General features: G+C 38.2%; 2 protein-coding genes and 1 long non-coding RNA gene across 4 annotated transcripts; all 3 read right to left on the reverse strand.

The window, feature by feature from the left end:
* Positions 1-1,497: 1,497 nt before the first annotated feature.
* On the reverse strand, positions 1,498-6,473 carry LOC138330755 (transcription initiation factor TFIID subunit 11-like). Its single transcript, XM_069278279.1, has 4 exons — positions 6,442-6,473; positions 2,071-2,234; positions 1,730-1,942; positions 1,498-1,511 (listed from the first exon to the last, which is right to left on the reverse strand). The coding sequence occupies exons 1-4, from the start codon at positions 6,471-6,473 to the stop codon at positions 1,498-1,500; spliced, it is 423 nt and encodes a 140-aa protein (XP_069134380.1).
* A 21,916-nt stretch (positions 6,474-28,389) lies between these two features.
* On the reverse strand, positions 28,390-85,959 carry LOC138332256 (somatomedin-B and thrombospondin type-1 domain-containing protein-like). Its single transcript, XM_069280276.1, has 4 exons — positions 85,289-85,959; positions 46,771-46,980; positions 37,423-37,546; positions 28,390-32,278 (listed from the first exon to the last, which is right to left on the reverse strand). The coding sequence occupies exons 1-4, from the start codon at positions 85,527-85,529 to the stop codon at positions 31,987-31,989; spliced, it is 867 nt and encodes a 288-aa protein (XP_069136377.1). The 5' UTR covers positions 85,530-85,959; the 3' UTR covers positions 28,390-31,986.
* A 27,284-nt stretch (positions 85,960-113,243) lies between these two features.
* Positions 113,244-114,993, reverse strand: LOC138332257 (uncharacterized). 2 transcript variants are annotated; one of them, XR_011209800.1, is made up of 2 exons: positions 114,503-114,993; positions 113,244-113,739 (listed from the first exon to the last, which is right to left on the reverse strand). It is a non-coding gene; the product is annotated as an uncharacterized lncRNA (long non-coding RNA). The 2 variants fall into 2 exon arrangements; XR_011209801.1 differs by having other exon boundaries at positions 114,499-114,993.
* Between the last annotated feature and the right edge of the window lie 9,124 nt (positions 114,994-124,117).

Below are 124,117 nucleotides of genomic sequence, written 5' to 3' on the forward strand. Positions count from 1 at the left end.
AACCATTTTTGTATAAAATGATCCTGAAGGCGCTGTTTCATAAAACTTTTATAAAAACTGTCAATCATTTGTATTTCATTGAGGAAGGTATTTGACTGACCAGATTCATCAAAAATATTTTTAATGAAAGATATCCATTTAAATGTATATATTCCTTCGAAATGTAACTTCGAGATTAGTTTATAAAGTATACTACTTAATTTATTTTCATTTTGTATAAGTCTATTCCAAAAACACAGCATTCTCAGTTTGATATTTATTTCGAGAGGGAATCTTCCCAGTTCCCCATACACCATAAAATCGGGAGTGCTACTTCTGACTTTAAGTATTCGTTTGCAGAATTTCAGGTGTGTTTGCTCGACTGACTTTAAATTCCCATACCCCCAAACTTCGGAACCGTATAGCAGTATTGGTTCAACTAACGAATCAAATAATTTTAGTTGTAAATCTATTGGAATAGCTTGGTTACGCACCTTTTTATATATAGCAAATATTGATTTTTGGGCTTGGTCAACCAATCTGTTAATAGCGTTGGAAAAATTACCATTATATTTAAAAATGATGCCTAAATATGTAAAAGTATCTGTTGTTTCCAAGACATGACCGTTAAGCACGAAATTATACACCTGTTTAGTTTTCCTCTTGCTGAAAACTAACACTTTAGTTTTGTTAATATTTACCTGAAGTTTCCATGTATCGCAATATTGTTGAAAAATATCTAGTGCGTTTTGCATACCTTCTGCTGTTTCGGAAAGTAACACAGTATCATATGCATAAAGTAATATTAATATTTTCAAAAATATGCTTAATTTATCAGACATTTTCTGTTCGCTAGTCTCAAGGGAGCTTACTCCTGCAACCTCCATATAGTGTTCTAAATCGTTTACGAATATCGAGAAAAGAAATGGGGATAGATTTTCACCCTGGCGGACACCAACTAGGCATGGGAAACAATCAGATATTTGACCATTGTATTGTACACAAGATTTTATATTATCATACATATTATAAATTACTTTAAAACATTTTCCCTTTATTTTGCTTTTCCTTATCTTTTTCCATAAACCTACACGCCACACAGTATCAAATGCTTTTCGAAAATCAACAAAAGTACAATACAGCTTTTTATTATTAGTGAGATATAGAGATATCAGAGATTGCAAAATAAAAACATTATCCATCGTGGAGTGATTCTTTCTAAATCCTGCCTGATTTTTTGAAATGAGGTTTCTTTGAACAGAGTATTTATTCAACCTTGTGTTTATGATAGAAGTAAACAATTTCCCGAGACAACTTATAAGGGTTATTGCTCTATAATTATCCGGATCTTCCTCACTGCCTTTATTTTTGTACATAGGTTTTATAATACCAATAGTCCAACTCTCAGGTAATAATCCTGTATCCAAAATGACATTAAACAGTTTACAATATATAGTTATTAGTTCAGGCGGTGAGTTTTTTAAGTATTCATTTAATATCATGTCAATACCAGGGGCCTTATTGTTTTTTAACTGTTTAATAGCATTAAGTAATTCAAGTTCAGTTATTTCACTATTCAATATATCATCATCATCATCATCATCATCATCATCATCATCATCATCATCATCATCACCATCATCATCATCATCATCATCATCATCACCATCATCATCATCATCATCATCATCATCATCATCATCATCATCATCATCATCATCATCATCATCATCACCCTCCTCCTCCTTACCATCATCATCATTATCACTACTAACTTCATCACTACTAACTTCATCATCATCATCATCATCATCATCATCATCATCATCATCATCATCATCATCATCATCATCATCATCATCATCATCATCATCATCATCATCATCATCATCATCATCACCACCATCATCACCCTCCTCCTCCTCACCATCATCGTCACCATCATCATCATCATCACTACTAACTTCATCATCATCATCATCATCATCATCATCATCATCATATCATCATCATCATCATCACCCTCCTCCTCCTTACCATCATCATCATTATCACTACTAACTTCATCATCATCATCATCATCATCACCACCATCATCATCATCATCATCATCATCATCATCATCATCATCATCATCATCATCATCATCATCAACATCATCACCCTCCTCCTCCTCACCATCATCGTCACCATCATCATCATCATCACTACTAACTTCATCATCATCATCATCATCATCATCATCATCATCATCGCTATCATCATAATCATAATCATCATCATCATCATCATCATAACTTCCACTTCCATCATCATCATCATCATAATCATCACCATCATCTTACATCATCATTATCACCACTTCTATCATCATCATTATCATCATCATAACTATCACTTCCATCATCATCATCATCATCATAATCATCATCATCATTATCATCATCATCGTTATGACAAAGATTCGGGTCTATAGCATGCTATTTAAAGTTGCCACCTTTTCAGTGATATCGCTATATCACACATGAAGGCGGGTCAGCGGGGTCGTGCTAGCCAAGAACCCCTAAAGCTGTCTGCGGCAAGGAAGGGGAGAAGAGGATGCGCTGGTTCGATTGTTCTATCGGTGAATTGTTAAGGGAATTTCAGCCAACGGAATAGGCACGATAGATTTGGAGTAATGCAATTTAACTGTCGGAATGCGGCGGGACCTGTTCTCGTCACAGCTGTGCATTGGTATTATATTTGTCTGCTACCAAACAACACAATTTTCATGACTACAATTATAACCGGGATATCATGACAAGAATTTTGGTCTGTGTGTAGTTCTTATATAATTAAATAAAACAGTATCTGAAGAACTCCGATGTTTACAACTTGGTGAAGCGTAAGACATGACGACTGTTACCACAAAAAGGCAACTGCATTCTTTGTTTACATCCGGGCACCCAATATCACTCGCGATAAAAAGCCTTGTTCGTCAACATGTCGGGTCGATCTGGGATTTAACTAACTTAAACTCGACGGTTTTAGTACAATAATAATCCACATAACAGGACGAAAGTCTAAATTATTGTAAACTTTGTTCATTTCAACTCGAACAATTTGGTAAATATGCTGGTTGTCTCGATGTAGAAAAAAATCATAAGACTATAAAACTATCGAAATCTTGAAGTAAAGTCATGATACCCATACTGAATGAAGTAATTTATTTGAGGTTTGTTATAAGAAAATGCGTCGATAACACCTCTCGGCCTCCTGTCCGGTGTTGATCGCGCTCGAGACGAGATTAGTCTGATAATATGCTGCGAAATCAAATTAGATTTCAAGGTCACGTGAGTCATTTTTAATTAAGTTTGAGCACCATCTGCAGAAGCAGCTATAGGCTGTCTGATTTCATATCCGTGTGAGGGCAGAGTCAAAGGTGTTGTTAAAATTGGTACGGCATAATCAGTTATAAAGAATGACCAATAACATTCGGAAATGAGGGACAGTAGGTTTGTCATTGATGTCGCCAACCGACGTCAATTTTGACGTAAAGCTGAAATCAGATTTATTTTTGGATTTATTTTGTTCGAAAAAAACATGTTTATAAATTATCAAACTCGTTTGAAAAAATTCTTCCACTGAAAACAACATTCAAACGTGCCAATAGATGTCACACCAACACGAATCAATGTGATTAACCTCTTCAATAGTCTCTGTACATCTCTCTCGTTGTCATAACCGAGTATTGTGAGTCGTTGTTTTTTATATAAAATGTATATATCTACTTTAGTATCATCTGGTTGTACAAACACCATTTTATAAAATAATGCTTGGAAATGTGTTGCTACTATTTCCATTTTATTAACTTTTTTTATTTTGAACTGCTATGTTAGGATTCGTTATTTTTTCTAGGTTACAAGATCAATTTATTTCACCCCCTGCTATCAAGTACATTTTTAAGCCAATGAAAATGTTTGTTACAAGCATGATTGAATTACATTATGTTTTGGTCGTTGTTTAATGCTCAGTATGACAGCCGGTCATACACTATTTCGACCCTCCTGTTAATGCCGTATTTGTCCCACTCTTTTTGTTTTGTATCATGATGCCCCCGCCCCACCCTTTAGCTCTTCCTTGTGCCTACATGTTGAAATATAGTTGTCCTTTGTCTGTATAGCAGTATGCAGTGTCCCCCTGTTGTTATTTCTGAACTCTGGTTTTATGTTACTACTATATTTGGCATTCTAATGTTACTAAATTAAGGCCTCTTGTATTTGTAGCCATTTTTTCCCCAACTAAAATAAAGCCGGGCGCCCTACATTGATTGTCCGTATACATACTTCTCCTCGCGATGATACAATGGGTTTACATTTCTCTGTAAATACACGGTATTGACTTTTATGTTGTTTTTTGTGTATGAGCGTGTAGATGTGTACTATGGATATGTCACATAAATATCAATATGCACTAATGAACTAAAAAGCTTAAAGAACTAAGGAACTTATTTCTATTTCTGACACAACGGTTTTTGGAATTTATCAATATGTTTGTGTCTAGGATATTTTGTGTCTTATAATGGCAATATGTGGCAACCAACTACAGATGACTTGTGTCTATATTTTATATACATTTGGCCTCGTATTGCCAATTATTGGATTTTATAATTCATAATTTAAATTCTATATTGGATTATTGATATATATTTGACGTCTAAATATTGCTAATAAGACATTGAATTGTGGCAATGCAGGTATTGATAGTGACGTCATGTGTTTGTGAGTGTAACGTCATAATTTTTGGAGAAAACAATGTTATTGCGCTCACAAATCAATGACTTTACAACAGATACCTACCCGAAAGGGAGCTAACTCTATAATATGAAAAGACGAAATAACTAAATTTTGCCTCCTTCATTAAACCTTGAAATCAAATACATTATAATTAGATAATTTCATGTATATTTGTGAACTTCACACTTGCTTTTGTTTTGTGAGCAGCAACAGTTCGTCCCTTAGGAATGAAATTTACGTACGTTAATGGAATAAAAAAAAATCTAAATTTCGGGGAAATTCTTTTGAAAATGAAAAGCAAAAAAGTGAAACGCCAAGACATGAAGCTTTGTAGATAAGGGCCATCCTAATTCCATATTTCCCTCAATTTTACATCTACCAGACTATACATTATATATACCATTTATTTGATGACCTTATTATACTCTATTTAGGACACAGTGGTAAGTTAGTTGACGAATATACCTTCCAGAAATAACAGATGCTTTGTAGTTTATCATGACCAAATTTGGGCTTAATTACGACAGCGAACGACGTGCTATCTAGACTTAGGTGAGGATGAATGAGACACATATATGTTGAGATATGTGTTATGGACCAGATTTTTATATGTTAATACATTAATTTTCGTTCAAATAACATCTTAAACATATAACTATTAGTTAAAGTACTTAATGTTTCTAATATTAATTCTGTAGTAAAATCGCCCGTAAAATGTGAAGGTATATATGGACAATGTATATCGTTATGTTTTATATAGAAACACAGACCTAGATATGTGTTTTATCATGTAATGTACAAATAGATGTAGTGAACTCATAAGCAAAAAGTCCGCGAGCCGGGGTGAGACCACACAAATACATTATTTATATTCAATAAACAGAGTGTAGAGTTCTGGCCGTAAATGAGGATTCCATCCAACTCGGCCTGACACAGCTACGCGGATTATCGTCAACTTTAACCCAACCAATCAGAGAATCTCATACAAATAAAGATAAAAAAAATAGCATGCTGACCTACCTATGACGTGTTGATGAGTGCACGTGCCGTCTCCATCCCTATGTACCGTCGGCTACACTAGTACTCCTCCGCTACGGCAGCTTGAATTATGGCCCGGTCGATAAATATTACCAAGCATGTTTTCAAGATTGTTATACCTCCGGGACCCTGTCGGAATCTAATTATTAATGGTATTCATCAACTTTATATGATATATATATATTCAGTCGATTGTATCATTTCACGTCAACGTGCGGCTGTCTGTATACACCTAGATATTATATAACATGTACTATGCGTGATAAATACTGTTGTGGAACGACATACAAAGAGTAATTACAAAGAGGTCAAAATAAACAAAATGAATACAGATATGTAAGTAATAATACCACCTTTCCCCCATTTTCAACCCCCAAACCCGCCCACTCACAATCTCTCATTTGTAAACGTCTTGTAGAAAACAGATATATTTCCTTGGCACCAAAGGCTGTGTTGTCCAGAACAAGTGATTCTAAACTGACTGTCTGTTATGTTTGTTAAAACAACATAACTGCAAAGCTTTTCAACAATTACAAATATTGTTTTATTTATTTTTGCTATATTAAGTCGACATATTTATTTCAAACTAAATGACTATACCTGTAACAAACACGTCTGATAATAAATGAAAGTCAACTGTATAAATTACCATCGGGGTCTGTAACTGAGTTTGAGAATCATGTTGTTGGATCTATTTAGACACATATTTACAAAGGGACATAACTCCAACAAATGTCAAATAGTCTCAAAAAGCGACGGAACAAAAAATAGATCAACAGGTGATTGAAAAAATATAACTTGTTGTTTTATCGATTAATAAAAGTCATTATATCCCGTTCAGAAAGAAGATAGTCAAAAAAAGAAACTTCCTTCGTTGAAGAGTCAGAAAATCCAAATAATAACCATTTACAATTAAAATATTGAAAAGGATATTTTGCTGATATGTATTACATCATGTTTCGTCCTATAGAAAGTTTCTTGTTTTAAGTCGAAAAACATTTCTCTTTCACCATTTTATCATGAGTTATTGCTCCTTACACTCACTAAAGGAAAGACAATGCATGGTAGAAGTTGTCCCAATCGCAACATTTCGACGGAATTTGCGACAACCTTCGAAGATGATTTCAGAAGACTCTCGGAAATTTCCCCCGACTGTTGTCATTGCAGATAATCTTTTTTATCCTAATGTAAAATGAAGAGTTCTATTGCTAACGTCACTTCCTGCCTAGATGTTGTTGAAAACCTCATTTCAAGTACATTTGTGGCACAAAATAATTTAGCAGAATCCATTTAAAAGAATGGCGTCATGTTGTTGTCAATGGCAACCAACGATGTTAAATTTTAATATACAACTGAGAATTGGTAATCACGTATTAGATAGGCCCTATTGCAATGAAATAAAACTCATAGCATGGCGTTATTTCTCAATGTACTAGAATTATGATAGTCAAGACGTGTTAATTTATATACATCATGACAATCTCGCTTTAATACGTACTTAAACTTCTGTTACTACCACTTTAGTATACTGGATAGTACAAACCGCTAACAGAGTGTCGTTATGTATAAATATGATTCTGGAACACCTATTATTAAACATACACACAATTGTTTAAAACCACCAACACCCCATGGTAACAAGGATGTAACCTAGTCTGAAATTCAATTATCAGGAAATGCAACAGATCTCTACCATTAGTATTTGTTTTTAATTTTTGCATAATTGTTTTCTTTTCTTCTTATCATTTATTAGTTTTTATTTGCAGTGGCCGTATATTTTAATGTTGATTTTGGTAGCATTATTGGAATTGTGATTAAAAAATTGTGTTTGACAAGAGTACTTGTTGTCTGAAACAAAACGTTGACTAAATAATATTTGGATAAAGACATTATCACCATCTTTGTTGTTATTTTTTTTATCCGTGGACTTATAAGAAACTAGTTATATTTATATTTTGTGTTGGTGAATATGAAGTTATATTAACGGAGGCACATCTGCTCCGCGTCGGTCGATATCACTTTTTTTTACGTTCATATCACATCATAGCCACAAGCACTGAAGTCCATCATTGTATAACATATCAAAATAATCACAAAACTTTTTACCGCATAGCTACAGAAACAGATGTAGACATTTCATAAGGATTTCAAACAGAACACGTGATGTTAATACTAACTTTCCTATAAAACATCTGCGCTGTTTACAGGTTTGACACAGCTAGAAGGTCGACTAAACATCAAGCCATTTGTGAGCGATGAAACTTACTGGAGAAAATTACATTGGTTTCCGTAACAAAAGTGATTATGTCCCATCTCTGGGTAGACGTAATGTATAGTGACCGTGAATATTTCATAGTGTCGCTTGGGAACGCCTCGAGATTTGTCAAAGTAAATAGATTACTTTGCGACGCATTAATTTTACTGGGAGGAGAAAATACAATGAGCGCAATATTATAGCGATAGCGATATCTCACAGAGGCCTTGGTTATCATACATCAAACATAGACTTTATCCTGTATTAAATATCACACTCGTCTGAGCCGACAACAATGGCGGCCGTGTATATGCTCTCAAATATGGTCGGTCGTTCGGTAATCCTCTAGTTTTATCACTCCCTTGGATGTCGTAGGCATAACATTGTATGGTTTACGACACGTGCCGAGGAAACACCGGCGTTATTGTACCTCGGCGTGCCGTGTCTCCAAACCTTGCTACGACAATACGGGAGAAAGAGTCGATACAGAAGGCTTTCCTACACGGAATTACTCCCTCGCGACAATAAAATGGAATAAATTGAAATGTCGATAATCTTTGCTACTCTTGCTTAACTTGAGCACGTGCTTTGGTGGTTAACACATGTTGACAAGGTCAAACTAGTGATATCATTGATCTGACGTAACAGATGGTGACTCCGCCCATAATTCCACTGACAGATTTTATGTTTATTGCAGGCGGACCTGTAAAAACCACACATCATAATAAAGCGCAAGTCGAACGCCTGATCGAATGCATGCCTTCAGTATACCACAACTACAGTGTTACCTGCGAACTTACGTATCGTATAGCATCTCTTGGTCCAGTTACATCGCGAATGGTGAAACAACTTACCCAAATAACGTTTGCTGATCGACAAGATAACGTGGCACTGAAACGCTAAATCGCGAAAATTGACTATTGACCATGTATTGCGACATCACAGAATAGCTATACCACCTAAATTACATGTACAAATCGTTGCCATATATGACATGCCTTTGCTACAATTTGTAGATAGCGAGTTCAGACGGCAGGGATCGAAAAATGCAATGTACCTCTCCTTGTTTATCACAAAACATTCACTTCCGATAGCTATGTATACACCCTGCTAGAACGCATATTCAAGTTTGATGGACTTTGAGTCTGCTGACACAACAGCTTGACAACCATATACATCATTACGTCCATGAAAACGGTATAAATACCATAGAATGTCAACCCCAACGTAGACAGTAAAGCTAACCGATTGATGAAGACCATTTCGCGTTAGACAGTAAAGCTAACCGACTGATGAAGACCATTTTGCGTTAGACAGTAAAGCTAACCGATTGATGAAGACCATTTCGCGTTAGACAGTAAAGCTAACCGACTGATGAAGACCATTTTGCGTTAGACAGTAAAGCTAACCGATTGATGAAGACCATTTTGCGTTAGCAAATCATGACAAGATTGTCTTGCACCGGTCAATTGCGAATCCAGAACTGACATGAAGATCGCGGATCGTTGCAACATACTGATACCATGGTATGCTAATATAAACAAGTGACGCTCTATCGTGAATCATGAGTATATAGGTTTTAACAGCGCGACAGTGCGGTTCTAAGAGAGCCATTGTCCGACCGCGTCACATCGCGAATCTCGCTTGTCTGGTTCATGACTTGTAACAACAACAGTTTAGTACCATCACGGATTGTATTCCATTGAGGTACCACGAGATCGCGAATCTCACATCTCTGGTTCGTGACTTTTAACACCACAGTCTAGTACCATCACGACTTGTATTACATTGAGGTACCACGAGATCGCGAATCTCACATCTCTGGTTCGTGACTTTTAAAACCACAGTCTAGTACCATCACGACTTGTATTACATTGAGGTACCACGAGATCGCGAATCTCACATCTCTGGTTCGTGACTTTTAACACCACAGTCTAGTACCATCACGACTTGTATTACATTGAGGTACCACGAGATCGCGAATCTCACATCTCTGGTTCGTGACTTTTAACACCACAGTCTAGTACCATCACGACTTGTATTACATTGAGGTACCACGAGATCGCGAATCTCACATCTCTGGTTCGTGACTTTTAACACCACAGTCTAGTACCATCACGACTTGTATTACATTGAGGTACCACGAGATCGCGAATCTCACATCTCTGGTTCGTGACTTTTAACACCACAGTCTAGTACCATCACGACTTGTGTTACATTGAGGTACCACGAGATCGCGAATCTCACATCTCTGGTTCGTGACTTTTAACACCACAGTCTACTACCATCACGACTTGTATTACATTGAGGTACCACGAGATCGCGAATCTCACATCTCTGGTTCATGACTTGTAACAACACAGTCAAGTTCCATCACGACTTGTATTACATTGAGGTACCAGATCACGACTTGTATTACATTGAGGTACCACGAGATCGCGAAACTCACATCTCTGGTTCGTGACTTTAAGCATCACAGTTTAGTACCATCACGACTTGTATTACATTGAGGTACCACGAGATCGCGAATCTATGTATCACAGTTAGACCGTTTTGGTTCTGCCTCGCTTCATCGCGAATCATAGCCGCTTGGTCTTCTTCAATGAGATCGTTGTTCGTGAAAAACCTGACAAGCATTATTTGGTATCACATAATCGATTGTGACAACTAGTTCCTGCTTAGAAACGATCGTGAATTGTGCTTGGTAACATGCGGTCACGCTTCCAGATCTATAGTTCGTATCTAAAGATGATCCAATACGTGGCCTTGCTTCGCTAGATCGCGAATCGTAACAGTTAGACCACAGGATTTTGATGCTTTGGTCATAATATACAGTATAAAGATAAATACGAATCATGGGACTAAGATAGCTGAGGTCTCACATCTTCTTTGTGGCAACTTGACCATGTTCTGATCGTAGCAAAATGGAACGAACAGAGTCTACGCACGAGTGATGTTCGAAAAGAATCGCTCAATTCTATCTGGAAACAATTTTAAGTTTAGCCAATAGTGCTCATTTCATGCCCTCGAAGTACTCTCCGTGCCTAGAAATGTAAAGTGTCAGCCGATGTATCCACTTGTTGAAAGTGACACGGTCCGCTGATTCACTCAGTAATAAGGTGCTGGTGAATAGCAGATCCAAGTTCCTGTCGGGCTAGTATTTCCGCCCAGCAAGGAATACTTTCAATTTTGAAATGGAAAGAAATCACATGGGTCTGGAGAATAAGGGGGATTAGGTTACGTTTTCTTCCTTCAAAATCACCATAACTATTGTGGCGGTATGAGCGGGAGCATTGTCATGTAGAAGACAAACATGTTTAAAACCAATGGCAGGGCGTTGTTTCTGATCTTCAGTTTCTTCAGTACTACGTCTATGGAGTACTTTCCGGTGATGCTTTTTGCCCTTTTTCATCGACAGTTATTGCGACTCCTTCACCAGAGAAGAAGTTTTTATATAAAACCTTCAGGAACATTTCGCAATTATTGGGCGATTTCTGTGTTTAGTGTGCCAGATCTTATTGATAACCTTTCTGACGAGCTCAAAATAATGGACTCAGGTTTCATCACCTGTGACGGCATCGGCAAACTGATTTTTATCATATTTTGGAAACATTTGAAGTAGCTTGCTTTTTGCCACTGTAACCTGTTGCCTCTTTTGTTCGTCAGTCAACAGTTGTGGCACCGATCTAGCATAAGGTTTTGGGACTTTTAAATTCTTCTTCAAAATAAGGTGAACTGTTGATAGTGATCCCTACCTTTTGTGCAATATCACGAACTATAAATCTGATATCTCCTTCAATGATTTCCTTTTTTTGGAAATTATTTCTTTACGAACATATTTGGCCTACCGGATTTCGGTGCATTATTTATGAACTCTACACCAGACTCAAATTTCTTCCTCCGCCTCCGAAATGTGTCATAAGACACTTAAGAGGTCCAGAAGCAGTAGATCTTTTCACTCATCAATTTCTTCAAGAACAACCAAGTTTTGATCGAGCTTTGATGTAAGCCCGTATGTCATCTTTTTTTCGACGCTTGTACCAACCATTTTTACTGCTGCAGTCAATGACTGCGTGCACTCATATGACCAATCGTATGTCTTACACTTAGTCTAACATGTACATGTATTTGTACACCGTTGGGTAGGTATGATTTATATCATTCACCATGTACAAATCGAGCTAGAGAACAATGAGCAAATCTTTTCGTACATCCCTCGTATGTCGTGTTCACTAGAACATGGATGTTACAACAGGGCTCTAAACACGAGATTACCAATTGCACCATCTTTAAACTGATGCTTTAATAATTAATGCTACAACGCGGATCACAACAAAACGACTCATTCCGTTAGATAACGAATCATAGCATAGTATTCAACGCGATCCTGTACTACTAGGTCGCGAATCGTTGTTCAATTTGACCATGTGGTGCGAAATTATTAATCTTGACATCATGGCACAAACATTTTAGGTTCTGCATCTTAAGGATGCATTTTTCTGAGGTTTCAGTCCCGTTGAAGTCTCGTTTCGACAAAGATCAAAAAAGTTATGAGATTTTCAAATACAATTTATCAATATCTGTAGCAAGTTGCCAGTTGCAAATTTTGTCAAAAAATTACTGTTCTCACTTTAGCAGATTTTTTTATACGGGGATTTTAAGGAATGGCCCATTTGGCGGCCATTTTGAAATTGTGTCTTTTTTCGCTTCAAGTAGAGCCACAGTTTTACCATTTTTTACTGAAATTGTTTTTACTTAAATCATCACTGCACCAGCATGTTTAGCTGTATTGAGCTAATTTTTGCTGTAAATCTTTACTTGGTTCGTGATAATTAAAATATTGAGCATTAATGTATGGAATGATTCACTTTTTTCACTTTATTTTTACATTTAATGGTAATTTGAGCACTTTTAATTTTTACTCTAATATACTGAAAAATAACAAATATTCAAGTGGGGCAAAAAAGTAAGCACACGGATCCCCCATTTTTCTGCCTGATTCTGAAATAACAACCCTTTTTCTATTGATATGCAAAATACTAACAAAAGTTTAAAACCAGAACTTTTTCTATAAAGGGTTAGATTTTGGCAAAAATGGCTGAAAATGGTGCATTTTGTAGCTCAAAATTAAGGGGTAGGGGTAGCATATCTTGTTATTCTGAGAAAAAATATTAGTCTTTTTGATCAAAACTGGTACATTTTAAAAGAAGACTACTAGAAAATAAATTCTACAAACATAAATACATATCAAACACCTCATTAGGAAATTATGGCTTTAATATCTTGTGTATATGATCAAAACGGCAAAATTCCCATAAAATCCAATATTTTGTCAACTAGGTATCTTTGAGTGACAGTAGCTCAAAAACGAGCACACGGACATATGTTTTTTCTTTCATTTTCTTTCATGGTATGAACTCCTCTTTCCAAAAATCTATATGAGAAAAAAAGTTTAATACAAGAAAATTTTGACTTCTCAGAGGAGTACATCCTTTAGAACGCGAATCGCGTTCATACGGTCCTTAAACAATCGGGAATCTTGGACAATTTACACAAACGACAATCGTATTTCCACGAAAAGTATCGCAGGTTCCCGATTGGTTCCTTGACTGACACAGAACATACAATATGATCAATCATGGTGACAGTGCCCTCTGATGTACTCCTATAGCACCAGTCACGTAGACTACGATCTTAAAACAATTGTAGAACAGTTTAACGTCTTAAAATATCTTTACCTGGGGTATCGCAGCTAAGGTTTCGCAACTTTACACACATTTGTAACCGCTATTTCCGTCAGAAAGTACCAGACAATTGCTAGATCCGTGACGTCACGGTGCGTGTTGGAACCCAAGACGATCGATCACGCGATTTTACAGCAGCTCAAGACATGTCGTCTTATAACTCGAAACATTATGATTCCTAATTCTCTCTAATTTTACGACAATTTCGCACCAGCGCAGTCTTATAACACACTGTAATGAAACAATAGCGGGATCATTAAATGTAATGACGTCACATCACGTGGCACAGTTTTGTTTAAAGCTGACAAATATTTCTTCTATATATCTAATTGTTCGGATCATTCTTGAATTATATCAATATATTAAAAAGTTATTTGAGTATATCATGATAATGTTCATTTATGAAACATACGATACGAATAGTTTAATCGCCTTATTGTGTGAAATAGAATTGAATAGAAATCTAAATGTGTGGTTTATCGGGAAGACAATCCCATATACTGTCACGTTAAATGAAGGCAATTTAGAAAGTGTTCACCAGGGATTACTTAATTTTATAAAACTAGAAAAGAAAAACTCAAATTTAAATCTAAGGATTGGTTTCCATTATTGTTTTACATTCAGTCATTTTTATTCCAGAATATTTTGGTGCATAAAGGAGAGTCGGAGTATCTAGAGGGAAAAAAATGTTATGAAACTATTAACCGGCCCACATCAGATTTTTTGAAAAGGTCGATTTCACATCAGAAAATTTCGAATTACCTCAACAGATGCAATTACCGTTCAGTGTTGGTATTAAATATCGTCAATTTACATAAAACAAAACAGCATATTAAGAAAATGCAATATTCAACCGGATTGGACTCGAACGCATGACCCCTGGACATTAGCCACGCGTTCTACCTAGCTGGTATATTTGGCACCAACAGATTTTCTGATGCTCGACGTCATCAATGCAATTTTCTGTTAAGTTGGGCGGCCGAGCGAGTGGTTCATTGTACCACATGTCAACAACCTTATATAGCACCAAGTTCGACAACCAAATGGGGCAGTTGTCCGTTACTGATTGGAGGTCGCTTATTGGCTTATTAGCGTCTAACTGAAACTCATAGCTCGGGTCATCCTCAATTATCCATGGGTTGCTATCACTGACATTATATCCATCCCAGAACTATTTCATAGTAATACTGAAGGCACTGGGTGACACAAGTAATTTGATCCTTTGATGTACATCAAAGGTATTGTATTACGGTACTCTGTGGTTGACTATGCTGCTTTGAAGTTTGGCGTCGCTCTCTCTGTAATATTTTCAAAGGAAGTCTCTACAGGCCTGTAATTGGTCACTTTTTTGGATGGATATAATGTCAGTGATAGTAACCCCAGGCCCTGGAGCATCCAGGATGCGATCGGGAACGAAAAAACAGTTCGTTTTTGCATAACGCTACAAATACCAGTCTCGTTGGATTTTAAACGTCAAATCAAGCTCCCCGATTTCTCAGCTGAGGTGTTGTAAGCATATAATCATCTTGTCGAATGTTGATGAGAGAATAAAAACATGGTCTATGTATGTACAATGGTGAAATGATATACAGGGAAATCAGCTGTCGTTTGATTGACAGCAATACACGGAAGTGTTGTACAATAAGAAATGGATATATTCCAGGGTTGACTGACAAGTGTAAATCAGCTTTAATGATAGACTGATCCGACCAATCTACAACTAAGCGGAAGTTCTACCTCTCCCTGGTGACACTTTTTTCCACAAATGTAGTTACTTACTGCTCTTTACCCTTCCAAGTGGGCCGTCTTTATAAATCATGAAATCAATTTTCCTATTTGACCCCGTGACATTTTTTTAAAAAATCTTCCCGATAGCATATCAAACAACTCTTTGGTTTTCTTGACGTCTATTGAGATTCTGTTATATCATACATTCATTTATGTTATTCAGTGAAATGACAAAAATGAATAGAACTCAAAAATTCAAAATTTTCAAAAAATGATATGCAGCAGCATCTCAAATTTCATTCACTCAATTTTTGTTCCACAGGTCAACATTATACTTAATACAAAGTTCATTATTATTATCATTTTGGACTGAAGAAGGCCCTAAGTAGCTGAATATCTATTTCATAGAAATGATTTTTTTTTATTTTACTTTGAATTTATTTTGGCCTTTTAGTACGGACCATTAATACACTATGATTTGTCATACTAGATGACGTCATCGTAAATCTAACGGAGACAAGACGCTTGACTAGGTAGCAATTTTTTGTTACACACGCTTTCCAGGCGCTAATCAGTCTTTATCACACAGGCGCTCGTCTGGAGGTCTCGCCCTCACCGCCATGTCAGTAAAATATTGTGGTTGACCTATGACACTGGGTGAAAGAAGTTATATTTCTTTGACATCCTGCCGTTCAAAATGGCGTGTTGATGGGCATTTAGTCGAGTCGGACATTCCGTTTTATCGACTAATTTCAATGCGTCTTGTGATAATAAATGCGAGTTTCGCCTACTGCCACCGGGATACTAGAACATAAAACTTATATATCGGAGGTGTCCTATTTTTACTATGTTATTGTAAAAGAGAAAGTAAAACGTTTCCATCCCATTGAACAATTCTCACACAATCAGTTCATGAATACGATCGGCACCATGAATGTTCCTCTTCGTAACGTCATTTTATTTTCTGTCGATTTGACGACAAAATATTTGGAAACCCGATAACTATATTCTAAGAGTAAGTAAAATTTCAATATTCTCGTGAAAAAATACATATGAAAGAAAATGAAGGTGTGCATTCAGAAAGATGTTTTACGTCCAGGCGACAGCAGTTTGATTCTTGATCGGTTGTGAATGAGGTGCCATTCCCGGCCATGTGAGGTGCCATTCCCGGCCATGTGAGGTCCCATTCCCGGCCATGTGAGGTCCAATTCCCGGCCATGTGAGGTCCCATTCCCAGCCATGTAGGTTTTTCCCCGTATTTGCTGGTGCCGTGATGTAATGTAATACATTTGATAAACCGAAGCACAACAAAGCTTTGTCGTATAGGCGGTTTTCTTTTCTGGGATATTTTGAGATTTTGCGGGACATTCACATTGCTATGGTTGCAAATAGATTGAAATTCAAAATCGCTTGAATTTCAGTTTATCGTTTTAGCAATCACGAAAAATAGCTGGTTTTACGGTGTCTAGAGAGAGATGTTGTGTTTATGGTTCCGATACTCTAGTTCACCTACAGCTTGTTATTCTGAATCCTTTCTAAGACTTCATTTTTATTACATATACATACATCTGTATTTCCATAATATTGTCCAGCACTACCTAAAATAACAAATGCTTCCTGTCATTTTATCACATTGTTAGATATATGTTTCTCAATGGAACGCCTAGATCTGTAATAAAATGAGATTCCACTCATTCAAGAGGGAAAATAAAATAAAAATGAAATTAAAATCCTTCAGAATGCAGATAGAAAATTCATTCTAACAGACAAAATAGACTTTTGTTAAAATTCCATCATATTTCGTCTCATGCTCGAACAGTGCATGCTTTACGTACAGTCGAGGGCGTGTTCATTCTACACAGTCAAAACTGATCTGTGGAGCATACTAATTTACATAGTTATCTTATTAATATTCATACTCGCAGAGCCCTGTCTCAAATATTCAGTCTTTATCAAATTTCGGAGAGCATGCCTAGATTTCTGCTACATGTACTTGTGTGCTATACGCGTATATACTAAGAATTAAACCGGTAACGGAGAATTTACAATCTCATGTCAGACTAAAAGTATGAAAAATCAAACTGGATGATTCATTTCGCCGGAGAAAACTGCGTATAATATCTATTTTTATTGTGAACTTGTCATATTTAAAGCGTCTGGAATACGTAACTGTGGCTGGAGCTCTTTTGTGTTTCTGAGTTCCGGATAAATATGAATTCCTCCAGGTGGCAATGTCTTTCTCCCTTAAATGAAAAATTATACGAACATTTTCGACAGAAGAAATAAATTGATGCTATTCGTATTTAGATATTGATTTCTCAGTGCTATACGTTTGAGACATTCTTCAAAATAGCATGACAAGTAACTACTGTAATAGTTCACATTTATCTAAATATTTCATGGTGGTGCAATGTGCGAGAGATGCCAAGGTTATCTACACAATAAAATGGTTTGGGTTTTTTTCATATAGAACATTTGTGCACACTTTGTGTATAATTTGTAGATGTCTCTGATCTATTCCCCTTAACAACTAAGGGACTTTAATTACAGCCTTTGCAGTTCTTAATGTACATATGAATATATAATGTGGTCGGGCGGTTTTTCCGACACTAACCAGCACTCCGCCTCAAGTTTGCGAGTTACCCATGTGAGTAGTTGCCATACAGTGACCGTAACTTGGTGAATTTTCTCCGGGTACTCCGGCTTTCCTCCACATCCTCTACATGGAATGTCCTTAAATGTTAATCGTTGTCAATAAAAAGGTCATCCAATCCAATCAAACTAAAATATCGAAGGAAGTGGTGTCATTTTAATTATATGTATGCCTAGATACCAACATGCTGGCCCATCCCTTATATAAAGCACTTGACTCGCCATACATGTTTAGTGTAACGCCTACGAGAATTGTACAAGTCGTGATCCATTCGACAACATAAACATCGAATCCTTACAACCTCGTGTCGGTGTTTATATACAGTGTTTCAAATGCTTCTCAAAATAAAGTAACCACACAAGTTAATAAAAAGGTATAACAAATGAATTCCGAAAACGCAAACCGCACAAACAACTCGGAAGGCTTAGTGCAAGCTGATAAGAGTATCTTCGTATTTAGTAAAGTGTCCTTCTGATAAATGACGACACAAAACATCAGTTAACTCAGCTTAGTGCAGCTCTTCATCACCTTGAAACATACATCTCTTTTGGCTTGGCCTTGAGTTGACCTATGTGATGAAGGCTTTGAGTTATGTCCCCTGGCCGAAGCAGACCATTGTAGCATTAATGGAGTGGGACGACTGGTTACTCAGTTGTCAGTATAATGCACAGGGACCTGGCACGAATTTTTTTAACCAATAGTATATATATATATATATATTATAGTATCAAGGGTATGAACTCGGCGGTCGAGAAAAAACGGACCTATTTTTTTAAAACCGTGATCATTTTAATAAATAGGTTATATACAACATTGACGGATATCTTACCTTAAAGAGAAATAATTTATCTTTCCATTGAATGCTTGATGAACAAAATTGGCCAAGTATTGACGAAGTTATGGCTTGATGAATTGGGAAATTTACGAAAAATATGCTAGGTAGACATTTCCCTGTCCGGTCGAAATGTCGTCTCGGCTCTAATGGGTACCTCAAAAACCAAGCCAAAATCACAAAATCTACGCTTGTGGTGGTAAACAGTACCCAGAACTGTGTTCATCCACAATCTCCTTTGGAGGTGTCATGGCCCGTACTTTGTAGAAACTCCATTTAAACATCGTGTAGCTCACATACTTTAACCGTCACCGCCATGTTCATTTGTTCTTCGGAATATATGTAAAGTCGAGAAGCGTTCCGAGAGAAAAATGAACATGGCGGTGACGGTTAAAGTATGTGAGCTACACGATGTTTAAATGGAGTTTCTACAAAGTACGGGTCATGACACCTCCAAAGGAGATTGTGGATGAACAAAGTTCTGGGTACTGTTTACCACCTCAAGCGTAGATTTTGTGATTTTGGCTTGGTTTTTTAGGTACCCATTAGAGCCGAGACGACATTTCGACCGGACAGGGAAATGTCTACCTAGCATATTTTTCGTAAATTTCCCAATTCATCAAGCCATAACTTCGTCAATACTTGGCCAATTTTGTTCATCAAGCACTCAATGGAAAGATAAATTATTTCTTTTAAGGTAAGATATCCGTCAATGTTGTACATAACCTATTTATTAAAATGATCACGGTTTTAAAAAAATAGGTCCGTTTTTCTCGACCGCCGAGTTCATACCCTTGATACTATAATAATATATATATGTATACTATTGGTTAAAAATTTTCGTGCCAGGTCCCTGTCAGTATAATGTGATAAGGTGTATTGCTTGGTAGCCTCGGTGGCATGCTTCACCACGAGAGCCAATGGGATTCATTTTGGTAGAAGAAAAATTAATCGGATAATTTATTACGCAAAACTTACCAACCATTTTTAAACACACGGTTCATCAACAAAAAGTCAAACCTATCTGAAAACACCAACTTGTCGCTAAGTATATTTATTTGGGAACTCAGGAACAAATGCTTTTTTCCATTTCCCGTTTTGTAAGCAAATAGCACGATGTTCCATCATGTTTTGTGCTAAGGTCATATACTTCAAGAAACCTCGTGTTCTTTGATCAAAGTGTGTCCAACAAACTGTTTCGTATCAAAATGGACAACTTAGTCTTTAAAATAATGCAAAGCAGGTAAAATGTTTTGACAAATTTATTCCCCGACCGTATTAAAGAGCTGATGTCACTGCGAGGTTCACTGCAATTCCTTGATCTAATTAACTACATATTATAGAATAGAAATAAAAATACAAATTAGGTTGTTAACACAGAGAAACTTTGACGGGAGTTAGAATATGGTTCCAGAAATGTTGAGTTGTCCAGAATTGACAGACTGTTTTCATTTCTTCACCGTTGTCAGCATTGCCAATATGTTCTAATGATTTACTGGAAACTTCATTTCAAAGCATTTTAAAATTACACGTTTTTTTCGTAAACAGAAACGTAAATTACACGTAAATAGTGCCTTGCCTCTACTTAAACTGTCTGTGTAGTTCCACTTTGATTGTCTGAGCAGTGCATGCTGTGTGAGCCACAACGAGAGTCCGTTTTAGCTCCTTACATAGACCGGATATCTATTAAGGAAATGATCAGAGACTGTCCCTTCTGACAGTCACACGTCAATAACAATCAACTGCCTTTCTGACAGTGAAATTTCATTTTACGTTTATCTCTATCATATCGCACCAAACTAACGATGATTGCACGACCCTCCATTAGTCGTTATCCCGCTCAATCCCGCGGATATTAATAGATCAAATGAACAATGACATGGCGGATCAAGCGACGAATCAAAACAGACATTGAACGCAATTCAAAAGGACAAATATGAAATTGAAGGACTGAAATAGGAGTATGAATAAGATGATGATGGCGAGATGTGACAAACGCTTCCAATCAGCTTTTATGGCATCCTCGTGTATTGTGTGGCTGATGGATGTTTTATCCTAAACACTCGCCGATTGAAGGAGCATGAAATTGTCGTGTGCTCCCACGAGAGAGCGGTATTAATAGTCTTCTTCATGGCGAGACAGGGTCATGGCGTCAGGTCTACAAACATCTACAGCAATTGGTGACCTCTGGCGACCTGTCCTCATAGGGTGAACTGTCTTATACATGTCTTCACACATAGAAATGTCTTCACGTATATATAAACACGTCTTCGCATACACATAGACATATCTTTAAATACACAAAGACATGTCGTCACGTACATATATACAAATACATATAAACATCTTCACGTACATATAAACATCTTCACGTACATATAAACATCTTCACGTACATATAAACATCTTCACGTACATATAAACATCTTCACGTACATATAAATCAACAAAACTCTTCACGTCATCTCACTACATAAACATCTTCACGTACATATAAACATCTTCACGTACATATAAACATCTTCACACATATAAACCGTCTTCACGTACATATACTAACTCTTCACGTACATATAAACATCTTCACGTACATATAAACATCTTCACGTACATATAAACATCTTCACGTACGTAAACATCTTCACGACATATAAACATCTTCACGTCATCTTTACATATAAACTCTTCACGTACATATAAACATCTTCACGTACATATAAACATCTTCACGTACATATAAACATCTTCACTACATAACTCTTCACGTACATATAAACATCTTCACGTACATATAAACATCTTCACGTACATATAAACATCTTCACGTACATATAAACATCTTCACGTACATATAAACATCTTCACATACATATAAACGTCTTCACGTACATATAAACATCTTCAGTACACTCCGTACATATAAACATCTTCACGCATAACACATATAAACTCTTCACGTACATAAACATTCATACATATAAACGTCTTCACGTACATATAAACACTTCACGTACATAAACGTCTTCACGTACATATAAACTTTCACGTACATCTTCACGTACATAAACATCTTCACGTACACGTATAAACATCTTCACATACATATAAATCCGTCTTAGTCTTCACGAACTTCACGTACATTATAGACTCGTTTTCACGTATATACCGTTACATATCTTCACATTATGTCATATACATAGACATGTCTTCACATACAGATTTCAATGTACATCTTCACGTACATGTATTGAGCGAGAAACTAACGGACATTTTTTCATGCGCTATCGTCTATGAAAAATATCTCTCCATTTTTGTCTATGACTTCATAAATCCTTGTGATATTGAGTGAAAATACTGCTTAAATATATATACATGTCTTCACGTGACGCCTACACTCCTGTCCCGGGGGCGGGGATCACAGCCAATAATTATATAAACTCTTTCCCCTTTCATTCTCAAAGGATATATTTATGATCAATATAACATGTCTCTACGTATACATCTTAATGGAATACATTACACAATTTCGTAGTGACCTAATACCGAAATGTGATACTTGGTGAAACTTGAGTTCTGAGTCTGTCAAAAACGACTAAGAGCTTCAGTCACATAGAAGAGCTATAATGCGTTGTCATGGTCCATTCCTGTCCAATAATCACTACGAATTCCTTCCAATCTATAATCATCTTTAATGTGCCATCACCGGCTATTTTCACATTGGTTTCCATATTGCAGCGTCTGTGTCGTTTGCACGTTGACGCCAAGGGTAAAGACGAAAGCCCTTTGTCCAAACCAAATACGATTTCGGAATATATTGTGACGTCGTAAAATATTCTTGCCTGATGCTGGCTATAATCCTGATATCTAAACTTTCATCACATGCACATTATATTCATTCCGAATTTTCACGCGTAATCTAAATAGGCATGTACTCACATGACATGGAATCTATGGTTGATATATTCATATTGCGCTAATGCGCAACGTAATGATTTGTCTGCATTGTATACATATCGACAATTCTATATTTGCGGCAATTGCGGATTCGTATTGATTGCTACGTAATATATTAGTGAACGCAACGCCATTTTTAGCTCATCCAAAGGCTCAGTCGATTTTTTACAATTCGTATATATATCTTTCTCTGTTTATAACTTATTTTGAACTTATAAGTGTGCCTAGCACTTATGACTTTTGTATAAATTTGTTGTATATGTAGTAAAGTCGTAGTAATGTTGTACCCGTATAAACATACATTGTAACAAGCCGTATGTATTTGCAGAAACAGAGATTGACAACTCCATCATTCCCTGTACGTGCCCTGAGGTTTTACATTATACTCCTAAACAGTTTAATATAAGAGAAAACTTTGATATGTAATCAAAGTTCAGATGCTGTTTACACAACATAAGTATGACTGTCGCATAATAATAAAACAGGCATTTTTTGGAAAAAAAATACATCAAATCATCTTAATCAAGGAAACTGGCAATATCAATTCATAAAATGAAGTATAAACTTTATATCTATGAAAAAATCATTCGTTATTAACAAACAGACTTAAAATCAATAAGCTAAAAATAAATGCTAATAAACTATTCAGACCATGACTTACTCAATTTTTTTGTTCAAAGGGAGATAACTCCTGAAACCTTGACGCAAAAAATATCTAACATCTCGGAGAAAATTTTCAACATAATTTACGTGTTGCAAAATACAGTAGGGGAATTTTTGACGATACATGTATATTTATTATGATTAGTTCGATTTTGATATTTTTCCGCAACAGAAATTGAGTCTATGTATCTCCACATGGAGGAAATAAAGTTTGATAATGATGATGATGATATTGCATATTTGTATAATTAATTTTTCTTTGTTTTCATACCAAATCTGGCTTTCTGATTGACCAATATTTTTTTTGCATACCACTATGAAAAAAAATCCGAGAATGGCGCGAAACCCCGACGTTATCGTGACGTCACAATAGAGACATTGACGTTGCGTATTGATTCGGAAAAAAGAATCCTTTGAAAAACCACTATAATGTTACATTTAAACATACTTCATTTTATCAAATAGAGTATAAAATTAATTATAAGTATTGATGTCACAATTTTTTAATTTTATCGGGGTATGGAAAAAAAATTGTTTGCAAACTTTTGTTAAAATCCGCTACGCGGATTCACACAGTTTGCAAACATTTTTTTTTTCATACCCCAATAAAATTTAAAAAAATTGTGACATCAATGCTTAAAGGATATCAATGAATCCTGACGTCACCTTTTTTTCATGGCGTCACGCTATTTTGATTTTCATGACGTCACAATTAATTCCCTGTCATGCAATATATCCATGTCATATTACACTAGTGACTTATATCGCATTTGCTTATTAAAAGACTCGTACGCCTCTGCGGAAAGGTATTGATTGTGACAACAATCACGTAATGTGTTTTCAGAAAAAAAAGATGTAAATCTTTGCTCATTATATCATGACGTCACAATCGATACTTTTCTACAAGGGAGATAACTTGATAACAGATAAAGATGGAATATGGATTAATATTTATACACAAGTATCAGATTTTGTTTTTGAATGCGAGTACGTCTATCTCAGTAGTATATCTCGATTCATTTATTTTCTGATCTGTGTATATGGAATCACTGTGCTAGTCGTTGCACACTATTACAATATTACATAAAGTCAGAACCGGGTCGAAGATTTCTTGTCAGGCAAAGAAGCAATCTGTCCGCCATTACGAACACTAATCGATCCAAATCGAACACTGCACGTTACTTATAATCGTTTGGCACTGTCTGTGACAGGAGCCGCCATTGTTTCCGAGTTACTGCCAGTCAATCGCTAAGTGATTAATGTCGATGTTCTCCCGATACACACTACCCCTGATGCGTGTGTCTTTCTCCTTCTCGTCGTAATAACCAGCAGATTAATGCTTACTTCAGCCTATTTGTTTGACAAATTGGAACCTGCAGGATTTTGTTTTCTTTTAATTCGCAAAATCTGTTTCTAGAGTTCTAATAAACAAGCATCAAGCTGTCCACGAAACCTATAATTTGATATGAAGATCAGGGATCAGAAAATTAGTTACAGCAACATATTTATACCCACAGGGACCTGGCACGATTTTTTTTTTAAACTAACAGTATACATATATATATATTATAGTATCAAGGGTATGAACTCGGCGGTCTAGAAAAACTGACCTATTCATTTAAAACCGTGATTATTTTAATAAATGGGTTCTATACAACATTGACGGATATCTTACCTTAAAGAGAAATAATTTATGTTTCCATTGAGTGCTTGATGAATAAAATTGGCCAAGTTGAAGTATTGACGAAGTTATAGCTTGATGAATCGGTTTTACGAAAAAAATTGCTAGGTAGACATTTCCCTGTCCGGTCGAAATGTCGTCTCGGCTCTAATGGGTACCTCAAAAACCAACCAAAATCACAAAATCTACGCTTGTGGTGGTAAACAGTACCCATAACTGTATTCATCCACAATCTCCTTTGGAGGTGTCATGACCCGTACTTTGTTGAAACCCCATTTAAACATCGTGTACGTAGCTCACTTACTTTAACCGTGACCGCCATGTTCATTTGTTTTTCGGAACGCTTCTCGAGTTTACCCACAAGCACAACACTACATAATTTGCATAATGTAGTCACGATATGTAAAGTCGAGGAGCGTTCCGAGAGAAAAATGAACATGGCGGTACATGAAGCAACATCATAATTCAAAGATTGTGGATATATAAAAACATGGATAATTTGAGGTCTTTTAAAAAATATATTCCAAATTTAAAGGTAGGTTTCGCCCAATGAAATATAAAGACTACGAAATTGAAATTTATCCTATACATAGATATAATCTTCAGATCATTTTCAATGCATACAGCGAACAATATGGGTGGTCAGTTGCCTAGCTTGACCAGGAAAATACTTCTCTAAAAATAGAGCGAAGTCAAGCTTTACATAGAACATGACGTATTTTTTTCCAAAACGAGGCCGCAGCAACAAACGGAAGCGTGCAACAAAATGTCAGATAGAAGTGACAGTCTTGCCACGGCATGTTTAGTTAAAAAACAACAACAAATCGAAGTGCGAGGGACTGTTTATACATACCATATCATACGCTCGCTAACTTTGTACACCAAATATACACGTAGTTAGTCTGCGGCTGTTTGTGCGCTGGCATATGTGTTGAAATTTAACTCACCACGTGCAATGCCTTTACACGAGTCCCAACAGATCCCGGCAAGTTCCGCTTGAGATGTGGCTTCTGTTTCTTCTATTGCTACATGCCATCTCTGAATTTAATTCCCTATAGATATCCTAGGGTGCTACCTAATCCATTATAATTTCCTCCACTTTGTTGCCGATTCAGATATATTTTTTTCATCGCACACACTTTCGTTCAGCCATTTTGTTTACTTTTAGTGCGTGACAATGCGCATGCGCCAAACTTCGACAACACAATCCATCGCAGCTTCATTTGCATATTATTTTGTCTGACGGACACCGTAATAAATCAAGGATTTCCTTCAATTTTGTATTCAAGACACATTTGTTCAATCTCAAACACATAAAGAAATTAAATTGAGATATTTTAATATGTATTTTTCATCTTTTCTTCCGCTTATCGCATTTCACAAAAAAATATTTATTTGGTTGGGCGAAACCTACCTTTAATGATTAAGTTCGTGTGAACATACATGTACCCTAGTTGTATTTCATTTTGGGACTGATCGGTTAACATGATGGCCGACAGAATTTTGATGACAAGTGAAGTTTATTTAAGGATTAACTTGAATAGAATTTTTATGTTTTGGAGATATAACACAAAAATCTGAGTGTACTCTAAATAAACTGCGAAGCGGTTTTTGATGAGAGTACACTCAGATTTTTGTGTTATATCTCCATTACATAAAAAAATCTATTCAAATTAATCCTTATAATTCAATTTATTAAAAATAATCTCTTCAATATTCAAAATTCATTTTGGGACTCTTTTGTCTATGAAATCATTACGCCGTCATCTCAGCCATTCAGAAGCAACGTTACAAACGGCGACGCCATTTTTTCCTTTATGGGCTGATAAAGTAAATTTTAAGCCAATCAAAATGCTCGTAACAAGCAAAATTGAATTATTACTAATTATATAAAGTATTGCTGAAGGGATATGTCTCAAATTTCATATGTTGGCCTTCATCTTTAATTATGCATTTTGGAATTAATAGGTCAACAAAATTGCCGACAGGCATCCATCTTGGATTTTCATTATCAAAGTTTGTTACCGCTATTTATCAAAAAGTACTGACGGGACACACGTCTCCTCTTTCATATGGGACTTTCTATGCATATTGAAAATTGGGACCGATTGAACAACAATATGGCCGACAAGCAGTCGTTTTGTATATTGACAATTGAAGTTTATTATCACTATTTCTCAAAACGTATGTAAGTGAGCTCTAACTGAAATTCCATATTACATTCACCTTTTTTCCTAGAATTCTGCCAATATTGCATTTTGTCAGCGAGCACACAGGGACATGGCACGAATTCCTAACCAATGGTATATACTATAATTATTATGAAATTGTTGGTTAGAAATTCGTGCCAGGTCCCTGTGAGTGAGCAGAAAATAACATAGCTGATAAATTATGTACATTATTGTAGCTGTCATCTTGGATTTGACGCTTTTACCGAAAGTACAAAAGAACTCTTAGTCTTCAAATTAAACTTGTACGTTGTAGGGTCAGCTTGGCCCTTGGTTCTGTATATCCATTTTGGAACAAATCCAACCACAACATGACTGATAGTGGCCATATTGAATTTGACAATTGAAGTGTGTTGCTGCTATCACAGGGATCTGAGAATTAGTTACATATTATATAATCATGGACCTAAGACATTTTTAGAGTTTTAGAGGTCTTGATAAAAAAAACGATAAAATTCTATATAGTATATAGTACCATGTAGAATCTAATTTTTATCTTTTTTTTTATCTAGAAACGTCTAAAAATGGTCTTAGGGTACTCTGGTGGGTCCATGATTATATAATCTGAAACTAATTCTCAGATCCCTGTGGTAATGTCCTATGAACAACCAGGGTTTAAAAGGTGATGAAAAGCAAAAGAAAAAAGCACTGACCAGCGGTCAGTACCCCAAGACTAGCAGTCAGTACCTGTCAAATGCTCTGGTCAGTAGGTACCCCAACTAGCAGTCAGTACCTGTCAACTGCTCCACATGGGATTCCACAGGCAGAAGGCTAGTGATAATATATCTCAAACACCCTGGCTGTAAGCCAAGGATTGATAGGTTCATAACACTTTCACACACACAAAAGACTAAAACAGCTTTTTGATTATACAGATGGTTTTAATACAGAAAATTCCCCTTACAGTCAGACATTTATTTACATATTACTAATCTGTTGCTGAATGCCATCAGTAAATGTGATCTAATTATGTGTTAGTCGGATGGATGGGAGAATTGTCAGTGGTCAGAGATTCAGCAAGGGGTGATGGCCAATACATAGTCCCTAAGACTGACAGTGACTGACCGCTGGGGAAAGTTTGACCATTGTCCAGATGAGCTAAATGAGGGAACTTCTTAAAAATTGCACTTTAGTACTGACAAAAGTTCTGTCTATTAACATGTCAGACGTCCTTATAAAACATCATTATAGATTAATCATACATAGGCTGAAACTTAAAACATAAATTATACACACACGAATAACAGTCTATCTTTACTGATAGCGCTTTCTATCATTTAAATGTACAGAATCTGATAATATGATATTTCTTTGCCGCCATCTCAGTTATGTGTGTTAATATCCGACTGACAGCAGTGTGTGTGTGCTTAATATAATAAATCTGATGGTAGCGGCAAAAATCTGCAGATTAACGTTAAATGGTATCATATATTACGTAATAAAATTCTCTATACTGAGCTAGATTTAAATAGGCAGGCAAAACAAGTTCTCAAAATCTGATTAATGTCAGACATATGTATCATATGTTAGTGCAGATATTGTTATCAAGGTGAAGACAGAATGAGAGACGAATATCAGGTTTCAACAACGACAACACGCAAGATTACATTACAAATGAGCTGAGGGTCACAGATATACTTCCTTATGGAATTTCTCTTTTCTTTTATACCTCGATAAAACTTCTATTTCAAATCCATAAGTATCAGGTTTTGTTTAATTTCCTAACAATTTTAATTTTTATATTCACCAATACAATGTAAAAAAAAATGATCTTCTTCACAACAATTTCTTTGTTAAAAAAAAAAGTGTATTTTATACAAGATTTAAAAGAAGAACAAGTTGAAATATAAATAATTCACTCGAGTTTTTTCATGAAGAATCCCTTCCTGTTGAAAATTACAATAAAAGAAGATTTTTTCAATTATTAAGAGTATTCAGCACTGTTATAAAATTTCTTTTTAGTTTAAACTGTGTTTATCGATACATGAACTGAGTTTATCGGTACATGAGCTGAGTTTATCGGTACATGAACTGAGTTTATCGGTACATGAACTGAGTTTATCGGTACATGAACTGTGTTTATCGGTACATGAACTGAGTTTATCGGTACATGAACTGTGTTTATCGGTACATAAAACACTACATTAAAACACCTGGGGAGTTACAATAAATAACAATCATTTCCATGCACAGAAAATATCAACAAAATGTTCCTAGGTGACTTTTATGAAAACTCACCACTACAATTTGCGACTTTAAAATTTACTCACAATATACATGTACACAGACCAAGATCGACACACGTCTGTCAAGGTCAACATGATTTACCTACTACAAGTTTATGATCATTGTACAGGGTAAGGTAAATATTAGCTAAAAATGTATATAAACACTTTCATCAAATGATATTTATGATAAATCATGTTAAAAATCATATATAAACAAGTATAATGTAAGTGTGTTAAAAATTTCACTATCAACTCTACATCTTTTTGATTTTTCATAAAATACCTACTTTGTCAAATTCCTCAAAGTTCAGACTTCCATACACAATGCTTTTCAATCTAAATAAAGATCTACTAAAGGTACATAAAATTTTCTAAAATCATTTAGTAAAATATCTATAAAAAGAGTTGTCTACAAAATCTATATATATATAAGTATATACATGTAATTCCATGTGTATATATATATATGTATGTTGCAGTATTTACTGGCCAAAATCGCGAGGTAGTCGTACCAGTTTAGACAGGGGAAGATAACTCACAAATTGATAGGTTTTCATAATCTCCAATTCCTCTATGTTCTATCATTATTCAAAACTGAAAAGGAGAAAATGCTAAACTTTGCTGGAGTTAACTCCCTTCCTGCATGTTTCGACTGGTATGAATTTGTTCCCGCTTTAATTAATACCGTACAGATGAGCAATAAGGCCAGGCTACATTGATAATGACCAGACGGCTGGATGTTACATATATCAGCACATGGCAACATGTGAAATTATACCACGGCCAATTATGAAAGGAAATGAAACTGAATTAGAGAGAAAAGTGCAGGCAAAGGAGCATTTCATTTCCTTCCGTTAGCAAAGCTGCCAAAAAGTTGAAGATCTGGAGTATTTGTTGATTGGAGACAGAACCGGCACCTGTTAACACAGTAGGATCAGACACTAAATCAGATTCCTCAATCAAATTCCAAATTTCTAGGATTTTATAAATAGTATGCAATATATCAAGGTATGCTTTACTCCCACCATTAAAATCCTTTAATTTAAATCTATAGGATGTAAGAGTGATTACAAATTTGACTTAATGTATGATTTAGCTAGACTGCTACAAATTGCTTACAATGCTCAAAGCCCGACATCAAAAGGGAAAAGACATAGCACATTTGACCTGTGACTTTTTGGTGGCAAGGAGACACGAGATAAAATAATTATAGCCAGAGGATTGTGAGCATGCCCGACATTCCTGGGCCGGCATTAACTCATGCTCATAGGAGTCTGTCTCCGTCAGTCTAACAGTCATAGACTCAGGCAGAAACAGAAACCTTGTGTGTAATAGTACCGATTCCTTGCAGTATGGGACACAGATCTATCAAGTTGTTTGTACTACCGGTAGTACAAGATCTCAACTAGTCTATTGTAGTACAAGGTCACTGTAGAAGGAGAAAATAACTGGCCTGCTCTCAGCCAAGATCTCTGTTGTAGTGAAAAATGTCATTTGACTTGTCTCTACATATGCATGTAGCAGATGAAACACATCTGTCAACTTGCATATACTGATACAAAATCTCTGAAGCAAGAGCGACAAAATCTGTTACTTGCAAAAACTCTACAGATTAAGTTTATTTACAAAAAGTAAGAATTATCTGTAAAGTTTCTACAGGTTCTAGACATAGTCTTTACATCAAGAAAGAGAGTCAACTGGTGTAAGTTTCCATGGTTACCAGACAGAATCTCTACAGCAGGAGAAATAGATCTGTCAACTGGTTTAAGTTTCCATGGTTACCAGACAGAATCTCTACAGCAGGAGAAATAGATCTGTCAACTGGTGTAAGTTTCCATGGTTACCAGACAGAATCTCTACAGCAGGAGAAATAGATCTGTCAACTGGTGTAAGTTTCCATGGTTACCAGACAGAATCTCTACAGCAGGAGAAATAGATCAGTCCTGGTGTAAGTTTCTATGGTTACCAGACAGAATCTCTACAGCAGGAGAAATAGATCTGTCAACTGGTGTAAGTTTCCATGGTTACCAGACAGACTCTCTACAGCAGGAGAAATAGATCAGTCAACTTGTCTCAACCAAACAGTATAATATATACAGTCTATACAGCTTCCATACAATAATCCAGTCATGTTTGAAGTCAAACACAACAACTTAGTAAAATAATATCACATCTGTGAGAGATTTACAGGCGATGATAATCAACCAGAACAAGTCCAGGATCCTCAAGTTAGACGAGAATGAAGTCATTATCCCCATGAACGTTACATGTACAGGACTCGTGGATCTCTTCCATTATCCATTTGCCGTGACAGTGGTGAACGTCGAGAGCTTTCCAGTGTGTGGCCTGACGGAACACGCCATGTCCTTTACAGCGCAGTCCAGCTTCTTTGTCCATAGCGAAGGGCTGACACTCGACGCACACCTTGTTACCAGGCTGGAGTTTGTTGGCCCATGTTTTACCGAAGTCAGTTGTGTTACAGTGGCGGTTGGATTCTACGATCTTGTAATGACTGCAGTATCTATCAACAAATAACATCACTGACTGTTAAATCATTCTGTTTAAGCACTGTCGCAATATTTAACATGAGTATAGCTAATATCAACCACTTTTTAAAGGTGCTATACTGCCGGTGTATGATAAATGTCATCAATTTAACAAGAGCAGACAATTAAGGTTACTTAATTCATTCTATATGTATTTTTGTGTTAATTAGACATATATATACACAGTTACTCATCATAGTTGTCCAAATGATAACTATTTTTTCTGGTTTGTTAGTAGTGGAGCATCTATAAGCAAAGGTATTTTTACTTGTTTGCCTCAGATGAAACTACAATAACAACTTCAAAAAGATATTTCCAAACTTCTCCCTATAAATAGTTAATTTACATAACAATTCCTGTTAAGCCTTTTTGTAAAATTGAAAATAGATAATCTTGATATTTTTCATAGTTTTAGAGACAACATCTTTGAATACACCCATCAACTGAAGACAAAGAGGAAAAACTTTCCCGAGATGCTTCCAATGTCCTTAACGCCCAGCCCTTGTACCTGAGTCCTTAACGCCCAGCCCTTGTACCTGAGTCCTTAACGCCCAGCCCTTGTACCTGAGTCCTTAACGCCCAGCCCTTGTACCTGAGTCCTTAACGCCCAGCCCTTGCACCTGAGTCCTTAACGCCCAGCCCTTGTACCTGAGTCCTTAACGCCCAGCCCTTGTACCTGAGTCCTTAACGCCCAGCCCTTGTACCTGAGTCCTTAACGCCCAGCCCTTGTACCTGAGTCCTTAACGCCCAACCCTTGTACCTGAGTCCTTAACGCCCAGCCCTTGCACCTGAGTCTTTAACGCCCAGCCCTTGTACCTGAGTCCTTAACGCCCAGCCCTTGTACCTGAGTCCTTAACGCCCAACCCTTGTACCTGAGGGTTCAGATCTGTACAGCCTTTCATGTCTCGTTAATAGACCACCGATTTTGTATTACAGCCAAAATAACAGGCGTGATAGAAATGTATAAAATTTCCCAATCATGTCCAATTTTATCCTGATCTTATCACTAAAGATATTTATAGCCATTTGTCTATCAGCTCCGTCAATGCACAAATCCTCAGAGAGCACAAACACATTGGTAAAAAGTATGCTGAAATATTTAACCAAATTCTTTTTCATCCCAATGTGTTATTTTCTTTATACCAATTTTTCATTTCAGAAGAATTCTTGAGATGTTAATTTACTTTAGACTGATCCAAACCCCAAGGCACAAAGTCTTCAAAGTTGGACACACACATCGACAAAGAAATAGAGAAGTATTTTGTAAAGTCTGTGGGTAATCAATAAATGCCCCCTGTAGTTAGGTATATGTTATACTATTTTAGTCTATCGTGAGGTTATACTGTTTTATTAACAGTCCAGAATATCTGAAAGAAAGATTCTGGATTTTATCTGAAGAAATGATCTGGCTAGCAAAAGTAAAATTCAAATATGATTTATGAGAAAGCACCAAATGTCATACTCCAAGCCGATCATTACTTCACTGTAACCTGCCAATTCTAAAATGACATGTATCTAACATTGTTAGAAGCACAAATGTATAAATCAAGGGCTGTGTCTATCAACTCCAGAAAAGATACTATTTTGTCAGTAGATCAAATCAATTTGTCATCAACAGACCAAACTCTTCTTATTTATTCTTTGAATCATTTCAAGCAACACAAGCAATGTATTCAAGGGCCACAATTCTTTTAATTGTTTTTCCGGTAGATATCCAAGGTAAAAGCATAGACATGCAGTAGCACCAGTTTAATATAAAGGGCGATAACTCTGTAAATAGCAGGACTTATATGATCCTGTCTACAAAATAAAATCTAACTAGTGAAATATTAGGATTTAAAATCCATTTTCTTATCAAATGAAGCTTGTACCACAGAGTGTATACAATAGGTGTCACACATCAGCTCCAGGTCCAGATATTGTCCCAGTGAACCAAGTGTTGATACTTTGTAAACAAGAAACTGACATTAACATAAAAACATATGATGTGCCCTTCCCCTTACCCCCAATATTCAAAACTAATCAATTAAATTCATCCGACATGCAGAAATTGATAAAACCGTTTTCAGAGATTAAAACACCACAATGAAAGTATAGAGATTTTTTGTTTGAGAAATGAGGTGTGCTGCACCCAGGCCTGCTATCACACAGAGACAGTACGGATTACCTGGTGATTCCGGGCGACAGGTACCCGAACAGGTAAAGTACATCCTCTCGTTAAATACCTGTCTGTCATCACAACCTCTGACCTGGCTTCCCTCTAATAAATCTCAACATTCAAAGACCAACACCACACACAAAACGTCAGGTTCACAAGTCAACATTCGACCTCAAACACGAGGCTCAAAGATTGAGTTTTATCAGATAGAGGTGAACACACAATATCCTTTTGACTGAATCCTTTCTTCATGAAGTAGAAAGATGTCCTTTATTTCAAAAATAGATACATTTTATTTAAAAAGGATTCTTTTGAAACAAAACATGACATCAATAATACCTGTCATGATAGTAAATGTGAACCAACCTTTCTCATTCCTTTTTCAAAAATAGAGAGGGTACAGAGTGATTCATAAAACACTGGTTTGTAACAAAACAATATACATTGATGATAGTAATAGAGTATGCATGGGAGTTGTAGAAATTTTATGAATGAGAGACAAAGTACATTAATGTGTGACGTCTACTAACAGCCAGGGTCATTAAAAGATGAGGAAGGTTTGGGAGGTGGAGGAAAGCATTATTACCCAGAGAAAAGCTACTGACCAACAGTTTACAAGATTTGGCAGGTTTAGGGGATGAATATAGTGGAAAACCAGAGTATCCAGAGGAAAACTACCAACCAACAGTTAACAAGATGTGGCACGTTTAGGAGGTGGAGGAAAGTCAGAGAAACACATGTACACCGACCACATTGTCAGAACTATCCAATGTGGGTTTTGAATAAGCATGGAGAACAGAGGTCCCTAAGTTAATCTAATATAAGAATTACCGTATTCGACCCAATAAGTGCCACTCCCTCATTTGAGGCCTCAATTTCAATTTCTCAAGTGGAAATAAAGACCAAAATTATATAGGTTTGCAATAGTATTGTCTTACTAAGCACTTTTTCCTATCTTTCAATTTTTTAAACACACTGTGTGTTTATTGGCTCAAATATAGGATTCATCTTAATCAGATATGTTAACCTTTGTTAACAAAAAAAAAGAAGAGATTTTTGACTCCAAAGCGGTAGCATTGCACGCGACATTTTTCGTGGCCCGTCAGAGATATATAAATATCAATAATATCCAAAATTATAACAAAAAGACATTTTGTTAACAAATAATATTTTATCTTTGATCACCACCATAGGCCTTTGTAGCTCGTTTAGCACTTGTCTAATACTAGATTATCTCCCTTAGTTTGAAAATCACCAAGTTAAAATTTAGAGATAATTTTAAAATTTAGAGATAATTTTTAATATTTTTGTGAGTGATGATCAGTCGAGACTAATAATAAAATGGAAGAAATCTCACTGCACATCAGTAGGAAGGGAATAAGAAGAAAGATTTAAATAGTACTATCTGTGAGCTTTTGGGACATCATTGACCAACTAATGGAAAATGAAAATACAAAATCATGTATAAAGTTTAACATCTCAATCACTCCGTAGAGGAAATGAGAAAACTGGTGAGGACGAGGTAATAATTGTACTGCAGACATCTAATTATATATCACCAATTACTGCCAGAGGGCGCCACAGGTCGAACATCGCTACCCAGACACACAACACATGGCCAAGGCTGGCCTCACTTATAATTCAAACACATGTTTTATAGTGGCTAATAGCACGTGTCACCGATGTAAGGAGGAACTGTATCAGTAGTCTATTAATGAGGACATTACAAGCAATTTAATTCATCCATTTTGATGTTAAGTTCAATCATTGTAGTACGACAAATATCACATCACATGAAAGTCATGTGATCAAACTTGTTTACCAAGATGACAAGCTTAAGATCAATCAAACTTGACCAAGATGACAAGCTTAAGATCAAGTTGATTGTAGTATAAGTAATTGATTATCAGGAAAAGAAAACAGATTCAACATCAAAACATAGAATGATTGTTTCCTCTCCCCATCATTATACAACCTCTGCCCCTCACCTCATCTGCCGGAGGACTCATGTCCATGATACCTGTAACTATTGCTCTAATCAGGAACTCTTGAGGACTTAAGTTTCGTTCTTATTTTCCAAAATTTATAATTTTAGTTAAAGCAACCAAATCTTACATGCTGACCATGTCAGAATCCTTGAGGTCAACTCTGACCATTGAACTGGTCAGTTTATTCAGTCAGAGTGTACAATCTTCCATTTACTTATCTTATTCCTAGTCATGTTATTGTCTAGTGAAACCATCAAATGTTACTACATAATCACTTGAATATTTAATATGCCAATATAAATAATTACACTTTCTGAACCCTGTGACCTTTAACCTAGATAAAATTCATTGACAGGATAGAAGGGGTATCTAGTGATTTAGATAGACTACAATGGACAGTACTGAAGTGGGCACTTCGCAACAGGAAGTTCTTATTTATAAAATTAACCTGCCAGTCGTAAGCATTTCATAAGTGCTTATGTTAGCCTCAGCATCAGGTGATTACCAATGAAAACGATTACAGAGAGAGTCGAAGGCATGAAAACAATTTATTGAAAGTCAAATAAATGGAAACAATTTTAGCGGGAGTCGAAGGAAAGAAAACAATTGAACCAACAGAACCCTGAGGAAGAGATTGAGCTATGGGACTAATGCCATTACAACTTAAACATTCAGCTAGCATAAACCTACCAAAATGTCCTAGGAGTTGACAACACAACATCATGACCTTTAACCTCGGCCTCTACATCACCTAAGTATTCGGTCTTTGCATATTACAGAGTTGATTCCCTTGCTGGTAGGTGTCCATTGTGATGTCATTGTTTTGTGAGCAAAACTTGCTTTGTTTTCTCTGAAAACTCTTAAGATTATCCTCGCAAAAACAATGTCACAATCAATACTTATTCACAAAGGCAGGTAACTCTGTAATGTGTAAACGCAGAATAATTAGTTGTAAATAACCTGTAATACTTACGCTGGCCTTTGAGGAACTTCGTTGCTGAACCTAGAGAAAAGATTTTTCCTGATGTCCTGGTAGGGGTCGTACTGTTTGTCTGTTCTGAATATTCCAAAAGATGCTGGTAGAATTTTTCCGATTTCTGAAAAACAAAATTGATCAATGATAGCAAAATTCAAAAGTAAAATAACAAAAGACATTAGTGACTAAAAGATTGGTACTGTTGTAAGTATGGTTAATCACTCTGTTGGTAGTCCAGATCAAGTGGAGGCAGAATGTACAGAGAAACAACAGTGCAGAACATTATTACTTGTATTATGTCCAAATGAGCCCAATATTATGTCCCTATCAGCCCAATATTATGTCCCTACAAGCCGAATCTTATGTCCTTATAAGCCCAATATCATGTCCCTATAAGCCCAATATTATGTCTTTATAAGCCCAATATTATGTCTTTATAAGCCCAATATTATGTCCCTATAAGCCCAAAATTATATCCCTATAAGCCCAATTATATGTTGATATAAGCCCAATATTATGTTGATATAAGCCCTATATTATGTTGATATAAGCCCAAAATTATGTTGATATAAGCCCTATATTATGTTGATATAAGCCCAAAATTATGTTGATATAAGCCCAATATTATGTTGATATAAGCCCAATATTATGTTGATATAAGCCCTATATTATGTTAATATAAGCCCAAAATTATGTTGCTATAAGCCCAATATTATGTCCCTATAAGCCCTATATTATGTCCTTATAAGCCCAATATTATGTTGATATAAGCCCTATATTATGTTATATATAAGCCCTATATTATGTTAATATAAGCCCAAAATTATGTTGCTATAAGCCCAATATTATGTCCTATAAGCCCAATATTATGTCCTATAAGCCCAATATTATGTCCCTATAAGCCCAATACTATGTCCTTATAAGCCCAATATTATGTTGCTATAAGCCCAATATTATGTTGCTATAAGCCCAATATTATGTCCCTATAAGCCCACTATTATGTCGATATAAGCCCAATATTATGTCCCTATAAGCCCAATATTATGTCCCTATAAGTCCAATATTATGTTGATATAAGCCCTATATTATGTTGATATAAGCCCAATATTATGTTGATATAAGTCCAATATTATGTCGATATAAGCCCAATATTATGTCCCTATAAGCCCAATATTATGTCCCTATAAGCCCTATATTATTGTTGATATAAGCCCAAAATTATGTTGATATAAGCCCAATATTATGTTGATATAAGCCCAATATTATGTTGATATAAGTCCAATATTATGTTGATATAAGCCCAATATTATGTTGATATAAGCCCAATATTATGTCCTTATAAGCCAAATAATATTATGTTGATATTAGCCCAGTATCATGTCTCTTGTGAGTTATAAATGTGAATTGCTTACCACAAGACAACACAGTCACCATGATGGACAAAAGACAATTAGTAATATCTAGCACCTTTCAATAGATGACCTCATAATTATCAATCATAAGACATTATCATGAACTCAAGGGAAATCAATCTTGTCTCCCGGCCCTTCCTATGTATGTACCATGAAAAAAGTAGTGTTATAATCCCCTAACATGGTAGAAATCCTATAGGATCTATCCTTGATCCGTCCCCACTTCCTCCATTTCCTGTCATAAAATCATCTTGATTAATCTAAAATAATATCGAAAGTTCAAACGCTTTGGAGGCTCATCAACAGGAGATAGGCTAGAGTGCTTGGACCAAGTTTTATCAATGATTTTAATTTCAGGAAATTTCTAAACTGACAATGCTCAAAAGAGGAGAAAGCAGATTTTAGTAAAGGAATTGTTAAATTTCTTTATTCCTTGGAATCTCTTCTTTGTAATGCTTTCCTATGGAGAATTGTAAGCTGAAAATTTCTAAAGGTAAAAAAAAAGACAAAACCTGGAGCTGACCCATTGTTACTCTAGTGCATATTACAACTGAAGTCCATCTCCTTATGTCTAAGTCTGGTCTGAAGGCTAAAGGAAACTCGGAGTAACTACCACAGCTGTCTAGGGCTGTGTTATGAGATCTTGACTAAATCTAGAGAAGTTTTTACTCCACATCAACAACACAAACCATGTGTGATATATATACATTCTGCACATTGCTGTGAGATCCTATCAGATTTCTGTTCTTGTTCAAATCCTCACCACAAAGATGTTCTTGGTTATGTAAACATTGAGTCTGCACTCAATACTTAATTTCCTTTTTTCCCCCATTTTTTTTTAATTCTGTGTTGAAATTAACAGCAGCCAAGAATGCCACCGCAAGCATGTAAAGATATAACACATTGAGAGAGTTTAGTCTGACTGCACTAGGAAAACCTATAATAACATCCACCAACCTTTATATGCAAGTCTGCACAAACTTCATACAGAATTTTATACTTTGGCTGTTAAACTTGATGTAATGCTTTAACCAAGAACCGAATCCGTATAAAACTGCCTCTTTTATTTGCCTCCACAGATTACCGATCTCGTTACAAACTTCGAGACATAGCAATATATCTTAAGGTCACTGACTGTATATGTTTAGATAAAAATATGATCATAAAGATAACAGATTCAAAAAGTGCACTTTGTCAAAATGTCAAAATTACCAAGTGTAAAATAACTTTGTCAAAATTAGTGTGTGTAAAATAAGTGTCGGATGAGACGAATTATAAAACTTGTCGAAAGTCTTAATTTTTACCTGTGATCTGTATACAGGTAAGTTCTATAGCAGACGAGGCCAATGTCTATAATTGCATGCTAAACCCAATCTTTTATCCCCTGTTTTTTTGGTTTAAAAAAAAAAAAAGTTTTTTCGTAAATAAATATCAGCAGAAGTGAACAACATTTGTGTGTTATCTGACAGGTAAGGTTTTAAAGGCCCCTACACTTTAAGTCTCAGTTTCACCACTACCACCCAGCCTGATCAAATAACTTATAAATTCCACGACAATTTCTACCATCGATCAAATAACATATAATTTGGTGCTTTCATAGAAATTTTAAGATGCATGTGTTATTCTGTTGTTACAGGTGAATTTTTTGATAGAATACTTCATTATGGTCCAAGTATTCACCAACTAACAGCCTATATAAGCTCCCCACAGTTCAACAGGGCAAAATATTCACATCCAACTCAGCATTTTTATAGAATGACAAAACCGTGCTAAGAATGTAGCACCTGGTGATCTAGGGCAGGTAACTGACCTAAGATTAACGAAGCACACCCCAACACAAGTCTAAGGCGCTCCGGTTACCTTGGGCACAAAGACAGCGGACATCTTGTGTCACCTTTGACCCCTCGTGATTGTCCATCTCCGAGCTACGATGACACTTATAGTGGCTTGTTTTGTACAGACGTCAACAGAAAAAAACTTTCTATAGGCAGTTTCCTGGATGTTAAAACTCTGGCTTTGTTATGATGATAACAGATACAACTTTTTAACATTTCTTGTCAGTGTGTGATATTTGATGTATGACACACGCTTCTTTGTCTCTCAACTTTTCAATGATGAACACTTAACACTACAACTTACTCTATACCCACCTACTAGCTAAAGAAGCTAAAAGTAAATTTATTTCTCCCTCGTTTTGGGTGGTTCCCATAGAAACAACTACTTTTACAGTCAGTTTTCAAACTGTTGTTAATTTAGCAGTAAGCTTTTTTCGATAATTTTCACTAGAACATCACTGCACTATCTGATAGTTGTTCTAATTTATAAATATCATCTTTTGAATATAATGGTATATTTCAAATTATTTGACTTTACCAAAAGTCAATACAGTAATTGATCGATTGCCAGGCAGTATTTAGCCATGCCTCATGCTCGCAAATGCATGTGTACCTATTCAATGCTGCAGCAAATATTGCAGCATTCACAATTCACGTGCAGTACGGGGGCGTTTGATTGACAGCTAGCGATATATAGTGATTTGATATTAAGTGTTGAAATCTGCCATGTAAAGTAATACTTCCTAAATAATTCTTCACTTTTTGTGCCTCACATTATACAGGTAATGATATAGACATCACGTATTAAAGCTGTCATTTCAAGTTAAATACCAGCTGAAAAGTTAATCTTCTCCAGTCTTTGATAACACATGTCATATATACCAGGTACATGTATCAACTTCCATCATCACAATACACACCACAAAGTTTAAGTTTGCTTTTTACTGAATAATCATAAAAATACAAACATATGTAAAGACTTAAGTTTCATAAAATCTGGATATTAAAACTTTTAAATGATCACATATGTAAATTTTGTAAAAGAAGCCGATGGGAAGAAGTAAATACTAAATAGATTTTATAAACCTGTCTTAATTATACATTAACATCGGTCATAGACGAGACATCACCTATACATACAATAGTACACACATACACCAATGGTCCATTTTCTACTCTATTAGTCCTCAGAAAATGATACACTGTCCAAGATTAAAGACACAAATAGATTCATTATGTTCTCAACATATATGATAGAATTTCATTTAGATTTAAAAACCTTTACAATTAAGTCAGATCACATTATTAACCCAGCTTTTTCAATTGCTGGTTAACTTGACAAAAACCACATGACCAAGTAAAACCTTTAAGCCATAAGATTTTCAAATAATTGGGAATAACATCTGGAGGATTTCTCTTTTAATTTTAAATCATTAACAAGTCATGAATATTGAAATTTGTAAATTTGAATATCTATCCAAATAAACTATTGATACGAGAAATTTGTAATTACCCCATGTACTCATGAATCATCTAGGAACTAAACCTTAATTAAGTATGTTCAATCACATTTTAGTTTTATTGAAAAGAAATGTTAAGTCCAATTTTGATATACGTCTGATCATTTACAGAAGCTGTCCTGCTTTTAAGGGTAGGAGGTTGCCTGGAGGCTATCTCTGACAATGTTTGAATTAAAAGTTCCACAAATGATTAAGTTGGGGAGGCGAGGGCACAAAGAACATAGGCTTCTTAGTGTGCAGTATAATTGGGCTGTACAACATCTCAACAAAAAAACCTTTATTGGGCTCAATCGAAATTTAATCTGAAGGAATTTCTGGTATTTTTCTGACCTATCTGTCATGACCTTAACAGTACTTCTCTGATATATCTGTGAAGGTGCAATTATCACCACTATCACAGGTTCTAGAAGGAATAGTAGGGGTCAGACAAAGGCCTTGAGGGATCTAAGGGGTCAGACGAAGGCCTTGAGGGATCTAAGGGGTCAGATAAAAGCCTTGAGGGATTTCAGGGGTCAGACGAAGACCTTGGGGAATCTTAGGGATCAGACAAAAGCCTTGAGGGATCTTAGGGTCAGACAAAGGCCTAGAGGGATCTTAGGGGTTAGATGAAGGCCTTTGGGAATCTTAGAGGTAAAACAAAGGCCTTGAGGGATCTTAGAGGTAGGATGAAGACCTTGAGGGATCTTAGGGGTCAGATCAAGGCCTTGAGAGATCTTAGAGGCCAGACAAAGCCTTGAGGGATCTAAGGGGTTACAGAAAGGCCTAAAGGTGATCTCTGAGTCAGACAAATCCCGAGAGGGAACTCTCTGCTATAATAAAGACTATGAAGAAGGATCTCTGGGTCAGACCAATCCTGAGAGAGATCTCTCTGGTATGATAAAGACTATGAAGGATCTCTGGGTCAGACCAATCCTGAGAGGGATCTCTCTGGTATAATAAAGACTATGAAGGATCTCTGGGTCAGACCATCCTGAGAGGATCTCTCTGGTATGATAAAGACTATGAAGGATCTCTGGGTCAGACCAATCCTGAGAGGATCTCTCTGGTATGATAAAGACTATGAAGGATCTCTGGGTCAGACCAATCTGAGAGGGATCTCTCTGGAAATGACTATGAAGATCTTGGTCATGAATCCTGAGAGGATCTCTGGGATAAAGACTATGAAGATCTCTGGGTCAGACCAATCCTGAGAGGGATCTCTCTGGTATAATAAAGACTATGAAGGATCTCTGGGTCAGACCAATCCTGAGAGGGATCTCTCTGGTATAATAAAGACTATGAAGGATCTCTGGGTCAGACCAAGACCTTAAAGCATCTTAGGGGTCAGACAAAAGGTCTTGTGGGGACCTGAGGGGAGGGAACCAGACCATGACCTTGAGGGATCCTTGGGGTAAAGGCCAAGTGAGATCCTAGGGATTAGAACAAGTCAGTGGTCTGGATACAGTTTTCCCCTTTCATCAGATCTAAGGTGTCAGACAAGTGCCTCTATGTAATTCCTATCCTGAGATTCATTTCAATTATTTGTACTATATTTGTTCTAGCTCACCCTAGGGATTGGATTAACTAGCTGTCAGTACTTTGTCCCAACCCCAGGGATTTGTTCTATAAATTGACTATGATTCATCCCCTCCTCAGGATTTTTTTCCTATAAATATGTGGCTATAATTTGTTCACTCTGTAGGTAGCGGTAATTGTTTACCATAATTTCCTATATTTTGTTCCCTCACAAGAGATTGCTTATTCTAAAGTTTTATCTTAAATATAAGGCTTGTTTCCCCTCCTCAAAAATTATTTAAAATCTAAGGCTATATAGTGTCTTGCCAACTGGATATCTTCAGGGTCCAGGATATTAGGATATAAACCGGTTCTGGATAATAGGAGTTTTTATTGCTATAATGAAGGAAAAAAATGTCACTTAAATCGACAGGGATCTGGATTGGACAGGGTCTAGTTTTGACAGGTTACAATGTATCCCCCATCATTAGGTTTCCTTCCCCTCCCCCACCCTAAGGATTTGTTTAAATCCTTAAGTTCCTTCCCCTCCCCCCACCCTAAGGATTTGTTTAAATCCTTAAGTTTTATGTTTCCCCTCCCTGTTTGCCAATGTTTAATGAGGTTGTATCCTCCGAGTTATACAGCTTCTCAGCAGGGTCCCTCATATCCCCATAAATAACAATAGCCTCTTGCCCCTTACATCAATATAAATCACAGCGGTCAGTGGGTCCTTCTCATCCCACTTGAAGCCTTTCTGAGGTCATTTCAGAACAGAGGTTTACTGGGGAACATCTCAGAAGTCATATAATCCCGGATTTAGTCTGGCACATCTCCGAATCCTCTGAGGATGCCCCATTTTTATTGGCCCTGCTTTATCCTGTGACCTGGCCTGACTTCACCCACAACAGGGTTTATGGTCGATGATCAGCCATGCCATAAATGATTTATCATCCAAAACAATACTTGAAGTTTTATAACTCAAATTAAGTAATAGACTGTACATATGGGTGTATATATGGGATCCTTGTTGAACTTGAGCTATCTTACACACTACACTAAACCATAGGCTTGTGGATATCTAGGTCCCTTTTTCAGTGATTTTCATACTCACTCATTGAAGGGGCCAGAACGTTTTGAATTAAGAAAATAATTTTTTCTTCTATTTATATATATATTTTGTTTTTGTTTTCCTCCTTTGAGGAAACATTTACATGAAATTGGGAAAGCTTCATACGGCCCCAAATTCATCCAAAAAAAAATCACTGGCTCTGTTGTACAGGATGTAGTCCCCTCCATTTCTTCCTCATCTCAGTCTACATTGCTGTAAGTTTCATCAGATGTAACATCACCAAGTCCCACTCACTGATCTTATCAGCCCTAACAACTGAAACATATCTAAATGTTCTCAATACATTCTGATGGTAAATGCTTTTTACACAGATATAAGGGCTGTCAAGCATGCAGGCTTCCTTTTTATTATTATCACACAAATATTTCAACATCTGTTTTACAAAACTATTTGAACATGATTTGAGAAGACAACATCATCTGATGTTTTATAGAGCTGGGTTTTACAAGGACCGCCACAGTTACCCATGGGACATATATGTGTTCTTGGCATCTATAAAAAGGTGAAAACAGAAGTAACAATTGATGTATTTTATCAAACAGCTCACTCAGTCAATAACATATTTAGACAGATTTAGGATAACTAAGACTAAATCATTTTCCATCTCACCAGACTGGACTGGTATACCATCTGCAGCTATTTAGTTAAGATCCTCAACACATCTACTCTGTGCCCCACTCTAGTTTCTCCTACCCTCTCCTATCTCTCCTGTTTACCCTGCCCCCTCCACACTGGCTCCCTCAAAACTTAACACCACCTCACCATCACATTATCACAATCTAATGTAATAACAAACTGTTTGAGAGCTACCCCTCCTATAAACTGTCTAGATTCCTTAGCTCCCTCTCTCCAATATTGAGTTTTTCTAGTATCATAATTTTGCTCTCCCCTTTGTATCAACCTCCTCTACCATACAAACTTAACATTTACAGTCCAGCCTGCCTCCACTATTGTCTAATGATCCCCTTGAAATGTCCCTCCCTTCAAATCCAATCATAATCACCCATCCTTGTGGTATCTTCCCCTACTCAGCCTAATTTTACCCCCTCCTTTTGCCCCTTCCCCTCCCAGACTTGCCCCTCTCCCTAAGTTGCACCCTCCCTGTCTGTCCCCTCCCTAAGTTGTCCCCTCCCTGAGTTGCCCTCCCCCTCCCTGTCTGTCCCCTCCACATGCCGCCCCATACATCAGATACTTCCTGCTCAGGCCCCTCCATGTGTCCTGCATGTTAGTCTGGTGTGTATGCCAGTGGTTTTTAGGTCAAACAGATGGCAGCCTGGGAACCAGACCCTCTCTTCTATAGATATTCTGGGGTGGATGTTCTCTAGCAAACAGGGGTAGAATATAGCCCTGCCTGACATACCCACCCCTCCCCACTTCATCTCTATCTCCAAACAGTAACAAGTGTGTCAGTAGGCCGGAGCTGTGTGATGTTGATAGTGGGTGCTAAACTGATCATAATTATACTAATTTATACTTGAGTTCTATAGTAACAGCAGCTGAGCTGGCTAATCATAAGATGCTCAACTGTCGGCCTAAACATCTTTTTTATAGAGATCGCCTGTTGTACAAGATCTTGGTCGGACCTTCAAACCAAACGAAGACAATGACCTCAACAGTTATTACAGCATTAAGAAGCATTAAGAATGAATATCTTGGCTTTTATTTATAGAAACTTCATGTTCATGTTCAGATGTTAATAGTATAAGGTAGTTTCAATTTCATTAAAACAAGAAATGGATGCTTTCCTCATTTCCTTAACCAAACACTACCAAAAATAAATTATGATATAAGGGACTCTATGTGATACTTAAGAGTGAGTATTAAAACTAACTAATGTTCTCTGTCAATAACATCAGAAGATAATCCAATGTGTTCCTTGTACTTTCCCTGAAATTCTGGAAAGGGAGACAACTCTATCTGCTCAGAACGGTAACACACCAGTAATTATACTATACCTTGTAATTCCTGTCCCTGATATGTCACATCTTGGACTTCCCAGCATCGTTTTCCCATACATCTACGCTTTTGTCGCAATTTGGGACAGATTTTGCCACCATTTTTCGGCGTAACTAAGATTTGCCGACTGCGCTCTGTCCGTCCAAGTCCACATGCAGATTCACATTCATTCCACTTCCCCCATAAGCCTACTTCACAGTTTACTGGAACTGCAACAAAATAATATTCACATATATTTAACATAAATTCATAACAACACATAGAGTATTATTAATACTAAAAGATAGGCTATGGTTAAAATTCATATCATTTAATGAATACATCCAATTAAATTTCAATTAAAAAGATTAAATGTCAATTACAATTTAATGCACATCAATTAAGCTCAATCAAAAAGCTTAGAAAATGCAAAATCAATCAGAAGATGTAGACAAAGAAATTCATCAAAACAATGTACAAAAACAAAAATCGTGATTGTGAGTGCCGATATAGTTACAATGACATACATCCACATGATGTTTTTTTCATAACTTTGGTGCGTGTTATGTTTTATGGAATACTTTGTTATGATTCGTAAAATGACTGGGATAAATATAACGATTTGCTATGATCTCCATTGGACTTTGAGGTGTAGGATGGGCTGTGCTGGCCAACTGTGGACTAAATTGCCCTCACCATGAAGGGTTGGCGAGATCCTGGGATTGACTCATACCTTGTAAGTGTAATTAACACTAATTATTGTTCATCTGTAAATACCCAACTATCGCTTTGATGATATTATACATAGTTGGGGCCCCCTGCTGTACCATAAATACATCGTGGGGCCTCTCATTATACACGCTGCAGGTAATACTTCAAACGACTAAATGATGCAGGCTACACGTACAGGTTAGTAATCGGAGAATTAGAGTTACAATCAACTTTGCACTTCCTAGGTGACCCTTCCCAGTTTTGGTGACCCTAGTTAGAGTGTACCCAGTGACCTTTGACCTGTGATGATTTCACCTGTAATCCTACCTGTTACCAGTAGATTTCTGATGGCCTATATACAGGTACGGGCAACAGTTGATACTCTACAACACATGTCATCTTCCATAGAGAAACCTATAGCTTACTGCCTATATCCTGTATCATATGGCAAAGGACTTTCAGACTACATTTGATAGTGGGGGGAGGGTGTACATGTACCGTAACAGCCAACTAATGGTGCAGCTAATACTACAAAAATCTGAATTATCATGAGAAATGTGCACAAGTTGATAGCCATTGATAGAAACCCTCAAGTTGGAAGGCATTGCTCCAAAGCCTCACATGAATGGGGAAAATACAGATACGTGATTACAAACTGTCTGGTAATCAGTCAATTGGTCACTAAAAACCCACATGTTAATGGATCACAAAGAACCCACAAGTTAATGGGTTATAAGGAACCCACAAGTTAATGAGTCATAAGGAGCCAACAAGTTAATGAGTCATAAGGAACCCACAAGTTAATGAGTCATAAGGAACCCACAAGTTAATGAGTCATAAGGAACCCACAAGTTAATGAGTCATAAGGAACCCACAAGTTAATGAGTCATAAGGAACCCACAAGTTAATGAATCATATGGAACCCACAAGTTAATGAGTCATAAGGAACCCACCAGTTAATGAGTCATAAGGAGCCAACAAGTTAATGAGTCATACGGAAACCAAAACTTAATGGGTCATAAAGAACTCAGAAGCTAATGGGTTCTAAGGAACCCAGAAGTTAATTAGTCATAAGGAACCCACAGTTCAAGTTAATGAGTCATAAGGAACCCACAAGTTAATGAGTCATAAGGAACCACAAGTTAATGAGTCATAAGGAACTCACAAGTTAATGAGTCATAAGGAACTCACAAGTTAATGGTCATAAGGAACCACAAGTTAATGGTCATAAGGAACCCACAAGTTAATGAGTTCATAAGGAACCCACAAGTTAATGAGTCATAAGGAACTCACAAGTTAATGAGTCATAAGGAACCCACAAGTTAATGAGTCATAAGGAACCCACAAGTTAATGAGTCATAAGGAACTCACAAGTTTAATGAGTCATAAGGAACCCACAAGTTAATGAGTCATAAGGAACCATAAGTTAATGAGTCATAAGGAACCCACAAGTTAATGAGTCATAAGGAACCCACAAGTTAATGAGTCATAAGGAACCCACAAGTTAATGAGTCATAAGGAACCCACAAGTTAATGAGTCATAAGGAACCCACAAGTTAATGAGTCATAAGGAACCCACAAGTTAATGGGTCATAAGGAACTCACAAGTTAATGAGTCATAAGGAACCCACAAGTTAATGAGTCATAAGGAACCCACAAGTTAATGGGTCATAAGGAACCCAAGTTAATGAGTCATAAGGAACCACAAGTTAATGAGTCATAAGGACCCACAAGTTAATGAGTCATAAGGAACCCACAAGTTAATGAGTCATAAGGAACCCACAAGTTAATGAGTCATAAGGAACCCACAAGTTAATGAGTCATAAGGAACCCACAAGTTAATGAGTCATAAGGAACCCACAAGTTAATGAGTCATAAGGAACTCACAAGTTAATGAGTCATAAGGAACCCACAAGTTAATGGGTCATAAGGAACCCACAAGTTAATGAGTCATAAGGAACCCACAAGTTAATGAGTCATAAGGAACTCACAAGTTAATGAGTCATAAGGAACTCACAAGTTAATGAGTCATAAGGAACCCACAAGTTAATGAGTCATAAGGAACCCACAAGTTAATGAGTCATAAGGAACCCACAAGTTAATGAGTCATAAGGAACCCACAAGTTAATGAGTCATAAGGAACCCACAAGTTAATGAGTCATAAGGAACCCACAAGTTAATGAGTCATAAGGAACCCACAAGTTAATGAGTCATAAGGAACCCACAAGTTAATGAGTCATAAGGAACCCACAAGTTAATGGAGGAACCCATAAGGAACCCACAAGTTAATGAGTCATAAGGAACTCACAAGTTAATGAGTCATAAGGAACCCACAAGTTAATGGGTCATAAGGAACTCACAAGTTAATTGAGTCAAAAGGAACCCACAAGTTAATGAGTCATAAGGAACTCATAAGTTAATGAGTCATATGGAACTCACAAGTTAATGAGTCATAAGGAACTCACAAGTTAATTGGTCATAAGGAACCCACAAGTTAATGAGTCATAAGGAACTCATAAGTTAAAGAACCACAAGTTAATGGGTCATAAGGAACCCACAAGTTTAATTGGTCATAAGGAAAACCCACAAGTTAATGAGTCATAAGGTCACAAGTTAATGAGTCCATAAGGAACCACAAGTTAATGAGTCATAAGGAGCCAACAAGTTAATGAGTAATAAAGAGCCCACAAGTTAATAAGTCATAAGGAGCCAACAAGTTAATTAGTCATAAGGAACTCACAGTTAATGAGTCATAAGGAACCCACAAGTTAATTGAGTCATAAGGAACCCACAAGTTAATGGGTCATAAGGAACTCACAAGTTAATGAGTCATAAGGAACCCACAAGTTAATGAGTCATAAGGAGCCAACAAGTTAATGAGTAATAAAGAGGAGCCCACAAGTTTATGAGTCATAAGGAACCCACAAGTTAATGAGTCATAAGGAACTCACAAGTTAATGAGTTCATAAGGAACCCACAAGTTAATGAGTCATAAGGAACCCACAAGTTAATGAGTCATAAGGAGCCACCACAAGTTAATGAGTCATAAGGAAACCTCACAAGTTAATGAGTCATAAGGAACCCACAAGTTAATGAGTCATAAGGAACCACAAGTTAATGGGTCATAAGGAACTCACAAGTTAATGAGTCATAAGGAACCCACAAGTTAATGAGTCATAAGGAACTCACAAGTTTAATGAGTCATAAGGAACCCACAAGTTAATGAGTCATAAGGAACCACAAGTTAATGGGTCATAAAAGGAACTCACAAGTTAATGGATCATAAGGAACCCACAAGTTAATGAGTCATAAGGAAATCACAAGTTAATGGGGTCATAAAGAACCCACAAGTTAATGAGTCATAAGGAACCCACAAGTTAATGAGTCATAAGGAAATCACAAGTTAATGGGTCATAAGGAACCCACAAGTTAATGAGTCATAAGGAACCCACAAGTTAATGGGTCATAAGGAACTCACAAGTTAATGAGTCATAAGGAACCCACAAGTTAATGGGTCATAAGGAATCCACAAGTTAATGAGTCATAAGGAACCACAAGTTAATGGGTCATAAGGAATCTCACAAGTTTTAATGAGTCATAAGGAACCCACAAGTTAATGGGTCATAAGGAACCACAAGTTAATGAGTGATAAGGAACCCACAAGTTAATGAGTCATAAGGAACTCACAAGTTAATGAGTCATAAGGAACCCACAAGTTAATGGAGTCATAATGGAACCCACAAGTTAATGGTCATAAGGAACCACAAGTTAATGAGTCATAAGGAACTTACACAATAACCTCCATAACTCCATTACCTGGCACAATAAAAACCTATCCGAGGTCCCTTACTCCAATTACCTGTCACAATAACCTATCCGAGGTCCCTTACTCCAATTACCTGTCACAATAACCTATCTGAGGTCACTTACTCCATTACCTGTCACAATAACCTATCCGAGGTACCCTTACCTCCAAAACCATCCAGGTTACATTACCTGTTACAAAAACCTATCCGAGGTCCCTTACTCCATTACCTGTCACAATAAACCTATCGAGGTCCCTTACTCCATTACCTGTCACAATAACCTATCGAGGTCCCTTACTCCATTACCTGTCACAATAACCTATCCGAGGTCCCTTACTCCATTACCTGTCACAATAACCTATCGAGGTCCCTTACTCCATTACCTGTCACAATAACCTATCGAGGTCCCTTACTCCATTACCTGTCACAATAACCTATCCGAGGTCCCTTACTCCATTACCTGTTACAACAAACCTATCCCAGGTCCCTTACTCCATTACCTGTCACAATAAACTATCCAGGTCCCTTACTCCATACCTGTCACAATAAACTATCCGAGGTCCCTTACTCCAATACCTGTCACAATAACCTATCCAGGTCCCTTACTCCAATACCTGTCACAAAACCTATCCGAGGTCCTTACTCCATTACCTGTTACAACAACCGATTCCCAGGTCCCTTACTCCATTACCTGTTACAATAACCTATCGAGGTCCCTTACTCCATTACCTGTTACAATAACCTATCCGAGGTCCCTTACTCCATTACCTGTCACAATAACCTATCCCAGGTCCCTTACTCCATTACCTGTTACAATAACCTATCGAGGTCCCTTACTCCATTACCTGTTACAATAACCTATCGAGGTCCCTTACTCCATTACCTGTCACAATAACCTATCCGAGGTCCCTTACTCCATTACCTGTCACAATAACCTATCCGAGGTCCCTTACTCCAATACCTGTCACAATAACCTATCCGAGGTCCCTTACTCCATTACCTGTCACAATAACCTATCCGAGGTCCCTTACTCCATTACCTGTCACAATAACCTATCCGAGGTCCCTTACTCCATTACCTGTCACAATAACCTATCCGAGGTCCCTTACTCCATTACCTGTTACAATAACCTATCGAGGTCCCTTACTCCAATACCTGTCACAATAACCTATCCGAGGTCCCTTACTCCATTACCTGTCACAATAACCTATCCGAGGTCCCTTACTCCATTACCTGTCACAATAACCTATCCGAGGTCCCTTACTCCATTACCTGTCACAATAACCTATCCGAGGTCCCTTTACTCCATTACCTGTTACAAAACTAAAACTGTCATAACCTATCGAGGTCCCTTACTCCAATACCTGTCACAATAACCTTTCCGAGGTCCCTTGCTCCATTACCTGTCACAGTAACCTATCCGAGGTCCCTTGCTCCATTACCTGTCACAATAACCTATCCGAGGTCCCTTACTCCATTACCTGTCACAGTAACCTATCCGAGGTCCCTTGCTCCATTACCTGTCACAGTAACCTATCCGAGGTCCCTTACTCCATTACCTGTCACAATAACCTATCCGAGGTCCCTTGCTCCATTACCTGTCACAATAACCTATCCGAGGTCCCTTACTCCATTACCTGTTCACAATAACCTATCCGAGGTCCCTTACTCCATTACCTGTCACAATAACCTATCCGAGGTCCCTTGCTCCATTACCTGTCACAATAACCTATCCGAGGTCCCTTACTCCATTACCTGTCACAGTAACCTATCCGAGGTCCCTTGCTCCATTACCTGTCACAGTAACCTATCCGAGGTCCCTTACTCCATTACCTGTCACAATAACCTATCCGAGGTCCCTTACTCCATTACCTGTCACAATAACCTATCCGAGGTCCCTTACTCCATTACCTGTCACAGTAACCTATCCGAGGTCCCTTACTCCATTACCTGTTACAATAACCTATCGAGGTCCCTTACTCCATTACCTGTCACAATAACCTATCCGAGGTCCCTTACTCCATTACCTGTTACAATAACCTATCTGAGGTCCCTTACTCCATTACCTGTCACAATAACCTATCCGAGGTCCCTTGCTCCATTACCTGTCACAATAACCTATCCGAGGTCCCTTACTCCATTACATGTCACAATAACCTATCCGAGGTCCCTTGCTCCATTACCTGTCACAATAACCTATCCGAGGTCCCTTACTCCATTACCTGTCACAATAACCTATCCGAGGTCCCTTGCTCCATTACCTGTCACAATAACCTATCCGAGGTCCCTTACTCCATTACCTGTCACAGTAACCTATCCGAGGTCCCTTGCTCCATTACCTGTCACAATAACCTATCCGAGGTCCCTTACTCCATTACCTGTCACAATAAACTATCCGAGGTCCCTTACTCCATTACCTGTTACAATAACCTATCCGAGGTCCCTTACTCCATTACCTGTCACAATAACCTATCCGAGGTCCCTTACTCCATTACCTGTCACAATAACCGATCCGAGGTCCCTTGCTCCATTACATGTCACAATAACCTATCCGAGGTCCCTTACTCCATTACCTGTCACAATAACCTATCCGAGGTCCCTTACTCCATTACCTGTCACAATAACCTATCCGAGGTCCCTTACTCCATTACCTGTCACAATAACCTATCCGAGGTCCCTTACTCCATTACCTGTCACAATAAACTATCCGAGGTCCCTTACTCCATTACCTGTCACAATAACCTATCTGAGGTCCCTTACTCCATTACCTGTCACAATAACCTATCCGAGGTCCCTTACTCCATTACCTGTCACAATCTACGAGGTCCTTACTCATAACCTGTCAAAACCTATCCGAGGTCCCTTACTCCATTACCTGTCACAATAACCTATCCGAGGTCCCTTACTCCATTACCTGTCACAATAACCTATCCGAGGTCCCTTACTCCATTACCTGTCACAATAACCTATCCGAGGTCCCTTACTCCATTACCTGTCACAATAACCTATCCGAGGTCCCTTACTCCATTACCTGTCACAATAACCTATCCGAGGTCCCTTACTCCATTACCTGTCACAATAACCTATCCGAGGTCCCTTACTCCATTACCTGTCACAATAACCTATCCGAGGTCCCTTACTCCATTACCTGTCACAATAACCTATCCGAGGTCCCTTGCTCCATTACCTGTCACAATAACCTATCCGAGGTCCCTTACTCCATTACCTGTCACAATAACCTATCCGAGGTCCCTTACTCCATTACCTGTCACAGTAACCTATCCGAGGTCCCTTACTCCATTACCTGTCACAATAACCTATCCGAGGTCCCTTACTCCATTACCTGTCACAATAACCTATCCGAGGTCCCTTACTCCATTACCTGTCACAATAACCTATCCGAGGTCCCTTACTCCATTACCTGTCACAATAACCTATCCGAGGTCCCTTACTCCATTACCTGTCACAATAACCTATCCGAGGTCCCTTACTCCATTACCTGTCACAATAACCTATCCGAGGTCCCTTACTCCATTACCTGTCACAATAACCTATCCGAGGTCCCTTACTCCATTACCTGTCACAATAACCTATCCGAGGTCCCTTACTCCATTACCTGTCACAATAACCTATCCGAGGTCCCTTACTCCATTACCTGTCACAATAACCTATCCGAGGTCCCTTACTCCATTACCTGTCACAATAACCTATCCGAGGTCCCTTACTCCATTACCTGTCACAATAACCTATCCGAGGTCCCTTACTCCATTACCTGTCACAATAACCTATCCGAGGTCCTTACTCCATACCTGTCACAATAACCTATCCGAGGTCCCTTACTCCATTACCTGTCACAATAACCTATCCGAGGTCCCTTACTCCATTACCTGTTACAATAACCTATCGAGGTCCCTTACTCCATTACCTGTCACAATAACCTATCCGAGGTCCCTTACTCCATTACCTGTCACAATAACCTATCCGAGGTCCCTTACTCCATTACCTGTCACAATAACCTATCCGAGGTCCCTTACTCCATTACCTGTCACAATAACCTATCCGAGGTCCCTTACTCCATTACCTGTCACAATAACCTATCTGAGGTCACTTACTCCATTACCTGTCACAATAACCTATCTGAGGTCACTTACTCCATTACCTGTCACAATAACCTATCCGAGGTCCCTTACTCCATTACCTGTCACAATAACCTATCCGAGGTCCCTTACTCCATTACCTGTCACAATAACCTATCCGAGGTCACTTACTCCATTACCTGTCACAATAACCTATCCGAGGTCCCTTACTCCATTACCTGTCACAATAACCTATCCGAGGTCCCTTACTCCATTACCTGTCACAATAACCTATCCGAGGTCCCTTACTCCATTACCTGTCACAATAACCTATCCGAGGTCCCTTACTCCATTACCTGTCACAATAACCTATCCGAGGTCCCTTACTCCATTACCTGTCACAATAACCTATCCGAGGTCCCTTACTCCATTACCTGTCACAATAACCTATCCGAGGTCCCTTACTCCAATACCTGTCACAATAACCTATCCGAGGTCCCTTACTCCATTACCTGTCACAATAACCTATCCGAGGTCCCTTACTCCATTACCTGTCACAATAACCTATCCGAGGTCCCTTACTCCATTACCTGTCACAATAACCTATCCGAGGTCCCTTACTCCATTACCTGTCACAATAACCTATCCGAGGTCCCTTACTCCATTACCTGTCACAATAACCTATCCGAGGTCCCTTACTCCAATTACCTGTCACAATAACCTATCCGAGGTCCCTTACTCCATTACCTGTCACAATAACCTATCCGAGGTCCCTTACTCCATTACCTGTCACAATAACCTATCCGAGGTCCCTTACTCCATTACCTGTCACAATAACCTATCCGAGGTCCCTTACTCCATTACCTGTCACAATAACCTATCCGAGGTCCCTTACTCCATTACCTGTCACAATAACCTATCCGAGGTCACTTACTCCATTACCTGTCACAATAACCTATCCGAGGTCCCTTACTCCATTACCTGTCACAATAACCTATCCGAGGTCCCTTACTCCATTACCTGTCACAATAACCTATCCGAGGTCCCTTACTCCATTACCTGTCACAATAACCTATCCGAGGTCCCTTACTCCATTACCTGTCACAATAACCTATCCGAGGTCCCTTACTCCATTACCTGTCACAATAACCTATCCGAGGTCCCTTACTCCATTACCTGTCACAATAACCTATCCGAGGTCCCTTACTCCATTACCTGTCACAATAACCTATCCGAGGTCCCTTACTCCATTACCTGTCACAATAACCTATCCGAGGTCCCTTACTCCATTACCTGTCACAATAACCGATCCGAGGTCCCTTACTCCATTACCTGTCACAATAACCTATCCGAGGTCCCTTACTCCATTACCTGTCACAATAACCTATCCGAGGTCCCTTACTCCATTACCTGTCACAATAACCTATCCGAGGTCCCTTACTCCATTACCTGTCACAATAACCTATCCGAGGTCCCTTACTCCATTACCTGTCACAATAACCTATCCGAGGTCCCTTACTCCATTACCTGTCACAATAACCTATCCGAGGTCCCTTACTCCATTACCTGTCACAATAACCTATCCGAGGTCCCTTACTCCATTACCTGTCACAATAACCTATCCGAGGTCCCTTACTCCATTACCTGTCACAATAACCTATCCGAGGTCCCTTACTCCATTACCTGTCACAATAACCTATCCGAGGTCCCTTACTCCATTACCTGTCACAATAACCTATCCGAGGTCCCTTACTCCATTACCTGTCACAATAACCTATCCGAGGTCCCTTACTCCATTACCTGTCACAATAACCTATCCGAGGTCCCTTACTCCATTACCTGTCACAATAACCTATCCGAGGTCCCTTACTCCATTACCTGTCACAATAACCTATCCGAGGTCCCTTACTCCATTACCTGTCACAATAACCTATCCGAGGTCCCTTACTCCATTACCTGTCACAATAACCTATCCGAGGTCCCTTACTCCATTACCTGTCACAATAACCTATCCGAGGTCCCTTACTCCATTACCTGTCACAATAACCTATCCGAGGTCCCTTACTCCATTACCTGTCACAATAACCTATCCGAGGTCCCTTACTCCATTACCTGTCACAATAACCTATCCGAGGTCCCTTACTCCATTACCTGTCACAATAACCTATCCGAGGTCCCTTACTCCATTACCTGTCACAATAACCTATCCGAGGTCCCTTACTCCATTACCTGTCACAATAACCTATCCGAGGTCCCTTACTCCATTACCTGTCACAATAACCTATCCGAGGTCCCTTACTCCATTACCTGTCACAATAACCTATCCGAGGTCCCTTACTCCATTACCTGTCACAATAACCTATCCGAGGTCCCTTACTCCATTACCTGTCACAATAACCTATCCGAGGTCCCTTACTCCATTACCTGTCACAATAACCTATCCGAGGTCCCTTACTCCATTACCTGTCACAATAACCTATCCGAGGTCCCTTACTCCATTACCTGTCACAATAACCTATCCGAGGTCCCTTACTCCATTACCTGTCACAATAACCTATCCGAGGTCACTTACTCCATTACCTGTCACAATAACCTATCCGAGGTCCCTTACTCCATTACCTGTCACAATAACCTATCCGAGGTCCCTTACTCCATTACCTGTCACAATAACCTATCCGAGGTCCCTTACTCCATTACCTGTACAATAACCTATCCGAGGTCCCTTACTCCATTACCTGTCACAATAACCTATCTGAGGTCCTTACTCCATTACCTGTACAATAACCTATCCGAGGTCCCTTACTCCATTACCTGTCACAATAACCTATCCGAGGTCACTTACTCCATTACCTGTCACAATAACCTATCTGAGGTCCCTTACTCCATTACCTGTCACAATAACCTATCCGAGGTCCCTTACTCCATTACCTGTCACAATAACCTATCTGAGGTCCCTTACTCCATTACCTGTCACAATAACCTATCTGAGGTCCCTTACTCCATTACCTGTCACAATAACACAATAACCTATCTGAGGTCCCTTACTCCATTACCTGTCACAATAACCTATCTGAGGTCACTTACTCCATTACCTGTCACAATAACCTATCTGAGGTCACTTACTCCATTACCTGTCACAATAACTGATCCGATATTCCTTATGCTTTGATCACAAACACTTCTGATTTTGGCCTGGTCCTCGCTCAGACACCTGACATAGCCGGCCGGTGGCTGGGGCTCTCCTGCAGCATCTGGAAGGTGCCTGAAGAGTTTTAACTCAAAGTTAAAATTCCGGAGAGTTTTAACTCTAAGTTAAAATTCCAGAGAGTTTTAACTTGAAGTTAAAATCTTTCAAGAGTCCTGTAGGATTTCATAACCAGCCATATATCCTTTACACATTGTTTAAGTATCGTCAGATATCTGGCTAGAAAATGAGAGGCAATCACACCGCTCAACATTCAGACGGGCCTGTTACAACTATCGTTTGTTGTCCGTAGTAATTAAGATACTCTGGCAATTTTCGTACAATGTCCGGTGAATAGGCTGGTTATCGCCCGGACATCATATGATAATCAGCCGATTAGCATAAGATGTTCAGTCGGTATTCACTGCCTTGTCGGCTTTCCAAATATTCTCTTCAGAAACAGGCGCCGTACGATAACTGCACAACCTCCTTTTTCTGTGACAATTTTTTGACTGGTGTTGTCCGATGTCTGAAAAATAGCAAACCAGCGGTGTACTTCCGATTACCTCCTATCCTCGGATATCGGCCTGTCATTGTGACCAAAGCATTACTTCATTATAGGGGTGACTATTGCATACAATTTTAACTATTGCAATACTATTGTTATGGAGGGAAACACTATTGCGATAGTTTAACTATTGCAAATTACAATTGCAATAGTAATGTGATAGTATTGCACTCTGAATTCAATTGCAATCCAGTCAATGAATTGGCCGACATCGTGTACATCTAGTGCAGTATTGGTTTAGAGTTACTTCCCTTAACCTGCTAGCGTCAGTACCAACTCAAACATATGAAGATCGTGATTGAGAACATTGTCGGTGTTTGGGTTTTGATTGAAAAGCATCGAAAAGTGACATTTTATTGTGACTGTTAGCCTGTTACTATATCAAACCTCTGTGATTACATGATTTTAGTCAAAGTCACAGAAAAACATCTGGCTATTGAAACTATTGATAGTTTGGCCTACTATCGGCGATTGTTATCGACTTTTTGAAATTGTCATCGATTGATCAAGTTAAGAGGCATATAATTGCAATATATCGATAGTCCATTACTTCATGACATATGAATGCCAGCATTCTTGTACACAAATAACAGGCTTACCTGTAGTGATCATTTCATATTTAATGAAATACCAAACTAAGTGCACAATTATATTTCTAATGATATATATAGCAAAGAATAACAATCATTTTAATTCTCTGTCCAAATACAGTGATACAGCATAGCATTTCAACTTGACAATATCTTCGCAATTTACGCTGATTTTATAATTTGGAAACAACTTTACACTGTGTACACATGTTGCCTTCAAGTCAAACTGTACTTGTTCACATAAATATTCATTGTATAGGTAATAAGAATAATGTTCAACTGTAAAAGAATCACAACATAAACATCATTGATGGATTGCCACGTGTGACTTTGCATTTAGATACTGCCTGTGGAGATTGGTCAGTTACCACGTATGTCCTGTAGCGTGCTGTAATAGGCCCAGTCTGGACATTGAATGTCCTGAAGTGTGCTGTTAAGGCCCAGGCTGGACATTGAATGTCCTGTAGTGTGCTGTTATAGGCCCAGTCTAGACATTGAATGTCCTGTAGTGTGCTGTTATAGGCCCAGTCTGGACATTGAATGTCCTGAAGTGTGCTGTTATAGGCCCAGTCTGGACATTGAATGTCCTGTAGTGGGCTGTTATAGGCCCAGTCTGGACATTGAATGTCCTGTAGCGTGCTGTTATAGGCCCAGTCTGGACATTGAATGTCCTGTAGTGTGCTGTTATAGGCCCAGTCTGGACATTGAATGTCCTGTAGTGTGCTGTAATAAGCCCAGACTGGACAGTGAATGTCCTGTAGTCTGCTGTTATAGGCCCAGACTGGACATTGAATGTCCTGTAGAGTGCTGTTATAGGCCCAGACTGGACATTGAATGTCCTGTAGTCTGCTGTTATAGGCCCAGACTGGACATTGAATGTCCTGTAGTCTGCTGTTATAGGCCAAGACTGGACATTGAATGTCCTGTAGTCTGCTGTTATAGGCCAAGACTGGACATTGAATGTCCTGTAGAGTGCTGTTATAGGCCCAGACTGGACATTCAATGTCCTGTAGTCTGCTGTTATAGGCCCAGACTGGACATTGAATGTCCTGTAGAGTGCTAGACATAGGCCTTTATAGGCCCAGCCTGGACATTGAATGTCCTGTAGCGTGCTGTTATAGGCCCAGGCTGGACATTGAATGTCCTGTAGTGTGCTGTTATAGGCCCAGACTGGACATTGAATGTTCTGTAGAGTGCTGGACATAGGCTTTTATAGGTCCAGGCTGGACATTGACCTCTATTGACCTTAACATGTCAGACTGTAAACATCTCATCAGTTGAAAAGCGTATCATTTTTTACTGTCAATAGTTTTTCCCCATTTAGTGTTGATGATAAGAGGATTATGATCAGAGATAAGGGGCAAGTTAGTCTAATCCAGCAATTAGTGGTCAGTCTAGGAATGGTCAGTCTCACGGCCAGCTGGTCAGTAAACTCCTGATGGTCAACTGCCTATAGTTGGAACTGGTTAGTCATGTCCTGAGCTGGAAATGCCCAGTCTAAGAATAAATTTGAGAAAGGTTAGTCTATACTCTGCTGGTCAATAGTCAATGGTCATGTCCTGTGATGGTAATGGTCACTCCATCTATCACACAGTCACTGACCTGGATATTTATATTCTAGAGGTTTACACTGCAGAGGTGAGCACCTGTCTGAGATACAGTGGGATGGGATTACAGCCTGATTACCAGATTACAGCCCGATTATAGCCTGATTAACAGCTGATAATGAGATGACAAGTCCATGATAAGGAGTTGATAATAGGCGATAACATAACAGACACCAGGGGTCAGCAACGATGATCACAAGTTTCCGTGGTTACCTAAGGTTCGGGTCAAGACAGGTGTCTAATGCTAGACTACGGTATAGGTAATCACCATTTAATGATAGCTTTCTAACTCATTTAGGACCCACAACTACTTCAGAGGGTAACTGTGATGTTATGGATAGACTAGATAATATCATCCAATAGTAATGGGTAGAAGGGCATTCTGGGTAGAACTGGGGTTAAAGGGCGACACAGAATATTGTATAAAGACAGTGAAATACAATTGGTAAGCTTTCCTAGGCACCCAAATCTGTATTTGTGACAGTTTGACATAAAGTCTCCCCATGGTCACAATTTCAACTTCAATGAATTCCTTGACTTAAAATTCTTCAATAGGAAAGCATTGCAGAAGCTAAGAAAGCTCCTTAAGACTATAAACTGAGCCCAGATAGGGTTTAATCAATGAATTTAAGGTCGATGCTAGATTCTTCATTATTTGTTCATAAGGTGAGATTGGTTTTGAGTTATTTTAACACTCTCTCACCAAGATAAGTTTTTGTTGACCAAGATGATGATCAAAAGGAAGGCTTCAATTTGGATTCTAGAATAACACAGAACCTTCTTCCTACACATTGAAATAAGGTTAATTAAAATGATTTGTTGATGAAAACATTTATAGAGGTATTTGAAAGAAAACCAAAATTTTCCCTATTTTAATCTCTGTTACCATAATCAAGAGGCCAAAAGTGAGGCAATGAGTTTGTATTCTTGGTTGTGGTGATGGAGGAACGGTGGATTCCTGCTGGAATGAAGGATGTGGTAAAGTAAGAAGTTTATAGGCCAGGAAGTTTGGTGTTTTTTATGGTTCTGGGTAAAGATGATGTAGAATAATATCCTGGAGTGCTGTGTTAATGATGAAATGGCGAGGTCATATTGTACAACGTTCCTGTATAATGTTTTCCAGCTACAGGTGGTACTGTATACCTTAGTACCACATTGACTGCCAGCCATCACTACACCACAGAAAAAATGTGGCAAAGCACATAAGCCAAGGATCAAGTGGAGCCCAACTATACCTCAGCCACCCCCATCTGGTGTTCATCAGCCGGGATCAGGGTGTAATCAGGGGAGATCACTCTATAAAGCTACCTAATCAGGGATCAGCAGAGCAGTTTTGAATGTAATATATTAAGGAAGTATGATGTTTCTGTTGGCATATTCAGGCAGTGTGACCTCCAAATAATTACCCGCACGCCGCACAGGATACGCCCCAGGTGTGTTAATGGTTAATAAACGTGTGTACAACACATGTCAGGTGTACGGTACATAAGTTATAGACCTGTAATACATTGGTATATTCATTAACACATACATGTATGTATACCCTGTAATACACATGTATACACTGTAGTACACATGTATTCTCAGTAACACACATGTATTCTCAGTAACACACATGTATACTGTAATATATATGTGTATTATCTGTAATGCACATGTGTAACTGCTGCAATAGAGTTGAATCATTTTAATCCCTGACACATGAAAACTCAAACAAGCAAATTCGTGGAACTTCCATCCCCCGCGCTCTTTCAAGACATATTGTAGGTAAACATTATTGAGGTTAGGTTAAACCCTGGTTGAAACATGCCATGGCAATTGAACTTGGCCAAGCCCTTAAGGCATTTGACCTTGTTACCAAATTTGAAGAAAATCAGTTAATATTTATTAGCGTTATTGCAGGATATAGCAGAAAATGACTTTTTTTTTATCAAATCAAAGGGCCATAACTCTGCTAAATAAGGTCTGTCGCAGGTGGCAATCGAACTTGGCCGAGCCCTTAAGACACTTAACTATGTTACCAAGTTTGTAGAAAATCGGTTAATATTCATTACAGTTATTGTACGGAAGTGGCAGAAGATGACTTTTTTTAATTAAATTAAAGGGCCATAACTCTGCTAATCAAAATCTGCCAAAAGTGGTGATCGAACTTGGTTAAGCCCTTAAGGCATTTAACTTTGTTACCTAGATTTAACAATATTAGTTTTAACATTTGTAGTTATTACACAGAAACTGAAGAAAAATGACATTTGTTGTAAATTAAAGGGCCATAACTCTGATAAATAACATCTGTTGAAAGAGTTGGTTGAACATGGCCAGGTACTTAAGTCATTCAACCTTGCTACCAAGTTTGAACAAAATTGGTTAATATTTATTACAGTTATTGTAAGGAAGTGGCAGAAACTGAGTTTGTTCAACAAAGATAAAGAAGGAATTTGGCCGGGACCGGCAAAGTACTTCGTATTAAGCTGGGTTGTCGAATTATCTGAGTTCGTATCAAGCAAGTTCCAATGTAATCTGTCTTCTGATACATGGTATAAATGGACTGGGTTTATCAATTGATAGAGATTGTCTAGTATTCAGGGAGTTACAGGTTCAAAACAAGGTCTGACTTCTTCATTTTCTTCTGTCATGAAAATGGCCAATGTTCTAGGAGATATCACAGTTTATCAGTTAATTTATAGTTGACAATGTAACTTTATGGGACAAGAGAAAGTAGGGAAGACAAGCAGGACCCGACTGGGTGGAATCTCCGTGACATGCTACCTAACTTGAAGAGTCTCTCTAGTTTAAATTTCATATACAAATAGAGTACCAGTTTTTTTCTTATTGAAAACTCTGCTAATCCATTCTCCTAAAAAGCTATAGCCAAACTGTTCTTCAATGGAAATGATTCATATAAAAGCAATCTGAGTTAATATGGTGTAAAACTCCATTTGATGAGTTTTGTTGTGGTGGGTGTGTGTGAGATGGACTACCATCTCAGTACCTATATAGCCACACACGCACACAGACCAGGTATATACCCCACACTCACTTTATAATTACACTGCTCACGTACTCTCTCATTTCACTAAATTAATTTTCCTGAATTGTATGATTTCGAGAATAATACACAAACCTATACTCCACTTTGCCTTGTTACAACACCTGTGTGGACCCTGAGAACACCCCAGTAGAACAGGTAGTCTTCAAACACTGACGAAATCCTAGTTTTTATGACCATAACTCAAACTTTATTGGCAGTTTCCATTGCATGCGAGTTTGATTTTGAGTTTGTAAATGCTACCACACACATAGGGCATGGAGCGTGTCACCAACAATCTAATAACATCGGGACTATGTACAGTAACAGGAATATTATACACGATACAATGACATCCAATTTACCCCCAGTGGATGAACCCAGTCGGTAAACTTGTAACCCTATAACACAACCACTACTAATAAATTAAATAGCTAGTCATCTTTATAGGTAGGTAATTTAAAGAGAAACTTTACTACTTTCATCTGTAAATGTTAACAAGTGGAGACTGAGAGGTTAAGTGACTGTAGTAGGTTCAATTGCGACCTCTGACCTTAAATTAGTTTATCTGTAAGATTAGTCTACACCACCAACAGAGTTTTCCCTTCCATCAACTTTCCCTCTACCCTATATTTCTCTCTACCCTATATATTTACAGCCATGTCCTTGTATGAATTTTAGACTGTAGACCAGTGGACCATTTAGTTTCATCTTTATGCAGTAGGTTCTCAAGCTTCCCTTATAGCATGCTATAGAGCAATAAATATAGGCTTCACGATCATATGAAACAATAATATGCTAAAGTTTTACCTTAGCTAATCAAAAACTGACGTAACAATTGATAATGCTACCTGAAACCAGCTAATGGTGAAAATGAAGAAAGTTTTAGGCTTTCAACCAATTTGCATGATTGTAGAGCTAGGCCTGGATTTCTCAAAACAAACGCAATCAAAAATGTTTACATCTGGTATGTAACAAAGTGATTGAAGACTTAATTTACACTTTTTCTGCACCAGGCTCCAAGGTTATGATACAGTCTTAAGTCTAAAACAGTCCAAACACAGATGCTGTTACAAAAAGTTAAGTCATTTTTGATTGGCTACGCAAAGTCTTAAGTCTTAGACAGTTTCATGCTCCTGGTGTCAGGTCTCTGTATAATTTGTGAATATAAAATTAGGTCAAGGTCATCCATTTGAACAAACTTGACACAAAGACAAAAGGTCATCAATCACAACAATTAAAATATGATCATGAATCAGATACAATGACCTATAAAGTTTTAATTTGAGTTTAACTTAAGGCATTCCTTAACCTAAAATTCACCATAGAAAAGCATTGCAAAAAGAACTATCCTAAACTATAATGCTTTCTCTCCTATGAAAAGTTTTATGTTAATGCCTTTCTGTTTATGGATGTTGATGAGACAGAGTCCTGATACATTAGTTCAATAATTTGATGTCTAACCTATCTGTAAGGAGATCTTCCCAACCTGGTAGTTGATGTACAATGCCTGAACACTAAACAAGCTGATGTAGGGCATATGTCAAAACAAACAACACTTCCCAACCACTACCTCATGGCTACCTTGGTCAGTTTATTGTCCACCTTGACTATTGTCCAGTACTACAAGGTGATAATGGCCTTGTAATGGGGTTACATCCTACTATCATCACTGGTCAATGCTGGTCAGTTCTGGTCAGTACAGCCACACTAACCACCTGCCTTAGAAGGGCAACCAATCTGTTGGTAACCAAGGAATTGAGACACAATTAACATCCACAACCAACAGTAACTAATATTAACTCAAAATTGATTAAATGCCGAGAAAATAGGTAAATAAAGATAGAGATCTGTTGTTAAGGACTCTGTAAAAATACTGGAATAAAAGCTGCAACGTTTCAACCTGCAAATCAGGTGTGGAGCTTATCCTCTGCAGGTGTGGCATATCAATGAAAAAGTACAAAATATTCTGCCTTATTGTTGTATTTTAATATTATAAGCCTTGAGCCAAATTTTATCAGCTCTAAACATGTAAAAAAAGATGAGAAAACAGTTAAAAAAAAACCCTGGAAATATCGAAAAATGGCCCTTGTTGTTTATATTCAGGACACGATCAGGTGTGAGTAATAAACAGTAAAATATGATATCTATGGTGATAGGGTTATGTTTTAAATCTTAACAGTTTTCTGTAACTTTTCTGAAATCATTGTAAACGTACCACGAACAATTACAAAATTGATCTCTAATTTTAGTCCTATAATAATCCTGCTAGAGTTAAAGCTCCTTAGATCAGGACCATATAGCTACAACTCTGAAATACATTAAAAAGAAAAGAATAACAAAGCTGGGAATATTTCTGAACACTAACTAGAAAGAACGGTGTTCCAGCCGACTGACCAAGCCTTCAGATGTTTTCACCTGAATGCTTCCTTTAGGAATCCACTTTTAAAACGACCTTCCAAGAAATAATTTTCCATACCTAAAGTTTGGCTGGACAATTACAGAATTAATTTTGGTTCAATGAGAAATCATAAGCATATGCTTTAAGTCTTTGTTGTGATCTCCTTGTTGTGTCAAGTTTCATTACGATTGATCATGGCACATGGAGGAAAGCGGCAGAAAAAAGACTGCAATAATCAGGAGCCCGAACAATCGTGCTCACAGCCGATCCCAAGATGTTCATCATTTTACTGTGAAATACAAGGCTGTACAGGAAATTAAACTTTGGGGATTATAAATGTGACATAATCTTCTTACCTTTTGTGTCTACAGTAGAGCTATGAGGTAGTGTTGTGTTGGTGTTGGTGTGAGGGTTGGGTTAGGCTAAGGGACCTTTTGTGTCTACAGTAGAGCTATGAGGTAGTGTTGGTGTTGGTGTTGGTGTGAGGGTGGGGTTAGGCTAAGGGACCTTTTGTGTCTACAGTAGAGCTATGAGGTAGTGTTGTGTTGGTGTTGGTGTGAGGGTGGGGTTAGGCTAAGGGACCTTTTGTGTGTACAGTAGAGCTGTGAGGTAGTGTTGCTGTGAGGGTGGGGTTAGGCTAAGGGACCTTTTGTGTCTACAGTAGAGCTATGAGGTAAGTGTTGTGTTGGTGTTGCTGTGAGGTTTGGGTTAGGCTAAGGGACCTTTTGTGTCTACAGTAGAGCTATGAGGTAGTGTTGTGTTGGTGTTGGTGTGAGGGTGGGGTTAGGCTAAGGGACCTTTTGTGTCTACAGTAGAGCTATGAGGTAGTGTTGTGTTGGTGTTGCTGTGAGGGTAGGGTTAGGCTAAGGGACCTTTTGTGTCTACAGTAGAGCTATGAGGTAGTGTTGGTGTTGGTGTTGGTGTGAGGGTGGGGTTAGGCTAAGGGACCTTTTTGTGTCTACAGTAGAGCTGTGAGGTAGTGTTGCTGTGAGGGTGGGGTTAGGCTAAGGGACCTTTTGTGTCTACAGTAGAGCTATGAGGAAGTGTTGTGTTGGTGTTGGTGTGAGGGTGGGGTTAGGCTAAGGGACCTTTTGTGTCTACAGTAGAGCTGTGAGGTAGTGTTGTGTTGGTGTTGGTGTGAGGGTGGGGTTAGGCTAAGGGACCTTTTGTGTCTACAGTAGAGCTGTGATGGGTGGGTGGGGTTAGGCTAAGGGACCTTTTGTGTCTACAGTAGAGCTATGAGGCAGTGTTGTGTTGGTGTTGGTGTGAGGGTGGGGTTAGGCTAAGGGACCTTTTGTGTCTACAGTAGAGCTATGAGGTAGTGTGTGTTTGTGTTGGTGTTGGTGTGAGGGGTGGGGTTAGGCTAAGGGACCTTTTGTGTCTACAGTAGAGCTGTTAGGTTAGGCTAGTGACCTTGTGTTGGTGTATGAGAGTGTTGTGTGTTGGTGGGGTTAGGCTAAGGGACCTTTTGTGTCTACAGTAGAGCTGTGAGGTAGTGTTGCTGTGAGGGTGGGGTTAGGCTAAGGGACCTTTTGTGTCTACAGTACAGCTATGAGCTATGAGGTAGTGTGGAGGGTGTTGGTGTTGGTGTGTTGGGTGGTGAGGTGGGGTTAGGCTAAGGGACCTTTTGTGTCTACAGTAGAGCTATGAGGTAGTGTTGTGTTGGTGTTGCTGTGAGGTTTGGGTTAGGCTAAGGGACCTTTTGTGTCTACAGTAGAGCTGTGAGGTAGTGTTGCTGTGAGGGTGGGGTTAGGCTAAGGGACCTTTTGTGTCTACAGTAGAGCTATGAGGTAGTGTTGTGTTGGTGTTGGTGTGAGGGTGGGGTTAGGCTAAGGGACCTTTTGTGTCTACAGTAGAGCTATGAGGTAGTGTTGTGTTGGTGTTGGTGTGAGGGTGGGGTTAGGCTAAGGGACCTTTTGTGTCTACAGTAGAGTTGTGAGGTAGTGTTGGTGTGCTGTGAGGTGGGTAGGGTGTAGGGTGGGGTTATGTTGTGTTGGTGTTGCTGTGAGGGTGGGGTTAGGCTAAGGGACCTTTTGTGTCTACAGTAGAGCTGTGAGGTAGTGTTTTGCTGTGAGGGTGTGGGGTTAGGCTAAGGGACCTTTTGTGTCTACAGTAGAGCTGTGAGGTAGTGTTGCTGTGAGGGTGGGGTTAGGCTAAGGGACCTTTTGTTTCTACAGTAGAGCTATGAGGTAGTGTTGTGTTGGTGTTGGTGTGAGGGTGGGGTTAGGCTAAGGGACCTTTTGTGTCTACAGTAGAGCTATGAGGTAGTGTTGTGTTGGTGTTGCTGTGAGGTTTGGGTTAGGCTAAGGGACCTTTTGTGTCTACAGTTAGAGGTTGTGTGTAGTGTTGGTGTTGGTGTTGCTGTGAGGGTGGGGTTATGTTGTGTTCTGGGGTTTGCTGTGAGGGTGGGGTTATGTTGTGTTGGTGTTGCTGTGAGGGTGGGGTTAGGCTAAGGGACCTTTTGTGTCTACAGTAGAGCTGTGAGGTAGTGATGTGTTGGTGTTGTGTGTGAGGGTGGGGTTAGGCTAAGGGACCTTTTGTGTCTACAGTAGAGCTATGAGGTAGTGTTGTGTTGGTGTTGCTGTGGGGTGTGGGGTTAGGCTAAGGGACCTTTTGTGTCTACAGTAGAGCTATGAGGTAGTGTTGTGTTGGTGTTGGTGTGAGGGTGGGGTTAGGCTAAGGGACCTTTTGTGTCTACAGTAGAGCTATGAGGTAGTGTTGTGTTGGTGTTGCTGTGAGGTTTGGGTTAGGCTAAGGGACCTTTTGTGTCTACAGTAGAGTTGTGAGGTAGTGTTGGTGTTGCTGTGAGGGTGGGGTTATGTTGTGTTGGTGTTGCTGTGAGGGTGGGGTTATGTTGTGTTGGTGTTGATGTGAGGGTGGGGTTAGGCTAAGGGACCTTTTGTGTCTACAGTAGAGCTGTGAGGTAGTGTTGCTGTGAGGGTGGGGTTAGGCTCAGGGACCTTTTGTGTCTACAGTAGAGCTGTGAGGTAGTGTTGCTGTGAGGGTGGGGTTAGGCTAAGGGACCTTTTGTGTCTACAGTAGAGCTGTGAGGTAGTGTTGTGTTGGTGTTGCTGTGAGGGTGGGGTTAGGCTAAGGGACCTTTTGTGTCTACAGTAGAGCTGTGAGGTAGTGTTGTGTTGGTGTTGCTGTGAGGGTGGGGTTAGGCTAAGGGACCTTTTGTGTCTACAGTAGAGCTGTGAGGTAGTGTTGCTGTGAGGGTGGGGTTAGGCTATGAGTTACAATACTATTCTCAGGGTACAACAGCAGATTAGGTAGAAATGACCTGGCCCCGATTTCTCGAAATTCACTACAGTCAAAAACTGACTGAAGTCTTTTATTTAAATTACATAAGAAATTTTGACTCAAGTCTGCACTTTTGTTTCTTTGAGTATGTAAAGTAACTAGTTAGACTAAGGTCTTCTGCTGGTCACACAAATTAGGTGATAAGGCAGTGTGATATTGTATCTATAAACTGGTACATAAGTCACTATCATAAAGATATTACCAGACAAGAGGGATAGATCGGTAGGGAACTAATCTAACCTGATCAATGATCCACACGGGCAACCCCTGTCTACAAGTTCTGTATTTAAATGCTTGTCTGATTTACAAAAACTTATTACATTTAACATAAAGTTTGAGTTGTCTGAAAATAACAGGATGTAAACTGTAAAGTTCAAACTCGAGCTGTTGTATATAAACCATGTGTGATTACACTTGATCAAGAATTGAATTGAAATCGGAATGTAATTATGTACGTCTGTATTGTAATTGAAATCGGAATGTAATTATGTACGTCTGTATTGTAATTGAAATATTCAAAGAGTGTGGGCTTTTGAAACCCTATATCTATTTTGATAAAAAAAAAAAATCAAAATAAATTAAAATATTTCCACCATTAAAATCTCAAGTACGTGTGGATAGCGTGAACTCCTCCAAAACCTATAATTACATGTATATAACCTTACCTACTAGAATGTCGCAGGTACAGATAAACTCCAATCGCAATACTCTACATTAAAATTCAGTCCTAAAATAGATTAAACATATCGGAAAATTAATTTTTAATCCTTTGTTTTAGATATTTTTTATGACAAGGCCAGACCAACTCCACACTCCCCAGTTCTTTGAGCAGTGTAAGCGAACCTCTTACTGATAGATAAAGTTTAAAACCATTTATGTTTTATCTAAACATGTGTTCATTAAGCTTACATCCACCACACTTATCAACCTCACAATAAATTGCTGAATTGGAGAGTCAAAGAAATAGCTGTGAACACTAAACTACAGTGAAATCAGAGATTTATCTTCTATGCTCAGTCCAAGTACTCTAATTACCTCGTTAGGACCTCCATCAAACCTAAGTTTAGGCCAAACAAAAGTGATCAAGTTGATAAAAATTACAAAAACTTACACTTTTTGTCCTTGGTTTCGGTCATGTCTATAAAACAGTTAATTTGAAGGATAAAGCACCTGTTACATATAGAGAGAATTCTGCACCAGGATTATAACTGACTGTGGGCCTGGTAAATCAACACAACTCACTGTTATAAGTGTTTCTCACAGTCCCATAAATAGGACATTATAAATTACCTTTCAAAAATACTTTTGATATTCATGTTCATCTTTTTTTCAAAAACTTAAATGAGACAAAAAACCATCATATGAAAAACCGTCATATATATATATATATATATCAGTGAAATTCAAAATGCCCAAAGAAAACACATGTAAGTATATGTACATTGTGTTGTTTAAATACCTTTAGTTCTCTATCAAACATTATAAGAAACTCAATAATTCATTGTCACCATCCAGAATTCTGCCTACCAGAAAGTTCTTAAAACTTGATTATCTTCCCTTGGAATCAGATAAATGGGCAGGGTGAAGATGGAAAGGACTGGAGTCATTATAACATTTTTATCCCCCCCATCCCCCCTCCAATCCAATGTCATAGTGGGGACATACATATAGATTCTATTGATAGTTATATTTTAGAATGGTCAGTATCTGAACTGGACAGACCAGAGTGTCAAGTGTTTATATATTCAGTAGAATGGGTTAAGGGTCATTAACCGGTAAAATGATACCAATCTCATTGTACTGAAATGATGGGACCATTCAGGATGTCATTATAAAAGTCTTATAGAAACTGGAAGATGGACAGAAATTGTATATTCTCATTTAAGTGAATGACTTCTGGTTCTGTCAAGGCTGAACCAAGTCTACCAGCCTTTTGTGATATTCTTCAAGGCCTCTACATGCAAATATCTGTTTTTGTCCGGATAAAGCCGTCATTTTGGGTATTCTGACTCTGAATGTACAGAAAATGAGTTGATATATTTTAGAACTGGTGTCATTGCATGGCATTCAATGCACAAACCAAACGCATAATGGAAGGAAAGGACTTTCAATAGAGACATTATAATGATCAAAACAGGTCAAAAACATGCTGTAAATATGCTTGACTCTTTAAAAGGCAATACTGAAATTAAATCCAATGTGTTGTGGTATTCAGAGACCAAATGTGTTTCGTTGGCGGCCAAGTGGTTTTGAGAAGTGACAACAACCACTTGCCCTTCACCTCTGGGTTTCTAATTTTGAGGGTTGAAAAGTTATTTTTTGTTGGTCCTGACCAAGGATGCTCAGTTTCTTCACTTTTTTAAAAACATTTTTTGTCTTCAACATCAAATGATGTCTCATCCATAAAACACACATAAGCCTTCTCAAACATCTACAATGCAGCCATTAAAACATTCACCCCTGATATAATATAATGAACTGTTCCTGCTTAAAGATGCTCCACCGTCGACAGAGCATAAATGGTATTCATCATTTGAACAATAATTGGTGCTTAATTGTGTATACAGTCAAACCTCGATGTATCGAAGTTCAAGGGACCGTCAGAAAAACTTCGAAACATCGAGACTTCGAATTATTCGTGGTTGAAATTAGACCGATGTTTTTTTTACCATGACCAACTGTGGTAGTTGTGTACATGTCGTCTCCGTTCCGTAAACTTTATACACATTGCATTTACCACAACAAGCAAAAGAAAATAAAAACGAAGTATGCAATTAATCACATGTATTGCTATCGTTGGCAACACGTTGTAAAAACGAAACTAAAATGGAGGAACCGAAAGCGTTACAACACCTACAAAATACTTTGATTTAGAATGATCGATTTGCTCCAGTATTTATGCCAAAGTTGTGCAATGTAACAGTTTTGAGTATGAGTTTATTAATAATGTGGCTCGCTATTTACCGTTCCGTAAATTCTACAAACCGCTACCAATGGCGGCGGCGAACATCAAAAACGACCTAACTGTATCTTTGCCGTACTAATGATTTAATAACGCAGCTTGTAAAAACAAAGCACCGGGTATCGGCCTGATTAGTGATATTAATTATCTTGATGATATCAAGCAAGCAACACAAGCTGTCATAATCTCTATTGTCCGGCGAAGGGCCGTCGCGAGACAGCTAACGTAGGTGTGACAGCATGCCGCGGGGTATCGGCGAACACCTGATCTGTACAGGTAAATTTTTATTCGAATCATCGAGTGTCAGTTACCTATGATTCTATAACAAATGGTCCATGAAAAAAGTTCGATACATCGAGAACTTCGATTCATAAAACTTCGATTCATACATGGGTTAGTTAGTAATGTTATATAGTGAAGAAATTCGGGACCAGACAAAAAGTTCGATACAGCGAGAAATTTGATTCATCGAAGTTCGAATCATCGAGGTTTGACTGTATATATGTCTAGTTAACACAAAATATAATATAAAATGATTTATTTTGCCTTAGGTGCATGTGCAATCAGTACATCATTCCATATAGGATATAGTGCAACGGAATGTTTTTTTGAGATGCAATTAATTATTTTCAATATTTTAAACTTGAAGTAAAATTAGAAGCTCAAACTTTTCAACGATTGTAATGGTGTAAAGTAAGTAACTTTTGTAAATGAAGAAAAATATTAAATCGTCTGCTGCTGTTTTTGATAGTGAAAAAATACCATTTGTCAGCGGTGGAGCATCTTTAAGTTAAGGAAGAGTTCAAAATTTTTATAGGGGTGAACTACTTCACAAAACTTAATTCCACTGCCGATACATCTACCATTTATGAAATACAGGATGATGAAAACCTCTGACTTTAAATTACCAAAGCTTGATATCAGCAGCATTGGACCATGTTAACAGATTATTTATTTTAACCTGCATTCAAGTAACTATGCACATTTGACCATGTCACCATGTATGCTGTACAGATATCTATGTAATTTGTTCCTGTAATTAAAGAATCCTCCTCTAAGTACAGCACACACAGATATCTTAATGTCTGACGATGTGTTGTAGCCTGGAGATATACAACATGGAGTGGAACTATAAACAAACCGTGCAGTGATGAATGTGAAGACATCATAGCCCTGACGCCTTCTAGATAACACCTTAGGATAAGATGCTGTTAGTGATTGTCCAGCATCAGTATTGTACATGGTACAGTGTGTAGGCAACTGGTGTACCTGTAGTAGTTAGTAACTACATGGTCTAAAGGGTTTGAGACTTTATATTTATATATCTATTTTATATGGCTGATTGGCTTAACGTGCTTTTAACAGCCAAAGCCAGAGTACATAGGGAAGAACCAACAACCTGCTGTCAGTATCTGACAACTGCCCCACATGGGATTCAAACTCAAAACCCAGAGATGAAGGGCTACCTTAAGCACCATGGCCACAGCAGACCTGTATAGGACTACCATCAGTGAGGACACAATAAGGCCTCATTCATATCTTTGTAAATATTGAAGTGAAAAAAAATCAGAATCACGTAATGTTTAATAATTTATCACTAAGAATCATATGTTGGTATAAAAGGCTAATCAGAACAACCTTATGCGAGAAAACAACAGTGCATTTTGGTATTTGGTCTATACATCAGTAGACTAAATAATTATCGCATTCCATTCAATACTTTTAAATAATTGGACGGCTTAGGTGTATGTTTCTACTTCAAGTCATTAGTTTTGAGTACTAGCCACTATTTTCCTCTGGCCAGAGGAGCAGAGATGCTGAAATCAGTCGCATCAGATTTGGTTCAGTTTTAAATATTAATCGCCTGACCCCATCAATAATTAATAGGGAGCCACTGACCACCTGTATCAGTCAGTTTCACACCTGTACTGGTCATTCTCACACCTGAGTCGCCCTAGGAGGATTCTGTATAACACTTTGACAGAATGTCTGCATCGCTGATCCCGCCAAAACATGATCAGGGGCATGGTATGCTGGTCATCCTGTTGGTCAGCCTGGGGTAAATACGGCTAGTTTAGGGGTCAGTGAACCAAATCACTGGGTCATTGAGACCAGTACATGTATGTACTGGTCAGATAATTTTGGATAGATATGGTTTAACCTTATCTGAACATTTCACCTAAAGGTGTTTGTAGACATATCAAAATTTAATTAGCACTATGTTTTACATTGTACTAAGTTGCTACAAAATGATGGCAAAACGTAACTTAGAACCTGACATTTTGTAAGCATCCTATTATCATTCATACAGTTTTTAACATGATTTTGGTGTCACAGTGTAAGCTACTGTGGCCAAATGGTTTAAGGTGATCTATCTAAATAAGTTGAAATCCAACATGTGCTGTGGTCAGGTACTGACTGCAGTGCAGGCTGGTGGTTTTCCTCCAGGACAAGGTACTCTGACTTTTCTCCGTCTTCAAAACTTGGAACGTCATTTAATGACCATGGTCGTTATAAGACACATTAAAAGTATAACTAAACCCTCCTAGGGTCATATGAGGACAACCACCTGTGTGATTGTACGAAAGTTACAAAACAAATCTTAATGACAAACAATAAAGGGCAATAACTCTTTCTAAGATGTCAAATATATTTATCAAGATAATGCAGTTAACCAGTTAGATTAAGAAAGCAAAGAATAAGATTGAGGTCATTGAATAAGCAAAATGTATGACAGGTTCCAAGGAATATATATATGGTACTAAATGGTGGGAAGAAATTGTATTTTGAGGTTAATAAGATTTAAAAGTTTTTTGAAGATCAGCTTAAAGTTGTTTTAGAAAACGAAAGTCCACCTATAACAGGGGTAAAAAGATTTCTATCAATATCCGACGGTGCATAAAAGATTTGACCAATAATGTCATAAAAGGTAGCAGTGTTAATGGAGGGAAGATGGACAGCGGTCAGAATGTAATCAACTGGAATAAACTGACCAGAGTGAAAAAAGTCCAACAAAACATGAAGTCCCGCCTACTGAGTCAGCACTATCAAAACCTCGCATTTCAGTTTTTTTCTTCATAAAATATTCCATGTATGCTTTATAATTGTCCATCTTAATTCGACAAATTCTTTGGCCATAGGCAGTCTGCCTGGGTACAAAGAGACACAGAGACATCCTAAACATTAGCTGGGTATTCCAGTTGACAGAGCATACTCCAAGGAAACAATATTTTCTTTATCCTGTATTCACAGCTGACCTTTGTTACAGTTTCTACAGCTAACATCTTATATTTTCCTCCACATACTGGCCATACAAAGAGATATTGACAGCCGGGGAGGACCTCTATAGAGAGCTCGACACATCACACTAGTGGTAGTGATTGGTGGATGGCCTCACAACTGACTTTATACAGACAACCTCTTATAGCCATCCACTAGACTTTGACTGTTGGACTAGCCAGGACAAGACATCAAGGTTCTTCCAACCCAATTTATGACCACGAATAATGATTTTTATTTCGTTTAATTTTAACTTGAGGTCAAGATATCGTAGCAACATAAGACACAAGTCAATTCAATTCATGAAATGTTATCGCATAAGAAAATGAAATTCAAGTTTTTGAAGACTTCTGCGACCACTGCCCCCACTCCTCAACACTGAAGTAGTCTGACTGATCAAGATGATTATAGCTGCATGAGACACTAAACTGATCAACACATTGTTGGTTAAAATTTATCTCCCTTTGTTTGAAACTTAGGTCTAACATCGGACATATAGAGACAAAACCAAACAAGCCAAACTTAAAGTGCTCCACCGCTGACAACTGGTATTGTTTCACTATCAAAAACAGGAACAGACGATTTAGTATTTTTCTTAAGTTACAAAAATTACTTACTTTACACCATTACCACCATTGGAAAGTTTGAGCTTCTAATTTTACTTCAAGCTGAAAATATAATTAATTGCATTCCGAAAAAAATCTGTGGCACTATATCCTATATGGAATGAAGTACTGATTGTGTACGCATCAAAGGCGAAATAAATTATTTTATATTAATTTTTGTGTTAATTAGGCATATATAAACACGATTAAACACCGATTATTGTTCAAATGATGAATATCATTTATGCTCTGTCGGTGGTGGAGCATCTTTAAGTGACAATTTTTGATATTCTAGAGACTGACAGCATGTCCAGATACACTGATAAAAACTTGTTCAAGGCCAGTTATTTATATACAAATACCAGATTCAGACACTTATAGTTATTATAGCAAGCTTTCTATAAATAAACTGGGACAGTTTGAAGTCACCCACCTCCATTCTTCCCACATACTTCTGTATCCTCCTCCACCTCTGTACCCCCTCACCAGGGCGGCACAGTCCCCCCCCCCTCTCTGTACCCCCTCCCCAGACATCATGGTCTATATCCCCTACTTTTGGCACCTCTGGACCAGGTACTTGTACAAGTACAACTTACATAATAAGTACATATGTAACTCTATGTATATCTATATATTTACATATGTCCGATTCTTCAAATTCCCATACAAAAGTCTTACCAGCTAAATGTTTTTAATTCAATTTCGACATTGAAATTGGCGTACAGTACATGTAAATGAAGACCTCAGTTTTACTGTTAAGTGGGTGGTCAGGTTGTACATTGGGTAGCATTCTCACCTTTCTCATAAAACTACAGGGTCGCACAGGAAAACAAGGGGACCTCTCAGTTGTTTCTGATCTAATCCAGTTTTTAAATTGACTTTTTACAAGTATACCCCATTGTAGGTTGGTGTAAGACACACTTTATTATGAAACAAGATATAATGATATCATCTAATAAACCATTTGTCAGTGTGACGTGTCAGAGATTGGGGTGACTATCGCTGTGCCATAGAATTGTCCTGTGGTGGCATATACCTGGTAGGCATTTTTGACTGCAGTCGATCATGTCTTTGCTATTTCCTGGTACGTAATATTTTCTAAATAAATATATTCAAACCTGCCTTTAGTGCAACCACCTCTGTGTAAAGGCCACCTTATTAATAAAATCACTTTCTAACAAGATTCCTTCAATAAGCCTCATTAATAAAATCACTTTCTAACAAGATTCCTTCAATAAGCCTCATTAATAAAATCACTTTCTAACAAGATTCCTTCAATAAGCCTCATTAATAAAATCACTTTCTAACAAGATTCCTTCAATAAGCCTCATTAATAAAATCACTTTCTAACAAGATTCCTTCAATAAGCCTCATTAATAAAATCACTTTCTAACAAGATTCCTTCAATAAGCATTTTTTATTTGAGACAACATGGCAAAAAGTTTTAAGATGCCTTGGTTTGAATAAGAATAGCAAGATTTGGCAGAATGGTTGTCATGACAAAATCAATTTTATTGTCTCATCATACTATACCACAATTAAGAAAGGCAATTTATTCAATTATTTCAAAAACTTTCACATTCCGATGGAAGAGACAGACCTGAAATACACATTTCTGTACAGGAAAGGAACAGTCCCAAGTCTACAACTAAATGTGAACACACACAATGACTTACTACTGAACTAGCACTAATCACCACCAGAAGGAAAATGTAGAATGGTCAGCACCTGAGGGGTCAGCTCAAAAGCAAACAGCCATAATCTGTTTAAACCTAATTAGCATACAACAAAATCATTAAGAAGTCAATGCTTATGTCACCAGCAGAACAATACAACCTTTGTCATTATACCTGACCTGTTTAATAGTTAAAGGTGCGGTGTGACTATCAAAGAAAGCCGATTGACAGGTGTAATTTATGTCCCCACACCTGTAGTTAACGAAACCTTTTTAAATGTCCCCTGATTATTTTTTTTTTAAAGATATTTGTCTGAAGTTTAATTTAAAAATCATTTTTATTATGTACACAATATTTCCTTTTTGAAACTTCTGCAGTCTTAAATTTTTTAATGTAGATTTTACAAGGGAAATTCACAACAAATGGCGTGTTAGTATTGAATAAATCACCTTATCTCAAAAGACAGTGGACCTATTGTGCCAAACTTTTACTAGCGTACCTGATCAAATTCACTAATGTTCAATAACCTACAACTCGATGTTCAGATAAAACTGGGTCAAGATTAAATCACCTCTTTGAAATAAACAAATGATCATTATTTAGGACTTTTTTCTCTCTTTTTATTGTCCTATGAGTGATGTCATGTTTATATATCAGGTAAAATACTAACCCACATTTCAGCGAATTCAAATATTGCTGAGTTGTGAAATTGGATTTTGTATCTAGTGAATACATCCACTGATATGAAAGGGAATGTTAGTCAGTACCCATCCGACTATTGTCGTTTGGGAACACTTCACTGAGAAAATGTGTATAAAAGTGCTGTGAAAGGATTTCTACATAATAAACTTTGATAGTAACGACAATCACACCACAATAAACTCAACACAGTGCTACCGCCCCATCCACGGGAGCCATCAACAGAACCATCATGTACTGACAGAGGACCACCACCCAAACTAAGTGTGAAGGAACTATTGTCAAACAAAGCCGACTGTCACCCAAAACACATCCACACACAGGACTGTTACCCAAACACAGGACTGTCACCCAAACATATGACTGTCACCCAAACACAGGACTGTCACCCAAACACAGGACTGTCACCCAAACACAGGACTGTCACCCAAACATAGGACTGTCATCCAAACACAGGACTGTCACCCAAACACAGGACTGTCACCCAAACACAGGACTGTCACCCAAACACAGGACTGTCACCCAAACATAGGCTGTCACCCAAACACAGGACTGTCACCCAAACACAGGACTGTCACCCAAACATAGGACTGTCACCCAAACACAAGACTGTCACTCAAACACAGGACTGTCACCCAAACATAGGAATGTCACGCAAAACACATCCAAACACAAGACTGTCACCCAACACAAGACTGTCACCCAAACATACGACTGTCACCCAAACACATCCAAACACAGGACTGTCACCCAAACACAGGACTGTCACCCAAAACAAAAAACCTGATTATAACTAATAAAACACAGAACTATCACCCAACAAACTCAACTGTTCACTACAAACAAAGAACTAAAGCCCAACAAACATGAACTGTTACCCTAAAACCACCAGACTATTATGCAATGAACATATGAAGGAAACTATCACTGTTTCAGTTGATCAAACTAGACTTATATTCAAATGCTTGTAGAAATTTAAGTCAACCAAAAAGAAACTATTACCTATCCCATAGGAACTATTACCTATCCCATAGGAACTATCGCCTGATCCATATAAGTAACTGTTGTTATGCATTGATCATTGGATTTCCGCTTGCTGTTTTTACTGGTGACAATCAAATCCGCTGTGGCCGAGTGGTTAAGATGTGCTTAGCCCTCCACCTCTGGGTTATAAGTTCAAATCCCATATGGAACAGACTGCTGGTCAGCAATTTTTCTCTGGGTACTCAGACTTTCTTCCATCATTCCTGGCATGTCCTAAATGACCCTGGCTGTTAATGGGACATTAAACTAATCCAATCAAACCATCTTATCCTGACATGATGAATTACAAACAAAAACGGACCTAATAAGGTAGGAAAATACGTGAAAAGAATGAAAGAATTGTTAACCCTTGCACAGACCTTTCTTTTAATTATTGTCACAAAAACTCAATACATATTCCACAAGCTCTAGATTAACACCCGAACTTAACCCCTCGATTTATTATAATTCCGGTATTAGGGACTCGTTAATTCTCATCCATTTAAAATAATTAAATCTGCTTTAGCAGGGGTACCGGCCAGGTGTATACAGCTTGTTACCTATAGGAGGTGTACAAGCTGGCTTGTTTATATTTTATCACTATAAACCAACCATGTCAACGTGCAGTCTTTGATGTCAGTCTTCTGTGTCAACACAACCAAGTGAGAAATAGGCTTGATGATAAGATTAGCTTTGTTTACATGGTGTAAATAGAGGGACACATCCCACTGGGGTCCTGCCCTGTTATAACTCATAAATACCTACATCTATATCTGTGACAATCGCCCCAAAGTCACATGGCCCTCGCCCCAAAGTCATCCACTACAGTCACTATTGGTCCTGCCCCAAAGTCGCTACTATCCACTCCAGTCTATTATTCAAATCAGCAGTTCTGTTCCCACAAAACAGGCAACATATTAATGACGAAAATAATTAATTGGCTCTAGTCAGTGTCTTTATGCTCATAGCTACATTAGTTTCACTTGGATTAGTTTTTGGCTCAAATTCGATTTCTGTTTTTGACCTACAAATGACCTTCAACATCCAGATTCATAATCTTACATCTACTGGCAACAACAGTCAATGTTTTCTCTGATTATTCCAACATTTAATAAGATTATCCCCCCTTAGTCTTAAATTTCAGAAAGAACAATATATCCATTCCCATAATGGCGAAGCGTTCAGTTTTTATCTATCATATTCATAGACTTATAGAGAACAGGTGAAGAGCCAGTTAACTTTTAAAAGTGTTCTTTGCAAATGACAAATGTTGTAAAGAGATGGAAAACCATCCATGTTAAACATTTTGAAATATTTCAGCGTTTCAACAAAAACTATAAAACAGACAAGGACTGTCACCCAAACACAGGTTTTCAGACTGTCATCCAAACACAAGACTGTCACCCAAACACAGGACTGTCACCCAAACACAGACTGCAAAAATAAAGTTTCCATTTAACTTGCAAAAACATCCAAACACAGACTGTCACCCAACACAAGACTGTATACGACAGGACTGTCACCCAAACACAGGACTGTCACCCAAAACAAAAAACCTGATTATAACTAATAAAACACAGAACTATCACCCAACAAACTCAACTGTTCACTACAAACAAAGAACTAAAGCCCAACAAACATGAACTGTTACCCTAAAACCACCAGACTATTATGCAATGAACATATGAAGGAAACTATCACTGTTTCAGTTGATCAAACTAGACTTATATTCAAATGCTTGTAGAAATTTAAGTCAACCAAAAAGAACTATTACCTATCCCATAGGAACTATTACCTATCCCATAGGAACTATCGCCTGATCCATATAAGTAACTGTTGTTATGCATTGATCATTGGATTTCCGCTTGCTGTTTTTACTGGTGACAATCAAATCCGCTGTGGCCGAGTGGTTAAGATGTGCTTAGCCCTCCACCTCTGGGTTATAAGTTCAAATCCCATATGGAACAGACTGCTGGTCAGCAATTTTTCTCTGGGTACTCAGACTTTCTTCCATCATTCCTGGCATGTCCTAAATGACCCTGGGCTGTTAATGGGACATTAAACTAATCCAATCAAACCATCTTATCCTGACATGATGAATTACAAACAAAAACGGACCTAATAAGGTAGGAAAATACGTGAAAAGAATGAAAGAATTGTTAACCCTTGCACAGACCTTTCTTTTAATTATTGTCACAAAAACTCAATACATATTCCACAAGCTCTAGATTAACACCCGAACTTAACCCCTCGATTTATTATAATTCCGGTATTAGGGACTCGTTAATTCTCATCCATTTAAAATAATTAAATCTGCTTTAGCAGGGGTACCGGCCAGGTGTATACAGCTTGTTACCTATAGGAGGTGTACAAGCTGGCTTGTTTATATTTTATCACTATAAACCAACCATGTCAACGTGCAGTCTTTGATGTCAGTCTTCTGTGTCAACACAACCAAGTGAGAAATAGGCTTGATGATAAGATTAGCTTTGTTTACATGGTGTAAATAGAGGGACACATCCCACTGGGGTCCTGCCCTGTTATAACTCATAAATACCTACATCTATATCTGTGACAATCGCCCCAAAGTCACATGGCCCTCGCCCCAAAGTCATCCACTACAGTCACTATTGGTCCTGCCCCAAAGTCGCTACTATCCACTCCAGTCACTATTATTCAAATCAGCAGTTCTGTTCCCACAAAACAGGCAACATATTAATGACGAAAATAATTAATTGGCTCTAGTCAGTGTCTTTATGCTCATAGCTACATTAGTTTCACTTGGATTAGTTTTTGGCTCAAATTCGATTTCTGTTTTTGACCTACAAATGACCTTCAACATCCAGATTCATAATCTTACATCTACTGGCAACAACAGTCAATGTTTTCTCTGATTATTCCAACATTTAATAAGATTATCCCCCCTTAGTCTTAAATTTCAGAAAGAACAATATATTCATTCCCATAATGGCGAAGCGTTCAGTTTTTATCTATCATATTCATAGACTTATAGAGAACAGGTGAAGAGCCAGTTAACTTTTAAAAGTGTTCTTTGCAAATGACAAATGTTGTAAAGAGATGGAAAACCATCCATGTTAAACATTTTGAAATATTTCAGCGTTTCAACAAAAACTATAAAACAGACATGTTTTCAGCTAGGCAAAAATAAAGTTTCCATTTAACTTGCAAAACATTACATTATACATGTCGAGTGTCGTGTTGAATTGTTAGGTGAAATGTTCAATGTCTGGTGCTGCCAGAGAGATTAATGTCACTGTACTCTTGGTAGGTATGTGGTGCAAAACTTAGAAATAAATGAACCTTAATTTATAATGGAGGTAAAATAGGGCCCACTGTACCCGGTCCTATCCTTACTCACACATCAGTGCCCTTATTTAGGGTTTGTACATAATATCTACCCTGTTTCTGTGGTAAATGTTTATTCCACTGACCAAAATTATTTATTAATGGACTTTGATTCTATAGGCAGGAGTTCATACAGGGGTCAATCGGTGCAAGGGAAACTCCTGATCACACAGCAATGAGGTGATGATGTCAGAATGTTGATATCAACCTTTGACACAAAGGTTTTCCACAAAACCTCCAATCTGAAAAATATAGCCTTTTATTTCGGCTTATTTTAGGATGGAAACCATTTGAAGTGCTATTTATTGACAACATGTGATGTATTCACTCACATCCAACCTTTGTGTGGGCAATATTATCCTCATCTTCTGATCATAGATTATAGTAGATATTAAATTTCATTAATAACTTCACATTCCACATCAAACACCGTGAGCAGGCCAGGTTGGAGCCTCCAAAAGGGAAGGGTATGAAAGTAGGATATTTTGTTCCTCCAAAATTCATTCACCTTGTTTCTTTATTGTGGCTTATAATGTTTCTGAAATTTATGACCAGCTTGCACCAGTGTACATGGGGTGTATACTGTGTTACCTTGAATACACTGACCCAGTGATTTAGTCCATGTACAACTAAATAGACCAACTAGGCTACCAGACTTAAGAGTGGCCCACATATAAGTGTATATATACTGGATCAGAAAGCTCATCTTTGTACGATGTTCCATTAAGACATGCAAGGTCTACATTTAGTTTCTGAAGATAGTGATTCCCAACCTCTTTTTTTCTGAATAAAGCTCTGTACAACTTTGACCCGAACATGAATTTTGGATATTGGACTCCAGCTAAGTTATCCGATATTTAGACTAGAATTGGCCGAGAGGAACTGGGGGCTTTGTAGCTCCCCAGGGAATACAGTTTTCCTCCCATCTGTAGCTTATACTGGTAACTTGTACACATCTGTGGAGGAGCTCATTACTGGATGGGCTCCACAGGGGGGACTATTGATGGTCAGGGGCTCACCAAAGGGGTACTATAAATATTTGCACTCTAATGCACCATGAGAGTTATTTTCATCCTTTCAACGCTATCTACTACCTGCTTTTCGACATAGACGCAGATAAAAGATATGAGTGTAAACCTTGTTGCATCATCGCCTTCAAAATTTCCCTCATGATGGTTTCTTGGCCGTTAAGTTCTTTTCAGTAACTTCATTAAAGAAGCAGTTTATAGACTTTATCCACGCTCTGAAAAAGACTTTCTGCCTCTCTCGTTTCATTATGATTTACAAATCCACAATGAAGCCGTTGTATAAAACGCGTGACGTCCAAGACAAGTTAAATAGAGATCGTCTAAGATCAAGAAAAAGAGGCCTATGAATGAAGTGCATATTTTCATAGGCGGACACTTTAATACCAATTATTCATTGGCATTGGAAATCAGCAGTCGTACACATGAACATTTTTTGGCGTAGGTCAATTTTCTTTTTTTAACAGATTGATTAGTCATAATTGTACTTAAGTGGAAAATTGGACGTGTCAGAATGGCTAGTAGACGGTAATTACGAAGGCATCTTAATGGAAACATTGGAGCGTTATTAAATAAAACTGTCGAGATTTTCGGGGTACTTGAGTAAGAAGTTATAATAAAGATTAACTTACCTTTATCTTGACCGTCTTTACAATGCGAGGTGTAATCTGGACAACAGTCGTTAGTTTCCTGACAATAACTGTCACAGTAGCATCTCCTTGGAAACCGAGGGTTTCCCATAACAACGTGACATGTTATGTTTTTTCCGTCGCAGCAGTAGCCAGCCTCTTTGCACCCCCCGTATGCCCCCTCACATAGCGACAGGCTACATAGCAATACTACCCAACACACTATATTAAATAAAGACTCCATGGTTCCGTCCGTTAAAAAAATACTTGGTTAAAATCTCCTCAAGAAAAACAATTCCACAATTTTCTAATGCTTTGAACTTTCCAGCTGTGATGCTTAGTAATCCTGAAAACGCTATATTTAGCAAACTTCACAAAGTGATGAGTAAAGAGAAAACGCAAACTTTTTTTTCTAAATTTCACTCCACCGAAAAAGTTGTTAAAATCTCGGTGTGGATTCACGTTCCCAACTTGCCTGCCTCGGAGACGACACTGCAAAATTCGGGGGAGGGGGCACGATAATTTTATCCAGCGCGCTGGCTTCCTTCTCCACTGTGTTCGGCCCGACTGACTGTCACTGAATGCGAAAACCTACAACTGCTCTGATCCCTAGAGGGGGCGTCTCAAAATCAAATGCGAAACTCCACAGTTAACCGATCAGTAAATCTTCGATAATTAACTTTAGATTCATGAAAACATAATCGACAATAACTCAAAGGGTATTTTGTAGTTTAAAAAAGTGATCTGATTTATGAGTTTGTTGTAAGCAAAGCCTTTGTTAGCCGTTTGATAACAGAGACCTAAACAAATAGTAGTGTGTATTCACGAGAGCACGTGGCTTTTTATAATACTTGCTCATGAATATTTATTAATACGGCGAGTCGTTGAGTATAATCTTTTGATAAAGGGGGTCAAAAGGATCAATTTCCTGAACCCTTATCAGATCAGAAGGCTAATCACTTATTCAAAGGGCGACAACTCCTGAGGTTGTAAGTATTCCTTATGATGATTTCTCAACTTCATTGTCTTTTCGATTATAAAAAAGAAAACTATACGGTTTTAGTTCAAGATTACAACGACGACAAATGCATGTTATCACTAAAACTTCAACTTCATTTTTCAATAAAAATCACGATAGGCCTATTTCCGGAAATGAAATCCATTCTGTTCCGACAATTTTCATTATATATCCCGACGGGAATCTTTTTTCGATGATTAACGGACGTCTGTCTATCCGTCTTTTCCCTATTATATTTTACAGTATTGACGGACACCCGTCTTTTCCCTATTCTATTTTACAACATTGACGGTCACCCGACTTTTCCTATTATATTTTACACCATTGACCGCCATCCGACTTTTCCCTATTATATTTTACACTATTGACGGACATCCGTTTTTTCCCTATTGTATTTTAAACCATTGACGGGCACCTGTCTTTTCCCTAATGTATTTTACACTATTGACGGACACCCGTTTTTTTCCCTATTACATGTATATTTTACACTATTGAAGGTCAACCGTCTTTTCCCTATTGTATTTTACACCATTGACGGACATCCGTTTTCCCTATGATATTTTACACTATTGACCGACACCTGTCTTTTCCCTATTATATTTAACACCATTGATGATCAACCGTCTTTTCCCTATTGTATTTAACACCATTGATGGTCAACCGTTTTTCCCCTATTATATTTAACACCATTGATGGTCAACCGTCTTTTCCCTTTTGTATTTTACACCACACCATTGAGGGTCAACTGTTTTTTCCCTATAATATTTTACACCATTGAGGGTCAACTGGTTTTTCCCTATGATATTTTACACTATTGACGGTCAACCGTCTTTGTTTTCCTATGATATTTTACACTATTGACGGACACACATCTTTTTCCTATCATAATTTACACTATTGACGGACACACATCTTTTTTCCTATCATAATTTACACTATTGACGGACACCCATCCTTTTTCCTATCATAATTTACACTATTGACGGTCAACCGTCTTTGTTTCCCTCTTTTTTCCTGTCATAATTTACACTATTGACGGTCAACCGTCTTTGTTTCCCTATGATATTTCACACTATTGACGGACACACATCTTTTTTCCTATCATAATTTACACTATTGACGGTCAACCGTCTTTGTTTCCCTATGATATTTTACACTATTGACGGACACCCATCTTTTATCCTGTCATAATTTACACTATTGACGGTCAACCGTCTTTGTTTCCCTATGATATTTTACACTATTGACGGACACCCATCTTTTATCCTGTCACACATCTTTTTTCCCTATGATATTTTACACTATTGACGGACACCCATCTTTTATCCTGTCATAATTTACACTATTGACGGTCAACCGTCTTTGTTTCCCTATGATATTTTACACTATTGACGGACACCCATCTTTTTTCCTATCATAATTTACACTATTGACGGACACCCATCTTTTTTCCTATCATATTTTACACTATTGACCGACACCCGTCTTTTCTCTGTTATATTTTAACCATTGACCGACACCAATCCTACTATTCACGCACATCCGCCTTTTTGGAGATTCTGTTAGGACTGGAGTATTTAACAAGAGGAGTTTATTAGGATAAAACAAAAGATAATGCGAAACGCTTATAAATAATCTTAGCAGAACCTGCGAAATCGGACTTATTGGTTATCAAATTTGTATCCTTTATCGTTGGAAATGTATATTTGAAAATAATACTACAGATTATGGTAAGACATAACTGTTATATCTTGACAGTCAAGTCATTGTTATGTGGGCTTCTACTTCCATATCAAGCTGTTCCACTTCCGTGAACATGTCGTCTTGTGTTATTTTAGTATATGTTTCTGTTCAAATGAGTAAATATTTTCATTCTATTCTCTGTTACTATAGCTAAATAGAAAACATTGACACAATTTATCGGAAATTAAAACCCTGGCGACTACTTATCGCCACGGGTAGCTCTCCTATTAAGAAGGTGTGAAAGTTCGAGGTGTTAGCGGTTAACGACCCCTGTCAATAGTGACCGTTATAGTGGGGTTATCTAGACTATCCCAAGTCTACCTTTACCCATTGTTTGTTTGTAATCAGAGATGATTATCATACCACAACAAAACATGGCAGACCGCAGATAGCCGATTAGGGGTACAAAATAGTCTTGACACATTTACCAAGAAAATAATTAGATGTTTATCATGACCTTAAAGATAAACAACGATATAAGTGCTGTGTACCTGGCGTTAAGTACCTGGCGTTAATGTCGAGCTAATTAACAGTAATACCTGATCAGGTAAACATTTCTACAATGTGACGTAATGTGACGTGCTCGCCCGCCGTCTGGGAATGCCTCCTTTTAAGGTATTACACAACTGTACCAACAAGTTCAAAGATAGACTGTCCAGACGGAACCAAATCAGGGCCACTGGCGCTTAGGAATGCTTTCAAATGTCGATTTTGATTTTTTAAGACCCACGACAGATTGCTTGTGGTTTTAAATATGGTCATGCAATATCTGCGTCTCGTGCGACAGTCTTTGATCGTTACCAATGATAAAATAGAATACATTTGAGAGTTCATCAAACTTGTCACGAGGTTTTATTTATCATACTAGCAGAAAAATAAACGAACATGTATTCACAGGGACCTTACACGAATTTCTAACAAACATTAGTTATATATATATATTGTAGTATCAAGGGTATAATCTCTACGGTAGAGAAGAACCGACCTATTTTTTAAATCCGTGATTTTTTAAATATACAATAGATACATAACAACTAGTTAGAAATTCGTGCCAGGTCCACGTGCATGTACAAGATAAATATGATTCTGATACTACCTATAGTACTTAGTTGCTAAGACTACCCAAATTATAACATAATCCTATATGAAATATCACAGGGACCTGGCACGAATGCTTAAATAATATATATATATATATATACGATTACTGTTGGATAGACATTTGCACCAGATCCCTGTGTGAAATACCAAAGATCGAAATATAGAGACGTTTAAGAAAATAAACTTCTGTCACAAAGAATTAGCCGAAATGTTTGTATTTTACCATTGACGAGTTTACACTTTTAGTCACACAAGCCCCACGGACACCCGATAGCCCGGAGTGCGTGATCGTGTCATACGTTTGGGGGTTTGATTGACGTGTGTGTCAAGGCACGTGTTCCCGGGACACAGATCCGGGTCCCCACCTGGTCTCGTCACAAACACGGGACTACCAGATTGTTATCAACGTTTTCCTTTCTTCTGGCCTGAAATATTTAAACAACTCTGAAAATATGTCAGAAAAATAACAATACATGAGCTGCAAGCGTGACCTGTAAGGCACTTTATAATTCCTAAACGTATTCTGGGTAGTCTATTTAATACAATTACGACTTTTTCTGTCGAATACTTTGCGCCACTGTGTATATGTATCACTAATATAGGTTACTACTTTTACGTGAACTACCGAGCGGCTGATGTTGATACCGTTTATACGGTATAAAGGACAATAGATCATCACAGTGATGTCAGCAGCTTCCTGTGGACAATACTACACGCTAACTGGAGCAATTTGTCAGGAATGTCTATTGACCATAATTCCATTACTCATTGTGTGTGATCTCGGGTTCCGCTTTTCACCGATGAATGTGCGGGTATACAAATTCCGAAATCACAATGCATAACGGACATAATATTCCTTGCATGTAAAACCACCAAGCAACGACAATTTAAATTCCAGAATCCCGGGTACGCCGCACTATAACGAAGATGCTGATCCGTCAGTACTGTCGGAGTGAAACGAAGGCCAGTAACTCAAATAGAATAGTTCACGCGCTTGCCGCTACAAAAAGTAGTGCGAAATATTGCGTACACCTTCGCTCTGTACGACAATAATCAGGTCATACACCCGAACCCACGACTTTATTTATATGTACTACACGTTTATTAACAAAGTGGTACGTATGTAGCAGGGCTTGTAAATAGTTTGTGTTTTATGGGAATATATATGGTGTCGTGGTCCTGTGCTAGCTGTAAGAGTGCGTGTGTATATAATATGTCATTGAATTGAGCGCCCGTGTTGTGTTCGGTCTTATTATTGGTCGATCGTGCATGTATTGTTATAGTCGGGTATATATATATAGGGGTGCTCTGTCCATTTCAGAGCGGTGTACTGAAGGATTACGTTCCTGAACCAAATAGGTGTTAGAGGTGGGTAATATAGGAAGCAGGAAGGGGGCATGTTTATAGTTAAAGGATCGACACTATCGACACTTACCTCTATGGACATAATCGCCATTATTTTAATTCAAATGATAAACTATTGAAAATTGTACATGAATACATTAGAGATACAAGACGTTTTGTATGAGATGTCATTGACACTGAGAACATTTAATTCTATTCATTAAGATATTGTGAACATTTAATAAATATGCTTTTCCACCAACGAATGCTATTTTCTCTCCATCAAATACATGAGCAAACGAATTGATGTTTTCTACAGAAAGTCTTAACTTCTTTTCTAGTTCTAAATAAAAATATAAAATAATTTATTACATCCCGAGAAATGTCCATGCCACTGTGCCCTATATGGAACACATTCACCAAATGTATTGTAAATTACTTCAATAGATATATATTAACATTATTAAATGCTAATTATTGCTCAAATAATGAAATTCATGTATTCCTTGTTGGTGGTGGAGCATCTTTAAAATATTGTGATACTCATCTGACAATAATTTCTTATGTTTTATTTTAAGCTTATGAGATTCTCCTAAATTATTTGTAATTTCTGTTAACGAGATGCTATTTCTATTGATGGATTTTATGTATTGTACTGTTATTCATGTAGCTACCGGGGAGAGGGCTAATATAGGCATAGCCTGTTGCCCAATCCCAATTGTAATACTACAATAAAATATACTGAAATGAAAATAGTTAAAGGATGGTAGGGTTGTAGGTGGGGTATGGAGGGTTGACGGGGGTATTTTGTATATAAATGTCTTAGTCTCGTTGTTGTTGGGCCCTGCGTCTTGTGTGATATGTTATTGTCCTTATAAATAAAATATTGTTACGTGTTAAAAGTATTTGTCTTGTTTTCTTTCACCGACAAAAGTCAAGCATAAACCCTATGAACCTGGGTTGAAACACACGGGTAGGGAGCCGGTGAAACGTTGAAAATGGACCCCCGTTGAAAACTGACCTCGGGTCATTTTTCAACGTTGAAAAATGACCCCGAAAACCGTTGAAAACTGAACTTTAACCGCACTTTTTACACCGACCCGTTGAAAATATTTGACCCCGTTGAAAAGTGACCCCATAAGAACTCGTTTTTACACAACAACACAACACGACACCACAACAACATGAAACCACACACCAACAACACAACAACACTTCACACAACACAACATAATAACACAACATCACATAACACAACATAACATCACACAACACAACAACGTATCACACTAAACACAACATCACACAACACAACCACACTACACAGACAACATTGCATAACAATACGACAAAACATCACAACAAAACATCACACAACACAACATCACAACCACGCAACAACAATACAACACCACCCAAAACAACACAACACAATAATACACAACAACACAACACACGATAACATCATACAACAAAAAATCTCATAACAACACATCACACAACACAAAACATAACCACACCACAACACAACAACAATACAACACCACCTAACAAAAACAACACAACAATACACAACAACACATCACACAACAACACATTACACAAACACGTTACAACAACACAACACACAGCATACAACAACACACAACACAACTACACACCAATGACAAACAACACAATAACATTACACAACCACACATAACAACACAACATCACACAACAAAACATCACACAACATAACAACACAAAATTACACAACAAAACATCACACAACACAACCACACCACAACACACACAACACAACAACAATACAACAACACCTAACAACAACAACAAAACAATACAACACCCGACAACAACACAACATCCCACAACATAACGCAACAACACATCACAAAAACATCACACAACAACACATTACACAAACATGGAACAACAACACAACACTAACACAGTCACACAGCATACAACAACACAACAACACACCAATAACACACAACACAATAACATTACACAACCACACATCACAACACAACACAACACAACATAACAACACAACATTTCACAACAACACAACACACAACCACAAAACAACACAACAACACAACACAACACAACCATACGCAGAACACAACATAACTTATCCATACGCAGATATATAATACATGTATTCTTGTATTGCAGGGAATAAATATATATTAACAATTAATGAATACATTACAAACGTAAAATCGTCGAAAATATAATCATAAAAAATCATTAAGAAACAAATTAATAGTATCACATAATTATAGTTTTGTAACACTCCACATAGTACAAACTTTTCAAAAGACCATCCGTTGATAGTTTGCCAAGGTCATTTTTCAACGATCATTTTTCAACAGACCTGCCGTTGAGAATTGACCCTAGACACTGTCAATTTTCAACGGCATATTCAATTTTCAACGGCATTCGGGGTCCGTTTTCAACGTTGAAAACAGACCCGAGGTCAAATTTCAACGGAGGTCCATTTTCAACGTTACACCGGATGTAATTTGTCGTTATATACTAACTGGGCCCGTCTCGCTCCTGTTACACATATATATACTCAAGATGAGATGACAGAGCTCTGAACAACGGACCACAGGTTTACGACGCGCAAAAAAAAAAAGGGAAAAAAATACTAAATTTTTTTAGCGCGTCGTAAACCTGTGGACGGACGGAATATTTCTGACAAATGTCGTCCTGCCGGGCTCTCGGGCTCATCAATATGATATATATATGTCGCAAGTACACTCGAGTCAAGCAACACACGAAAAGTAGTGCGCACACTTGAGTCAAGCAACACGAAAAGCAGTGGGTACACTCGAGTCAAGCAACACGAAAAGCAGTGGGTACACTCGAGTCAAGCAACACGAAAAGCAGTGGGTACACTCGAGTCAAGCAACACGAAAAGCAGTGCGCACACTCGAGTCGAGCAACACGAAAAGCAGTGCATACACTCGAGCCGAGCAACACGAAAAGCAGTGCGCACACTCGAGTCGAGCAACACGAAAAGCAGTGCGCACACTCGAGTCAAGCATCACGATAAGCAGTGCGCACACTCGAGCCAAGCAACACGATAAGTAGTGCGCACACTCGAGTCAAGCATCACGATAAGCAGTGCGCACACTCGAGCCAAGCAACACAATAAGCAGTGCGTACACTCGAGTCAAGCAACACAATAAGCAGTGCGTACACTCGAGCCAAGCAACACGAAAAGCAGTGCGCACACTCGAGTCAAGCATCACGATAAGCAGTGCGCACACTCGAGCCATGCAATACGAAAAGCAGTGAGCACACTCGAGTCAAGCAACACGAAAAGCAGTTTGCACACTCGAGCCAAGCAACGCGAAAAGCAGTGCGCACACTCGAGTCAATCAACACGATAAGCAGTGCGCACACTCCAGCCAGGCATCACGATAAGCAGTGCGCACACTCGAGCCAAGCAACACGAAAAGCAGTGCGTACACTCAAGCCAAGCAACACGAAAAGCAGTGCGCACACTCGAGTCAAGCATCACGATAAGCAGTGCGCACACTCGAGCCAAGCAACACGAAAAGCAGTGCGCACACTCGAGTCAAGCATCACGATAAGCAGTGCGCACACTCGAGCCAAGCAACACGAAAAGCAGTGCGTACACTCAAGCCAAGCAACACGAAAAGCAGTGCGCACACTCGAGTCAAGCATCACGATAAGCAGTGCGCACACTCGAGCCAAGCAACACGAAAAGCAGTGCGTACACTCGAATCAAGCAACACGAAAAGCAGTGCGCACACTCGAGCCAAGCAACACGAAAAGCAGTGCGCACACTCGAGCCAAGCAACACGAAAAGCAGTGCGTACACTCGAATCAAGCAACACGAAAAGCAGTGCGCACACTCAAGCCAAGCAACACGATAAGCAGTGCGCACACTCGAGCCATGCAACACAATAAGCGGTGCGCACACTTGAGCTAAGCAACACGATAAGCAGTGCGCACACTCGAGCCAAGCAACACGAAAAGCAGTGCGTACACTCAAGCCAAGCAACACGATAAGCAGTGCGTACACTCGAGCCATGCAACACAATAAGCGGTGCGTACACTCGAGCCATGCAACACAATAAGCGGTGCGCACACTTGAGCTAAGCAACACGATAAGCAGTGCGCACACTCGAGCCAAGCAACACGAAAAGCAGTGCGTACACTTGAGCTAAGCAACACGAAAAGCAGTGCGCACACTCGAGTCAATCAACACGAAAAGCAGTGCGTACACTCGAGCCATGCAACACAATAAGCAGTGCGCACACTTGAGCTAAGCAACACGATAAGCAGTTCGCACACTCGAGCCAAGCAACGCGATCTGAGCAGTGTGCACACTCGAGCCAAGCAACACGATAAGTAGTGCGCACACTCGAGACAAGTAATACAATAAGTAGTGCGTACACACGAGCCAAACAGCACAATAAGCAGTGCCTATACTCGAGCCAGACAACACTATTAGCAGTGTGTACACTCCAGCCAGGCATCACGATAAGCAGTGTGCTCACTCGAGCCAAGCATCACGATAAGCAGTTCGCACACTTGAGCCAAGAAAGACGATAAGCAGTGCGTAAACTCGGGCCAAGCAACACGATAAGCAGAGTATATATATGAGGGAAGCAATACGATAAGCAGTGCGCACACTCGAGCCAAGCAACACAAAAAGCAGTGCGTACACTCGAGCCAAGAAAGACGATAAGCAGTGCGTAAACTCGGGCCAAGCAACACGATTAGCAGAGTATATATATGAGGGAAGCAATACGATAAGCAGTGCGTACACTCGAGCCAAGCAACACGATAGGCAGTGCGTACAATAGGCTCGGGTCAAGTAACATGATACGCAGCGCGTTCACTCGAGCCTATTCGGCGAGCCAAACAACACGATAAGCAGTGCGTACACTTGAGCCAAGCAACACGGTCGCTAGAGTCAAGCAACATGGTCGGTACGTACACTCGATTCCACCAACAATTTACATAACAAGTCGTGCCAACAAAATAAGCACTGGGCGTTCTTTTGGAGAATAATAACCATTCTAGCCGATTCGATACGTGCGCACACTACTCACACAGAGATTCGCCGTGCGCACAATTGTCGGCAGTGCGCACATACATGACATAGGCACACACTCTGAATACGTAAACATAAGGTAATTCCGTCAAAAATTTACTCTTCCTAAATCGATTTAGGTACTTTTCATATGTTCGGAAATTGGTGACGAATTTACATTTTTGTGAAAGGTCATGACCCTAGGGCCCTTACAGACAACAAAGGGGGATGTTTATATTTATAGATCTTGATTTCACCTATTGCTATGTGTCGTAACAAAGGCCAGCTGTCGGATGGCAGGGGAAGTGAGTCAGACCGGAACTATTAACTTATGATATTATAGACTGTGATATCATCCCCCTATCTTCCTGAATTATCTATCGCCGATCTAACGCTTCACAGATAAACTTGTCAGACAGAAAAAAAATATCCTCAATTTACCAATATGATCAATGATGAACTTTTATTATTAGCAATAAATCAAAATGTCATTTAATTGGTCAATTTATTTTGACGTTCTCCCAAGGGGAAATTGTAACTAATTTTCAGAAAAGAGCGAAAAATAACGGATATATAATCGAAACGCTCAGAAACGCACTGTAGTGTAAAGTTCTATACACGAAAATTTTAAACATTCAGTTTGACGGTGCTTAATACTGGACCACAAAGTAATAACTATAGGTCCATGGGACCTGTGCCGCTCTATCATCTGAACATTTTAGTCTCTAGAAGCAATGGGAACACGTAATGTATTATACACGTGTATACTGTCTCTTATTTTATTAGTTACACCAGGGTGTTTGTAATTATTTGGAAATGCAAAAGTTGAATATGACGTTTCTGAAAGGATTTTTTTAATCAAAATTTACTAAGCCTTCATGATTAGTAGTGATTTAAAAATATATATGTTTTATACCTTTGGTCCTGCCTTTCGTAGCCCTGAGTGATCGCAGTGATCATTTATCTATGCAAAACCTGTTTTCCTTCTTCAATGCAGTTTGTTACCTTTGGTTAAAGCCATGCAGTACTTAATGACTAGTGGCGTTTGAAGTACCAGTTGACGGACGACGGACAGATGTCTAACTTTGAAATATTTTACTTCAGTTTCAATCGCTACAAACGAAATAGTACACGCAACAACCTATGCTGTTTCTTATGAATCCTAAATCATTTACAATGTCTATAATCGCTGTTGGCAAACAAACTTGGCAAATTCGATTTCAATTACATACAACAAATGTTCAGTTAAGTATGGCTCCTTACTGCGAATTCCAAAATCGTAAAATGCCTTACGTGCTAGAAATAATTGCACAGCATTGTATTTTCTAGGACCGTTTTAAAGCAAACCTAGCTTATAGCATGTATTTACCCTTGCCTTGTGAAAAGTAATGTATGGAATGTCAATATTTTTGCTTTTAAGAACCGCGAGTTTTATTGCAATGTACATGTAAGATATTAACTCACGTTGGTTAAACAATAAAATTAAAGTTTTGACATGCTTTTTTTGAGAATTTTTATATAACAATGTTATCTAAGTAGTCAACAACTGTATATATGCTTCAAACCAGTACCATTAAATAAATCTTAATATTTCTAGTAGACCTAAAAACAAACATTTCACGTGTACAAAGAATAGTCAGATATTTTGAACATAATAATAAATAAAATTAATGAATAAAATAAAAGAACTATGTTGGAAGAATTGGGATCAAAGTGCGACTGAAGGAAGAGTGCGTAATGGATCAGTGGGTATACTATAAAGTAAACACTATGTGCACGACAGGAAAGTCCTGAACGTTCAGAACTTGTTTTTATTTCGTTACCTGTCTTTGGTGTGTGTTACGTTTTGTTAAAACCCATGTAGTACATAGTGACTAGTGGTGATATTTAAAAATCAACAGTTGATGGACGCCGGACAGAAATACTGACGGGATCGACTTCAAGTCCACGATACGGATATACATAAATATCAATCAAAGTTAACAAACTTATGGCTAGTAACATTAAGGGCGCCCGAACGTTGAGAACTTGGTTTTGTTCTGTTACCTCCCTTTGAATGAAAAAATCTCCCCACCTTCATTGATTGATCGAACATTCTACCAAACCACAAGTATAACATTAGCATCCGTACATGTTGTTTGTTGTAAGATGTTGTTTATTACAAAATGTTTTGACACTATGTAAATCAAAGCTTTTCTCTAACCACCATTCGTACCCAGTGACCGACTCGCGTGCTCCGCTGACCGAGAAAATGAAATGCCAGATCTTTCAAAGAGAAAAAGTTATTTAATTAGCATCAATTACCCAGTAGATGTTTTCAGTAACTGTTTTGTGCGTATCAATTCTGGTGTAAGTTTTTTATAGTTGTGTACGTCGTCGTTGCCACAGGGGGCGCACACGTGTGGGTCAGGAGGGAGGGGTATATATCATGTTTTAATGCCTAGGAAAGAAATGGGCCAGAACAGGGGTTCATGTTGATATACTAATACCAGCCAAGATTTAATCCTACCAGTACTAAGTCCATGAACAAGATGGAATTGGTTTGACAAGTTACACAAGTTGACCTTAATTTTCTTATCAACAAAACGGTACGTGATGGCGGCGGAGACTGCGCTGGGCGGCGGAAAGTTTAAAGTCTTATTAACAGGGTCACATAAGGACGTGTCAGGTTTGCTGGTGGAGGGAAGCCGGAATACCCGGAGAAAAACCACCGCCAGCGGTCAGTATCTGGCAACTGCCCATATGGGATTAGAACTGGTGACCCAGAGGTGGCGGGCTTGTAGTAATGTATCGAAACATCCACTCGGCCACCATGGCCCATACGAAGGGATGTAATAGGAGATTTCAGAAAAGATGGCGTAACGTCACAGAAAGTTTACATCCGGGTCCTCAAAGGTACAAACACGGTATGGCGACTAATAAAAACAATAACAGATACGTACATCCCTGATACACAATCGATACGTTGACAAAAGTATACACTTTCATACTTGCAAATTCTGATTTCAAAATAGTTTCTTATTGTTTCAGAGGTTACAGACATTTATATTTACAATTGTTTATTGCTAAATATATTTGTTTAGATTTAGTGTTGAAGCCAGCTTGCGAAGCGGTACCGGGCCGTCACACGTACCCGCTTTTTGTTCACACGTTGAAATCCATGTTGTGAAAAAGTTATGAATAGATCATTGATTTCAATGTATCATATTTCTGTTATACACGAACAATCTGTTCATAACACTATTTAATATAAATATAACGAAATGTGAACCACCTGGCCAAACCACGGCCGCTCGTGCATGGCTTCGCTGGTAGATCACCTCGGGCAACAGCCGATAGTTGGGAAATTAATAATATTTATACGTAATTACCAACACATATCTCAATAAGTACTTGTAAAATACATATATTTCGTTATTTCCCATGTATATATTATTTCAAATGAATGGTATAAACCACCGTTACACATAAATGAAGATATACATGTATGTGTACGTAGACGTACAGTATGGCTGCCGATATCTCGAAAAATATAAAATAGTAGAATATCGTTCATATATTTATGAGTTTAATTTTTTATTTTTAAATCACTTTTATTCCATGTGCCGTTATGTGAAGTCCCAAACTTGAGGGTGATATTACATTTTAAATAATTTGAAAAACAATGTTAGAGTAGGTCTACATTTAGATTTTTGAATATTAGCTACAATTGTTAGATCGTTATTACTTACTAAATGCCGACCAGGACTACATTGCGCTCGGCTTTGAGCAATTCATAAAATAGCTTAAAGTATTTGTTGTAAAAATATTATAAAAAAGTAACTATAAACAATGACTCTATTTTGAATGTATATAAACTAAATTTCCAAAATTTCTGTACGAAAAGAGTATAACCAGTATACACAATTTTGATTGACTATGAAAACAATTGTCGAAATTCGGGAATACTCGGCAGAAGTTACTGTACGTAATGGCTGCAGTGCGCTTGGGGTATCTACGAAGGCAAATTTTAATTTGGTCATAATCACACATCGAAAGGTGTTTTACCAAGTAAGACTTAGAAAACAGTAATTTAATTTGTAGTTTCTGTCAATTTTGTAACTTCTGTCAATGTTTATACGTAGGTCTAATGGCGACCGTGTTTTTTTTCTCGTGGCGGTAGAAAATGGAGTATATAAACGGAGTAAAATATATAAATACCAGATGTTTATATCTAAATATTATTGTTAAATATATTTTTATTTATCCTTTTTATGATTAAAATAACGCAATAGTTCTCGGATTGTCGTACTATTTATTACAATAAAATGTAAACAAACATCGCAAGCGGCTGTTTTCTGCTGTTTTCCCTCTATGTTTATGTGTAGATATACGGAGTTGTACCTTTGAGCGCCCGGATGTACCTTTGTGTGACGTCATCGCCATCTTTTCTGAAATCTCCTATTGTCATCATCATCATCCTCGATACTCCAGGGCTTCCGATCACTTACGATCTCTACACCCCTGGACTATCTCATAGTAAAACTGGAGGCAACAGAATAAAACAGGTAATTTAGTCATTTGATGTACATCAAAAGAGCCGTATAACGGTACACTGTGGTTGACTATGCCTTCGATGTTAGGCGTCGCTCTCTCTGTAGTCTTCAAAGGAAATCTTTGCTAGCCTGTGATTGGTCAAATCTTTTCCGCTGAGCTGCCTTCAATTTCACTATGAGATAGTCCAGGGGTGTAGAGATCGTAAGTGATCGGAAGCCCTGGAGTATCGAGGATGCATCATCATAAACAAATCCGCATGTGACAGTAGCATGCGTATACCCAAGGACTTGACACGTTCAGGACTATGACCAAGAATACAATAGAATTAAAAAGGACCTGACTCCAGGACAGTCACACCTTATATATACTATATTGTTCGAGATAAAAGCATGTAGGTTTCTGAGGGTCAGGCTATTTAATTCATTTTTTGTTATGTGTCCAAGGAATGTGTCATGTCCCTGTGATCGTTTGTGTGAAGGCTAATATTTGCGGCAATTTGTGGTAGTGATGGAGCTTTAGGTTATGGTGGCATTTCCGAGTATTTTCATTTGCTGTACGCATATTGTTCCTGTGTTAAATGTGTTATGAGGTTTTCGTTATATTTAATACCATAAAGTAACTCGAAGTATGAGTTACTGAAGTGTTTATCTCTTTCTCTGAATTCTTTCGGGGCTACAATAAAATAAACCATTAATTAATAGTTAATTACTAATACTATTAAACAAACATGTAGACGAACACGTTATGTTAGTGTTTTGTTGGACTGAAGAAGGCCCTATAGTGGCTGAATATATTTTTTCCACAGAGACAATTCTTTATTTTACTTTGAATTAATTTTAGCCTTTTATTTCGGATTATTAAAGTGAACAGTCGGGCAAGGATGGATAAAGTCGGTAAAAATGGTGTGAATGTATCCAGTATAATTTCTTTTGGAATGGAAAAAATAAAAAATCTCTCGTCAAAATCTGTCTGCGTACGAAGAAATTAATTTAAAGTATGGAAATTCTAAAACGTCCTCCCGGCTCACTATGTCCGTGGTTACATTTCCACACAGCCTCGCTTTCAATGCTTTCAACTTTTCTTTACTTTAATGGTCAGAACTGGGAAACTAAGCAGAACTTGACCGTCGTATTAATATGTGAGAACTTTTGGAAGGCAAATGAACGCATTTAGACTGGTTTTCCTTGCCCGACTATTCACTTTAATATACTAGCTTCATACCGTTTTTACCTCATTATAATTTACTTTACACATTTGGTATACTAACGCAAAAGTTACGTCAAAACTTATACCAGGAAAAAAACAAAAAACAAAAACACAATGAAATAAAAAAAATAGCAAACATGTTTGTGGAGAACAAATTAAGCGAAAACACACGGGAACTATCTTGAAGATTGGATTAATTGGAGGATATTTGTGGTGATGTTTTTGTAGTTGTTATGATAGCTGATTAAGTGGCTTCATTTGTAGTTTTCATCATTAATATTTTGGGAGATCGCAGATCTAAGTTTGTTTCTGATACTATTTTTCTCTAATAAGGAAAACAAATGAAAATGGATGTACATGAAAGAGCAAACGCAGAATCACATCAATTAGCTTTAAACGGAGAAAGATATCAACCTTGGACTTCGTTCTCGGTTTAGAATGTGTTAATAAAACATTGCATTGACCTCATCGAAAAGCAATAATTGTTTAAATATCGTCCTGATTAGATGGAGGTTGGCACGAGAAGCTGGAGATACTCGTGGTCCGTCCGGTCAACTGACCACAAAAATGTCAGGCCAATCACTGATTACAAGACGGACAGTCATCGCGTACAGAGCAAACTCTCATAGCCTTCTGGTCGTAACCATAAAACCATTGAAACGCTACTTATGTGACGAGAATATATAATCATTAATATTCCATTTGTATGTTAAGAAGCGAGTCATATTTGTGAATATTGAATGGAGTTTCACGCCTTCAACTCGATTGAGAACAAGATTAATATTTTTACTCTTCTTTAAATTCAATACTGTTATTACCGAGAAAGATGTATAATACCCCCGGTACATGATAAACACAAGTAGGATCTTTTCTATCAAAATTACTTTGTTACAGGACACTACAATGTGACCAGAGTTTCGATGTGACGTACAACTAATAAATAATGATAATTGCACATTTTCAAGAGACGATGGGAGATGAGGAGCATAGATGTCAGTTAAGGGGAGTTATAGGCGCCGCATCCTCACGATACTGTCTAGGCCTATTACATACAGTACTTCTAAATGGGCCGATTAGGGTTGATATCTGGGAAACTGATATAATTTTTATGTAAATTCATATAAGAAAATTGCGAACTTCAGAAACAACTCGGGAAACTAATATAAGTTTATTTGTAAGTTTATAAGAAAACCATGAACTTCAGAGACCAATCGAAACGTTTAAAATGCCATCACTCACTATGATACGCGTATATACCATTATTTTGATCTCGCTGTAACATTTGAAGAGGACTGCTATTTCTCTTTAAGACATGAATGAGTCTAGTCTAACATGGATTATTTTGTACTATACAGCTGTTCGTCAGCCCGTTCTCTAACATTAAAAGTCTATTAGAATGTTGATATCGGAGAGGTAATATATTCTAAAATAACTTTCATTGTACATAATAAAACCTCGTCACTATCAGGAAGCCTACAGACGTGATAGCCGATCATTAGACGGGTGCTTTTAGACGTGTAAGTTACAGTATCTACACCTGGAGATAATTTACAAATACAGTAACCTCAAAACTACATGGCTCTGAAATATAATATTTTAAAAGTTAACGTTCAATTACCCCGTACTGACAGCTACGTCACAATAAGTAACATACACTTTTTAAAAATGCGTACCGAGGTCTTGCACGTGTTGAACGGAAGTATGGTGGGGCGGTGTCCGATCGGTGTCCGGCGGCGTCTTTGGACAGGGCAGTGTCCGGTGGCCCGTGATATCGTATTTGGTGGGTAATAGTTAGTCCAAGTTTAGGCTACGCACGTGTTGGTTGTACAAGATGTTTAATGGGAAATCATTTGTCCGAGTTAAGGCAACGCACGTGTTGGTGGGACAAGATATTTGGTGGGAAATCGATTGTCCAAGTTTAGGCAACGCACGTGTTGGTGGGGCGGAGAATTTTGGTGGAAAATCGTATTCATATACAAGTATAGGCTACGTTCGTGTTTGCATGACAAAATGTTTAGCGGGAAATCGTTTTGTCGGAGATTCGACTCCGCACGTGTTGGCAGGACAGAATGTTAGGCGGGAAATCGTTTTGTCGGAGATTCGACACCGCGCGTGTTGGCAGGACAGATTGTTTGGCGGGAAATCGTTTGTCCGAGCTTAGACTTCATGTGTTAGCAGGACAAAATGTTTGGCGGGAAATCGTTTGTCAGAGTTAAAACTCCGCACATGTTGGCTGGACAAAATATTTGGCGGAAAATAGTTTGTCTAAGTTTGTGCTATACGCACATATCAGACAAAAAAGATGAACCCTGCGAGTTTGACAAATAAGATTTATGACAATAGATCTTTTAATCTCGCATTTGTATAATAATTGTCTTGGGTCAATTTGTCTTATTAAACACATCACCGCACGTTTTGACCAATTGTTTTTTTGTAAAACAATGTGTGTCTGTGTTTGGTAACGCACGAGGTTTGAATGGACTAGATGGTTATTTGGTAGAAGGCATCGGTTTGTCCGGAGTTCGAGGCCACAATGACCTCTTCATTCTCTCGACAATACAAACTTATGTGTTCGGTAACCAATCCGCATGGGGGGGGCAACCCCCCCCCCACCGACTAAGGAGCTGATATAATCAGATATATTAGGGCCCGTCAGGTGAATTATTCAACGTGAGGTACCATCATCAGTGTCAGCAAGTAGAAATATGGCGTCAAGATTCACCTGCGAGATTTGGGATACACTCTTGAGAGAGGCGTGACTAATGGTGTTATTGATTATAGGTACCACCATGGATACACCCAGCACTGTTCGTCAGACCAGGACCGACGGATTTGAAACAATCTAGTGCTATTGAATTACCCATCCGACTACGTTTGGGAACAAATTTCTACATAATAAACTTTGATAGTCGACAATCACACCACAATAAACTCAACACAGTGCTACCGCCCCATCCACGGGAGCCATCAACAGTCTTGATGAAGGAACTTTGTCAAACAAACGACTGTCACCCAAAACACATCCACACACAATATTGAACGAGTACAGGACTGTCACCCAAACACAGGACTGTCACCCAAACATATGACTGTCACCCAAACACAGGACTGTCACCCAAACACAGGACTGTCACCCAAACACAGGACTGTCACCCAAACATAGGACTGTCATCCAAACACAGGACTGTCACCCAAACACAGGACTGTCACCCAAACACAGGACTGTCACCCAAACATAGGCTGTCACCCAAACACAGGACTGTCACCCAAACACAGGACTGTCACCCAAACATAGGACTGTCACCCAAACACAAGACTGTCACTCAAGCACAGGACTGTCACCCAAACATAGGAATGTCACGCAAAACACATCCAAACACAAGACTGTCACCCAACATAAGACTGTCACCCAAACATACGACTGTCACCCAAACACATCCAAACAAAACACAGGACTGTCACCCAAAACAAAAAACCTGATTATAACTAATAAAACACAGAACTATCACCCAACAAACTCAACTGTTCACTACAAACAAAGAACTAAAGCCCAACAAACATGAACTGTTACCCTAAAACCACCAGACTATTATGCAATGAACATATGAAGGAAACTATCACTGTTTCAGTTGATCAAACTAGACTTATATTCAAATGCTTGTAGAAATTTAAGTCAACCAAAAAGAACTATTACCTATCCCATAGGAACTATTACCTATCCCATAGGAACTATCGCCTGATCCATATAAGTAACTGTTGTTATGCATTGATCATTGGATTTCCGCTTGCTGTTTTTACTGGTGACAATCAAATCCGCTGTGGCCGAGTGGTTAAGCTTAGCCCTCCACCTCTGGGTTATAAGTTCAAATCCCATATGGAACAGACTGCTGGTCAGCAATTTTTCTCTGGGTACTCAGACTTTCTTCCATCATTCCTGGCATGTCCTAAATGACCCTGGCTGTTAATGGGACATTAAACTAATCCAATCAAACCATCTTATCCTGACATGATGAATTACAAACAAAAACGGACCTAATAAGGTAGGAAAATACGTGAAAAGAATGAAAGAATTGTTAACCCTTGCACAGACCTTTCTTTTAATTATGGTCACAAAAACTCAATACATATTCCACAAGCTCTAGATTAACACCCGAACTTAACCCCTCGATTTATTATAATTCCGGTATTAGGGACTCGTTAATTCTCATCCATTTAAAATAATTAAATCTGCTTTAGCAGGGGTACTGGCCAGGTGTATACAGCTTGTTACCTATAGGAGGTGTACAAGCTGGCTTGTTTATATTTTATCACTATAAACCAACCATGTCAACGTGCAGTCTTTGATGTCAGTCTTCTGTGTCAACACAACCAAGTGAGAAATAGGCTTGATGATAAGATTAGCTTTGTTTACATGGTGTAAATAGAGGGACACATCCCACTGGGGTCCTGCCCTGTTATAACTCATAAATACCTACATCTATATCTGTGACAATCGCCCCAAAGTCACATGGCCCTCGCCCCAAAGTCATCCACTACAGTCACTATTGGTCCTGCCCCAAAGTCGCTACTATCCACTCCAGTCTATTATTCAAATCAGCAGTTCTGTTCCCACAAAACAGGCAACATATTAATGACGAAAATAATTAATTGGCTCTAGTCAGTGTCTTTATGCTCATAGCTACATTAGTTTCACTTGGATTAGTTTTTGGCTCAAATTCGATTTCTGTTTTTGACCTACAAATGACCTTCAACATCCAGATTCATAATCTTACATCTACTGGCAACAACAGTCAATGTTTTCTCTGATTATTCCAACATTTAATAAGATTATCCCCCCTTAGTCTTAAATTTCAGAAAGAACAATATATTCATTCCCATAATGGCGAAGCGTTCAGTTTTTATCTATCATATTCATAGACTTATAGAGAACAGGTGAAGAGCCAGTTAACTTTTAAAAGTGTTCTTTGAAATGACAAATGTTGTAAAGAGATGGAAAACCATCCATGTTAAACATTTTGAAATATTTCAGCGTTTCAACAAAAAACTATAAAACAGACATGTTTTCAGCTAGGCAAAAATAAAGTTTCCATTTAACTTGCAAAACATTACATTATACATGTCGAGTGTCGTGTTGAATTGTTAGGTGAAATGTTCAATGTCTGGTGCTGCCAGAGAGATTAATGTCACTGTACTCTTGGTAGGTATGTGGTGCAAAACTTAGAAATAAATGAACCTTAATTTATAATGGAGGTAAAATAGGGCCCACTGTACCCGGTCCTATCCTTACTCACACATCAGTGCCCTTATTTAGGGTTTGTACATAATATCTACCCTGTTTCTGTGGTAAATGTTTATTCCACTGACCAAAATTATTTATTAATGGACTTTGATTCTATAGGCAGGAGTTCATACAGGGGTCAATCGGTGCAAGGGAAACTCCTGATCACACAGCAATGAGGTGATGATGTCAGAATGTTGATATCAACCTTTGACACAAAGGTTTTCCACAAAACCTCCAATCTGAAAAATATAGCCTTTTATTTCGGCTTATTTTAGGATGGAAACCAATTGAAGTGCTATTTATTGACAACATGTGATGTATTCACTCACATCCAACCTTTGTGTGGGCAATATTATCCTCATCTTCTGATCATAGATTATAGTAGATATTAAATTTCATTAATAACTTCACATTCCACATCAAACACCGTGAGCAGGCCAGGTTGGAGCCTCCAAAAGGGAAGGGTATGAAAAGATAGCGATTCTTTTTGTTCCTCGCAAACATTCATTCCGACCTTAGTTTTCTTTCATACTATGTGGCTTATAATGTTTCTGAAATTTTATGACTCAGCTGTGCACCATTGTGTACATGGGGTGTATACTGTGTTACGTTGGAATACACTGACACTCCAGTGATTCTAGTCCTTGTACAACTAAATAGACCAACTAGGCTACCAGACCTTAAGAGTGGCCTCAACATGTATAAGTGACTATATATAACTAGGTATCAAGAAAGCTCATCTATTTGTACGTATCGGTACTCACATTAATGACATTCGCGCAAGGTCTTCATTTAGTTTACTGAAGATAGTGAGTCCCTAACGCTCTTTTTTATTCTGGAATAAAGCTCTGTAACAACTTTGCACTCCGGAACATGAAATTTTGTGATATTGGACTTCCAGCTAAGTTATCCGATATTTACGACTAGTATTGGCACACCGCAGAGGAACTGGGGGCGGCATTTGTAGCTCCCCAGGGAATACAGTTTTCCTCCCATCTGTAGCTTATACTGGTAACTTGTACACATCTGTGGAGGAGCTCATTACTGGATGGGCTCCACAGGGGGGACTATTGATGGTCAGGGGCTCACCAAAGGGGTACTATAAATATTTGCACTCTAATGCACCATGAGAGTTATTTTCATCCTTTCAACGCTATCTACTACCTGCTTTTCGACATAGACGCAGATAAAAGATATGAGTGTAAACCTTGTTGCATCATCGCCTTCAAAATTTCCCTCATGATGGTTTCTTGGCCGTTAAGTTCTTTTCAGTAACTTCATTAAAGAAGCAGTTTATAGACTTTATCCACGCTCTGAAAAAGACTTTCTGCCTCTCTCGTTTCATTATGATTTACAAATCCACAATGAAGCCGTTGTATAAAACGCGTGACGTCCAAGACAAGTTAAATAGAGATCGTCTAAGATCAAGAAAAAGAGGCCTATGAATGAAGTGCATATTTTCATAGGCGGACACTTTAATACCAATTATTCATTGGCATTGGAAATCAGCAGTCGTACACATGAACATTTTTTGGCGTAGGTCAATTTTCTTTTTTTAACAGATTGATTAGTCATAATTGTACTTAAGTGGAAAATTGGACGTGTCAGAATGGCTAGTAGACGGTAATTACGAAGGCATCTTAATGGAAACATTGGAGCGTTATTAAATAAAACTGTCGAGATTTTCGGGGTACTTGAGTAAGAAGTTATAATAAAGATTAACTTACCTTTATCTTGACCGTCTTTACAATGCGAGGTGTAATCTGGACAACAGTCGTTAGTTTCCTGACAATAACTGTCACAGTAGCATCTCCTTGGAAACCGAGGGTTTCCCATAACAACGTGACATGTTATGTTTTTTCCGTCGCAGCAGTAGCCAGCCTCTTTGCACCCCCCGTATGCCCCCTCACATAGCGACAGGCTACATAGCAATACTACCCAACACACTATATTAAATAAAGACTCCATGGTTCCGTCCGTTAAAAAAATACTTGGTTAAAATCTCCTCAAGAAAAACAATTCCACAATTTTCTAATGCTTTGAACTTTCCAGCTGTGATGCTTAGTAATCCTGAAAACGCTATATTTAGCAAACTTCACAAAGTGATGAGTAAAGAGAAAACGCAAACTTTTTTTTCTAAATTTCACTCCACCGAAAAAGTTGTTAAAATCTCGGTGTGGATTCACGTTCCCAACTTGCCTGCCTCGGAGACGACACTGCAAAATTCGGGGGAGGGGGCACGATAATTTTATCCAGCGCGCTGGCTTCCTTCTCCACTGTGTTCGGCCCGACTGACTGTCACTGAATGCGAAAACCTACAACTGCTCTGATCCCTAGAGGGGGCGTCTCAAAATCAAATGCGAAACTCCACAGTTAACCGATCAGTAAATCTTCGATAATTAACTTTAGATTCATGAAAACATAATCGACAATAACTCAAAGGGTATTTTGTAGTTTAAAAAAGTGATCTGATTTATGAGTTTGTTGTAAGCAAAGCCTTTGTTAGCCGTTTGATAACAGAGACCTAAACAAATAGTAGTGTGTATTCACGAGAGCACGTGGCTTTTTATAATACTTGCTCATGAATATTTATTAATACGGCGAGTCGTTGAGTATAATCTTTTGATAAAGGGGGTCAAAAGGATCAATTTCCTGAACCCTTATCAGATCAGAAGGCTAATCACTTATTCAAAGGGCGACAACTCCTGAGGTTGTAAGTATTCCTTATGATGATTTCTCAACTTCATTGTCTTTTCGATTATAAAAAAGAAAACTATACGGTTTTAGTTCAAGATTACAACGACGACAAATGTATGTTATCACTAAAACTTCGACTTCATTTTTCAATAAAAATCACGATAGGCCTATTTCCGGAAATGAAATCCATTCTGTTCCGACAATTTTCATTATATCCCGACGGGAATCTTTTTTCGATGATTAACGGACGTCTGTCTATCCGTCTTTTCCCTATTATATTTTACAGTATTGACGGACACCCGTCTTTTCCCTATTCTATTTTACAACATTGACGGTCACCCGACTTTTCCTATTATATTTTACACCATTGACCGCCATCCGACTTTTCCCTATTATATTTTACACTATTGACGGACATCCGTTTTTTCCCTATTGTATTTTAAACCATTGACGGGCACCTGTCTTTTCCCTAATGTATTTTACACTATTGACGGACACCCGTTTTTTTTCCTATTACATGTATATTTTACACTATTGAAGGTCAACCGTCTTTTCCCTATTGTATTTTACACCATTGACGGACATCCGTTTTCCCTATGATATTTTACACTATTGACCGACACCTGTCTTTTCCCTATTATATTTAACACCATTGATGATCAACCGTCTTTTCCCTATTGTATTTAACACCATTGATGGTCAACCGTTTTTCCCCTATTATATTTAACACCATTGATGGTCAACCGTCTTTTCCCTTTTGTATTTTACACCATTGAGGGTCAACTGTTTTTTCCCTATAATATTTTACACCATTGAGGGTCAACTGGTTTTTCCCTATGATATTTTACACTATTGACGGTCAACCGTCTTTGTTTTCCTATGATATTTTACACTATTGACGGACACACATCTTTTTCCTATCATAATTTACACTATTGACGGACACACATCTTTTTTCCTATCATAATTTACACTATTGACGGACACCCATCCTTTTTCCTATCATAATTTACACTATTGACGGTCAACCGTCTTTGTTTCCCTCTTTTTTCCTGTCATAATTTACACTATTGACGGTCAACCGTCTTTGTTTCCCTATGATATTTCACACTATTGACGGACACACATCTTTTTTCCTATCATAATTTACACTATTGACGGTCAACCGTCTTTGTTTCCCTATGATATTTTACACTATTGACGGACACCCATCTTTTATCCTGTCATAATTTACACTATTGACGGTCAACCGTCTTTGTTTCCCTATGATATTTTACACTATTGACGGACACCCATCTTTTATCCTGTCATAATTTACACTATTGACGGTCAACCGTCTTTGTTTCCCTATGATATTTTACACTATTGACGGACACCCATCTTTTTTCCTATCATAATTTACACTATTGACGGACACCCATCTTTTTTCCTATCATATTTTACACTATTGACCGACACCCGTCTTTTCTCTGTTATATTTTAACCATTGACCGACACCAATCCTACTATTCACGCACATCCGCCTTTTTGGAGATTCTGTTAGGACTGGAGTATTTAACAAGAGGAGTTTATTAGGATAAAACAAAAGATAATGCGAAACGCTTATAAATAATCTTAGCAGAACCTGCGAAATCGGACTTATTGGTTATCAAATTTGTATCCTTTATCGTTGGAAATGTATATTTGAAAATAATACTACAGATTATGGTAAGACATAACTGTTATATCTTGACAGTCAAGTCATTGTTATGTGGGCTTCTACTTCCATATCAAGCTGTTCCACTTCCGTGAACATGTCGTCTTGTGTTATTTTAGTATATGTTTCTGTTCAAATGAGTAAATATTTTCATTCTATTCTCTGTTACTATAGCTAAATAGAAAACATTGACACAATTTATCGGAAATTAAAACCCTGGCGACTACTTATCGCCACGGGTAGCTCTCCTATTAAGAAGGTGTGAAAGTTCGAGGTGTTAGCGGTTAACGACCCCTGTCAATAGTGACCGTTATAGTGGGGTTATCTAGACTATCCCAAGTCTACCTTTACCCATTGTTTGTTTGTAATCAGAGATGATTATCATACCACAACAAAACATGGCAGACCGCAGATAGCCGATTAGGGGTACAAAATAGTCTTGACACATTTACCAAGAAAATAATTAGATGTTTATCATGACCTTAAAGTGAATAGTCGGGCAAAGGAAACCAGTCTAAATGCGTTCTTTGGCCTTCCAAAAGTCATTGTATACCATAATGATGGTCAAGTTCTGCTTACGGTGTCCAGTTTTGACCATTGAAATTTTGGGGAAGCCCTGTGTAAATTTAGCACAGTTCTAAATATAAATTCTCCAAACTCTTTGAAAACGAGGCTGCGTGGAAATGTCAACATGGACATGTGTTTCTCAGTCGTGTCGGTTTCGTTTCGTGTGATAAACCACTAATGCGGTATGCAAATTGTTGTTTTGAGATGATACATTTGATGCAAATGAAGTATTCTTACATTAATGACAATGCTTTGTTATCATTTTTCGATAAAAGCATCTTGTACATGGAAATCGACACAAATATTCGGCCGATGCAGAGATGGGGCCCCGGCAAGGGGCAATTATTGCAGCATAGCATTCGTCGTATTTTACATCAACCGAATCATGAAGGTTAAATACAAATAATCGTAACATAATTTCCCATTTAAAACCACACGAAAACGTTCCATAGAACGTCCATGCATGTAGCTGTCAAAGATGTGAAAATAAATTAGCTCATACATAGATATTTTACAAGTACAATATATGTGTTCAATTATTCGTGTAGTTTTTTGCAGAGATTTAATTAAATTATCTATGTCTCTGGTTGGTTTTTTTTTGTAAACAATATTTGAGTTCTGGAGAGAGATGACATGAATGTCCAGCTGGAAGGAAAGAAACTTTTATGATGTATATGTATCGTACAATGTATATATGTAAACGTACATTCCATGTAGCTGCTATAGAATTACAACTAGGAAATTCTCTCAAACATTGATAATATTTAATTCTTCACATTAATGTAGGCCTATGCTGTGAGAATTAACACATCATATATATTTCCAGAAAACATATAGGCCTACACGTATGTTACTTTCCTTTTCTGTTGTTTCCTGTTCTTTTTTGTGCTCTGGAGAAAAAGATGATTGAGTTGAAGAAAAGTAATTAATTAAGAGAAATGTGTACCACAGTACTTTGTCTGTAGCCGAGGGGTTCTATACTGTTTTAATAGTCCAGTAATTAATAATTAAATTGAAAATTTCAAAATTAAGATGAAATTGTAAATTCCATTTTTGAATGACAGAAGAATCATGAGGTTGGGAAGTGGTTCCCCTCCTTTGAGAGTACACAGTGTGTATACCCTTTTTGGTTTTTAGGAATAATACCTGAATAGGAACCTGAAATAACATGACAATCAATCAGGTATGTGTGTGTTGGGGGTTGGGGGTGGGGGTGGGGGGGCTAAAAGACAGAAGAATCATGAGGTTGGGAAGTTGTAACTTGAGTGGGGGGTTGAAATATAGAAGAAATAGCTACAGATAACTGGAAGTGGAAGGGTGCTTTATCATTGATCTGGTCATTGCATATTTGGGGTTTACATGGCTTTTTTTTGGTTATTTAGTCTCATTGATTTTGGAGCAACTTTGAATCCATATGGTACTGTATATCTTTCTTTTTTCCATGTGTAGCTATTTCTTCTGTATTTCACCCTCCGCCCAAGTCACAACTTCCCAATAGGTACCACTTTTTTGTTTAGAACTCAAATCAAAGACAGATGTACATAGTACTACATACTACATTTTAGTCTATGTGTTTGTAATCACTGTTACTACAGTATTAATACATAAATGGTCTATGTACAAGTTACACATAGACAATAAATGTGAAATTTGGTTCAGACAAAAAGATTTTTAACATTTCAGATAACTTGCTAGTTTTATGGTTTTATTTATATGTTGAGTCTACTCTCTTGTAAAGTAGAATTTAGAAATCCTAAGACAATGTTATCTATATTGCTATATGTAAAAAAAAATCCTTATATTTTAAAAGTAATTGAAAAGCTATCTCACAAGCCCTGACAAACAAATGGGCAGGCATATGGATGCAAGAATTATAATCACTGGATCTAGAGGACTAATATAAACAAATATTTCTACAAAGTTAAAAAATGAAAAAGTATTGCATCATAATTGTATTTAATGATTACAGTTGAAAGGAGCATTTAATAAATTAATACTGTTTAAATGTTCTGTTCATGATCTTCTAGGTCCATATTGGAAAAGTTTACTTTCAAGAGCACTCAAATCAACATTCTTCAGTCTTCATATGATGCTAATTGTATGTATATGTATACATACACTTGTATACAGGTCCAAGGGATGAACTTTCTGTATTCATGTCACTATGCATGCATGGTGCCTGAAAAAAAAAGAACCAGCAATTTTTTATACTGTTGAATATGACAAAAATTGAAATGATCAATTTCAAATATATATAAATGAATAAATTTAGGTTCATTCTACAGGTTTTTTTTTATTTTAGAGAAAACATTTTATAAGTTGTGAATGTGTCACTGATGCATTTGATAGAATCAAATATTGTTTCAAAAAAGATACAAAATTCATTATCTATAGTTCCAACAAAAATTCAGAATAATTATAAATGATACATGGCTGCAGTACATTTCAACTCTGTAAAGTTTGTCATATACACATGAACCAGGTACAGTTGTAATAAATATACAAACACTATTTATTATTATGACCAGAAATAATATTGTATGTGTCCTCCAAATATATCTAAAGAACAAGCTAAAACCTACATGTACATATGTATATGTGTATATCAGAACATATACAATACAATTTTACCAATTAACCTACAATGTAAATCCTATATACAATGTATGTGTATAACACTACCAGAACATGTACAGAACAAAAATTTACAAATTAAAAATCTATAAATATATACATCAGAACTGTATGAATTGACCGGTAGCATACAGGGCATTCATTACCCCTAAAGAGGCCCCACTAAAGAACCGCTATTTACCCCAGGGTTACGTTTTACGCGATTGGGGAACAGGTATGAAACATGTGACCATATGTGACCACTCATTTATGAAAAAATACTGCTAGGGACTATTTACATAATGATCAAAATACGAAGACTCACTCACAATCAGCTGAGCAGGGAGTACCGGGTACGTAGTAGGCCTAGGCCTAGGTACGTACAGTAGCGGTCCGGAGCCGCGTGCTCGTTTGAACTGTTCTCTTCACTATAACAAGTTGTATTAACACTCTCCATGCGTCGTAATGTTTACCGAGTCAGTTGTTGGGATTGTCGCTGCTCCATTGCCTTTCCTTTCGCATTTTAGGTGAGTCAGTTGGTTGTTTTGGCGGAAACATTTTGGTTCAAAACTACGGTAGCCATGTTTTGTTTACTACGGAGAGTGGTGGGTGTTGCGCATGCGTTAAGATTGAACTGCACTCTTAGCCGTCCGGGAGGACTTTTAGGATTCCCATAGATATTATTATTTTCTTCGCATGTACAGCGATTTTGACGGAAAGTTTTATTTTTCTAATTCATAAGAAATTATACCGGATATATTAATACCATTTTTACCGATTTTACAGTCACTTGCCCGACTATTCGCTTTAAAGATAAACAACGATATAAGTGCTGTGTACCTGGCGTTAAGTACCTGGCGTTATGTCGAGCTAATTAACAGTAATACCTGATCAGGTAAACATTTCTACAATGTGACGTAATGTGACGTGCTCGCCCGCCGTCTGGGAATGCCTCCTTTTAAGGTATTACACAACTGTACCAACAAGTTCAAAGATAGACTGTCCAGACGGAACCAAATCAGGGCCACTGGCGCTTAGGAATGCTTTCAAATGTCGATTTTGATTTTTTAAGACCCACGACAGATTGCTTGTGGTTTTAAATATGGTCATGCAATATCTGCGTCTCGTGCGACAGTCTTTGATCGTTACCAATGATAAAATAGAATACATTTGAGAGTTCATCAAACTTGTCACGAGGTTTTATTTATCATACTAGCAGAAAAATAAACGAACATGTATTCACAGGGACCTTACACGAATTTCTAACAAACATTAGTTATATATATATATTGTAGTATCAAGGGTATAATCTCTACGGTAGAGAAGAACCGACCTATTTTTTAAATCCGTGATTTTTTAAATATACAATAGATACATAACAACTAGTTAGAAATTCGTGCCAGGTCCACGTGCATGTACAAGATAAATATGATTCTGATACTACCTATAGTACTTAGTTGCTAAGACTACCCAAATTATAACATAATCCTATATGAAATATCACAGGGACCTGGCACGAATGCTTAAATAATATATATATATATATATATATACGATTACTGTTGGATAGACATTTGCACCAGATCCCTGTGTGAAATACCAAAGATCGAAATATAGAGACGTTTAAGAAAATAAACTTCTGTCACAAAGAATTAGCCGAAATGTTTGTATTTTACCATTGACGAGTTTACACTTTTAGTCACACAAGCCCCGCGGACACCCGATAGCCCGGAGTGCGTGATCGTGTCATACGTTTGGGGGTTTGATTGACGTGTGTGTCAAGGCACGTGTTCCCGGGACACAGATCCGGGTCCCCACCTGGTCTCGTCACAAACACGGGACTACCAGATTGTTATCAACGTTTTCCTTTCTTCTGGCCTGAAATATTTAAACAACTCTGAAAATATGTCAGAAAAATAACAATACATGAGCTGCAAGCGTGACCTGTAAGGCACTTTATAATTCCTAAACGTATTCTGGGTAGTCTATTTAATACAATTACGACTTTTTCTGTCGAATACTTTGCGCCACTGTGTATATGTATCACTAATATAGGTTACTACTTTTACGTGAACTACCGAGCGGCTGATGTTGATACCGTTTACACGGTATAAAGGACAATAGATCATCACAGTGATGTCAGCAGCTTCCTGTGGACAATACTACACGCTAACTGGAGCAATTTGTCAGGAATGTCTATTGACCATAATTCCATTACTCATTGTGTGTGATCTCGGGTTCCGCTTTTCACCGATGAATGTGCGGGTATACAAATTCCGAAATCACAATGCATAACGGACATAATATTCCTTGCATGTAAAACCACCAAGCAACGACAATTTAAATTCCAGAATCCCGGGTACGCCGCACTATAACGAAGATGCTGATCCGTCAGTACTGTCGGAGTGAAACGAAGGCCAGTAACTCAAATAGAATAGTTCACGCGCTTGCCGCTACAAAAAGTAGTGCGAAATATTGCGTACACCTTCGCTCTGTACGACAATAATCAGGTCATACACCCGAACCCACGACTTTATTTATATGTACTACACGTTTATTAACAAAGTGGTACGTATGTAGCAGGGCTTGTAAATAGTTTGTGTTTTATGGGAATATATATGGTGTCGTGGTCCTGTGCTAGCTGTAAGAGTGCGTGTGTATATAATATGTCATTGAATTGAGCGCCCGTGTTGTGTTCGGTCTTATTATTGGTCGATCGTGCATGTATTGTTATAGTCCGGTATATAGAGGGGTGCTCTGTCCATTTCAGAGCGGTGTACTGAAGGATTACGTTCCTGAACCAAATAGGTGTTAGAGGTGGGTAATATAGGAAGCAGGAAGGGGGCATGTTTATAGTTAAAGGATCGACACTATCGACACTTACCTCTATGGACATAATCGCCATTATTTTAATTCAAATGATAAACTATTGAAAATTGTACATGAATACATTAGAGATACAAGACGTTTTGTATGAGATGTCATTGACACTGAGAACATTTAATTCTATTCATTAAGATATTGTGAACATTTAATAAATATGCTTTTCCACCAACGAATGCTATTTTCTCTCCATCAAATACATGAGCAAACGAATTGATGTTTTCTACAGAAAGTCTTAACTTCTTTTCTAGTTCTAAATAAAAATATAAAATAATTTATTACATCCCGAGAAATGTCCATGCCACTGTGCCCTATATGGAACACATTCACCAAATGTATTGTAAATTACTTCAATAGATATATATTAACATGATTAAATGCTAATTATTGCTCAAATAATGAAATTCATGTATTCCTTGTTGGTGGTGGAGCATCTTTAAAATATTGTGATACTCATCTGACAATAATTTCTTATGTTTTATTTTAAGCTTATGAGATTCTCCTAAATTATTTGTAATTTCTGTTAACGAGATGTTATTTCTATTGATGGATTTTATGTATTGTACTGTTATTCATGTAGCTACCGGGGAGAGGGCTAATATAGGCATAGCCTGTTGCCCAATCCCAATTGTAATACTACAATAAAATATACTGAAATGAAAATAGTTAAAGGATGGTAGGGTTGTAGGTGGGGTATGGAGGGTTGACGGGGGTATTTTGTATATAAATGTCTTAGTCTCGTTGTTGTTGGGCCCTGCGTCTTGTGTGATATGTTATTGTCCTTATAAATAAAATATTGTTACGTGTTAAAAGTATTTGTCTTGTTTTCTTTCACCGACAAAAGTCAAGAATAAACCCTATGAACCTGGGTTGAAACACACGGGTAGGGAGCCGGTGAAACGTTGAAAATGGACCCCCGTTGAAAACTGACCTCGGGTCATTTTTCAACGTTGAAAAATGACCCCGAAAACCGTTGAAAACTGAACTTTAACCGCACTTTTTACACCGACCCGTTGAAAATATTTGACCCCGTTGAAAAGTGACCCCATAAGAACTCGTTTTTACACAACAACACAACACGACACCACAACAACATGAAACCACACACCAACAACACAACAACACTTCACACAACACAACATAATAACACAACATCACATAACACAACATAACATCACACAACACAACAACGTATCACACTAAACACAACATCACACAACACAACCACACTACACAGACAACATTGCATAACAATACGACAAAACATCACAACAAAACATCACACAACACAACATCACAACCACGCAACAACAATACAACACCACCCAAAAACAACACAACACAATAATACACAACAACACAACACACGATAACATCATACAACAAAAAATCTCACAACAACACATCACACAACACAAAACATAACCACACCACAACACAACAACAATACAACACCACCTAACAAAAACAACACAACAATACACAACAACACATCACACAACAACACATTACACAAACACGTTACAACAACACAACACACAGCATACAACAACACACAACACAACTACACACCAATGACAAACAACACAATAACATTACACAACCACACATAACAACACAACACAACATCACACAACAAAACATCACACAACATAACAACACAAAATTACACAACAAAACATCACACAACACAACCACACCACAACACACAACACAACAACAATACAACAACACCTAACAACAACAACAAAACAATACTACACCCGACAACAACACAACATCCCACAACATAACGCAACAACACATCACAAAAACATCACACAACAACACATTACACAAACATGGAACAACAACACAACACTAACACAGTCACACAGCATACAACAACACAACAACACACCAATAACACACAACACAATAACATTACACAACCACACATCACAACACAACACAACATAACAACACAACATTTCACAACAACACAACACACAACCACAAAACAACACAACAACACAACACAACACAACCATACGCAGAACACAACATAACTTATCCATACGCAGATATATAATACACGTATTCTTGTATTGCAGGTAATAAATATATATTAACAATTACTGAATACATTACAAACGTAAAATCGTCGAAAATATAATCATAAAAAATCATTAAGAAACAAATTAATAGTATCACATAATTATAGTTTTGTAACACTCCACATAGTACAAACTTTTCAAAAGACCATCCGTTGATAGTTTGCCAAGGTCATTTTTCAACGATCATTTTTCAACAGACCTGCCGTTGAGAATTGACCCTAGACACTGTCAATTTTCAACGGCATGTTCAATTTTCAACGGCATTCGGGGTCCGTTTTCAACGTTGAAAACAGACCCGAGGTCAAATTTCAACGGAGGTCCATTTTCAACGTTACACCGGATGTAATTTGTCGTTATATACTAACTGGGCCCGTCTCGCTCCTGTTACACATATATATACTCAAGATGAGATGACAGAGCTCTGAACAACGGACCACAGGTTTACGACGCGCAAAAAAAAAAAAAAAAAAGGGGAAAAAAATACTAATTTTTTTTAGCGCGTCGTAAACCTGTGGACGGACGGAATATTTCTGACAAATGTCGTCCTGCCGGGCTCTCGGGCTCATCAATATGATATATATATGTCGCAAGTACACTCGAGTCAAGCAACACACGAAAAGTAGTGCGCACACTTGAGTCAAGCAACACGAAAAGCAGTGGGTACACTCGAGTCAAGCAACACGAAAAGCAGTGGGTACACTCGAGTCAAGCAACACGAAAAGCAGTGGGTACACTCGAGTCAAGCAACACGAAAAGCAGTGCGCACACTCGAGTCGAGCAACACGAAAAGCAGTGCATACACTCGAGCCGAGCAACACGAAAAGCAGTGCGCACACTCGAGTCGAGCAACACGAAAAGCAGTGCGCACACTCGAGTCAAGCATCACGATAAGCAGTGCGCACACTCGAGCCAAGCAACACGATAAGTAGTGCGCACACTCGAGTCAAGCATCACGATAAGCAGTGCGCACACTCGAGCCAAGCAACACAATAAGCAGTGCGTACACTCGAGTCAAGCAACACAATAAGCAGTGCGTACACTCGAGCCAAGCAACACAAAAAGCAGTGCGCACACTCGAGTCAAGCATCACGATAAGCAGTGCGCACACTCGAGCCAAGCAACACGAAAAGCAGTGCGCACACTCGAGTCAAGCAACACGATAAGCAGTGTGTACACTCGAGCCATGCAACACAATAAGCGGTGCGTACACTTGAGCTAAGCAACACGATAAGCAGTGCGCACACTCGAGCCATGCAATACGAAAAGCAGTGAGCACACTCGAGTCAAGCAACACGAAAAGCAGTTTGCACACTCGAGCCAAGCAACGCGAAAAGCAGTGCGCACACTCGAGTCAATCAACACGATAAGCAGTGCGCACACTCCAGCCAGGCATCACGATAAGCAGTGCGCACACTCGAGCCAAGCAACACGAAAAGCAGTGCGTACATTCAAGCCAAGCAACACGAAAAGCAGTGCGCACACTCGAGTCAAGCATCACGATAAGCAGTGCGCACACTCGAGCCAAGCAACACGAAAAGCAGTGCGCACACTCGAGTCAAGCATCACGATAAGCAGTGCGCACACTCGAGCCAAGCAACACGAAAAGCAGTGCGTACACTCGAATCAAGCAACACGAAAAGCAGTGCGCACACTCGAGCCAAGCAACACGAAAAGCAGTGCGTACATTCAAGCCAAGCAACACGAAAAGCAGTGCGCACACTCGAGTCAAGCATCACGATAAGCAGTGCGCACACTCGAGCCAAGCAACACGAAAAGCAGTGCGCACACTCGAGTCAAGCATCACGATAAGCAGTGCGCACACTCGAGCCAAGCAACACGAAAAGCAGTGCGTACACTCGAATCAAGCAACACGAAAAGCAGTGCGCACACTCGAGCCAAGCAACACGAAAAGCAGTGCGCACACTCGAGCCAAGCAACACGAAAAGCAGTGCGTACACTCGAATCAAGCAACACGAAAAGCAGTGCGCACACTCAAGCCAAGCAACACGATAAGCAGTGCGCACACTCGAGCCATGCAACACAATAAGCGGTGCGCACACTTGAGCTAAGCAACACGATAAGCAGTGCGCACACTCGAGCCAAGCAACACGAAAAGCAGTGCGTACACTCAAGCCAAGCAACACGATAAGCAGTGCGTACACTCGAGCCATGCAACACAATAAGCGGTGCGTACACTCGAGCCATGCAACACAATAAGCGGTGCGCACACTTGAGCTAAGCATCACGATAAGCAGTGCGCACACTCGAGCCAAGCAACACGAAAAGCAGTGCGTACACTTGAGCTAAGCAACACGAAAAGCAGTGCGCACACTCGAGTCAATCAACACGAAAAGCAGTGCGTACACTCGAGCCATGCAACACAATAAGCAGTGCGCACACTTGAGCTAAGCAACACGATAAGCAGTTCGCACACTCGAGCCAAGCAACGCGATCTGAGCAGTGTGCACACTCGAGCCAAGCAACACGATAAGTAGTGCGCACACTCGAGACAAGTAATACAATAAGTAGTGCGTACACACGAGCCAAACAGCACAATAAGCAGTGCCTATACTCGAGCCAGACAACACTATTAGCAGTGTGTACACTCCAGCCAGGCATCACGATAAGCAGTGTGCTCACTCGAGCCAAGCATCACGATAAGCAGTTCGCACACTTGAGCCAAGAAAGACGATAAGCAGTGCGTAAACTCGGGCCAAGCAACACGATAAGCAGAGTATATATATGAGGGAAGCAATACGATAAGCAGTGCGCACACTCGAGCCAAGCAACACAAAAAGCAGTGCGTACACTCGAGCCAAGAAAGACGATAAGCAGTGCGTAAACTCGGGCCAAGCAACACGATAAGCAGAGTATATATATGAGGGAAGCAATACGATAAGCAGTGCGTACACTCGAGCCAAGCAACACGATAGGCAGTGCGTACAATAGGCTCGGGTCAAGTAACATGATACGCAGCGCGTTCACTCGAGCCTAGCAACACGATGGATCATTCGGCGAGCCAAACAACACGATAAGCAGTGCGTACACTTGAGCCAAGCAACACGATAGGCAGTGCGTACAATAGGCTCGGGTCAAGTAACATGATACGCAGCGCGTTCACTCGAGCCTAGCAACACGATGGATCATTCGGCGAGCCAAACAACACGATAAGCAGTGCGTACACTTGAGCCAAGCAACACGATCGCTAGAGTCAAGCAACATGGTCGGTACGTACACTCGATTCCACCAACAATTTACATAACAAGTCGTGCCAACAAAATAAGCACTGGGCGTTCTTTTGGAGAATAATAACCATTCTAGCCGATTCGATACGTGCGCACACTACTCACACAGAGATTCGCCGTGCGCACAATTGTCGGCAGTGCGCACATACATGACATAGGCACACACTCTGAATACGTAAACATAAGGTAATTCCGTCAAAAATTTACTCTTCCTAAATCGATTTAGGTACTTTTCATATGTTCGGAAATTGGTGACGAATTTACATTTTTGTGAAAGGTCATGACCCTAGGGCCCTTACAGACAACAAAGGGGGATGTTTATATTTATAGATCTTGATTTCACCTATTGCTATGTGTCGTAACAAAGGCCAGCTGTCGGATGGCAGGGGAAGTGAGTCAGACCGGAACTATTAACTTATGATATTATAGACTGTGATATCATCCCCCTATCTTCCTGAATTATCTATCGCCGATCTAACGCTTCACAGATAAACTTGTCAGACAGAAAAAAAATATCCTCAATTTACCAATATGATCAATGATGAACTTTTATTATTAGCAATAAATCAAAATGTCATTTAATTGGTCAATTTATTTTGACGTTCTCCCAAGGGGAAATTGTAACTAATTTTCAGAAAAGAGCGAAAAATAACGGATATATAGTCGAAACGCTCAGAAACGCACTGTAGTGTAAAGTTCTATACACGAAAATTTTAAACATTCAGTTTGACGGTGCTTAATACTGGACCACAAAGTAATAACTATAGGTCCATGGGACCTGTGCCGCTCTATCATCTGAACATTTTAGTTTCTAGAAGCAATGGGAACACGTAATGTATTATACACGTGTATACTGTCTCTTATTTTATTAGTTACACCAGGGTGTTTGTAATTATTTTGAAATGCAAAAGTTGAATATGACGTTTCTGAAAGGATTTTTTTAATCAAAATTTACTAAGCCTTCATGATTAGTAGTGATTTAAAAATATATATGTTTATACCTTTGGTCCTGCCTTTCGTAGCCCTGAGTGATCGCAGTGATCATTTATCTATGCAAAACCTGTTTTCCTTCTTCAATGCAGTTTGTTACCTTTGGTAAAAGCCATGCAGTACTTAATGACTAGTGGCGTTTGAAGTACCAGTTGACGGACGACGGACAGATGTCTAACTTTGAAATATTTTACTTCAGTTTCAATCGCTACAAACGAAATAGTACACGCAACAACCTATGCTGTTTCTTATGAATCCTAAATCATTTACAATGTCTATAATCGCTGTTGGCAAACAAACTTGGCAAATTCGATTTCAATTACATACAACAAATGTTCAGTTAAGTATGGCTCCTTACTGCGAATTCCAAAATCGTAAAATGCCTTACGTGCTAGAAATAATTGCACAGCATTGTATTTTCTAGGACCGTTTTAAAGCAAACCTAGCTTATAGCATGTATTTGGCCCTTGCCTTGTGAAAAGTAATGTATGGAATGTCAATATTTTTGCTTTTAAGAACCGCGAGTTTTATTGCAATGTACATGTAAGATATTAACTCACGTTGGTTAAACAATAAAATTAAAGTTTTGACATGCTTTTTTTGAGAATTTTTATATAACAATGTTATCTAAGTAGTCAACAACTGTATATATGCTTCAAACCAGTACCATTAAATAAATCTTAATATTTCTAGTAGACCTAAAAACAAACATTTCACGTGTACAAAGAAT

Source organism: Argopecten irradians, chromosome 9, assembly GCF_041381155.1.
Source record: "Argopecten irradians isolate NY chromosome 9, Ai_NY, whole genome shotgun sequence".
Classification (NCBI taxonomy): Eukaryota; Metazoa; Mollusca; class Bivalvia; order Pectinida; family Pectinidae; genus Argopecten; species Argopecten irradians.

Excerpts from the sequence above, each read along its gene's own strand:
- LOC138330755 (XM_069278279.1), bottom strand. The coding sequence starts at position 6,473 with ATGATTCTCAAACTCAGTTACAGACCCCGATG. Across the intron at positions 2,235-6,441 it reads CTCAGTTACAGACCCCGATG|CGATGATGATGATGATGATG; the intron begins GTAATTTATACA and ends TTATGATGATAG. Across the intron at positions 1,943-2,070 it reads TGATGATGATGATGATGATG|TTAGTAGTGATGATGATGAT; the intron begins GTGGTGATGATG and ends ATGATGATGAAG.
- LOC138332256 (XM_069280276.1), bottom strand. The coding sequence starts at position 85,529 with ATGGAGTCTTTATTTAATATAGTGTGTTGGGTAGTATTGCTATGTAGC. Across the intron at positions 46,981-85,288 it reads TAAAGACGGTCAAGATAAAG|TTCCAGTAAACTGTGAAGTA; the intron begins GTAAGTTAATCT and ends ATTTTGTTGCAG. Across the intron at positions 32,279-37,422 it reads GAAGTTCCTCAAAGGCCAGC|ATACTGCAGTCATTACAAGA; the intron begins GTAAGTATTACA and ends ATTTGTTGATAG.